The 141591-nt window shown below is 33.4% G+C and overlaps 16 protein-coding genes across 29 annotated transcripts; 8 read left to right on the forward strand and 8 right to left on the reverse strand.

The window, feature by feature from the left end:
* Positions 1-1285: 1285 nt before the first annotated feature.
* LOC110620637 (wall-associated receptor kinase-like 20) lies at positions 1286-3605 on the reverse strand. Its single transcript, XM_021764443.2, has one exon. It carries the CDS (start codon positions 3465-3467, stop codon positions 1575-1577), a length of 1893 nt encoding a protein of 630 aa, XP_021620135.1. The 5' UTR covers positions 3468-3605; the 3' UTR covers positions 1286-1574.
* Positions 3606-6172: 2567 nt separating this feature from the next.
* LOC110621316 (threonine dehydratase biosynthetic, chloroplastic) lies at positions 6173-10649 on the forward strand. The gene is made up of 9 exons (XM_021765549.2): positions 6173-6727; positions 7413-7592; positions 7675-7944; positions 8124-8330; positions 8680-8928; positions 9005-9075; positions 9292-9409; positions 9968-10102; positions 10196-10649. Exons 1-9 carry the CDS (start codon positions 6278-6280, stop codon positions 10334-10336), a joined length of 1821 nt encoding a protein of 606 aa, XP_021621241.1. The 5' UTR covers positions 6173-6277; the 3' UTR covers positions 10337-10649.
* Positions 10650-12177: 1528 nt separating this feature from the next.
* On the forward strand, positions 12178-14835 carry LOC110620057 (GDSL esterase/lipase At5g03820). The gene is made up of 5 exons (XM_021763628.2): positions 12178-12817; positions 12903-13033; positions 13123-13356; positions 13998-14253; positions 14467-14835. The coding sequence occupies exons 1-5, from the start codon at positions 12571-12573 to the stop codon at positions 14658-14660; spliced, it is 1062 nt and encodes a 353-aa protein (XP_021619320.1). The 5' UTR covers positions 12178-12570; the 3' UTR covers positions 14661-14835.
* Positions 13823-32856, reverse strand: LOC110620056 (E3 ubiquitin-protein ligase UPL7). 7 transcript variants are annotated; one of them, XM_043959376.1, is made up of 15 exons: positions 32720-32856; positions 32403-32525; positions 31837-32077; positions 30547-31139; positions 28023-29018; positions 27618-27922; positions 26988-27266; positions 26641-26893; positions 20355-20525; positions 20177-20269; positions 18958-19065; positions 18264-18380; positions 15453-15542; positions 15192-15309; positions 13823-14267 (listed from the first exon to the last, which is right to left on the reverse strand). In XM_043959376.1, exons 1-14 carry the CDS (start codon positions 32741-32743, stop codon positions 15226-15228), a joined length of 3477 nt encoding a protein of 1158 aa, XP_043815311.1. In that variant the 5' UTR covers positions 32744-32856; the 3' UTR covers positions 13823-14267; positions 15192-15225. The 7 variants fall into 7 exon arrangements, 6 of the variants coding, with proteins under 6 accessions (XP_043815311.1, XP_021619319.2, XP_043815314.1 ...); XM_021763627.2 differs by lacking the exon at positions 13823-14267 and adding an exon at positions 14298-14671; XM_043959379.1 differs by lacking the exon at positions 13823-14267 and adding an exon at positions 14298-14723.
* Positions 32857-38793: 5937 nt separating this feature from the next.
* On the forward strand, positions 38794-41851 carry LOC110621223 (pentatricopeptide repeat-containing protein At5g03800). The gene has a single exon (XM_021765413.2). It carries the CDS (start codon positions 38933-38935, stop codon positions 41669-41671), a length of 2739 nt encoding a protein of 912 aa, XP_021621105.1. The 5' UTR covers positions 38794-38932; the 3' UTR covers positions 41672-41851.
* Positions 41852-42213: 362 nt separating this feature from the next.
* On the reverse strand, positions 42214-46080 carry LOC110621649 (beta-galactosidase 15). Its single transcript, XM_021765918.2, has 17 exons — positions 45919-46080; positions 45741-45836; positions 45545-45657; positions 45404-45470; positions 45245-45337; positions 45008-45151; positions 44827-44915; positions 44633-44738; positions 44462-44549; positions 44256-44374; positions 44008-44169; positions 43709-43923; positions 43507-43616; positions 43318-43427; positions 42984-43214; positions 42426-42914; positions 42214-42321 (listed from the first exon to the last, which is right to left on the reverse strand). Exons 1-17 carry the CDS (start codon positions 46078-46080, stop codon positions 42214-42216), a joined length of 2502 nt encoding a protein of 833 aa, XP_021621610.2.
* A 2738-nt stretch (positions 46081-48818) lies between these two features.
* LOC110621664 (probable glycosyltransferase At5g03795) lies at positions 48819-52174 on the forward strand. The gene is made up of 4 exons (XM_021765933.2): positions 48819-49436; positions 50053-50282; positions 50884-51232; positions 51347-52174. The coding sequence occupies exons 1-4, from the start codon at positions 49023-49025 to the stop codon at positions 52028-52030; spliced, it is 1677 nt and encodes a 558-aa protein (XP_021621625.1). The 5' UTR covers positions 48819-49022; the 3' UTR covers positions 52031-52174.
* Positions 52175-53984: 1810 nt separating this feature from the next.
* Positions 53985-55827, forward strand: LOC110620678 (late embryogenesis abundant protein ECP63). Its single transcript, XM_021764492.2, has 3 exons — positions 53985-54836; positions 54957-55048; positions 55162-55827. Exons 1-3 carry the CDS (start codon positions 54063-54065, stop codon positions 55445-55447), a joined length of 1152 nt encoding a protein of 383 aa, XP_021620184.1. The 5' UTR covers positions 53985-54062; the 3' UTR covers positions 55448-55827.
* A 15667-nt stretch (positions 55828-71494) lies between these two features.
* On the forward strand, positions 71495-74877 carry LOC110620771 (sulfite exporter TauE/SafE family protein 4). The gene is made up of 12 exons (XM_021764623.2): positions 71495-71853; positions 71946-72105; positions 72342-72542; positions 72658-72719; positions 72795-72843; positions 73010-73065; positions 73148-73234; positions 73320-73370; positions 73447-73686; positions 73949-74042; positions 74167-74307; positions 74462-74877. The coding sequence occupies exons 1-12, from the start codon at positions 71701-71703 to the stop codon at positions 74542-74544; spliced, it is 1377 nt and encodes a 458-aa protein (XP_021620315.1). The 5' UTR covers positions 71495-71700; the 3' UTR covers positions 74545-74877.
* Positions 74878-77059: 2182 nt separating this feature from the next.
* LOC110620770 (serine/threonine-protein kinase SRPK) lies at positions 77060-83203 on the reverse strand. Its single transcript, XM_021764622.2, has 4 exons — positions 82767-83203; positions 80814-81785; positions 78312-78359; positions 77060-78226 (listed from the first exon to the last, which is right to left on the reverse strand). Exons 1-4 carry the CDS (start codon positions 82980-82982, stop codon positions 77792-77794), a joined length of 1671 nt encoding a protein of 556 aa, XP_021620314.1. The 5' UTR covers positions 82983-83203; the 3' UTR covers positions 77060-77791.
* A 2869-nt stretch (positions 83204-86072) lies between these two features.
* On the reverse strand, positions 86073-87532 carry LOC110620715 (putative homeobox-leucine zipper protein ATHB-51). The gene is made up of 3 exons (XM_021764539.2): positions 87130-87532; positions 86702-87039; positions 86073-86610 (listed from the first exon to the last, which is right to left on the reverse strand). The coding sequence occupies exons 1-3, from the start codon at positions 87224-87226 to the stop codon at positions 86404-86406; spliced, it is 642 nt and encodes a 213-aa protein (XP_021620231.1). The 5' UTR covers positions 87227-87532; the 3' UTR covers positions 86073-86403.
* Positions 87533-99859: 12327 nt separating this feature from the next.
* Positions 99860-104883, reverse strand: LOC110621399 (F-box protein PP2-A15). The gene is made up of 3 exons (XM_021765680.2): positions 104267-104883; positions 104035-104153; positions 99860-100693 (listed from the first exon to the last, which is right to left on the reverse strand). Exons 1-3 carry the CDS (start codon positions 104576-104578, stop codon positions 100234-100236), a joined length of 891 nt encoding a protein of 296 aa, XP_021621372.1. The 5' UTR covers positions 104579-104883; the 3' UTR covers positions 99860-100233.
* A 4157-nt stretch (positions 104884-109040) lies between these two features.
* Positions 109041-111257, forward strand: LOC110620404 (nucleolar transcription factor 1-B). The gene has a single exon (XM_021764126.2). The coding sequence runs from the start codon at positions 109655-109657 to the stop codon at positions 111107-111109; it is 1455 nt and encodes a 484-aa protein (XP_021619818.1). The 5' UTR covers positions 109041-109654; the 3' UTR covers positions 111110-111257.
* Positions 111258-112657: 1400 nt separating this feature from the next.
* Positions 112658-119661, reverse strand: LOC110621056 (pyruvate kinase 1, cytosolic). 3 transcript variants are annotated; one of them, XM_021765092.2, is made up of 16 exons: positions 119354-119612; positions 119115-119211; positions 118924-119021; positions 118414-118569; positions 117761-117838; positions 117278-117409; positions 117081-117161; positions 116883-116954; positions 116673-116762; positions 116326-116470; positions 115552-115640; positions 114438-114533; positions 114238-114305; positions 113958-114057; positions 113538-113597; positions 112658-113051 (listed from the first exon to the last, which is right to left on the reverse strand). In XM_021765092.2, the coding sequence occupies exons 1-16, from the start codon at positions 119420-119422 to the stop codon at positions 112899-112901; spliced, it is 1584 nt and encodes a 527-aa protein (XP_021620784.1). In that variant the 5' UTR covers positions 119423-119612; the 3' UTR covers positions 112658-112898. The 3 variants fall into 3 exon arrangements, with proteins under 3 accessions (XP_021620784.1, XP_043815104.1, XP_043815103.1); XM_043959169.1 differs by lacking the exon at positions 113958-114057 and having other exon boundaries at positions 119354-119661; XM_043959168.1 differs by lacking the exon at positions 117278-117409 and having other exon boundaries at positions 119354-119616.
* A 3016-nt stretch (positions 119662-122677) lies between these two features.
* LOC110620224 (probable 3-deoxy-D-manno-octulosonic acid transferase, mitochondrial) lies at positions 122678-129778 on the reverse strand. Of its 6 annotated transcripts, none has more exons than XR_002488780.2 (15): positions 129518-129778; positions 129338-129431; positions 129085-129127; positions 128855-128977; positions 128411-128530; positions 128255-128333; positions 127859-127972; positions 127384-127481; positions 125566-125656; positions 125346-125465; positions 125202-125272; positions 124699-124916; positions 124044-124236; positions 123641-123931; positions 122678-123010 (listed from the first exon to the last, which is right to left on the reverse strand). XR_002488780.2 is itself a non-coding variant. In XM_021763868.2 (13 exons), exons 1-12 carry the CDS (start codon positions 129720-129722, stop codon positions 124746-124748), a joined length of 1329 nt encoding a protein of 442 aa, XP_021619560.1. In that variant the 5' UTR covers positions 129723-129777; the 3' UTR covers positions 123548-124161; positions 124699-124745. The 6 variants fall into 6 exon arrangements, 1 of the variants encoding a protein (XP_021619560.1); XR_002488779.2 differs by having other exon boundaries at positions 124044-124161; positions 129518-129777; XR_002488777.2 differs by having other exon boundaries at positions 123641-124236.
* A 3666-nt stretch (positions 129779-133444) lies between these two features.
* On the forward strand, positions 133445-135793 carry LOC110621707 (iridoid oxidase). The gene is made up of 2 exons (XM_021765993.2): positions 133445-134504; positions 135120-135793. The coding sequence occupies exons 1-2, from the start codon at positions 133587-133589 to the stop codon at positions 135735-135737; spliced, it is 1536 nt and encodes a 511-aa protein (XP_021621685.1). The 5' UTR covers positions 133445-133586; the 3' UTR covers positions 135738-135793.
* Positions 135794-141591: the final 5798 nt, after the last annotated feature.

The raw sequence follows: 141591 nt of genomic DNA on the forward strand, positions 1-141591 counted from the left end.
AAAATCATCAAGAAAGTCTTCCAATAAAAAAGTTTCATATATATATATATATATATATATATATATCATTCGAAAATATCTTTCCTTTTATAAAAAATAAATTAAAAATAAATTAACATTGAATCCACTTTTTTTAAAAAAATATTTTATCCTTTTGATATTCTTATGATTAAAATATATCAAATTTAGTTTTAAATAAATTTCTAATCGATGTATCTAAGAAGGTACTTCTATGCATTATTAGTTATATAATGATTTAAGCAGTATCTATGGCGTCCCTTTTGCCATTTTCTTTACAAGATTACAAGAAAGGTTGACAGACCATGCACAATATCACTAATCCTAAATAGTTCACTTGTTCACAAAGATAAAAAAAGCCTTCCACAATTGAAAGACTTCACTTGAAAGTCCACTCTAGATGCCATGAAAATTATTAGTTATTGCCAAATTGCTTATCAACTAAAGAGAAAAAAAAAATCACAAGAAAAAAATAAGGGAGGGAAAAATAAAGGAAAAGAGAAAGAAAAAGAAGACTTTCCACTTAGATTTGTGGTGGAAGAATATGCTTTAACATCACTGTAAGTGCTCTTCGATGTTGATATGCATGATTTAGGCAATTACATAAATATATGCATTATCTTTAACAGTTAGATAATAATTTTAAAGATAATACTTCATTTAAAATGTTAATATTTAAAAGTTGAGAGGGTAAATTACTAAAAATTATTTTTTTTAAGAATTAACTAACCTTACCTGCTGCTAAAATGACTAATTATTATGAAAAAAATGTAATCATAAAACATAATCTTAATATTTATGAAAGCAGAAATTTTAATATCTTTTAATAACTATTGGATTTTGAATACCAGATTGAACCATACACAGATTTGTCCGCCAATATGCAACTCAAACCTCACTCGGATAAGTTGAAGCGAAGAAGGTCAAACCCAATCGACTTATGGATCCGTGGGCAACAAACGCCTAAATATCTATGATCGTATCAACATGGCAGCGGAGGGAATTAAATGACCATTTGACGATAAAAAATGGGTGAAGATAAAAAGAAAAAAATAAAGAAAGAAAGATACGAGCCATGCATATCAATCTTATCAAAATAAAAAGAAAAAAATATATATATAAGCCAACTAAATCAATTTTATTAAAATACATCTTGAGCTTGTCCTCTATCGATCTCATATAGCTTGCTCAAATTAATTTGGAATTAAACTGAGTTGTTAAGAAAAAAAAAAAAAAAAAAAAACAACACCAGAAAACAAAAATAAAGTCTAAATAAAATTCAATACTTCTATACGGAATTGCTTTTCCTGTTTTAGAAAAGACGAATTGCTTTTTCTTCACAGCTATTTATTCTTATACATTCCAACAGATTCCAATTACTTTCTGTACAAATTAAGCATCTGATGCCTCTTTTTTTCTCCATGTCTTTCCATCCATCACACGAAAAATCTGTCCTTGGAATCACTTTTATAGCTCTACAGGCCAATTATTTCTACCACCTTTAGCTACTTGAATATTCAAAGACCATAAACATCCACAACAGTCAATTACTCTTTCTAAAGAGCATCTTCAAGACCTTTCTCTTGATTTACTATTTCAACTATGCATTCAAGTTGCTGAACCACTTCTTTCATGCAGGGCCTATCTGCCTTCCTCTCGCACAGACAAGCAAAGGCAAGCTCCGAGAAGAGTTTAATGCTTGTTAGTATATTCTCCGATGGATGTTCCCCAAGCAGCCGGTGATCGGTGACTTCCATGATTGCACCATTTTTTGCTTGTTGGCTAACATAAATGGCTAAATTCACATTATCTTGATCTCTGGAGAAATCAATGGCTTTTTGTGAAGTTAAAAGCTCAAGCAACACAACCCCATAACTATAAACATCACTTTTATCATTTAGTTGGTAATTACGGTAATATTCAGGATCCAGGTACCCTAGTGTTCCTTGAGCACAAGTTGACACATGGCTTAGCCCTGGACGAGCCAGTCTGGAGAGCCCAAAATCTGAAACTTTAGCGTTGAACTCATCATCTAGTAGTATATTTGTTGACTTGACATCTCTGTGGTAAATGGGTGTGCATACTCCAGAATGCAAATAAGCTAATCCTTCAGCAGTTTGCAGAGCGATTCTCAGCCTTGTTCTCCAATTCAGAAAGGTAGAAGAGTTTCCATGCAAAAGATCATGGAGAGCGCCATTGGAGATGTACTCATAGACCATCAAGGGCTGCTCACCTTCTACGCAACAGCCCAAGAGTCTAACCAAGTTCTTGTGATTGACTTGAGAGAGTATTCCAACTTCGTTGAGTACTTGTTGGGTGCTTTTGACATTGCCAACTTTAGCTAACTTAATAGCCACCACAGTTCCATCTTGAAGCTCACCTTTGTAGACTTCTCCGAAGCCTCCACTTCCCAAAATCCTGTCTTTAGAAAAACTGTTTGTTGCTTTCTTTATGTCTTTCAGCTGAAACATCCTTGCAGTTTGCCCACCATTGCTTGATTTCAACATGTCTTCTCTCTCTTTTGCGAGCTTTGCTTGAGCAAAACGTGGGGACTTGCGTAAAAAGATTACACCCATCACTGCAGCTACCGAAAAAAAGGAGACTACTCCTATTGAGACTTTTAAACTGAGGCTCGCCTTCCTGCTGCTTCTCATTTTTTGGCAGCTACCATGATCATGATCCCAGTGATAGCCCCTATTGCAGAGACAACGAAAGAGGCTGTTTGTACCAGAAGATAAACACCTAGAAGCTCCAGAGCAATCGAGCTGCGTTTTACAAATTGGTTCAGCGGGAGAAGCCCATTGAATTTCAAGTCCCTCTTCCCATTGACTTGCAGGCCTTTCAGGATCCAAATTAAGGATACTTCTGAACGCTTTACAGCCTGAACTATGAAGCCTTATCTTGTAAGCTGACGGAATTCCACCGGCGATGAAGGTGCAGCAAGGGTTGACACTGCTGGCACACTGAAGAGATCGATTTTTCTCAACATGTCCAGAGCTTTCTAAGTAACTATGACAAAGACTCGAAGGAGTGCAATTGAGAGGAGAGACAAAGAGCCGAGGTGAACAGTTGAAGAGGAAGATTGTGTTTGATGAAGTGACATTAAAAGGGAGTGTCTGGTTCAACCGAAGCCCCTCACTCACCAACATGTCTTGAGTAACACATGAGCCTGACACCCATGGTGATGGCTGCACAATCATCCGCTGAAACGAGGCCATGATTCTGAGTACAAGGTAAGAACTTCCATTCATGGCGTCAAAATAAAGTTTCTGAGAATTGGGATCACAACGAAGGTGATAGTTTGGGTCACCACAATTAGGGTGTGTGCTCAGAGGATATGGAACTTCTATGGAGCCACAGCTTGGGCAAGTTTTCTGGGGATAACAGTAATGGCTGAAGAAGAGAAGATAACAAACATAGCTAAGAAAGAGAAGTGGCTTTGCAATCATCTTGCTTGAGCACAAAGAGCTGCAATGAACTAGCAATGGCAGAAAGAGGAAGAGTTGATGGGGTAAATAAAGAGCTGGAGAAAGATGGAATAAAGTGGGTGAATTTTCATAATTTGGAATTTCTTGCCATGTGCTTTACATTAAGAAAGATTAATATTGTTAATCTTGTTTAGTGGATCTTAATTTCTTCTTATTTCATGTGGTTCTTCATCATCAAAATTTTTGAAGAAGTATTAATTAAAGGGAAATTCTGAGGCACGATCAACGCCATTGGCTCTGCCACTCATTTCAAGCTTAGGTTCTCTTCATGGATGATACTATTATTGGTAAGATGTAAGCACAAGTACAATATAATATAATACATATTTAAGCACAAGACAAACTTTCGCCTGTTCCAACACATTAATTAATTCAAAGAAGTAGATAGAATTTTTCATGCATTAGTTACTTATTCGCAAAAATTAATTTGTATTTAAAATAAGTTATTCTTATTATTTAATAATTATATTATAAAACGATATTAATAAATTTATAAGAATTAATTTGTAGATGAAAATAAAATATTTCAAACGGTATTTTTCACCATAGAGATTAATTTATTGATTTTTAAATTTTAAAAAAAATTAACTAAATAATTAACGTTTAAAATTTTGAAAACTAATAAGTAGATTTTACTAAACTATAACGATATAGTCTAATTTAACCATATACATTTATACTCTCTTCTAAAATTTTAAAAGATTCAGAGTTTGAGAAAAAATTTAAGTCAAAAGTAGTTTTTATAATATAGAAAATCTTATTAGTTAAATTTTTAATTTTAAAAAATATATTAAAATACTTTCGATATATTAAAAAATTTATTAATTATTTTTTTTTATTAATTTTAACCGTTAAATACTGATAAAAATTTAAAATACTGATAAAAATTTAAAATATTATTGAATTGAAAAATTAATTAGTTTAATTTTTATAAATTAAAAAATTAATTAATAAATTTTATTTATATTATAGAGATTAAATAGTTAAATATTTAAATATTTAAAAAGTTATAAAAATTGGTTAACATATATTTTAATATTTAAAAATTTTTTAATAAATTTTTTAGTTTTATTAAATTTAAAAACTAAATAATTTTATTTTTCCTAAAATTTAACCATATAAATTGGGCTTCACTCAGGTCCATCACTATACCATTTGCCAGAATTTTTTTTTATTTCAATTTTTGGATTCCCATTGTCCATCACTACACCATTTGCCAGAGTTTTGTTTTTTTTTTTATTTCAATTTTTGGGTTTTTTATTTTTTAATTTAAAACAAATTCCAAAACTGCATCACATCAATTAAGAGAAATGGAGAGGAGAGGTGATTCAGGGGATCTATAATTTTTTAGAAAAATTTCTTTACTTATTGTATTAATTAGTAGCTTATTAACCACGAATTAATTTAACAGCCGCAGCATCCTGTATTCATTAATTTAAAATTATTATAATTTAACCACTGATTTGATTTCAATTTCGGTTTTAATTAGACTATAATCATACAGGATCGTGCTTAATAAGATAAAACTTGTATAATTTTTATTATCTAAATTTTCATATTTTAAAATTAAAAAAAAAAACTTTTAAACACGTGGATTTAGCAAATAAAAAAAAAATCAAACTTTATAGTAGGGGATATTTTTCCATACAGCTCTCCACAGGTCACTTGGCTTAAAATTGATTCCTTTGTTTAAACTCCCTTAATATTTATACATCTAGCAATTATTCTAATTGATTTTATCATTTAAATTTTATAAAATTTATAAAATATTTAAATTCATGTAATTTGAATACTACTACGTTCCATAATTATTTTTTTTAGTTGAAAATTGATGATCGAGAAAGTGAAATCTAAGATCTCTAAAATCTATTCAGATGCATTTATCATAAAACTAAATTTATGAGTGTTATTTATTTATTTTTTTTAATATCAATATATTAAATACATGTAATGGTATTTTTAAAATATTTTCACATATTTATCTTATAATATATATATATATATATTAAAAATAAATTGTAAAAAATTATAAAAAATATAATTTTATTATAAATTTTAATTGAATATATATAAATAAAAAAATTAAAATATATTAAATTTAAATTAATTATATTTTATCCTAAACATTAATTTGTTTAGAAGAGAATAGTGTATAAAATTTAAAAAAAATAAATAGTACCTTTATCTCAAATTTATGTATTAAATTTCATTAATAGATTTAATATCGATAATTTTGATATTAGATTAAATTTAAATTAAATTTAATTTATTTAAAAATTAAAAATATAAAAAAATAAACAGCATATTATTTTTATTTTAAAGTGATTGAATATTCATAAAAGTGAGCAGTTAGAATTAAATAATTAAATTTGTACAAAAATAATTAACAAAACAATGAATATAATATTTAAACTTAAATATATAGAAATTAATTTCCAGTAAAATTGCAAATAGCAAATCATATCCCTCTACGCATGTGCACGTGTCACCTTCTGATTCACTCGTTATATAAATCAAAAAAACGCGCCAAGCAACTACCACAACACATGTTTCGGACCTGCCCTGGCATCTACAGCAGATAAAATTAATTTTTTAAAACCCGACCCGATCAAATCCTTAAACCCCTAATCTCCGAGTAATTATATCTGTTTTAATTTCTCATAATCGTCCCATTTTCTCAGCAGCCACAACAGAAGCCTCGCTGACTCACAGTAAAAAGGGCAAAAAAAGGTCTCCTTTCTTCTTCGCTCCTCTGTGTTTTCGTGAGCCAAATGGAGGCTCTTCGCATAACGTCATCGCAGGCGCCTCTTCTCTGCCCTCACCGCCGTTACAAATTGACACCACAAACCCTCCCTGTATCCCGCAGGACTCCCATCAAGCCCTTCATTAATGCCGTCTTCTCCAAATCGGCGGCGGATGTCCCTCCATTGCCTACGTCATCGCCTGCAATTCCCTCGCCGACACCATCCTCTACTGTTTCGACTGATAGGAAGAAAGTTTCACCCAATTCTCTCCGATACCCGCCCGGTTACCTCGGGGCCGTACCTGAACGGACGGTTCAGGACGGGAGTAATAACATTATTAACGCCATGGAGTACTTGACGAATATACTTTCGGCTAAGGTTTATGACGTTGCGATTGAATCTCCCTTGCAGTTCGCGCCTAAGCTGTCGGAGAGATTGGGGGTCAAGGTCTTCCTCAAGCGAGAGGACTTGCAGCCGGTAAAGTTTTTCTCTTTTCAATTTTTGTTTTCTAGTTATATTTGTTTGAGTCATTAACGGTTTGATTTTTTTTTCTTTCTTTTGAATGCTATATTGAGGCCTTCTTAATGAATCTCCGGGCTTAATAATGTGAAACGTGAATTAATTCTTTAAAAACTAGTGGCTCGTGGGTTTTGGCAATCCTTTCATGGATGAAGCTTTTTGGGGGGTTGATAGAATTTGGAATTATCTTATTCTTTGGTGATTTCAACATTTTTCCTCCTCAATGTTGGCTTAAATTGGGTGATCCTTGATCATTATTCTGTTGGATAAGGCTTTTGGTTTGAGTCGAGCTACGTGATATAAGTGCTTATTATTAGTTTGTTTCCATGTATTTAACTGACGGCGGCGTTAGCCTTGCTTATGAAATCGTTATTGTACATTCTTACTTCAAATTTTCCTTCTGATGGAAAATGTGCTGAACTAGTGCCAAAATATGCGGACACCTTTCAGATTCTTTATTAATTTTAAAGGAAGTAAATTTTAAATGGTGGCTTTGAGATAATCAATATGTATTTGTTTAGGCTTTCAAAGAATTATGTTGCAGCCAAGCAGGATGCATATTGGTGTGTCCTTTTTGATATTTGAATGGGACACATGCATGTTCTGATGTCATTTCCTGGCTGTCTTGATCTCTGGTTCTCAGGTTTTCTCATTTAAGCTTCGTGGAGCCTATAATATGATGGCAAAACTTCCTAAGGAACAGTTGGAAAGAGGGGTTATCTGTTCATCTGCTGGAAACCATGCTCAAGGTGTGGCATTAGCTGCCAAGAAACTAGGTTGTAATGCAGTGATTGCTATGCCTGTAACTACTCCAGAGATCAAGGTACAGGCTGTTCAATTTTACTTTTATAATTCAATTGTTAGTATGATTTCTCAATTTATCAGTGGCTTTGTTTCTTCTACAGTGGCAATCTGTTGAGAGACTGGGTGCAACTGTCATACTAGTGGGGGATTCTTATGATGAGGCACAGGCATATGCTAAAAAAAGGGCCAAAGAGGAGGGTAGAACATTCATACCTCCTTTTGATCACCCAGATGTTATAATGGGACAGGGAACAGTTGGAATGGAAATTGTGCGTCAAGTGCAAGCCCCAATTCATGCAATCTTTGTGCCTGTAGGGGGTGGCGGGCTAATAGCTGGTATTGCAGCATATGTAAAGAGGGTTAATCCTGAGGTGTGTTGGTTATCGTACTAGAACTTTCATTTGCTCTTTTAAACTATCCATGATATATACTTTAGCATTAGTTATGTTGACATTGCTACTATCTTCTTCATATTACTTCTAGGTGAAGTTTCTACAAATTATGGGAGCTTTAAATTTATGAATACCACTAACATGATACTCAAATGCAGGTAAAGATCATTGGTGTGGAACCCTCTGATGCAAATGCAATGGCATTGTCCCTTCATCATGGTGAAAGAGTGATACTGGACCAGGTTGGAGGTTTTGCAGATGGTGTGGCTGTTAAAGAGGTTGGTGAAGAAACTTTTCGTTTATGCAAGGAATTGGTAGATGGTGTGGTTCTTGTAAGCCGTGATGCTATCTGTGCCTCAATAAAGGTGAGCTTTACTTAATGTTATATATATATAGTCCTTTAATTCAAAAGGCATTCATGGAGACTAGTATTTTTAGTTAGCGAGTTAGGTTGCTAGCTAGCTTCGTAGCATAGTTGGAAGAAACATTGGGAAAGAAAGTTATAAGAGCATTGCACAATATAGCTTTCCAAAAACATATCACAATTTTCACAATGTTTGCTTGAGCAAACAACCGGATGGATTTGTTAAAGGATGAACTACACATTGATGAGTGTTTGTGAGTATGAGAGAGAGAGAGCTTTAACATGTTTCATGTTTTATTTTATTAATTTTTTTCTTTTATTTTATAAGAAACATGTTTCATGTGTGGCAGGATATGTTTGAGGAGAAAAGAAGCATTTTGGAGCCAGCGGGTGCTCTTGCCCTTGCTGGAGCTGAAGCATACTGTAAATATTATGGCCTTAAGGGCAAAAATGTTGTTGCAATAACGAGCGGAGCAAATATGAACTTTGATAAACTGAGGGTTGTGACGGAACTTGCCAATGTTGGTAGACAACAAGAGGCTGTGCTTGCAACTGTTTTGCCAGAGAAGCCTGGGGCGTTCAAACGCTTTTGTGAACTGGTTCTTTACATAACTTATTCAACTTCGCTTGTTGAGCTTTTGTTTTGTTCTGTACTGAAAATGATTTGGGTTGCAGGTGGGACCTATGAATATCACTGAGTTCAAATACAGATGTAATTCTGAAAAGGAGGCTGTTGTTCTATATAGGTTAGTGTTATTGAATATGACAGTTGTTTAATATATATATAAAAATCGCTTTGTTGATATAGTACAGCAAACAGTTTTGTGTGATTGCTTATATGACTAATGTTATAAAGGATTCACCAGTACATGTCTTTTTCTAAATTGTTTGAATGTAGCTGCTAATTTGCTAGTTGATTAAGAAATGAGGGCAATTAATTATCCATGTGATATTATATGCAGTGTTGGGCTTCATACAGTTTTTGAAATTGATGCACTTCAGCAGCGGATGGAATCTTCTCAACTGAGAACTTGCAATCTTACATCAAGTGACTTGGTCAAAGATCATTTACGTTATTTGGTAATTATATTTTTTTAAATTATCTCTTTGTCCTTCATAATGCATGGCTGCAAGCCAACTCTTTTGAAATTAGTGTTTGTTGTCTTGTTTTTCAGAGGACATCATTTTTCTGGTATCTGGACTTTAGGCTATCTATGAACTTATAAATGTTATAATCTTGTAATTATCTTTATCTTCACAAACAATAACAAGTGAAACCACCTTTTATTGTCCCTTTCTTCCTATAAATGTCAATTCCAGCTTCCAAGTGTGATAGCATTTCAATTTACCACAAGCCCACCCATCTTGGGAAAACCCAAATGTGTCATTCCACCAAAAGATAATGATAAAGCAATTAAAGCAAATAGGATTCTATCATCTCTTTTCTTTGCCTTTTGAGTTGGTGTTGCAGCGTGAAGTGAGAGGAAGGATTGTGATTTCTCTCCTTTTAAGTTCATTAATTGTGACAAGACATTTTTAGTGAGGAAAATGAATCCATGTAAATTTGTGTTTAGCATGTTTAAATTTTGCTTCACTGGTGCAATGCAATTCTAACGCTAGTTTGTTATGTACTTACAGACGGGTGGCAGACTGAAAGTTTCGGACGAGGTTCTTTGTCGTTTTGTTTTCCCAGAAAGGCCTGGTGCTCTCATGAAATTCTTGGACGCTTTCAGTCCACGTTGGAACATTAGTTTGTTCCATTACCGAGGGCAGGTTGGTCCCGTAAATATTAATATAATCATGTCGGGAAATATTTTCCATCTGGTCAATCTATATTAATTCATTCTTGGATTTCCTCTCAAACAGGGTGAAACTGGCGCGAATGTGTTGGTTGGAATTCAGGTTCCTGAAAATGAGATGGACGAGTTTCATAGTCGTGCCAACAGTGTTGGATATGATTATGTTATTGTAACTGATGATATTAACTACCAGCTTCTGATGCATTAACTGGAGTCGCTGTGATATTTCAGCTGGATTATTCTATCAGACTCAGCAATCAGCATTCTAACTGTTTGGAGCAATCAGCATTATGATATAAAGTGAAGAGGGGAGTTCTATGCATTCTGCTTTGCGGTTCTTTCACCATTTTTGTAATATATGATTAGGGTTCCATTGGTGTTGCATAATTTGACGAGTTTTTAATTTAGGCAAATCAATATGTATGCGCATGGATGCAAGGGACAATGAAGATGATGCATATTTATGGAGAAGCTCAGTAGTGAAAATCTGGTTCTAGGAGAATCTTTCTATTTTCATGTCATTCACTTACTGTGTCTGCAGAACCATGCATAGCACTATATTGAACATGGCATTTTTGTGACAGCCCACACCGGCCACAACTGAAAAATAGGAGGGGTTAATATACAGCTAACAAAAATTATTAAACAATAAGTTAATTATTTCAAGTGAAAAGTGTGTAAAAATTAGTTGAGTTGCGTGAAATTAATTTCACTGCGAGAATATAGAAAGAAAAGGGATATTCGATGGTGTCCATTGGTCATCATTGAAAAGTAGTATGAATTGAGTTAATCATTTTGGGTATCTGAAAAGTTAGTTTAAAAGTTATTTAGGGGCTTTTGTGCATGGTTACTACACTTTTAGTTATGAATTTTGCTGGGTGCAGTTACCAAAATTAATTTATCGCTTCCTTTAGTAGCTAAGTCATAAAATTTTCATATGTTTCATTAAGATTTTTGTTTTTATCAATTCACCGTATGATTCACTAATCACTATGCCAAGTATTTTTTTTAAATTAAATTATTTGTTTATCTAGGATTAATGAGTACATAGTAGCAAATGAAAGCAGTGATTTGAGGCTATGGGGGTTGATCAAACATCATCCTGCTTCACAAGAAATAGGAGGCGGCAAAAGGATGTACGCTTTTCAATAGTTGAAGTGGTCACATTATGGGAGAGAGCTTCAATCGTCCCCAGTTGGGCTTCAGATTTTTGGACCGCTCATATGCAGAAGTCATCAACTTTGTAGGATGAACATAGGGAAAAAAAAATGAAAATGAATTCACCAGGTGGTTCCTTTTTATACAAGTCAAAGAAAAAAAAAAGTGTATCTACTGTATATGGACAAATCATGATATTAGAAAGGAAACGAAATCCTCCCTCTAAAACTCAAGTGATGGAAGGAAGAAAGGATTCTCTCTCTAAAAAGTTGAGAGAGGGGGCCTTATTCTTCTAGGCATGATTAATAAAAAGAAAAATACTTAAAAAGCTCAGTAACTTGATAAAAGAATTCAAAGTTAGAATGAAAAATGAAAGGGTTAGCATATTATATTATATATTACTGTTTTATTATTTTAAAATTTATTAATTCAATTAATTTAAATTAGCACGATCCAATTTCATTAAAGAGAAGAAAATAAAGTTTACAATAGTGAACACTAATTAAGGAATGTTGCTTTCTTTTTTTCTGGCATTGGGAAGAGAAGTATGTTCTTTTAGTGTTGGTTTATTCGAGAATCCATTACCTCTAAGTCAATCGGCACCCAACAAACATGCCAGCCACTTCTTTCCTTCACAATCATAATGAGGCTTTCCTCGTGGCAAGAGTTATCATTAAAGAAACAGAGAATCATTCACCCGTCTTCTTCTTTATAAATAAACTTTAATTCTTTCTCTTTTTTCTCTTTTTTTTAAGAAGACTACTCAGTGTATGCACTTACATGTATATATATTTTTTAATTCAATAATACTAAATTAAAATTGATGGGTGATGCTATTTATAATTATAATAGCTTGCTTGAAAACATGTAGATAGATATATATAGCAAGTTAGTTTTATGTTGTTTACGATAAGGAAGAAGAAAATGGAAGCATCATATGTATAATGTGATAAGGAATTAGAAAGGCACAAAACCGTTTCCTCTCTCTGCTGTAAGTTGCAGCCAACTCCATCGTCACCTTCTCAAACTTACATATCAGCATGACCAAATCAGCTAACACTTTTGGTTAGCCTAATAAGTCCAGATTGAATTAGAGGACAAACAAAATCATGGGTTCTATGAGGTGCTAAACATGCCTCATTCCCTGGAAATAAGCAGCTTTTTTTAAGACACTTTGTATCATTTCTCACCCTTCTTTAAATTCTCCTCCCCACCTGCCCTACTCTTCTCTGTCTTCAGCCTCAGCACTAGCCACAAGCTTTTCTTTTTAAGAAAAAAAGAGAAATGGAGTTTGCATGTACTAAACTTTGGGGCACAAGCCTTTGTCTTCTTGTTTTGGTATGCTCAGTAGCTCATGCAGATCCTATTGTTCCAGCACTCATCATCTTTGGAGATTCTGTTGTTGATGTGGGTAATAATAATAATCTGAATACAATTATCAAGGCAAATTTTCCTCCTTATGGAAGAGACTTTGTTAATCATAGGCCAACTGGAAGATTCTGCAATGGAAAACTAGCTACAGACTTCACTGGTAAGGTTTCTTACTGATAAACTCTTCTTCTTCTTCTTGAGCTCAAATCTCATGAGATCACTTCGTTTGGTTTCTTCATGCACAGCTGAGTACCTGGGGTTCACTTCATATCCACCAGCTTACCTTGGCCAAGATGCCAGAGGAAACAATCTCCTGACTGGTGTTAACTTTGCCTCAGCTGCTTCTGGTCTCTATGATGGCACTGCAAGGCTATATGTAAAAAATACTCTCTCTCACACACACACACACACACAAACAAGAAGTAACAGAGAGTACTTGAATTTTTCTTGTGGATGATTCTGTAGGGTGCCATTCCACTGACCCAGCAGTTGAATTACTACGAGGAGTACCGAAGAAACGTTGTAAACTTGGTAGGAAGCGCCAAGGCAGACGAGACATTCTCTCGTGGTATCCATCTGTTGAGTGCTGGAAGCAGCGACTTTATTCAGAATTACTATATCAATCCTCTTCTTAACACAGTCTACTCTCCAGATGTCTTCTCTGATAATCTCATGACATATTACTCTACTTTCATTCAGGTTTTGCATTTCTAATTCTTTGCTTCCTCACTATCATTAATTTATTTGAAAAATACACAAATAAAAAAAAAAAAAAAAAATAGTTCATATATCGGGTACCTGGAATCGCAAGTTCTGGTTCAAGATTTAGGGCCAACTAGGGCTGGACCCAAATTAAGTTATGATTTGACTGATTTTAGCCAAACTAGCAGTTCAATTTTTTTTAGGGGGGGGAAAAAGTCAGTTTTGACTCAAATCAGACTGCCCGAGTTGATTCAGTTCCAAACATGATTAATCAAATTTAACTGGTTTCTTATCAGACCGGTCTTATTCCGATCTAAAACCGAATTGTATTCTAGATTTGTGCTGAGCCAAAGGCTTCTAGACCCAATAGGACAGAAATGGAATGATGCCATACCCACTCTTCCCCACTCCCATTTCTAGCTTATGTGCTAAACTGTAAACAACCAAAATCTGCCAACAAAAATGCACAAAAGTCAACCTGTCTATATCATAGGTGGGAAGGTACACATCAATGTCATAATATTGATCTCAAACATATACATCAAACTGGAGTTTGATATCTAAACTAATGAGAAAGGCATTTCTTTAGTTTCTTCGAAGCACAGAGTAGTTGCTAACAAGGATGGTGATTGACATAGAATCTATATGGAATGGGAGCAAGAAGGATTGGAGTGACAAGTTTACCACCAACCGGGTGTTTGCCTGCAGCTATTACCCTCTTTGGTGCAGGAAGCAACGAATGCGTTCAGAGGTTAAACCGCGATGCCATTTCCTTCAACAAGAAGTTAAATAGCACTTCCAAAAGCCTGGCAAACATTCTCCCTGGCCTCAAACTCGTGGTTTTCGATATCTACGAGCCCCTCTTGGATATGATCCTGAGGCCGAGTGACAATGGTAATGTACCCTATCTGCAACAACTAGATAGTCAATGTGACAAGTAGAAAAACCCAAATTTTATGTATATTCATAGAAAGCAAAGTCTATCAATTCTTTCACTATTACACTGATCAAATTTTGCACCATCTATCCAACAGATAGCTAGATGCATATAGTTGCATAAAACATCTAATTCATCTTATCACGAGTTAATTTGTTGTTTTTTCACAGGTTTCTCCGAGGCAAGAAGGGCTTGCTGTGGAACAGGTATGTTAGAGACATCAGTTCTCTGCAATGCAAGGTCTTTGGGCACATGCTCAAATGCTACACAATTCGTGTTTTGGGATGGATTTCATCCTTCTGAAGCTGCTAATAGGGTCTTGGCTGGTGATCTACTCGCACAGGGACTTGATCTCATTTCTTGAAGCAGCTTCCACTGTAGTTGGAACAACTTGCTATTATTTTCTTGTCATCTTCTTACATATATGCTATATATGAATGTCATCAGAATACATAGTTATGTAAAAAACTTAGTTAGCCACGCACGGCAGCTTGATTTTATGTTTTCACCTAAGACATTCACGCTTCCCTTAAGTAAAGACAATTATGGTTGTGATGAGTGCTTTGTTTTGGTTAACTTGTGCAGCTGAATTCTTCTAGAATGAAAATATGTTGAGCCTTCTCCATTTTCTTTGTTCCTAGGAATGTGTCCTCATATGGTTCTTCTTCCATTTTCTTTCCAGCCAATAAAAGAAAATGTTTCTCTCTGCGCTGGAGATTTCACCATGAAATATGCATAGGAGTAAATGGAATAAAAGATGTTTTTAACTGTATCTATGGTCACCCATTTGATAAATTATTATAGCAAAAACACGTTCTAGTAACGGACAGCAATGAAAAATCAAGTTATGTTTTAGTATAAAGTATGTAGGCAACATAAACCAAAAATTATTCACCTGAGACGTCACGAACTCAAAGGTCCACAAATCCCTAAGAAAGTTCAAATCCAGTGTTAGAACTGATTGCATATAGAAGCTTTGCTCTCAAAGTGCTTGCTCGTTTGTATGTTGGAAGCTGTAGTCATCCGACGGATCAAGAAAACACAGGAATGAACAAGATTAGATATAAGACGCACACAAATCCTCACAAGTTTTTTGACAGGGAAGTTAGATAAAAGATGGTTGATGTTGTCAGCCATGAGTCTTGCATTAAAATACCTTGAGAGTATTGTAGCACGTAGAAGCTGATGGAAGACGCTCCACATCTTTTCCTCCAAGTGTCGCCCAAAGAGAGGTATCGCATGCCACCTACATAAAAATCAAATTCCTCATTTCAATTCCATATATATAAAACTAGGTTTTCGTTTTTTTTTCCCCTTCATTCATCTTTCTTTAGTCTTTTGATCCAGTTATATTCTTTGCTGAAAGTGAGAGAATTTGTGATAATGGATTTAAGATAATCCAGTCCGTTCATAAAGAAAAAGATAAAAATAAATCTGCAACATTCTCTAGAAACATCTGTCTATCTGCAAGCTTAAATCAGTTATAGAATGATTTCCTTAGCAAATTAACCAGTTACACTTCTCCAAGCAATCCCACAATACATACATTTGCAAGAGAAAATATATATAGGATGCCTTTTTAGGAAAAGGCTTTTGTTTTAATCCAATCAAAGAACTTAGCACATCATTTAATGGATCAATTCATTCAGCAGGAAAGCTGCCCTTTACTTGTCACATGCTGAGTATATTTCCTGTTTACAAACAGAAGAATAACTCATTAAGGAGGAGCATTTTTTCAAATCATGCAAAAATAGAGAAATATTTTCAAAAACATGCAGGATCCGAAAATATTTTCGGATTCTGTGTGTCAACGCAGCGTGTTCGCCAGTCATACTGGCGAACATGCTTGTTCGACACCCATGGTGTCGACGAAGGAAGAGTTCGACACCATGGGTGGCGAACTCTGCCTTTCTGAGCTTGTTCGCCACTATGAATGGCGAACAAGCTCGTCCGGGCCACGGGAGCAGTGCAATCTGCTCCCGTGGCATGCCAGCTTGGCGGAAAGAATTGTTCGCCACTTAAAGTGGCGAACAATTGTACTGAGTGGCATGTTCGCCACCCAAGGTGGCGAACATGCACAGAAAACTGAGGAAAAGTGTTGGCAAACACTTTTCCTCATGCATGCCCGCTGAATGCCCCTGCACCCCTGCACATGCATGCAGGGCTAGGCCTCCATGCATCAGCTCCTCCTCGGCAGAAGAGCTTTCTTTATTACAATAATTTTAAAATAAAAAATATAACTATTTTATTAAAATAATTTTAAAATAAAAAAATAAAATATATTAAATATTTTTAAAAAATAAAATATTATATTTTTAAATAATTATTAAATTTTATTATCTCTTAATTTATATTTACTTTAAAAATATTAAATTTTATTTTTAATGTATAATAAATTTAAATTTTTAAAAATAAAAAAATTTATATATAATATTTTAATAATAAAAAAATTTTTCATAAACTATTTAAATTTAAAAAATACTACATAATAAATTAGATAATTTAAATTTAAATATTATAATAATAATATTATTAAATAATATTAAAAATTGATTTTATAATAAAATTACAAATGAATTATTAATTGATTGATAATTAAAAAATATATAATTTTAAATATAAAAAATAATTTTAATATTAATATTTTTTTAATTAATATCAATAAATAAATTTTAATTTAATATAATATTTTATTAATTTTTATAAATTTTTTAAATTTATATTTATTTTATATATTTAATTTTTATTTATCAAACAAATTTGTGGTATCACATGCAACTGAGGTATCACATGCATTGTGATACACATGCATGTGCATGCATGTGATATAAACAGAAAACTGTTCGCCGCTTATAGTGGCGAACACTTTTCCTCTTTCTTCCATGTTCGCCACTCAAAGTGGCGAACATGCCACTCAAAGTGGCGAACAAACTATTCGCCGCTTATAGTGGCGAACACTTTTCCTCTTTCTTCCATGTTCGCCACTCAAAGTGGCGAACATGCCACTCAGCACAATTGTTCGCCACTTTAAGTGGCGAACAATTCTTTTCGCCAAGCTGGCGTGCCACGGGAGCAGATTGCACTGCTCCCGTGGCCCGGACGAGCTTGTTCGCCACTCATAGTGGCGAACAAGCTCAGAAAGGCAGAGTTCGCCACCCATGGTGTCGAACTCTTCCTTCTTCGACACCATGGGTGTCGAACAAGCATGTTCGCCAGTATGACTGGCGAACACGCTGCGTTGACACACAGAATCCGAAAATATTTTCGGATCCTGCATGTTTTTGAAAATATTTCTCTATTTCTGCATGATTTGAAAAAATGCTCCATTAAGGAGCCCCCTGAATTATAGAGCAAAAAAACCTACTAAAACTTGCTCATATTTTGACATATTAAAACTCCTTGAATTTTTTGCTTTTGTATCTATCGCCTCCAATTTGTCCAAAAAGCAGCTCTGGATTGTTAAATTTTTAATTATAAATTAACAAACAACAGACGATAGGAAGAGGAGGATTGAGTTTGCTTCTTTCTTATGCATATGCATGGACAATTGGACTCAACAATTTCAAAAATAAAGGTTCAAGGGCTCAACCGGTCAAAATAAAAATTTAGGGACTTAATGGATCTCGTCTATAAAGTAAAGTTTCTCTATGGATTATTCCCAAAGAGGACAGAAAGCCATTCAATTTTATGTTTGCTTTGTTTCAAGTAACCTTAAACGTTTCATGGCATTTCTTTTATATGCAAGTGTCCAAAGGATTATAAATAATGGAAAAGACAGTAAGAATCATATTAGATGGTGGATGCCAAGATTTGGAATTTCTGCTATTCAGAAAAGGAATAAACATGCAGGGGAATTTATCATTATACTTGCCAATACATTATTGATTTATGACAGTGTTGCCACGACCAAATGGGCCTTTAAACTGACACTCCTTGAAGGCCTGAAGAGGTCAGATGACGAGCATACCTTATGAATAGTAAAGGATGGCTGCAAGTGTTTGAACCCAAGTAATGGAGCTCGAGAACAGCTGGTCACAAATTTTAGCAGCATACACCTTTCATTTGGTTCAAATCCTTTAATTACCTGAAACAATTTTTGAAGAAAAATCAGGGGGTTACAAGAAGGAAATAAGTAATAAATGCACTTTGCCAGATATCAAGACAAGCAACTTCAAAAACAGAATCAATATTATTAATAAGTTTGAGACATGGAATAATAAGAATGGGGTTTATTAGGGGTATACACATCTTATCTGACTTGTACATTTCTAATAAATGTTGAACCTGCCTACGCATCAGGAGGAGGGGGGGGGGGGGGGGGGGGGCAGGCAACTTCTAATGAAGTAGAAGAGGCAGTTTGCACTATGATAAAGTGAATGAGAAAAATAGAAGACAGAAATCTTATACATTTAATAAGAAGTGGTTCCACTTGCAATTAGATAGATAGAGGAACTACTACTGCTACTGAACCTTAAATGATTTGTTCAGGATGTTCTCCTGCTAAAAATTCAAAATTACTCAAAAAAAATTTTCTTCTTTAGGGAAACACAATTTGTATCCTTCATTCTTTCAAAAACAGGGTCAGATGCATGTGATTGTTTGCACAGAGATATGTTCAAAGCCTAAGAAAATCAAACTTTAAACCTCCATTTGGATGGTACCTCCCAGAAAAGTTTGATTGTCCGACTCCCCTCAGAATATCCGCCTGTGTAACGCGTGTTATTTATTAAATCATCAACATCAATGTCAAAGTCACCACCTGAAAGTAACTGAATGTAGTAACCTAGGTGAGCATTTGACAAATGTGAACCCATAAAGAATAGAAGATAAAATTGGGAAGTAACCATCGTGATTTTATAGAAAGCAAATACCACAGTATATCAACAGTGAAGATTGAAGGCTACTTTTATAATTTCAAGAAGATAACTCACAGTACTTTTCATTTTCAAAAACAATCTTTTTTTTTGTGGCCTACTTGCAAATTGCCACATTACTGTGATGTCATCATTTCTCCCGCACCAGCAAACATGCCAACTAAGTAATTTTACAACTATAAATCTTGGCAAGTAAATAATTTTACAACCACAAGTCTAACTCAATAATGGAGATGAGTGTAGATAACCAATGAGCAAATGTTCACAATCTACCTTTAGTTGGTTCAAATACTTTTGTATAAAGCAGTTCAGAGACAACACTGTAAAATGTGAACAGTTCAAGGTAAAGATCTAGATTTACACTGACTGGAAGTCGATGTCTTCCAAACATCGACTCCAAGAATTTCATTCCAATTTCATACGAGATAGCTTAACAGCAATTTTTCAAACTCTATCTGTAATTAGATTCCAGTTCACTTAAATTCATGAGTGATGTATAAAAACATCATAAACATTCTGGATTTTGTAGTAAAATGTGAACCAAATGTGCTCTTTAGGATTTGAACATTTTGCAACCTCTGGAATTTCTTTTCCTAGTGCAAAAAATATATATATAGAAAAACACAAGTACATTAAAGAAAAACACTAAATTAAGATATAATTTTATTTATGTCCTTTACTTCACTCCACATAATGCCAGTTGACTTGAAATATGCACGTTTCAAACAGAACCATGCTTATTTCTATCAACTCATCAGCATATTTTGTTGAAGTAATTAATAGACGACTAGCACACAAAACACATGCATTTGTCCTTCCAACTTTCTGCAAATTGAGATTCAGCCCAAGTAGCTTCTGAAATTGACATCACTAATTGATATCAACATACACAAAACGGGGATGGCCTGAGCAAATGATCTTAATCAACAAATATAATACCCTAGTCAACAGCCTTGTGTCATTGGCAGACAGTATCTTAGCTGAATGCAAGAACCAGAAAAATTACCTGATTGAATTCACTTGCATTAAACAACTTTAACCAGGATGGGGATATGAGATCAGTTAGTCCCCTGTAAAATGCATTTGAATAGGGTAATATCTGCAATAAGAACAATCACATAAAGTAAATCAATTACAGAAGGTGCAGCTATTATAGAATTTGCAAAAATGAAGTAGCTAGACACCTGTCGATTGAGTTTATAATCAGCCATTGCATGAACATATTGCATCTTGTTCTCATTTGTAACACAAACATCCTTGCCCCCAGGTTTAAGCTCAATAACATGATGTTTACCAAATGATTCTTCTGTAACTGTGAAGTCCAAAGAGAGATCCTTAAGATCGCCATCATAATGCTGTAAATAGTAGCCACAAATAACTAAATTAATAAATAAAGGAAATCTCTGAACTTGTACATATAGTTTTGCAAAGGCATCTAAAAAAGATATTAAAGAAATATGGAGTTCCAAGCAATGGATATAGCTCAACCAAGTAACAGTAGTGCGTTGTGCCTTATACAAAATGTTGAATCCCACATCGGTTGTGAAAGGGGTAATGTGCCCCTTATATGAGTCATTGGCAATCCTCCCCTTTGAGCTAGCTTTTGGGGTGAATTAGGCCTGACCCAAATTTAACATGGTATCAGAGCCTCCCCATCCGATGTTGGGCCTCCCATAAATATGTCATGCACCAGTAAAATTCTGAGCGTGAAGGGATGTGTTGAATCCCACGTCGGTTGTGGAAAGGGATAATGTGCCCCTTATATGAGTCATGGGCAATCCTCCCCTTTGAGCTAGCTTTTGGGGTGAGTTAAGCCTGGCCCAAATTTAACACAAACAAATCAAAAGCAATTAGCCCAAGCCAGTATTAGCTGGTACAGATGTTACATTTTGTTGGCTTTAGTCCTATTAGCATTAAATTATTCCTTAATGCAGTATTTTACTAATATTCTACTTCAAAAAGACTTTAGATTTAGGAAGATTGCACCCTCAGGACATTCCCACATTGACTAAGAACCAAGAACCAGAACCAGCTGAAGGATATAAGAAAGCTTTCACTCCCGTACCTCTCCTTCCTTCACTGCCTTCACCATCCTATTTCTCCTCCTTTGTTCTCTCCTATTTCCTCTCTTTTAATCAGTATCCTACTCTCCTTATCTGGTGCCAATTTTTATTTCTAGTAATTAAGATGTATTACCTTCTCTATGGCTTTCCCTCTACATTTTCCCACCATGGAAACAAAATTTTGTTGCACAAGTTGCAAGAAATGGCACATAGTCATCAAAGGTGCAAGTCAGTCAGAAAGATTTTGATTCCTGTTACATTCTTAAGATGCCTTAACTTATTCAAGCAAACAGCGCAGTTCTTTTGTCAGAAAGTCAATCTGGAAAGACATGATTTGGTAAAGCATCTAAGGTTTCCTTGGTTCCTTTTTATCACATCTTGTTCAGAGAGGTGAAACAAGCAGCTTGTCATTTATTTTCCGTTTGTTGTATCTAGGCAAATTTTCTCATTCTAGATGCCTCAGAGCAATCTCAAACACATAGATCTCTTATATCAACTTTTCTTGTACACTATTGCCATACCTAAGCACTTTTCTACTCCATCCACCTTAATTCATGGTACCTCATAAATTCGTTCAATTAAGATAGCAATCTTCGTTGTTCTCAGAGGGTGTCTTCCTGCAGCTTGTTAGGAGTGCAACAAGCCATCTAGAAGTGTTGACTTATTTGTTATGATTTGATTTGATTACAGATTCTAGATATAAATTAGAATCCTTAATTATCTCTATAATTATTCTTTAATTATTTGCTTCCTATTTAGTTGTAATTCTTTGTATATAAGTAGTCATATAAATTATTTGTAAAGATCAAGAGTAAAACACAAGAACACTCTAAAATTCTCTAAATTTCTTCATGGTATCATAACTTTTTCCTGATTTTAGGGTTTACATTCAATTTTTCCTCTTTAGAGTTTCAAAATCCTTGTTGAATCCCACATCGGTTGTGGAAAGAGGTAATGTGCCCCTTGTATGGGCCATAGGCACTCCTCCCCCTTGAGCTAGCTTTTGGGGTGAGTTAGGCCTGGCCCAAATTTAACAATCCTAAATCTACCTTTTTGGAACTACCCTATCTAGGACCTTTTCACATCTCATCGCCGACACCAGGAGGATCGCCCGACCATTCGCCGGCCAAACCACCTAGCTCCAATGCTGGAAAGTCACGCATGTGAGCTCATACACCCTCCCTTCCCGGCGCGTGAGACACCGTTCGACACTACTTCACCGCTTCGATCACTCCGACGCCAATTCTGACCCTCTTTCCGGCCTTCCCGTGCCGCTGCCTGGTCTTTTGATAATTTGGTTGGGCTCTCTTGTGTGTACAACCTTGAGCACCTCCTATTCTTTTACGGTTCATTTGTTTTACCACAATAGAAGGTAAAAAGGTCTCAATTCCTAACTTTGATAATTCTTCCTTGGAAATTAGTCCCGTAAAACTTGATAGAACCAATTTTCTTGCTTGATTAAGGTCTTGTATGTTGTTTATCAAAGTTAGAGGACTGCAGGGCTATGTCACTGGTAATAAGAAGCAACCGGATGAGAATGATCCAGATTTCCCTCAATGAGACTCGGATAATTGTCTGGTTATGACATAGTTACTTAACTTTATGCAACCTCATATCTCTAAGTCCTATTTGTTAATTGATACTGCTGCAAGGATATGGAAAGTTTTGTCCTTAATGTATTCCAAGATTGGAAATGATGCCTAAATTTATGATATTCGAAATAAGATCCATGGTACTAAGCAAGGAGAAATAATTATCTCCCAATTTTATTCTGAGTTATGTGGCTTATGGCAGGAACTATCAGGACTTTCAGGCAGACTGTACTGAACATGTAGTTAAATTTCGAAAAATGATTGAAAAAGAACGGATCCATGATTTTTTTATAGGATTGAATAACGAATATGATCCAATTCGGGTGGGTCCAAGTGTTGGGGAAAAATCCTTTTCCTTCTCTAGAAGAGGCTCATGCTATGCTCTATATTGTACCAGTTGAAAAAGCTGGATTGACCACTAGTTTGAGCACACCGCAGCCTCCTAATTTTGAGAAAGATCACCTGCATTGTGACTATTGTGAGAGATCGAGGCATACCAAGGAGACTTGCTAGAAGTTTCATGATCGTCCCACTAGAGGTCGGGGGGAACAACGAGATACCTCTAGAACTCAAGCTAATTTAGCAGAAACTGTAGAAGAGCCCTTTAAAGAGACAACAGCTGCCGAGTTTCTTTCCCCTAATGAAATTAAGAGTCTCAAGTGCTTCAAGTGCCTCCTGTCTCATATTGACACCTATTCCACCTCTGATATCACATCTAATTTTGTAAAGTCAAGTAATGCTTCTTTTCTTGATATTGTTCCATGATTATTGATTCTGGTGCGAATAGACATATGATAGACTCTTCTAAAGACTTTCTAAATTATTTTCCTTCTCTAACCACAGACAGTGTCAAAATTGCTGATGACTCTTTTACTCCCATATCCAGAACAGGTTCTGCTATTTGTGCATCCAATATTAAATTATCATTTGTTCTTCATGTCTTCCATTTTCCTGTCAACTTTTTATCTGTCAGTGCTATCACCAATGCTCTTAACTATAAAATTGAGTTCTTTCCTGATCACTGTATTATTTAAGATCTTCTCACAGGAAGAGAATTGACAATGGTAGACTGCATGATGGCTTATACATGTTGAAAAGTGATTCAGGTTTTCCGATATCTCAAATCTGTTTTGGAGAAAATAAAGATGTCAATCAGGAAATATTATAGCGGCACAGGCGATTAGGGCATCCATAATTTTTTGTCTTAGAAAAACTTTAACCTAGTTTGTTTGCTAGAACTCAGTTTGGTTTTTTATTTTGTGATGCTTGTGAGTATATTAAGCACACTATAAACTTTTATCCTTTGAATTATAATAAAAGTCAAATTCCTTTTTGATTATTCATTCTGATCTTTGGAGGCCTATTCAAACCGTCTCCTTATCTAATAATCGATGGTTTGTCACTTGTTACCCTTATTGATTGTTGCAGTCGAATGACTTGGATGTACTCAGTTTGATACAAAGGTAAAAATTTTGAGAACTGACGGTGAAAGAAAATATATGAATACTAGATTTTTTGCTTATTTGGAGACCAATTGGATAATATACTAAACTAGTTGTCCTTATACTAATGCACAAAATGGCATTGTTGAAAGAAAAAACATGCATCAACCGGAAGTAGCTCGATCTCTTATGTTCATCATGAATCTACGCAAAGCATATTGGGGAGATATAGCCTTATCAATAGAATGCCCCTCAAAGCCCTTAATTTTATGAGTTCATTGGAGGTTATATAAGGAAGGAATTTATACATTGTTCCACCAAAAGTATCTGGATGTGTTTGCTTTATCTATACTAGGAACGCGAGAAAGTTGGACCCCAAGGCCCAAGGCCCTTAAATGTATGTTTGATGGGTATTCTCCAAGGATATAGGTGTTATTATCCCCCATCTAGGAAATACTTGGTCAGTATGGATGTACCACCCACTCACCTCTTCAAAGGGAGAATAGTGAGCAAAAAAAGGTGACTCCAAATTCTGTGATTCTGAATGATATGCCTCAGCGAGAGAGTTCTAGTAGACAAGGAGAGATGTCCAATCAGAGGAGAGAATTGGACATTTGGACAAGTCATATTTGAGAAGGTATTCGAAGAGAGATAAGACAGAAGAAGCCATTATATAGTCTACTTAGAGTCAAGAATCTTCTCCGATGTGTTACCTATAACTCTTGAATACTCTAATGATTTAGATAAATCCTTTGCACAAAGAAAATGTGTCAGATTTTGTACTAAACACCCTATTTCTAACTTTGTTTCTTATGAATCCTTGTCTCCCTCCTATAGAGCCTTTGTCTTATCTATTTTTTCTGTCTATTTCACAGGATTGGAAAGAAGCTCTTGGAGATCCTAAATTGAAGGAAGTAATGATTGAATAGATGGAAACATTGACCAAAAATAAGACCTGGGAGCTTGTCACTCTCCCACCTGGGAAAAAACTTGTTGTTTGTAAGTGGATATTCACAGTAAAACGTAAAGCTGTTGGCACAATTGAATGGTTTAAGGCTAGACTGGTTGCTAAAGGATTCACCTAAACCTATAAAGCGGATTATCAAGAAAACAGTTACAAAAATGAACTCAATCAGAGTCCTGTTATCTTGTGCAGCCAACTTGGACTGGGACCTACAGTAGTTTGATGCGAAGACTGCTTTCATCCATGGAGATTTAGAGGAAAAAGTGTTCATGGAGATCTCTTCTGGATTCGTTGATGAGAAGATATAAGGAAATGTGTGCAGGTTAAAAAAAGCTTTGTATGGGCTAAAACAATCTCCCAGAGCTTAGTTTCACAGGTTTAGCAGAAGTATGATATCCTTTGGTTACCAACAGAGTAATGCTGATCAACTTTGTTTATTAAACATCATAAGGGTAAGATCACCCTTCTAATTACATATGTTGATGATATAGCGGTGACAGGTAATGACAAATAGGAAATGACTCAACTAAAAAGGTTGTTGGCTCAAGAATTTAAAATCAAAAATCTAGAAAAACTGTAATATTTCCTAGGTATTGAGGTGGCTAGATCAGAAAAAGGAATTTTCATCTCCCAAAGAAAGTACATTCTGAATCTTTTGAAAGAAACTGGTATGTTGGAGTCTAAACCAGTAGAATCTCCCATTGAAAGTAATCACAAGCTGGAAGCAGGAATTGGTGAGTCCGTGGATATTGGAAGATACCAGAGATTGATAGAAAAGTTGATTTATCTCTCACACACTCGACCAGATATAACCTGTACTGTTAGCTCAGTCAGCCAATTCATACATAATCCTCGCGAGACTCATATGCAGACTGTACTTCGCACCTTGAGATGTCTAAAATCTATGCCAAGGAAAGAGCTTCTTTACTCGAAACATAGTCACCTCCAAGTTGAAGCTTTTATAGATGCAGATTGGGGAGGATCTCTCGATGAGAGGAGATCCATATTTGGCTACTGCACAGTTGTGGGAGGAAATCTTGTCACTTGGAGGAGTAAAAAACTTACGAATGTGTTTACTAAAGGGCTCAATAATAAAATTTACCATAATTTGATTTGCAAATTGGGCATGTGCGCCATCTTTGCACCAACCTGAAGGGGAGTGTTGACTTATTTGCTGATTCTAAGGATATGATTTGATTTGATTTGATTAGGATATTTAATTATCTCTGTAATTATTACTTAATTATTTGCTTCCTGTTTAGATATAATTTTTTTGTGTATAAATAGTCATGTAAACCAATTGTAAAGATCAAGAGTGAAATATAAGAATACTCTAAATTTCTCCAAAATTCTTCAAATCAACTAAATAAAATAGAGAAGAGACTGTGAAAGTGATCAAGAACGTGTACCTTCACATACATGAGATTCCTGTAAAGCTCTGGATCAAGTGTTGATAGTTCATCAAGAAAGCTATATCGGCCTAACAGCTTCTGTACGAAAGCATGTGAAAAAGAGTAATCCAGCAATATTCCTTCATAAAGAGCTTTCCCAACAACTCTTCCAAGAAATTCAATCATCTGGAGACCATTCTCCAGATATCTTGCAGTTGGATTAGGGATTAAAAATCTGTCTGATGTTGATGTTTGGGAGAATAGGCCATACCTTACACCAATAGCATGGAAAAAACATAAAATATTATTTTGAGAGAAAGCATATAATTAAAAGGACCAATATAGAGACACAAGAATAAACTTACTCAGGGGAAAAGGCTGCTTTTGATATGTCAGTTAAAAACTCCTTTGATAATCCACCATAATCCAGGCCAGCCTCTGGAACACCACATTCGCTAACAAATGAAACATGAATGGATGACTTTAATCTTGATCCAAGAGTATTTAGTTGCCGAAATCCATCTTCAACAATATGACCCCGCCGAACTACAATATCAACTGCTCGAGAACCAGGTCCAGTAACTTCACCAGCCATTTTTCGAGATACTTTGTCCATGTTGATAAACTCTCGAAACATCTGAACTCTGACAAGATAATGTATGATGTCAAGAAAAAAACACCAGCACAAAAGAAAAAAATAAAAAGTAAGCAATGTTACAAAGAAATAGATTTCCAAATTCCATCCAAGAAAATAGTCCATGGGAAAGGAACTGCAGTGAAAATAAGGACACATGGTAGAGAATAGTAATAATCATTAAAGAAGTGTACTTGGTCCAAGAGAGAGAGACCGTGAAGACATTAAGTTACTAGGAAGGAAAAAAGCAAAATTTTCATACAATTAATAAGTAAAGAGTTAGTTGAACAGAAAACGCATATGTACAGAGGACAAGAAACATGAATGAGACATCATCAGCTACCATGCATTTCATGCTTACCTTTCTTCAAAAGAATATACATGTGGAATCGTAGTGATTACGGAACCTGTTGTACTAGACAACACATTTTCATGAGTTCTGGCAGCAACTGCAATTGGGGGTCGGCCCTTTCTCGCAGGTGAAAGCCACAAAACAGGGGGACAAAACTGGTGCCTGCAATCCCTTTCATACATCAAATGCAAGCATCTAATTGCAGAATCCATAAGAGGTCTATTCTGCTGAACTGTACCATTTGCCAAACCATTGTACACTAATGTATTAAGCACTGATGAAATTCTCCGTTGCTGCTCCAGCTTGAATGGGACCTAACTTGCACACAAAATGCTTGAATAAATATTCTGGACTACTCCATACTGTCTTGTGTGGTTAAACAATAGAGAAAAGAAGAGGAAAAAAAAGGTTTACCTGCTTTTCATAGAACTCAATGTCATCAAGAACTAAAAGCAGGTGGGAGTATGTTGCACAGAACAGATGAAGCAAACATGAAATATCTTTTGAAAGCTTTTGTGGACCACACCTCAAAGGTTCTACATCCCAAACATCTTGCAAATCTTCATCCACCTGTGCCATGGATTGACCATCAACTGAATCTGTATAATCAACACCAGCTTGGGACTTACCAGCAATTTTATGGAGCATGTTGGCCCATTTATTACTCCCTTCCTTATTTAGTTGCTTTTCTTTTTTATCACCACCACTGTCTTTTTTATTGCCTGAAATTTTACTTGTGAAAAAATCATGATCAGCAGAAATGTCTCTCTTCCTAGGTAAAAGTAAACTTTCCAATGCTTCCCACAAAGTGACAAGATATCCAGGAGTAAAAGATAGCATATTAAGAACAGGCAGTGGCCCAAGCAGGGGGTTCAATATCGAAAATATCCTGAGAATGTAAGAATAGAAATACGCAATATCAACCAGTTCCAGCTTCCTTGAGTATTTAAGATTTTGCACAGTCAAAGCCTCATCTGTATGAATATAGGCATCAGTCTTTGATATTGCCAAAAGTTTTGTAAGATGCCACTGCTGACAAACAGACCTCAGTAGGTCCACATAAGACATTTTTAAGGCACATGTAGTCTCATTCTCATACGAAACTTCACCAACAGGCTCTGCAGAAGTTTCAGCATCAATCTGAGGAAATTGGCTCTCCTTTTCAGTCCATCCACTGTCATCAAGCCATGACAATAAGCTCTCAGCAAGAATGATCACAACATGGACATAAAATGCATAGTCTAGACTTTGATTGAGCCCACCAGGATCCACAAAGTCATTCTCACTCCCAGAAGCAAGGCAAATAATGTTTGCAAGAGTCCAACCTACTGGTGGAATAATCTTCAAAGAATGCTGAATTTTCAAATGATCAATCCGGGACATCTCTGTTAATATATTATCTCTCAAAATCTGCCATCATCTGCCAAAGTTTGATCAGTCCCACATGTTTTGGAAGATATACAAATCTACAAAGTTGAATTAAAGAGAACCTCATGACTTTAATGACTCGAGGGGCCTAATACAAACTACACCATATTGTTATTATATTTACTTCAATATAGCATACATACAAAGATAAATATAACTGGAGGGGTTTATGGAATATACAGCAAAATGGCAAGCATATCGAACATATTTGCTCACTGTAAAATATTAGAAAAATGTACAAGTAAATGACAGCGAGTCCAAGTGATCATTCCCAAGCAGCTTGAATATTTGATTAGTTAATTGGGGCTCATGTCGTTTAATTTCAGACAACAAGGACATCACTGCATAAACAAGGGATATAGAAGGGTACAGTTAACCAATTAACTCTCATTTCAATCAAACAAATCACTGAAGCGAAGATGAATTATTTGAATTGTGTGAAGCCACTGGAGCAAAGATGAACGATTTGAATTGCGAGTGCTTGATATTGGTGTAAATGACTCTAAACATTGGATCAAGCATGACTACTCTGCTGAGAAAATGTATCAAGTTGGTGATCTACATTCTTGATACTTCATTACACAAATCATCTATCTACATCCCCCAAGACCTTGACCACCCATCTCTTAAGACAAAACAGGAAAAAAAAAGGCATTTGATACAATGCAAGTCAGATGAAATGATAAATTGAAAATCAGAAGAAAAAAAAGGAGAAATAAGCTAGCATAATGAATAACAATTTAAATATCAGTTAAAAACTATGATGAATTATGTAAAATTAAGTTTATAATTCAGGCAACTACTTCACATAAACAGTATACCCCATTACCTCCTGGTAAGAATTTTCTAGTCTCCTTTGTCCTAAATGGCTGTTCATTAAAAGAGAGAGCACTCTGTTGCATGATTGAGAAGAAGAGAAACTGGGATAGGTGGGGTTAACATTTACAGCCTGAAAATTAAGAGGATCAGAAATGATGGCAGAACCATCAACAAGATCGCTATTTCCAAATGGCTACATACATCCATCCTGCTGGATATAATTTTAGTATAAAGTCAAATTACACTGATATAGGATTTTAGATATAGAAAGCAAAAGGTCCCACCCATAAATGCAATACCATTCCCCAGTAACACATACTGTACAACACTCATGCCACATAAGACTACAGATCAGAAGTAGTTCTGGATGGGAAAATTAGAGGCTTAAAGTGTGTTTTCAGCCTCAAAAGTAGAAAAAACTATATTCTCTGGATCTAGTTCTTTACAGACTGGACGAGGCTATGCCGTTATGCTAATCCCTACTTGATGCATTACCACTTGTGAAAGTCAAATTTGATAAAAGCAATTACTGGGTGGATCAAAATAGACACACAAGCAAATCTAGTCAGCATCAGTTGCTTAGATGTGGTACTGTGCAGGAAGCATGATCATATGTTGTGTATATAATTATATGCCAATATTGTTGAAAAAAAACAATTAAAAACTTTTCTTTAAATTTGATGAATCTTACCAGTAGAGTCTGGAGGCAAGGTGAGAAAATAGTATTGTGCTTCAAAGCAGAAACAAGAACAGCTGGGAGACGTTGAGTAAGATTGGGAATTGTAAGCATATACAAACAGTACTGCACAGGAGCAGAATGCATGTCCAGCAGGTCAAGTCCAGTTGACAAAAAATTTGTTGCATGAAATGGCCGTAAAGCTAAAGTTACTGCAGTTGCAGTGATCAGGAATTTATCATCTTTCTGGACCATAGATTTTGTTTGTGAACTAAGAGGAATATCCAATTTGTTAATGTATCTTCTGATAGATATGTAAAGACCACTTTCACATCTTCCCATAAACTTAACCAAATCGTTTACTGCTGCATCGGCATCTTTAAGACTATTTTTGGTAATACTTTTCCAGCCTTTCAGATCAGTTAACACAACAAGAAAACGCAGTGCGAGAGAGGTGAGGACTATAATATCTTGTCCCCCAGCAAGAGATTTATCACACTTGGCAAGGAGAAATGAGCATAGAGAAATCAGCTTCTTTGATTGATATGTCCATGTTCTTCTTTCTTCGAATGTACCCAATGCTAGGGAGCAAAAATTGTGTCTTGAATCTACCCTTAAAAAAGAGAGAGGATATCAGTTGTTTATGAAGTGGGCAGATCTAAAATAGAAATGCAGAGGGAGGTAAATGACTAAATCTGTACAGTATGAATTGGGTCCTTTAAACTAAAGATCTCAAGGAATACATAAGCTATTATCATGATCTGATGCATCATGCATGCTGTCACAAGAACATCAAGTGATAATATGCTATTATGGTGCTTGATCTTTTTCTTACACTTTATCTTCCCTCCAAATAATACTACAGCATTTTAAAGAGAGAAAGAGAGATGCCTCCTTACATATCTGCTTTAAATGGTACCAGGTTGACAGATACTGATGGCCATTAAAAAGTTTTGCTCATCTAAATAACAAACTACTACTAGTTTTACTTGAGTTAACAATTCCTAAGAACACGACAGCTCAAACTAACTTAATCTTGCCAGATTACCAAAAGTTGGTGAGGGCATTAGGCAAAGCATCTACATCTATGAACAGTTCATCTCTGAGGAAGCTGGGGAAAAAAAATGAAATTGTATATAGCACATTACCACCTGCATATATCTGCCATTACAAATTCAATATTCTTAATAAGACAGCTAAAGAAACCCTATCACGTAACTACAGCTTTTCCAACAAGCAATGGGATTATTTATGGAGAAGAAAATTGAATTCCAGTTCCCATATAAGTATGGCAAACTGACATACCAGTAGAATTTATGCTTTCCAGCAAAATCTTAAGACAGTCCAGCATACAGTTAACATCTCTGCTGCAAGTCTTCCCATGCCGAGTGGATAAACATGCAATGAAGAAAAGAAAAGGCCTCAAAACCCTGCTGGAAACCCAGCTGGTAGTCATTGAACCATCATGATGGTGCAACATGTTTTCCCATTCTTCTTGAAGCTGCAGAGCTACCTTTTTTGTCACATTATACCGTCGCCAGACTCTCTGTAAACACAAACAAACCTGGTCATTCTCACATTGCTAACTAAAACTCAACTTAGCTACTTCTACCCCAAAGAAAGTAAATTAAATAATTTAATTTCTTCTGTCAGGTGAGGATGTTACACTGATGAAGCATCATTAAAAATAAGCTCTTTTTTTTTTCTCGCGACTTATAACAATATTAACAATCACAAAAGTAAACAAATTAACTTCCTCATCCACTTTCCAGCAATTGGGTCAGATACTTCGACAACTAATCATCGCCCATAATAATAATAACAGAAAAAAAAACAGCAATAATAGCTATAATTACAACAAAATCAGGCACCTGGACAAATAGAGCAGCAGCAGTAGCTCGTCTCGCATAACTACGGAGCTCTCTTTCATGGGAGACCTTCTCAAGAAGGGCATCCCTCGATATCTCTCTCGCACTTGCCCCTCTTAAGGACACCTGAACAGTTTCCATCCATAAATAACACAACTAAGTTACAATCATTAATTCCAGAAACATTTCACAGCAAATTAACGTTCAAATACTTCAACTCAACAAAATCAAAAGCAGATTATGAAATTTGAGGAGAGGTCTACGGAATATTCAGAATAAGGTATTTATTTTGGCGAGGGATCAGAAGCAGAGAGAAGCACCTGATGCTTGCGAGGCTCGTCCATGGACCTAATTTGAGTACAGCATGATCGAGTGGGGAAAAGCTTCGAGATGTCAACGGGTTAATTGGCTGGTTTTTTCACGAGTCCCATTTATCCAATGAGCCAAAAGAGCACGACGATTCTTATGAAGCAACTTATTTGTTCTCACGCGCGTGCATGGAGCGTTTTGTACACTACTCCTCTTTTGGTAATTTAGATATTTACCTCTGGTATATTGATTAATTACTTGTTTATTTATTTTTTTATTTTATTTTTATTTTAAAATTTTTATAATATAAAAATTCATTTATTAAATTTTTATTTATTACACTCACAAACTTAACTAATCAGATATTTCAGATTTTATTTTTTTAATTTTATTTTAAAAAAATTTATTTATTTATAAAAAATATTTTTTAATAAAATAATTTATTTTTATTATTTAATTTTAATTTAAAAATAAAATATATTAATAATTTTATATAAAAACTTTATTCATGATGTTAAAACGTGAAAAATGATTTTATTTTAAAAATTTTATTTTTTTAAATAATTTAAATATTTTTATGTTAATTAAATTTTTTTAGTGCTTAAAAAGTATAAAATGTGTAAAATATTTTTTTTAAATAAATAAAATATAAAAGTATAAAAGTTTCAAGCCATACTTTGAGTAAAAAGAAAATGAGATCTTTCCATTTAGATGGGGTTAAGAAAAAAATCGAGGATGCCATAAAACTTTGAAAACCTTACTTCCATAAAAACGCAGCAGAGAACATATCTATCAAAAGCTATAAAGAATGTTATTTTTAGTCACTATCAAGGTTATATATTTATAGAAATTTGTCATATTTTAAATTAAATTCTCTTTAGATTGCAATGGCTTGTATAATAGAATTTGAACATGGACTTTAATTAAATTTAATTCCGTAACTAAATTTATTAAAACTTTATGTTAATTTAAATTTTTTAATTAATTAATTAATAAAAAATTTTGTTAAATTCTATATAAAAAAGGATAATGTGTCTATATGAATAATTAAGACTGGTTTAAATTTAACATGATATAGAGACTGTGGAAGAATGTTGAATATCACGTCAATTATAAAAAATTAATTATAAAAATAAATAATATACTCCTTATATAAGCTATAAACATTTCTCTTTGACTCAAATTTAATAAATTAATATGAAAATAAAAGTAAATTAAAAATTTTTTAAAATTATTTATTTTTTTAATAAAAAGAAAATGAATTTTCCTCCATTATATATACATAAGCACATAGCTTCAATTTTTAATTTAATATTAATTTAATCAAATAAAAGTTATGTTTTTATTTAAACTTACCATTAAATTAAGCAATTTAATTAAATCAATTAATTTAAATTTGAATATTATTCAAATAGCAGGATTAAATGTTATATCGTCTTCTTATTTTGGCGTTTTCTATAGTAATTTGATTTCATATGAAGTATTTATTATTTATCTCTTTTAATTTTTTATAATATGATATTTTCCATAAATTAATTAATTAACTTAATGAAAAAATAATTTTTTATTAAAAAATATGTAATTTAAAAAATTGAAAAAATAAATTATATGTGGTAAATTTTATTAAAAAGTTACAAAAATAAATTTTTAGTATCCTACTAAAGGTAGTAGATTACTCGTTAAGTATAAATTTGTTGGTGCATTCATTTCGGATGTGATTTCTATTTTTTGTTTAGAAAATTTATTCGATTGTTATTATTTTATTTTTATTTTTATTATTTATTAAAAATTATTTTTAAAATTAAAAATTTAAAAACTAAAAATTACAAATGCTATTTCTTTTATTATAAATTCTATCAAATCATTATATTTATTTATGATATTTATCATATTATTAATAATAATTATAAGATTTTATCTTCATTAATTAAATTAAATTTTTAAATATGTATACATTCAATTAATTGATAGAATATACTTTTATTTTATTATTATAAAAAAGTATTAAACTTATTAATTAAATCATTAGTTTTAAAAAATACATTAAAAAATACTTGAAATTTTAATAAATTTATTAATCATTTAATTTTTAAATATTTTACTATTTAATTTCTATAATATAAAAAAAATTTATTACTTAATCTTTTAATTTTATAAAAATATACAATTTTTATTTTTTTATATTAATAATATTTTAAATTTTTATAAGAAATATAAAAATTTATTATTTAATTCATATGATATAACAAAACTCATTAGTTAATCTTTTAATATTTAAAAATATATTAAAATATCACTAAAATATTAAAAATTATACTAATTAATTTTTTTATTGATTTATCGGTTAAAATTTTTACCATTTAATTTTTGTGATAAAAGAAAATTCATTAGTTAATTTTTTAAATTTATAAAAATATTTATTAATTAATCAATTTGTGTTGAGAGGTATTTTAAATCTTTTTGCAATACTTAATAATAAAATTAAGGTGTTAATTAGTATATTTTTAAAAAATTTTAATATATTTTTTAAAATTAAATATCTAAACAGTGAGTTTTTATATATTATATAAATTAAATAATAATTTTTTATTTTTACAATACTTAACATAGATTTTTTAAAATTTTAATAATATTTATTATATTTTTAAAATATACCGACTTTATTTCTATAGTATAGATCAACTAATAATTTTTATTATAATATCATATATTTTATAAAAATTATTTAATATTATTTTTATATGCAGTTATTTATAAAATTATTTGTTTCATATTTTAAAAAATATTTTATTACTGTATAAACTTATTTTTATGTAAATAAATATTTTATTACTGTATAAGCTTATTTTATGTAAATAATCAGTTTTCAAAAAATAAATAATAAAAATCAAAAAATTATTTTTAATTTTAAAAAAATAAAAAACAGAAATCATACAAATTTCCTGGTTATCCACTAAATATAGTAGATTACTCATTAAGTATAGAAAATACTAAAATAATATTAATATATTATTTTTTTCATTAATGTTTTATACTTTAATGAAAAATTTTATATTAATATTATATATCATATTGTATTCAAGATAATTTTCAAAATATTTTATTTAGTAGCATTAAAAGATATTATATGTGATTTTTTTTGAATTTTTTTCAATATTCTATAATTTTTAATTAACTAATTTATAAAAAGTATTTTATAAAAATATCTTGAGATAAATCGTAAGTTGTATTAAATATCATGTTTCAATATATTAAATTTTACAAAAAATAACTTTAATTAAAATCACCATGTTTTTGGAATAAAAATCTATAATTTCAATTATGCAATATTAAATAAATGCCACTTATTCGGTATGTGCAATTAATATTTCATAATATTACTAAAAATATTATATATTATTCAATTTTTGTAATTAATTAATTTACTAAAAAATAAATTATAAAATAAAATAAAGCTTTTTTGACAAATTAATCTATAGAATCCTCCTCCTTATTTCCCACTAATCATATTCAATAAGTTTAATTAAGTTTTTATAATTGGTTTAATAATTAAATAAATTTAATCTAATTTTTTTATCAATTAAATTTTTGAATTTTTATTAAAAACCAAATAAATCCAGATAATATATTATTATTTTTAATAATAAAAATATTTTTAAATTTAAAATATAAAAAATTTAATAATTTAATTAACATAAAAATTTTGAAAAGAGACAGAAAATAAAAAAATAAAATCTTTACTGTAAAAAAATTTTTACTATTAAAAAATAACAGAGATCAGAATTTGGGATAATTATTAAAATAAAATTTTTAAAAAATTATTTACAAAATTAATATTTGCTTTAAAAAAGGCCAATCAAGTTGATATTTTTGAGAAACACTGAAAACACCGATCTACTGTATGGCGTTTTCACCCATAATGTTTCAAAAATAATTAATGCTCATGAAAACGCCAACTTAATTGATGTTTTCAATGGCAATGAAAATGACAGTGAAGTCCGGCGTTTCATAAGCAATGATTTTATCAGAAAATTATCATTAAGATCTTATATATCACTGAAATTAATTGAATAGTCTTTATTTATTTTTTTTTAATCAAAACTACGTATTATATTAATAAAATTTTATCACATTTAATTCAAATAAAATATCAATTTTAAAATTTAATAAAAATTTATAATTATTTAATAAAAATATCATAAAATATTTTTATAAATCTCTGTATAAGATAATTTGACAAAGATACTTTTCATTTTTTCTCATCTCTCGAATATAAATTATTAAAGTCTTCCAAATAAAATTACGAAAGAAAGTTTCTACAAGATAAAACTCGAATAAGATTTTAAAACTAAAGTCGTCATTGCGATTTTGAAAATCATAATAACTAATAAATCTCCATTGAATATTACCTTTTAAAATAACCGAATCAATAAAATTTAAAGAAAAATCCTATTTCATATTAATGAAATGTCTAATCTCAATCATTGTCTATTAACTAAGAAGTAACCATCAAAATATAAAAAATTATGAAAAAATTTTATACGAAAACTAAGAGTTTTTATTTTTATAAAAAATCAGATGTCTGCCTTGTAATTAGGAATCAAATCTTTCAATGAAATAATTGTCCGAAAATTACCGTCATAAATCTATTAAAGAGTTATGGATATTATGAAAATTACTTGGACTGTATATGAGAAATATACCCACCATACATAAATCTTTCAAAGCAATAATTATCCGAGAATTGTCATCATAAATCTATTAAAGAGTTATAGATATTATGAAAATTGATTGGATTGTGTATGAGAAATATACCCACCATCCATAAATCATAAATGACGATCGAAATATCTTGTAACTCTTAATGGATATAACAATATTTTTTATTCGATAGTCAATTGACACATATATTTTTATGAAAAAAAGGAAAATAATAAATTAGGTTTAAAGAAAAAAAAGGAAAATAATAAATTAGGTTTAAAGAAGAGAAAGAGATGAAAGAATTGAGTCACAAAAGGACCACCAATAACATCAATATTCTTTATTTATTTAAATTCAATTAAAATTTTTAATATTTTATAAAATTAAACTCCTTAATTATTCGATAAAAATAAAACTAATAAATTTATTTTAACATTTGTATTTATACTTTTACATTCATGTAACCATAACTATTTATATTATTTAATTTGTATAATTTAATCATTTATACTATTATTTAATTTTGATTAAATTTGATAAATTTAAATTATTAAATATATAATTATATAAAATTAATTATAATTTTTTTAACTGTAATTATATTAAATTAAAATCATACAAAAAATTATTTTATACAATTATATAAAATTAATTATAGTTTTTTAAACTGTAATCATACTAAATTGGAATGGAATTAAAAATTAATTTTATATAATTATGTAAAATTAATTAGAATTTTTTAAATTATAATTATATTAAATTCAAACCTTATCAAAAAAATTAAATTTATACAATTATATAAAATTAATTTAATTCTTCAAACTATATTAAATTGAAACTGTACTGAACAATTAATTATAGTTTTTCAAACTATAATTGTATTAAATAGGAAGAATACTAAAAAATTAATTTTATACACTTATATAAAATTAATTATAGTTTTCTCAATTATAATTATACTAAACTCTAACAGTATTAAAAAATTAATTTTATATAATTATATAAAATTAATTATAATTCTTCAAACCTAATTATAGTAAATTAAAATTATATTAAAAATTTATTTTATATAATTATATATTTAATAATTTAAATCTATTAAATTTAATAATATAAATAATTAAAATTATACGAACTAAATATTATGAATGGTTATGATTAATAAATTTAAAAGTACAAATTTGAATGTTAAAATAAATTTATTTTTAAAAAATATTACTTTTTTAAAAAAATATTATTTTAATAATTATTCCTCAAAATTTATTTAGTTATTAATAAAAATATAAAAAATTAATTGAAACAAAATAAATTTATTTCATTCTTAAACAAAAATACAATACTTAATTGAACTTGTCTCCTATCTAATTCTTCCCTCCCCCTTTTTCACTCTCCTAAAAAAAAGGGGGAAAACATGGCGCGTGATATAGAAACCGTTAATCGGCAATGAGAATCAGGTGAATGGCTACCATTTTCTCAACTTCAGAAGAGAAGAAGAAGAAGGTTATGGTTGGGGCCTCTTCTTCATGGCTGCCATTAATCCGTTCACCATCTCCAATCTATCTCCCTTCTTTCCCTCTCTAAATCCATTCCGCTTCTCTTCAAAAACAAATAATTTCCCTCATCTCTCACTCGCTTCACCTTCTTTCTTTAACCCAAAACTCCGCCACAAACTCCACTATCGCTTCTCCAGCTCCACCGATCAATCCCTCCTTTCACCAGACCCTACTGTGTCTAAGCCGCAAAATACTCAACCCCTTTTCCCCGTTGGCTCTCTCGATGACTCTACTTCGTTACCAAATACCGATTCTGACTCTTTTATAGACATTGGCCAGTTATTCTATTTGCTTCGCTTGTCTGCCAAATACACCGATGTCCATCTTGCCCGAGCTGTTCATGCTTCGTTTCTCAAGCTTGAAGAGGATACACATCTGGGTAATGCAATCCTTGTGGCTTACCTTAAGATGGGTCGTCTTCTGGATGCTTACGGGGTCTTCCGAGGCCTATATAGCCCCGATGTGGTGTCTTACACTGCTTTGATTTCCAGTTTCGCTAAGGCGGATCAAGAGAGAGAAGCAATCGAGCTTTTCTTTAGAATGAGGAGTTCAGGTATTGAGCCTAATGATTATAGTTTTGTTGCTATTTTGAGTGCCTGTATTAGGACTTTGGAATTGGAGTTGGGTTTGCAACTTCATGCGTTGATAATTAAGCTGGGTTACTTAGACTGTGTCATTGTTGCAAATGCTTTGATGTGTTTGTATGGTAAGAATGGGTGTCTGGATTATGCGAGTCAATTGTTTGATGAGATGCCTCAAAGAGATATTGCAACGTGGAATACTGTGATATCGAACATGGTAAACGAATTGTCATATGAGAAAGCATTAGAACTATTTCGAGATTTGCACCGAACTACTGATTTTAAATCTGACCAATTCACTCTATCAACGGTATTGACTGCATGTGCTGGGTGCCATGCTGTGATGGGAGGTAGAGAAGTTCATGCTCATTCCATTAGAACTGGGTTTGAGCGCAACTTGAGTATTAATAATGCCATTATCAGGTTCTACACTAGATGTGGGAGTCTAAAAGATGTTTTGGCCGAGTTTGAGATGATTCCAGCAAGGGATATAATTACTTGGACAGAAATGATTACGGCGTATATGGAATTTGGATTTGTGGATATGGCTGTGGAGGTATTTGCGAAGATGCCGGAGAGGAATTCTGTTTCTTATAATGCTCTTTTGTCTGGATTCTGTAAAAACGGTGAAGGGTTGAAGGCACTTGACTTTTTTATTAAGATGGTCCAGGAAGGAGTAGAATTAACTGATTTCACTTTGACTAGTGTTATAAATGCCTGTGGGATTCTCATGGAACTTGACCTTAGTAGACAAATTCATGGGTTTATCATAAAGTTTGGTTTTGGATCAAATGCTTTCATTGAAGCTGCTTTGCTTGATATGTGCACAAAATGTGGAAGGATGAATGATGCTGCCAAGATGTTTCACAGATGGCCATCTGATCAGGATAGCTTAATAATACGAACATCAATGCTATGTGGCTATGCTCGAAATGGGATGCCAGATGAAGCGATTTCTCTCTTCCAGCAAAGCCAATCAGAAGGGGCAATAATTATGGATGCAGTTGCATTGACTTCACTACTTGGTGTTTGTGGGACACTAGGGTTTCATGGGATGGGGAAGCAAATCCACTGTCATGCACTTAAAACTGAATTTGTAGCTGACACAGGAGTAGGAAATTCCATAATTAGCATGTATTCCAAGTGCTTTAACATGGATGATGCTATTAAATCTTTCAACTCTATGCCAGCTCATGATATAGTTTCATGGAATTATTTGATTGCAGGCCATCTCCTTCACAGGCAGGGAGATGAGGCCTTGGTTGTCTGGTCAAAGATGGAGAAGGCATGCATAAAACCTGACACTGTCACGCTTATACTGATTATTTCTGCTTACAGACATACAAGCTCAAATTTAGTTGACAACTGTCGTAGGTTTTTTATCTCTATGAAAAATAATTATGACATAGAGCCCACATCAGAGCACTATGCCTCTTTGGTAAGCGTTCTGGGACACTGGGGTCTCCTCGAAGAAGCGGAGGAATTGATCATTAGGATGCCCTTTGAGCCTGAGGCTTCTGTTTGGCGAGCTTTGCTTGATAGTTGTAGACTTCACTTGAATACAAGCATTGGAAAAAGGGTTGCAAAACGTATACTGGCTATGGAGCCAAAGGATCCATCCACATTTGTGCTTGTATCGAATCTGTATTCTGCCTCTGGGAGGTGGCATTGCTCAGAATTGGTTAGAGCCAATATGAGAGAAAGAGGGTTTCAGAAGCAGGCATGTCGAAGTTGGATTATTAATCAGGAAAAGGTGCATTCATTTTATGTAAGAGATAAATCACATCCCCAGGCGAAAGACATTTATAGTGGATTAGACATACTAGTTTTGGAATGCTTAAAGGCTGGATATGAACCTGATACAAGCTTTGTACTTCATGAAGTAGAGGAGCATCAAAAGAAGGATTTCTTATTTTATCACAGTGCAAAACTAGCAGCAACCTATGGACTTCTGACAACCAGACCAGGTGAACCCATTCGGATTGTGAAGAACATCCTTTTATGTGGGGATTGCCATTCATTCTTGAAATATGTTTCAGTTGTGACCAGAAGAGAGATATTCGTAAGGGATGCCTCTGGGTTTCATTGTTTTTCAAATGGTCAATGCTCATGCAAAGATTATTGGTGATGCTTTCTTCCTATCTTCACAAAGCCCCTTATATTGGATGCTTGCCAAATGGTAAACAATTTACATTCTTTTTCCTTTCTTTCTTATCCCTTTATATTTAATCGATAGGTAGCATAGCTATTCCTTTATGTAGATATGTAATGCTTCAAATGTGACAAACCTCTTTGTTATTTTTACTTATAAAAATAGTTTAAAAAAAAGAGACACTTAAAAAAGAAGTAATTAATAATTTATACTCTTGACATTAAGTGGAATTAATTAATTAACTATTTATAATTATAAAATGATTTTATTATACTTAATACCTAACAGGACTATAATCATTAAATATAATATGAAAATGATTTAGAGCAGAAGTTGGAATAGATTATAAGATAGCAGCAAAAACCATCAAAATTTCGATATTAACTAAAGTAAGAAATTACAAATATATTCCTACCCAGAGAGAATCCTACCAAATTAAAGAGAGTTCATGTCTTATGAACTCTTAATCTACCCTAATTAATCAAAAGACAATTAATAAATAGATGCTAATGGAAATCCTAACAAACAGCTTCAACAGCAAGCCTGTAAGTATCAGCCCGGCAACGTAAAGGTCCAAAAGAATCTTCAGTGACATGAAGAACGCATCTTTCCTTTCCAAGACAAGCCTGCCATAATTAATTAACAAAACCCAAATCATTAATTCATTTAGAAACAACAATTTAAACACACAAAACTATACAATTTAACACCACAAACATATATTATCAACCTTTTGAACAACTGATAAAGTTTTCTCAGAATGGCATGTGCCAACGTTGAAATGCCCACAGTCGCCCTCGGGTAAACCAAAGCTAGCAAATTTAATATTAGAAAATTTGCTTCCTGCATGGCAAGCTAACTCCAAAGTATGCCCTTCATAAGCATTTGCACAAACTTTACCCACAGTAACAGTTTGAAAGTTAACAGGATATGGGTTGCCTCCCAACTCTTCAAACAAAACCAGCTGATTATCGTCTGCCTTTAGCCAATCTCTGGGGACATGATAGAATCTCTGCGAAGGTTTCCCACACCCAGTGTTGCATTTTTCTGGCTTATATGCTGCTCTATAATCGCAAATCACATCACAACCTTGCTCTGAAGCTAAGTACTTTGGCCAGTACCTCCCAATACTACGCCCATTAATCCAAGCAACTCCTTTCCCCAATCCAAGCAAGTCAACCACTACAGGGTCTGATCCCATTGGACCCTTGAAGCTTGTCTGAAAACACACAAAAAGAAAACTCCATTATTAATCAATTTTCAGCACTATGAATATAAAGATTATTACCTTGTACCAAACAAAAGGCCTATTGTTTGGAAGCTTAGAGGTTTCCCACTGACTAATATGGCGAGGTTGAACTTGGTTCAGTCCTTGATCTTCACCGATTAATCCAGTCTTGTATACCCATCTGCTTGATGAAATATCTTTAACATCTGGTTCCCCAGTTTTACTCCTTGCAATCAATTTCACCGGACCATGAATTCCAACTCTTACTGTGTCATAATTTTCACCATAGTTCTATGCAAATAACCCCCCCCCCCCCCCAAAAAAAAAAAAAAAAAAAAAGAGGAGTAAATAGCAGCAATTAATTAAAAATAAAATTAAAAATTAAAAAACTTACAGGTAATCCAACAGTGACACTAGCTAATGTGATTGAATTATTCCCTGGTTTCAATTGAATGCGTTTCTCAAAAATAAATTCATAATGACCATTTTCGGCCCATTGTGATCCTGAAAGGTGATAAAAACATTCTGTTAATAATTAATACAATAATTTCAATTAATTATTAATAATTAATCAAGTACTTACCATAGTATTTTCCATTAACAAAAGCATGAACAACATGTCCATCAGTGTGCACATGGAGAATTATATCCTTGTCATTCCCCCATTGAGGATCACTAGTATTATGCTCATAGCTAAAACCAAAAAAACAAAAGTATATTATTAATATGAAGTAATAATCAATAATTAATAATATGATAAATGGGTATTAGTTAAATATACTTACTTGGTCAAAAGCCACAAGTAATCACTGGATCCATTGCTTGCCCTTTTCTGATCCATGAGAACATTGGAAACAAAACTAAAGCTCCTATCAAGAATGCCATCTGCGTTAATATGAGGGATTTTCTCAGATTTCCATTGCCATGTCAAAGCATAAGGCTCCTGAAAATCATCTGCTTCATTTGGCCTCTTCTCCATAATACTAGTTTGTGCATTAACCTATCGACGATCATAATTAAAACCCATTAATTAGATTTCTGATTAATTAATTAATTAATTACTGACTATATGTAATTAAATTACCTTGGCAGTGTTGTAAACTTCTGTGTAGCAGTCAGGAAGGATACTAACAGACCATGCAGGAATAAAATAGTTACTGCCTTCAAATGTTAATGTCCTGTCGTTCTTCTCATCTGTGTTAGAGAAGAAGCAACTTCTCTTTCCTTGATGTGCGAAAATTGTGACCTAAAATATTAAAAATAAAATATATATATATATTATTAATAAAAGGAAAATGGGTTTTCCTTAATTTTCAGAAAAAAAAAACTTACATATGTGTTGTTCTGATAATCCACGGATGTCCTCTCCCCATAAACGAGAGCTTCTTCCATTGACATTAATGTTAGATGAAGATTTTTCAGATGGCCCCATTTGGGTTGGCGAGTATTGCCTATTTATTAATTTAATATTCCAATTTATTAAAAACAAATGAAACTTAATTAACAAAAATTAAAATTTATAAAATCTTTTCTCTTACCGTATTCATCCAATGGTGCATCATAATCATAAGATGTAGTAATGTATGGACCACCGGCTGATTTACCAAAGTTAGTGCCACCATGATACTAAAAGAAAATAAATTGAAAAATTAATTATTTGTTTATATTATATTAAAAATTATTTTTTAAATAATAACAATAATGCTAACCATATAATAATTCTGAACAGCACCACCAAGTTGGAAGAAACGAGCAACAGCAAATGCAAGATCCTCAGCAGTCCTACGTGGAACTCTATTTCCCCAATCCATAAACCTAATTTAATTTTTCATTAAATTAATAAAAATTAAGCCAGAAAACACAAATTAATATCAATTAATGAAGTAAATGTTAATTAACCAACCAGCCACTCCAATTCTCAGTCCATATCTTTGGAATACTGCTGTTCTTAGGTGACCATTGATCACAATAATAACCATTGCAAGCACTAAGCTGTTGAATCAAATTAATAATAATTAATTAATTAATTATATAATTAAATGTTAAATAAGATTAATTAAGATTAAAAAGGATTAATTTTATACCATTGGTGATGGGGCATCATCTTGCTGACACATGACCCAAGGGATGCCAATTTTGAGATTATCTGCCATTTTAGCACACCAGTCCAGATACTTCTTCCCATCATCTCCATATGCCCATTGAACATTTCCATATTCATTTTCAATCTTTTATATTTTAAAAATAAAAAAATAAAAAAATTAGTTGCATTAATAAATAAAAATACTAAAAAGAATTAATTAAGTGAAATTTAATGAAACCTGAGCAAGGAGTATAGGTCCTCCTTGTGATGCAAAAAGCCCCTCTCGTTTCATCATGTCCACAATATATGTTGTAAATATTTGCATCTCATTCTACAATTAGCAAAATTTTAATTAAAAAAATAATAAAATCTAATAATAATAATAATAATAAATCACCTTGAACACGTCATTATTAGTTCTCATCTTAATGCCCGGCAAACTGTGGAGCCAAATTGGAAACCCTCTGAAAAAAGAAATTAAATTAACAAAATATCTTAAATGATTTAATTTAATATAATATTTAAAAATAATAATTACCCATAATCCCATTCAGCACAAACGTATGGTCCAATTCTAAGAATGGCATAAAGCCCTTCATCACGAATGGTCTTGATAAATCTAACCAGGTCAAGATTTTCAGCGAAATCATACTAAACAAGAAAAAGGAAAAATTAGAAATAAAATTATATTTAAGAAGAATAATAATATTTTTAAAAATAAATAAGTTAAAAACCTGACGAGGTTGAGGTTCATGAGCATTCCAAAAAACATAAGTCTCAATTGTATTGAGACCACCTTCTTTGGACTTTCTAATAAGGGATGGCCACATCTAATAAAAAAAAATAAAATTAATTAGAGAAAATCTCATAATTAATCTGTAATTATAGGTTAATTAATTATATTTAGCTTACCCCAGGAGTGCTACGTGGATAATGGATTGATCCAGAGATTAATAATTTTCTCTGGCCGTCAATCTTAATGGCTCGATCATCATAAGTCACATCATATGCAGAAGAAAGAGAGCTACATAAAATAGATAAGCAGAAGGCTGCGAAAATGGCAGAAAAACCCATTTTGTTGATTTTCTGAAGCTGAGAGTGGAAATGAAAATGAATTTATGAAGTGAATATGAGAGAAAATGGAGCTATTTATAGCAGAAAATGAAATTAAATGGATAGGTTTCAATTAAGAAATTTTAGATTAATTATGTGATAATTATCAAGTTAATTTATTTAATATGTTTTGTTATAAGATAAGAAGGTTTAATCTCCTAACAGAAGGGGAAAATTATATTTTTTTTGTTAAATAAAAAGAAAAAATATCTTAAAAGAAAGAGAAAAATATTTAAATATTAGGTTATTGTGGTGCATAGCTCATAGTTATCCTTACCAACTTGTTAGGTTTTCAATTTTTGATCTTTCTATCCCAAAATCAAATGATATTTCCTCTCAATCTCTTCCCTCCTCAAACAATAATTATCAACAGATTTAATCCAAAAATAAGTTTAACTATTTAAAAAAATAGAGAATAATCAATAAAATTTAAAATATGATTAATTTTTAACTTTTATGATAATTATTGATATAGTAAATTATATTAAATGAATTATAAATTTAATTGAAATATTTAATAAATTAATTAATTTAGAGGTGTCAGGATGTAATTAGCTAATATAAAATTGTTAAAATAAGATAAACTGTAGTTTAACCACTTAACAATTATCGTATGTATGAAGAAATGTAAGCATGTTTCTGTCGGAGCTACAATTTCTCCATATATATAATATTTATATTTTGTGTTAAAACCAAATTTATAAATTATATAATAATTTTATGACATTAAATTTTAGCCCCACACACTTTAAAATAGTTATTATTTTCACTAATTCACCGCTTCAAAACAAATCAAAGAGCATAGCGCAATATAGGGGGACAAAGTATTCTCCAATACTCCTTCTGTTCGGTAGTTGTAAATATATTATGTATTGGTAAAGAAAAAATAAATTATATTTTCATTTTTAAATTTTAATATAAATAATAAATCGATTTTTATATTTTTAAAATTAAACACTTAAATTTATCCATAATCAATTCATTTAAATTGAAAAGTATTCTATTCATAATTTTGTTAATTAACTGGATATAGAGAGAATAAATATTTTAGATATTTAAAATATTCTCATAAATACTTAAATTTTTTATCAATATAAATAAAAAATTTTATATTATATTAACTATACTTTAATTTTTAAATTTTAGTATAATTAACGAATTGATTTTATATTTTTAAAATTAAATAATTAAATTTTTCTATATTTAATTTGTCTAAAAGTACCAGTATAATAAATATTATAAACATTAATTTAAAATTAGTGGATCAAACTTTTAAAAATATAATTTTTTTAAAATATTTTTTTAAAAAATTTACTATTTACTTAAAATTATTTGGTACCATCTACAAATAGTTGAAGTTGTAAGCAAGTTTTAAAATTGTAAGTAGTAAAATATTTTAAAGAATAGAACTTGAAGGATAAAAAATATTAAAAAATTGATTGAATGAGATAAATCGAAAAACAGCTAATGGAATTTAAATGTTTTTTAAATAAAAAATAAAATATTTAAATATTTAAATTTGAATTGACAGGAAAAATAATAGAATCCTAAATTTTTAATATTTTTAATTTTAAAAGTGGATAATAAAGACAATTCAACGTTTTTAATTATAAAAAATAAATAAAAAAATTAGAGTTTAAATAAACTCATTATAGAGATATTTAAGTGTGTAATTTTAAAATTATAAAAATAAAATCATTAATTATATTAAAATTTAAGAATTAAAGTATAATTTATTTATTTAAAAAAGATAATAAAAATATTTTTTATTTTTTTAATAAAAAAAATATTTAATTTATACGAACTGATTATAAAAAATTTAAGTGTTTAATTTTAAAAATATAATTAACGTTTATAAATTTAAGTATTTAATTTTAAAAATATAAAAATTAATTTATTAATTTTACTAAAATTTAAGAAATAAAATATAATTTATTCAAAGAAACTTAAAATTCAAATTAAGCCATGGGTAGAGGTGTAGCCCACAACACGCATATATATTTATACCTTAAGAGGTTATCTTAAATGGGTAACCGCCGCTGGAGCACTTGATAGGATCAAAATGGTTATGTTCTATGCATGTGATGTCATGCATCACGCTTATATTATTATTTTTTAACTGAATTTAGAAGGTGCAAGAATTTATTAGGTGTGGAAGAGTCCATGACCACGAATACTTGTATTTGCTGAGGAAAGACGAAATGCAGAGAGTAGCAAATAGCTACAGAAAATTGGGGTAAGAAAACAAGAGGCTTTAATGACTGCAGTTAATGAATTTACCCTTTGTTCGAATCTAATTAATGAGAGGTGAGGTGCCCAAATTCAATTCATGACATGCGGAGATGCACATCAAACATCAATTTCTCATAACAACACCTTTCTCTTTCAACACTTTGAGAAATTTTAATAACAGTTTCTTTTCAAATAATTATTTTAATATTTTTTAATTTTTTTCATCTTTTAATTAATAATTATTTATTATATTTCTCAAAGGGGTAAAAAAGTCATTCCAGCTAGGAAACTTCCATTTTCTTCATGCTGCAAGACAAGCAGTAGAAGCAGAGACTAAGGAAGCAAATACACATTCCTGTCCAAACCTTACAACACTGTTGGATTCCAAAAATTCATTATACTCTCTTAATCAAACGTACACCTGTACAGATGGGAGGTAGCTGGCAAGGGTAGAATTGGAAACAAGAAAATTTGCATGAAAAAGACCAATCTATAAGGCTTCACAAAGAGGACGCTTGGCGTGATGGTGCAACAACAGCTTACCAATTGTTCAACTATTTCTGCTCTTCCTTCCAGCTCATGAACAACAAAAGGAAATCGCTAAAGCTTGAAATAAACTCTTGAGGTGGTTTCAGTTTCTGACACTCGAACATAGCAGGAGAGCTCTTGAGATGGGGCATGCATGGAGGTCTTCGTCGTCGTCGTCATCATCGCCGATAAAGCTATTGTTGTTCATGGCACCGTTGGTTTTGGTTTCTGGGTTTGTTGCTATTTTGGGTCCGAAATTCTCCAGTTTGGAGTTTTTGTCTAGCCATTCTTGGTTGTTGGGATTTGGTGCAGCTGATTCTTTAAACATTTCTGTGCCAGCTTCTTCACATGCAAAAGAGAATAATGAAAGTAGACTGCTGGATTTGCATCCTAGAGTGGCGATGGTGGGGATGGAAGTAGAAGATCACAGTGCAGAAGAAAAGAAGGCTCTCTCTGATCAATACTCTGCGTTTAACCGCTCTTCTGCTTCTCCTCCTCCTTCTTCTCCGCCTCCTCCTCCAGTTCGTTATTTTCCGGCGGTGGACATTCAAGAACCTGTGAGTCCTTATCTTTTCTTCATGCATTACTGCTTAGTATTTACTATATGAGGATTCAGAAACCCTTTTTCCTCCTATTTTGCTGATTGTTTCCAAATTAGAATTTGGAATCACTGAATTTTTATTACTTGTTTTTCTTTTCTTTTTTTTTTGGGTCTGAGAGAAAAAGTCATGTTGATGTTTTGATTTGTGGTAATTTAGCGTAAGAGCAAAGTTGTGTTGTTTTCTGTTTTCTAGTTTCGATTTAGGGGAAAAAAACAAAAATGAAAGAGAAATCAAAACTCTGTCTGCATATATTTCCTTGAAAACATGGAATCCTAATGACAAAGATGTTTTTTTTTAGTTATTTTCGCCTTTTTTTAAAATTTTTTTGAGAAAATAGGAGTTATTCAACTTGTATTTAAGGTAATTTGGTGGGGGCAACAGTGGTTAAATTAAAGCTACTCTGCTCCCTCTCTTGGTTAAAAATGTAATTATATATGACGTAATAAATTATCTTTAATAAGCTTTTACTGTTGTCCCAATTTAACAATTTCGACAGATTTAACTTAAAAAATAATAAATTATTGGAGTTACTGTTTTTAATTTTTGAGATTTTTGAAAATTGATTTTCCAGAATGCAAGTGAAGAAGGCAAGCAAATTTCAAGGAACAAGACTAGTATTGTTTCCCTGGATCTCTCCATAAAAAACAAACATGAAAAAGAGCATTCCAGTTTAGAAAGGCTGGAAGCTGCTCTCCAAATTGCTCGTTCTGCAATTAAAGAAGCTAAATTTGGAGATCAATGGCAAGATCCTGAATATGTTCCAATGGGCCCTATGTATTGGAACTCCAAAGTCTTCCACAGGTGATTTCAGTCTTCAGCTTATGTTTCTATCTTACATTGGAGACACCATGATTCAGTACTAAAATTCTTACTCGCATCAAGTTGTATAAATATCCCAGCCAATAGGATGTTGGGTCTACCATCATGTATGCATGCTTTGATTGATTGTGTATACAACCGAATGCGGACTGAATTTCCCAATGCAGTACTATGTACATATTTTTTTTTGTTTCGCTAAACCGGATTCGCGCAAGATAGTCCTATTAGGGAGCGAAGCATTCCCTCCGAAGTTTTCAAAGGGGCTCCATACTAAGTTTTCAAAGGGGCTCCCTACTTAGGATTGGAACTGAGACTTTAACCAAAGAAAGAAGGGACCCCCAAGAAGAAAGAAGGGACCCCCTTGGGGGCTTAGTACCGTATACTTTATTATTGAATTTCATTCCTATTTTTTCAGTATTTATGATTGACCGAGTCCAAAACGTAAATAAATGGGACCCTTTTATTTTGTGTAGGCCTTCTTGCATTTTTTCCTTATATATTTTCCCTATAGAGACCCAATGTGTGGCCTTCTTGCTGGTATCCAATGCCTAGCCTAACAAGTAATGTTTATGCGGCATTGCAGGAGTTACTTAGAAATGGAGAAACAGTTTAAGGTCTTTGTCTATGAAGAAGGGGAGCCACCGGTTTTTCACAATGGTCCTTGCAAGAGTATATACTCCATGGAAGGGAATTTTATTCACAGGATGGAGATGGATGACCATTTTCGCACCAAAGATCCCAACAAGGCACATGTCTATTTCCTGCCCTTCAGCGTAGTCATGATGGTCCGATTCGTCTACGTGCGCAATTCGCATGATTTTGGTCCTATTAAGAGGACCGTGAGAGATTATGTCGGTCTCATTGCTGGAAAATACCCCTTCTGGAATCGAAGCCTTGGGGCCGACCATTTCATGCTTGCTTGCCATGATTGGGTAAGAATGTTTAAACTTAAGCTACTTTGAACTTGTATGTTTGATTTCTTGAGCTTGCTAAGGATGGAGTTGTATGGTTGATTCTAAGTATGCATACATGTCATCCTTTTCCAGGGGCCAGAAACTTCATTTTCCGTTCCTCACCTTGCGAAGAACTCGATTCGTGCACTATGCAATGCGAACACATCGGAAAGATTCAATCCCATGAAAGATGTTTCCTTTCCGGAAATCAATCTCCAAACAGGTACTACAAAAGGCTTGATAGGTGGACCATCTCCATCAAGAAGATCAATCTTAGCCTTCTTTGCTGGAGGGCTTCATGGCCCTATAAGGCCAATTATACTTGAGCACTGGGAAAACAAAGATGACGATATGAGTGTCCATCGGTACCTTCCGAAAGGCGTATCTTACTACGAAATGATGAGAAAAAGCAAGTTCTGCCTCTGCCCGAGTGGTTACGAAGTTGCAAGTCCAAGAGTTGTGGAGGCATTTTACACTGGATGTGTGCCGGTGTTGATCTCAGACCACTATGTACCGCCTTTTAGCGACGTTTTGAATTGGAAGGCGTTCTCCGTTGAGGTTCCGGTGAGTGATATCCCTAACTTGAAGAGAATATTGATGAGTATATCAACTAGGCAGTATATTAGAATGCAGAGAAGAGGACAACAAATAAGGAGGCATTTTGAGGTTAACTCTCCACCTAAACGGTACGATGTTTATCATATGATTTTGCATTCTATTTGGCTCAGAAGACTGAATGCTAGAATCTATGATAGCCCACGAGCTATCACCAGTTAAATGTAGAGCTACATCTTGATGAGTATATATATCAAATTAAATTAGAGAATTGTTTGTAAAGGATTAACTCTTATTTTTCATTTTCGTGTTATGACTTTTTTTGTTTTTTTGTTTTTAATCAATATTTTCGTAATGATTCTTATCATAGAGTACTTTATGTATACGTTTTTTATTGTGTTATTTACTGCAATAAAAGGTGTAGATTCATTTTTCAGTAAAAAATCAAATATGAAAAATTATGCATTTAGACTTGGTGATCACCATTAAATAGAGCATTTTTCTGCTGCAGACAAAACCATTAATCTATATTATTTAATATATCTTTTAATAAATAATTAATATTATTATAAAAAATATAATACCATCAATATTTATTATATCATATTGTGTTTACCGGAATAATTTTTTTAATATATATATATATATTGAAGGTCTAATTGCGAATCGGATATAAAAAAACTCCGTCCAATATATCCAATCATAACCCTATTTTTTCCAATTATCAGCAAATTGTACAATATATTAATGATTGTATATAATAATTTTTTTTATCAGATAAGGTATTGCGTTTTTAAAATTCATTTGAAAAAGGTGAATTATATTATATTTTAGCCTGATTAATATATTACTTTTTTTATTTTTTAAATTAAATTCTGTATTTTTATTCCGATTTGAACATTTTTTCCATCTTAAAATCTCCTTAAAAAAAGAGGGATAAATAGTTTAAATTTTAAAAACACTTTTTAAGAAAACTTCACCCTATCTCTTCTTTTACCTTTACTTTCCTCCACATTAACTCTTTTTCTACAGTGATGACATGCCGGCTGTTGTTGTTAGGAAAGATGACGATAAATCAAAAGTGACACAACATTTATGGAGGTGGATGAAAATAGAGAAGGAATAATCGAAGAAAGGAATCAATTACCAAAAAACTGTATGGATAATAGGATTTTTGAGGGATTATTTGATGAGTTTGCTTTCGTTGATGAGTATAATTTAGCGGATGTTCTAAGGGAAATGGAAGACTTGTGTGGTGGTACTGAACGGAGTGAAATGGAGGACTTTTTATAATAACTCTCATAGGAGAAATTACTGCTAGAAATGGTATGCGGTAGGCAATGTTTGGTTAATTTTGTTATTAATTACTTTTTTTATAATAACTCTCATAGTGGGTTTTTTTTTTCAATGGTGTCCGTTTCGTTTTTATTACTGTTTTCTTAATTGTATATATATATTTTTTCTGTTATATCCATCTTGCTGTCAGTTGTTCAATTTGCTCTGTTGATCGGTAGTTATTCCATGTGGCAACACTAATAGCTGAGGATTTTCAAGAAGCGGTTGTTTTTTCTCAACATTTGGGGGTCTGTTTTGATTAATTTGATATGTGTGACTTGATTTGTGGTTTCGATGGGTTGAGTGATTTATTTTGTGAGTTCTGATTTTTAGATTTTTTAATTTTATATTTGTATTTATTTTTCTGAATTTTAATTTTTCTTATAATTCTTTTTGTCCACTGAATTTTATTAATACAAACTTTCTTGTACGGTAAATAAAATAAGAAAAATTATTAACGATACCACTTGTTTGCTTCTTTACTCGGCTCTTGTATCAAAATTTAGGGAAATTATTTAAGAGGAGTGCACCAGTAATTAATTTCTCCTAGTTGGAACCGATATAAACATGCTCTCGACCACGTGTACTGAAACGTGTTGAACAACCACAACACTTCAAGAGTCAGTGAGTCACCGAAACTTTGTCTCTTTTATGACAGCTCGGTCTCGTGCATTGCATGTATGCTTTATGTCACACTGCCGTGTCAGAAGCCTATTCACTAGCATGGACAACACGTGGCACTCTGTGGATAACCGTTTGTCCACGTGTCGTTTGAGAATTCACATTGTTACCTATATACTGTGCTACATCCATGCAGGATAACATTCGTATTGACGAAGAAAACATTAACAAACGTATTGTTTAATTTCTTTATCTTAGTGAATCTGTAGGTTGATTGAAGAGCTAGCAGTTAGCAAATATGGCGTCGACGCAGGAGAAGCTGGAGAGAGCTGAGGTGGAGGCGGGACAAGCGGCGACTGATCTTAGGGAAGCTAAGAGAGAGGAGGAGTATGGAGGGAAGGCCAAAATGGTGACGGACCAGCAGCAGCAACAACAAGAGGAAAGCCCAGGCGTTATTGGGTCCGTGTTGAAGGCAGTTGCTGGTACTTACGAGCATGCCAAAGAGGCTGTCGTGGGCAAGGGGCAAGAGGCTACCGAGAAGACGAAGGAAGGTACTTATACAGCAGCGGAGAAGGCTGGAGAGGCTAAAGATTCGGCCGGAGAGAAGGCGGCGGAGACGGCGGTTGCTGCTGAAAGAAAGATTGAAGAAGGGAAAGAATCGATGGAAGGGAAGGCGGCGGAGACTAAGGAGTCGGCGAAGGGAAAGATGGGAGAGTATGCAGATAAGGCGAAAGAGACGAAGGATTATGCAGCTCAGAAAGCGAAAGAGACTAAAGAATCTGTAGAGGGGAAGGCAGGAGAGTATAAGGACTACACTGCAGAGAAGGCAAAGGAAACGAAGGATAACACTGCTGAAAAAGCTAAGGAGGCAGGAGAGAAGACATCAGAGAAGGCGAAGGAAGCAAAGGATTATAGTGCTGAGAAAGCTGAGGAAGGAAAGGACACTGCTAGTAGTAAGCTCAATGAGCTTACTGAATCTGCAAAAGGTGCTGCAAGAAAAGCTATGGACCTCTTCTCTAGCAAGAAAGAAGCAGCTAAAGAGAAAACTGCCGAGACAAATGAGGCAACCAAGGTCGGTCGTCTACTTTTCTTTCAATCTTGAATCTTTTGCCGCTTCCTTTTCATACTCAACTGAGGTTGTATAATTGTTATAGAAGGAAATGAGCATTGCTTTGTTCCTTTGAGTCTTTAGGAGAAACTGAGCGAAGCTGAGGAGGAAACTAGGCGGAAAATGGAGGAGTTGAAGATGGAAGGTAAGGAATACAAGGACATTGAAGCTGAAAGGTAAGGCATCAAGAACCCAGAAGTAAAAAAGCCCTATATTCGCCTAACAGAAATTCGTTTCATACTCCCTATTGATTTTTTTTTTTTTTTTTGGCCATTAAATTTGGGTTTAGGGGAACCGCAGCGAAAGACAACATCTTTGGAAAGATGGGGCTCGAAAGCATTAAACAATCCATTAAAGGCAAGCTGACACAGCCACAGGACGAGGGAAGAGGGAAGGAAAAGGATGCATACAAGATGCAAGAGGAGGTGGTGGTTCTTGAAGAGACGTCGCCAGGAACTGTGGTGTCTACTATAAAAGCAGCAGATCAGATGACTGGACAAACTTTCAACGACGTTGAACGCCTAGGCGGGGGCGTTGTTCACTTGAAGCGCACCGATCGTCGAGGTAGTCCGTGATTACGTCCACACTGTTTAGATGTGTTGTGCTCTTTTCTTTTGTGTTTAACTAGTTTTGCGGGCCTTTTTCCCCTTTTTCTGGTTGGTGTGTGAATAATTAAGTCCACAGACAAAGCTTTTTGGGCTTTTGTGCTTTTAGGATATCTGGATGTGAATTCAGATGTAAGGATGGATAGATCAACAAAACATATCAAAATCTAATGCGGTTTTGCCCTATATTACCCGAAAAATAACCTTACAAGTTTTTGTTGCCCCAATACTGCAATCTTTGGCGAAATCCGGCGAGAAGCGAATTTAAATAATAGTAAGTTTTACATTAATCACATTTTATTATTACTAAATGTCTGTCGGAAAATTTCCGTTTCTTAATGTTATTTTGCCAGTTTAGTTATCATCGAAGTGGGTGGGATCGACTAATTGCTTTATTGTGGGGGGGAAATATTTATTCGTAGTTGGATATATTCTTCTACATTTTGACATTAAGATAGAAAAATGGAATGAAATCTATACGTGAAATTAACAGTCGCAAGAAGGCGTTGAGCATGAGTTTTTTTTAATCAATAATGATGAAAATTTTAATTAATAATATTTTATTAGATTTCGGAGAAATTTTAATTAATATTTAATCAATGACATTTGATTAAAATGAATGAATATGGATGAAAATTTTAATCAATAAGATTTGATTAATTAAGATCTATTAAGATGAATGGAAATTGGTCAAATATATATTAAAATGAACAGAAATTGATTAAATATATTATTAATTAAGATGAATATGTTATTAATTAAGATGAACAGATGAACAGAAATTGAGAAATGAAAAGTTAAAGGTTGAAATTTTTTGAAAATTAAATTTTTTTTTAAATAATTAAAAAAAAGCTATTTATAATGATAATGGCAAAAATCAATAATGAAATTGAAAAACGAAGAGTTAAAAGTTAAAATTTTTTAAAATTAATTTTTTTTTAAATAGTTAAGAAAATATAATGGTAATAATAAAAAATTGTGAAAAATTATAAAAAAATTTTAAAAAGAATAAAAGATAGAATTTTTATTTGGAATTTTAAAATATCACTCTGATTTTATTTTTTACATTTTCAGGAAAAAATTTTTTAAAATTTATTTTAATTTCTTAATAGAATTTAAAATTTATTATAATTTATTAATAAAATATAAATTTTATTGTAATTTCTTAATAGAAGTCGAAGGTAAAATTCATGTTGGATTTAAATTTTTATAAGATTTAAAACTAATCGATTCATACTAAATTTTTTATAAAATTTAAAATTAATTATTCCGCCGTTCTAATATTATTAGATTTCTAGATAACATTCTTATGAGGAGACAGTTTCGAATTTTAACCTTTATGTTAAGATTTACGGGTTAATGGACAGCGTAGACAGTTTTCACGACCAGCTCTTGAAGCTTATTGTTGCTGAGTCAGAGTTTAAAAGCGCATACATCTTGTTCTAGTAGCTTGCTCGCCTCTTAGGGTGTCGTCTTCATGTTTAGGAGATATGAGAATTTTTCTTAAAGAGTCAGCTTCGTTTGACTTGAAGATATTGAATCTGCTGGCTTTGGATTGTGAGCAGCAAGAAGTTCTTCGGCCTAGCAGTGCCTTGGTTCCTTATAAGTTTAAGTTAGGCCGATTGATTTAATTTATATGAATTTTTTGGATTGAACTTATTTTATGTGTTTCTCCAAACTCTTTTTTAAATCTATATCTATTGTCCAAAATTAGAACAGTGCATTACCCTTTATGGAGCAGTGTTTTAAAGTTGGCAGCCACATAGGTGTGCGGACATGTATGTAAATAAGAGAGAGGAAAAAGAAGATCACCGTTAGACAATAGAGATGGTGATTCAGTGAATATGGACAAGAAAATAACAATTTTGATTTTAGTTTGAAAAGATGAATCTAATAAGAAGAGACTAAATCTCTAGTCCAAAGCTAGCGACCAATCGAAGATATTAGTGAACCACTTGAAAGTATAATACCTTAAATATGATGACCCAAGGGAATAAAATCAAAGTTGAGATGACCCAAGGGAATAAGGAGACACACTATAAGACCCAGGCCCAGGCCTATTAATTCATCTCCTAGTTTATTCTTCTTTCTACATCGTCTACTCAGAGTCAAGAGGAGGTCGGACCAATCCTAAGTCGTTTGTCTTTTCGTTTTGTAATCTTGATAGATCATGTATAGATTGGACAGTCCAGTGGAAACGATATTTTGTTAGGGAAAATTACTTCTTAGTCCCTCAGGTTTAACGTAATTAACACTTCTGTCCCTCTATTTTGGCGACCCAACACTTAAGTCCCTCACTTTCTCTTCCGTCCAATTTCGTAGTCCTTCCGTTCATTTAAACCGTTTGGTCAAAGAGTCAAAAGTGAGAGGTGATAATTTTTTCCAGAAATACCCTTTTCTTAATGTGAAATTCCTTTTTTTTTTTCTCTTTCATGCTTTCTCCCGTTGCAGAAGAAGAAGAAGAAGAAGAAGAAGAAGAAGAAGAAGAAGAAGAAGAAGAAGAAGTTGCTGGGTAGGAAGGAGAAGAAAAAGTTGCTGGGTAGGAAGAATAAGAAGAAGAAGAAGAAGAAGAAAGATTTGCCGGGTAGGAAGAAGAAGAAGAAGAAGAAAAAGTTGCTGGGTAGGAGGAAGAAGAAGAAGAAGAAGAAGAAAGAAGAAGAAGAAGAAGAAGAAGAAGAAAAAGTTGCTGGGTAGGAGGAAGAAGAAGAAGAAGAAGAAGAAGAAAGAAGAAGAAGAAGAAGAAGAAGAAGAAGAAGAAGTTGCTGGGTAGGAAGAAGAAGAAGAAGAAGAAGAAGAAGAAGAAGAAGAAGAAGAAGAAGAAGAAGAAGAAGAAGAAGAAGAGGGTTAATTTTGTCAATTCACGTGTTCCAAACGGCTATTTTGAACGGAAGGACTGCGAAATTGGACGGAAGAGAAAGTGAAGGACTTAAGTGTTGGGTCGCCAAAATAGAGGGACAGAAGTGTTAATTACGTTAAACCTGAGGGACTACAAAGTAATTTTCCCTATTTTGTTATTGTAAATATTTGATGAATTGACAGGTCCAACTATCAGTTTTTCTCTTATATGTTTTATAATTTGGAATTATAGCAGGTTACATGTTTTTATAAGTCTAATTATCAGGGGAAGTTCTGTCAGTTTTCCTGGTCATATCAGTCTCTACAGTTTGGGAATTGGGTGTGACACACACAAATCAGTATTGTCATCTTCATTCAAATATAACAACTTAAACCTTGAATATGCAATCAAAGACTCCTGTAAAATTAATATTAATAACTATCACAAAAAGATTGATCTTTCACATTTTTAATTTAATATAATTATAAAGCTTTTTTTAGAGTATACTCAATAATTCGGTGTTAATATTCATCGTTTACAATCTAATTCTAGTAACAACAGAACATATGTGGAGCTAAAAAATGCAAAAATACACCAATAAAACAATCCCAAAACAATCATCTACAACTGGGAAAAAAAAGAAACTCAAACTATTAACACAAAAACCATGATCGGACACCTTTTACTTGAAAGTGAAGGAGTCTGATATCAACAGTATTCCTTTTTTTCATGAAAAGTAGTAAGTACATTTTAAAAATTATTATTATTTGTTTCATATTGATTTTGCATATATTAAATTGATAATATGATCGAAATAAAATTATAATTAGTTAAAAGAGAAGGTGAAACCCACCACTTTGATGCTCAAACAATATACCATACTGAATTGTTTAAAATTTAAATAGTATTCATATTTAATTTTATAATTTTTTTTTTTATACTGTAAAAAAGTGAAAATAAATATAGTGTTTTTCGATTATCCGGCGGTAATGTAATTGACTGCTTGATAAAAAATATTACTAGCTAATAAATTAATAATCCCGCGATTACAGATATAGTGGGAATATACTGCATTATGCTTACTAACGATAATGGAGAGGGCGAGTCTTGATAATACACCGAGTGTTAAGGTATTCAGATCTTTTTTTCTTGAATTGAACCGCATTTTTTACTTATCATATGTTTGTCACATGATCATATTTGGTAGTGACAGTTTACGGGTTATTTCGTACAATTATTATATTACATCACTTATGTTAAAAATTAAGTATTCTAATAAATGTATGTATAAAAAATTTAATAATATTAATAAAATTCTCAAAGTTTAAAATATAATTTTTTTTAAAAATATAAAGAGTAAACAGTAGTTTAATCTCTCTGATTTAACGAAATATAATCTTTCGTTTTTCTATTTTTAAAAACCATTAGTTTAGTCATCATAATTTTTAAAAATTATGAGATTATTCTCTTTCATTAAATTTTCAATTAATTTTGTGTTAATCATGATAAAAAAAACTAAAATACCCATTACTAATATATTTCCTCTCACCTAATCTCGCATTCCACCATCGCTTCCTTCACCAAGACTATTCTCCTTTCTTCGTCTTCTCTTCTTTACAATCTGAATCATAGATTCAAGAGCACATACAGTGCCCATCCCATCTCTTATTGCCTAATTGCAACGAATGAAGAAGGATGCTTCCAAATATTATCTCGCGTTGCCTCCTTTTTGGTATGGCTCATCACGATGTCTAAAGAAAAAGAGAATAACAATTCTCTTTAATTTTTAAATTTTTATGGATACTAGAAATTTTATAAATAAAATACACTTTCTTCAATATTTTTAAATTTTGTTATTAGATTTTCATGTAATATATATTTTTTATTGATAATGAGAAATTTTTATGACAGATACTGTTGAATTTCGTGATGGATTGTTGGGATTATTTTGATCTTGACTTTTTGTTGAATTTCTTAATGTGTTGTTGGGATTGTTTTGATCTTGATTTTTTTGTTGAATTTCTTGATAGGTTGCTGTAATGTTATTAAATTTTGATCTTGTTTGGCTATGGGAAAGTGGATGGGAAATCGCAACCTTTTGTCGTTTTCTATAATAATTTTGCTCTGTAAAATCTCTCCACCTATCTTTCTTCAATGCCTTTGACGTGTGTTCAACAAAACACACCCTTTCCTACATAAACAATGATTGTAATATCATCCTGGAGTTTTAAACCCTAGCTAAAACTCCCTCCTTATAAACATATTAATTTACATGTGTTTTCTAGGAAAGGTAAAATTTTCTATATTACTACTCAAAAGAATCTGTTTGGTTGCCTAAAAAATATTAAAGCGTGGGTCATAACTTTCTGTCAATTTAAAGAGTTGTCAAATTTCTTGAAGGGTTGTTAAATGTCCACTCACTTTTTTATTGAATTTCTTAATGGGTTATTAAATTTTTGGATGGATTAGTAGGACTATGATTTGATATTGATAATTGATGGAAATTTTGGTTTTAAAATTTAATTAAATTGGTTTTAATTGAATTTATTTTATCAAATCGGTTATGAAGGGTATTTTAGGTATTTAAATTTCATTACTCAACTTAAAAACTTAAGATTTTATTTTTTTAAAAATAGTTAAAAACTTAAGACTAACGATAACTTAATTGAAATATTAATTACAGGTATTTATTTCATAATTTTTAAAGATTATGATGATTATATTGATAATTTTAAAAATAAAAGAATAAAATATTATATTTTATTAAATCAGAGAAATTAAATCGTAGTTTATTTAAATATAAATTATTTTTTTTATAGAGTTTAATTTTTTTAATTAAAAAATATTCTTTATTAAAAATAATTTTCCAAGGCGTTTCAAATATAAAAAAAAATTATTAAAAATATATTTTTCAAAATAAATAGAGGACTAGAGATCAAGAATTTTCACCCATGAGTGGTTAAAAATAGAGGGTTATACTTATTTTGAATAAAAAGTTTAGAAAAGTAAAAAATTTAAAGACCAATTCAAATTGAAGAAAACTCTTTATCTATAATTTTATATTATTTATACTATAAGGGGATGTATTATTATAAGATCTTTCTTTATTCTCTTATTTAGCATAATTTATTTTGTAAAAAAAAATTAAATAAGTTCTTATAAAATTATATAATATATTTATTTTTTAAAATAATTTTTTTAAAATTAAAAAAATTAAAATTTTGAATTATTAAAAAAATTAATTAAATTGAATTTTGTAAAATTATTAAAAAAGTAAATATGATATGGTGTTTCAAAATTAACATATACTATTACTTGATTATAGTTGAAATGAATATAATTAGGAAATTAAAGAATATCAAATAATTAATGGGATGACAAAGGAAAAAAAAAAAAGATTCATTACACATTATGTACTTTAAGATATTAATTTTGCTGTCATTATAAATTATTAGTAATTAATTTCATTTTTTTATATGTCAATATTTATTATTATCATTTCATTTTATTTTTATTTTTAATAGCATAAAAATTTATTTATACTTAAATTATAAATATATTTTTCTGAATGTATATTTAATTACTGAACTTTATTAAAAAAAAAAATCATTTAGTACATAACCCTTAAAAAATAATTATTTAATCTCCACAACCAAATATAGTTTTAGAGCACATTTTAAATTTTTATAAATTAAATAATTACACTTTATAATATTTAAAAATTTTGATAATTACATTTTATAAATTAAAATTTTAAATAATTATATTTTTATAAAGGTTATGTATTAAAAATTAATAAATAAAAAATTCAAATAGTAATTAATTTTTTTTATAAAGATCCAATCAAATTATTATGTATTTATCTATATTTCTTTTTATTTTTAATTGGAAATCTCTAATATTAATAAATACGACTCTCACTAAAATTCAGTTTAGAAGTCAGTATGGTGGCTGAAGTCTCCTTTCTTTTCTGTTCGTGTTAGATCATGAATCTACACGTTAGTGTTTGGTGGGAGAGAAGTTTCTTTTTGTTTTTTCTTTTCTTTTCTTTTCTTTTCTTTTTGATGAAATAGGTTAACTTGTGGGTATCAATGTTAGGTAGTGGAGAAAAAGACAAATATAGAAAAGGGATTAATCAATTGTCTTTTTGCTTTATTAAAACTCAACAGTGTGTTCGCAAATGTTTTGAATTTTTTTTTTTTCATTTGTTTTTCTTAAATCAGAAGGCATTTTTGTGGTGTTAATTTTAAACTTTTTTAAAAAAATATTTTAAAATATTCAGAAAATCATTACTCATCTCAAACTGTATATCAAGAATAGAGTTCAAAGGCTTAAACCAAAGAATATAATACAGCTATTAGACCAAAATTATAAACAACTATATTTGTTTGTCGCGGAATTGAATTCCAATTTAATTTTAATAAAAAAATATGAGTGCAATCACGTATTTTCCTTGAGTGTAGTTAGAAATATAAATTTTAGATTCCATCTCAATATTAACAAGGGTCTAATTCTGATCTTTTTGTCAAGATAACACTTTCGGTAATGATAATACTTCTATTAAGGTGAGATTTATAATATACTTAAAATAACCCGTCATGTCTGCCACAAACACTCCTTGAGCATTTTGAACAACTGCTCCATAAAACGTTTTACACACATTATGAAATACAGAAGCATCCAAATTATATTTCAAGCGGCCACCCTCTAGTTTTCTTCATTGTCTAACCTATTGAGTCATAATTCTTTGAGGAAGTTTTTGAGCTTGCTCCTAATTACTTAAAAATGAATCAACATGTCTAATCAAATCAGATGATATATAATTTTGAGATTAAAATATTCAAACATTGCGAAAAAAAATCACAAAGATCACATAATACACATAGCACGATTTTTCATACTATCTGACAATTGAAAGATATAAACAAGCAACTCAACAATGCTATTGCACAACATAGATCCTAGTTGAACTCCAAAATTCTCCAAACATTCTCTAGCAAGAGAACACCTAGGACATGAAACTCATCCTCTTCCCCACCATACGCGCTACATGTAACATTCATGATAACTCCCTTACGTCTCAAATTTACTTTGGAAGGCAAAATCCCCTGTAGGCCATACCACAAAAATGCCTTTACCTTTGGAGGTACTTTTAATTTCCACATACTTTTTCCATATAGGTGAAATAGGACACACCGGAGACCTACAAAGATGGCAAAAAATAAAATGATATACTGATTTCACCGTGTACCTCCCATACCTATCAAAATGCCAAATTATCCTATTTTTACTGTGGAGTACAGGCAGAGGTGTTCCAACAAACACCTCAGCATCATTAGGCAATAGTAACTCATTAATGAGATTCACATTTCAGGTACCATTCTAGCTTAATAAGCCAAAAACACTAAGACGGGATAGCTTGTGCTAGAATGGTACTTGAAATGTGAATCTCGTTAATGAGTTACTCATACACTAAGATGGGATAACTTGTGCTACAGATTTAATCAAAATTTCCTTACCCACTCTTAATAAGAAACGACCTTTCTAGCTACCTATTTATTTCCAAAGCCGCTCTTTTAAATAAGCAAAATTTTATTTCTTATTTCTCCTAACTAAGGATGGAAGACGCAAACATCACCCGTGATCAAGAGGCCGAGACACCCCAAGCATTTGACAAACACCAGCTCACATAAGTTCAGAGTAATTAGCATTGAAAAAAATACTTGATTTCTAAAGATTAATGGCCTGTCTCGAAACTGCCTCATAAGTAAACAAGATATTCCTTACAGCAGCACACTCTTCCATCTTTGTCTGAAACAAGAAAAAACTATCATCAGCAAAAAAAAGGAGATGTGAAATACCTAGAGCCTGTCGTCTAATCTTACTACCATGAATAGCTCCCCGAATCTTTGCCCATCAAAACATAGCAAAAGACCTTCAGCACAAATAATAAACAAATACGAAGAAAGATGATCCCCTTAGCAAAACCCTCTATACAGTTGTGCCCAAGCTCAACCTTATTGAGAGCTACAGAATAAGAGACAGTCATCACGCACATCATCATCTACTAGGCCCACTTAGCATCAACTCCTATGTTTATCATTATAAGCTTAAGATAAGTTCAATCTATACGATCATAAGCCTTGCTAATATAAACTTTTAATGTTGTCTCTCCTCTAGAGCCTTTGGTCTTGCGCTTCATATGGTGATTATCTCAAATACTAACATCACATTCTCAGTAATATACCTACTTGGCACAAAAGCCGATTGGGTTGGTGTAATAAGATAGGCAGTAACTGTAACAGCCCGGAAACCGAACTGCCACCGGCACTAGGATCCAGATCGACTTAAGGTCGCCGGGACCCGTAGTAAGCCTGCTATCCTGTGTATACCTGTGAAATCCCATACATGATCATACAGTTTCTGTAAAACACATAAAACTTTTCTTCATTCCAAGGCTTAACCTGTGCATGCACTCTCTCTGTGCTCTACCAATCCCTACTAGAGCTCCTCATGGCTCTAGGCGGATCAAACTCATAATGTTAAGCCTGGTTTGCTCATAAACAGACAACAATAAAGAGACATACATAACCTGATCATGTGACTCCACAAAGGGATTACAAGTCTTATAACTCAAGCACCATTCTATACACTGTACATATACACTGTCTCTATACATTTACATGTCCACACTAGCTATTACACCACTCTGTACTCTTCCTGTACCCTGCTGAGTTCTCTCTGACCTCTGAACCTGCACAACTGGAATGAGGGGAGAGGGATGAGCTACGATAGCCCAGTGAGTAGAATAGGAATAAAATACCAGGTGATAAAACATGCTCTCATGGAATGCAACACATAATCACATCACCTCGGCCGGACGGATCAAAATTCCCTCTATCTCATCTGGGGTACCTAAGTACCATGTGCCTGGTCCCCGTAGGGCTGTTCCAGGTCTTTGTGTGCCTGGTCCCCGTAGGGCTGTTCCAGGTCTTTCCTCTGAGGGCTAATGAATCCTCACGAAGTCCGTGCCGTCTCACATAAGCAATGTACAAGGAGCAATGCCAAGTACAAGGATAAATGCAATGCATCATCTTTGTGTACACTAATGCACTCACCCTATAGCATATTCATGATGCATGAAGCATGATAAAATATTCAGTTCTCAGATTAAAACATTAAGTTAAGTTCCACTCACCTCTGGTTATCTCTGACCTGACTCTGCAGGTTCTGACACTGGACTCACTGCTGATTTCCCTGATTCCTCTGGTCCGTACCTACACAGGTGGACTCGAATGAGGGACCAAACTCACTCAAGAACATCTCTAAGAAACTCCCCAAAACCCCTCTAAACACTCCTAAAACCAACACATAAAACATGCAAAAGAAAGCTGGACAGGGCACTTTCGGCGGCAAGTTTGGCGGCCGAAACCCCTCTCCAGAGACGAAACTCATGCATGTTCGGCGGCACCTTCGGCGGCCGAAGGTCTCGTCCAGAGACGAAACTCACACACTTTCGGCGGCCGAACTCCCTCTTTCGGCGGCCGAAAGTCTCTGTCTAAACCGAAAGCCTAGCTTTCGGGGGCAACCTTTGGCAGCCGAAACTGCCTCCACAAGGGGTTCGGCGGCCGAACCTGGTTTTGCCCGAAGGACAGAACCCTGCTCTGTTTCATGCAAACTTTGCCCAAAAACCTACAAACATGCATATCAACTACTCCCAACTAGCATATACACATATATATGCACAAAGGGGTCTCAAACTACCCTAAAACCCCAAACAAACATAGCACATAACACTTAATCATGCTGGAACACCACAAATCACCAAAAACCTCACCTAAACCTAAACAGGCATACTACCCATACAAACTTCATAAAACCTTTCAAAATCATCAAAGAAGCTCAGGATCTTCACTTACCTCTTACACAACTTGAGGATGAAGGATCCTAACGTGGAGATATGAAGAAAAGCTCTTCCAAAGCTCCAAGCTTCAAAACTTGATTCTTTTGCTCAAAACCTACATAAGTCACCAAAACTCTTAAAACTCTTGAAAGATTTGATGAAAATCATGGAAAACATGAAAGTCAACGTAGGAGAGGCTGAAACTCACCTCTGGCTGCAAGTGGAGGAGAAATAACCTCCTTCCACCGACCCTTGGCCCTTTTATAGGTGGCTGGCCAGACCACCTTCGGCAGCCGAACGTGAAGCCGCAACCATGCAATGTTCGGCGGCTGAAAGTGACCTTCGGCGGCCGAACCTTTGCATTTCTCCCTTGTTGCTTTTCTGTCAAAACTCAAGTCTTTTAACACTTCAAAACATGCAAACAAGTGCAAATTCCTTGGAAAACATATGCAGTACCCTTCTCGAGGGTTCCGACACCCGAGATTCCACCGGACTACAGGAATTCCGATGCCGGACTCGAGCCGGGTATTACAGTAACTGTAATACCCGGCTAGACCTCGGCATCGAAATTCCTGCTTTCTGGTGGAATCTCGGATGTCGGAACTCCCTAGAAGGGTAAAATCATATTTTTATAAAATGTTTTTACATGTTTTATGCTTTGAATAAAGAAAGAAATTGAGTTTTGAAAGAAAAGATCAAAGGTTGGAAAAGCCAGGTTCGGCCGCCGAACGTTGGTGACTTGCGGAAGCTCTTTTGGCCCCCGAAGGTGGTCTGGCCAGCCACCTATAAAAGGCCCCTTATCCGAAAATAGGCGAGTTTTCTCTCTCTATTTTCCGGCAAAGGTGAGATTTTGCCCTCCTTTAGTTGATTTTGAGTTTTTCCTTCAATCTCTTCAAGTTTTAACAAGTTTTAACTTGGTTTTGAAGATTTTTGAGCTAAGATCAAGATTTTAAAGCTTGGAGACCCGGAGCTCGATTTCTCTCCATCTCCGAGTTTGGATCGCCTCTCCTCTCGATTTTCAAGAGGTAAGAGTAGATCCTACCCTTCTTTCTTGTTTTAGTAAGTTTTGAGGGGTTTGAAGGGTGTTGGATGCATGTTTAGAGTAGTTGTAAAATGTTAGGGTTTATGAGAATTAAATGACAAAATGTATGTTAATGTATGTTAAATGTTGATGTTGTTGGGGTATAGGTTAGTTTTAAGCCCCTAAATGCTTGAGGATGTGTTTATGCATGATTTTGAGTGGTTTGGTTTGAGTTTAGAGGTTTTGGGTGGCTGGATGCATGTTTGTGGCTTGGGTTCTGCCCTTCTGGAGGACCCAGGTTCGGCTGCCGAAGCCATGTTTGGCCGCGCGAACCTGCCTATGGAGGTAGTTTGGCCGCCGAAACTCGCCCTCGAAAGTTTAGACTTTCGGCTCTGGAGGGGAGTTTCGACCGCCGAACCTGTCGCCGAAGGTTGGTGACTTTCGGCTCTGGACAGACTTTCGGCCGCCGAACCCTGCCCCCGAAAGTGCCTGACTTTCGGCTCTGGAAGGACTTTCTGCCGCCGAAAGTGCCCTGTCCAGCCTTCCTTTGCATGTTTTCTATGAGTGTTTTATGATGTTTTGGGGGGGGGGTTTGGGGAGATGTTTAGAGTCATATTAGTGTATGTTTGGTCCCTCATTTGAGTCCACCTGTATAGATTCGGACCCGAAGAACCGAGGACCCCCAGCAGTGAGATAGCTGCTTCAGAGTCTTTTCAGAGTCAGCCTGAGGTGAGTAGAATGGATCTTTATATTTCAAAGTAATTAAATTTTGAGCATATTCATGCATCATGAATGCCATGAGATATATTAGGTTGTTTGCATTAGAATTCACGAATATGTTGCATTGCATAATATGATGTTATTGTGGATGGATATTGGATGACCCATTAGCCCTTGATATGGCATGATGATGACGATACGGTATGGAAGTCCAGAGACCCATTCTACGTCCTGGCACGATGTAAGAGAAAGTCCAGAAGGCCCATTCTACGTCCTGGCACATTGGAATGTTATGATATGTTATGTTTAAGGGAAAGACCAGAGACCCATTCTACGTCCTGGCACTGTTGGATTATGTAGAGGGCTATTGGTGACAAGTCCATCCTTGATGTGAATTGTTTGTGATGTGATGCATTCCATGAAAGCATATGTTTTAATATATTGTTTTACTATTCTGCTCACCCCTTTCCCTTAACCCCTAGGCTTGCAGGTTCAGAATAGAGCGGGAGGTCAGCAAGAGTAAAGGCATAGTGTATGTAATAGTTAGTTGTGGATATGAAAGATAATGTAACGTATTGTAATGTAAGTTATTGTACAGATTTGTATTGAGGATTAGTATTGTGTTTGATCCTAGAGTTTATGGCTAATCCCTTTTGATACATAATTTTTATGAAATGTTCTTATTAATGTTAAACCAAACTTGACGTTTGATATGTTGACCCAACTAGAGCATTTGATGAGGGCTCTAGTGTGAGGTTTTTATGAATTCAGTTTAGTGCATGCACATGTCAAGTTTGGTAGATGGAAAGTTTAAAATTTTTATGTAAATGTATGATAATGTATGAAATTTATCAGGTGTGACAGGTTATATGTTAGGCTTGCTACGGGTCCCGGCGACTTTAAGTCGATCTGGATTCTAGCGCCTGTACGGTCCAATTTCGGGTCGTTACAGTAACCATTTTAACCTATTAGCCACTGCTTTAGCCATAACCTTATACAATACATTATATAGAGAGATTAATCGAAGATCCTTAAGAGCTATCTGGACTTTCAACTTGCGAAATGAGCACCACCACCGTATCATTAAGACCTTTTGAAAACGAATCCGTATTGAGTCATTCCATACAATTATGCACTACTGCATCCCTTATCACACTTTAAAAATTTTGATAAAAAGCAAGATTCATATTTTCCGAACCTGAAACCTTATCAAGATACATTTGAAAAACAGTACCTCTAAATTCCTCTTAAAAAATATTTTTATTTATTATTTTTTTATCATTATAAAAAAAAATCTAACCTCGTTATAAAATGAAAATAAAATACAGCAACCCCCATAAAAGTGAATTAAAAGATATTTTCTCTCTTACTTGAATGTTTGGAAGGAAAATGAAAGAGGAAGTAGTTTTTCTGATTATAAAATATCATTTTTCCCCTTTTATTTATTATCAACATTAATTTCATTAAATTACTATTCATTTTCACTCCATTTTAAAAAGAGTTGCTTGAAAGTTCCATGTAATATTTTTTATACACTTATTTTTATTTTTTTCAAATAAGTGAGGGTAGAATTTTTTTTTCTCAATTATTTTCTTTTTTCTCTTATTTTTCTATCAATCCAATTTTATTTGTTTTACATAAAATATTTTTTAAAAAAAATATTTTTAATTTTTTATGTTTAAATCATTCACAAAAATCAATTAAAAATATATTTTTTTAAATTTTGATAATTTTATTATAATTTATTTATATAAATTTGTTAGCATATATTTTATTTTGAAGAATAAATTGTTTTGTTGGAAAAATTTCTCATAAGGGTCAAATCGTGTTTTATTCATTTTATTTAAAAAAGTTTATATTTGTATTTAAGAATTATATATTAATTAAAAGAAATGAAGAAAAAGGAAATTAATTAATTTAGAATTATAAAATCTTTACCATTGATTTATAAGTTGATACTTGTTTAATTTCTAATTATTTTATGATCAGCAAAATTATTTAATTTTTGATTTTATTTCTTATTTTATTAACATATTCAACTCAAATTCCTCCTTTGAGAAACCATATATATATATGATATATAAAATCCTTTCCACAATCACAAGATTTTAATGTATTAATGTATTTAAAATAAAATTACATTTATTTATTTATATTTGCAATGGAATTGAATTATAAATTTCATTATTAGGAAAGAAAATAAAATTTTCAACATATTGATGAATAAGGGATTCAATTTTTTTTTTTGGAAGGACAATAAATTCAAATTTTCATTTTTTTAAATATAAGAAAAATAATGGATTCAAATTTGAAATCCCATAGTAAAATGTAAACACCAAATGAAAAACATAGCAGATCAATCAAAATAATTTATGAAAAATATTTTTAATAAAACAATTTATTTTTATTATTTAATTTTAATTTTAAAATAAAATATATTAATAAATTTATATATATAAATATTAATAAAATTTTTAAAATATAGAAAAAAAATCATTTTGATTTAAATTTTTTTAGATTATAAAAATATTTTTTATTAACTAAATTTTTTTAATGATTTAATTATTAAAAAATATATAAAATACCTTTTTATAAAATATTTTATGCGAAACAACGAAACCGGTGTTTTTGTTATCTATTTTAGATAATATTTTCAATAGGTTGATATATTCTGTATGTATTTATTAGACATTTTTAAACTTTTTCAGATAATGGAATATAATAGAATTTAATCAAAATTCTATGAAATTGTAATAGAACAAAAATTTTTAATAAAAAAAATTAAGAATTTTAAATTTATATAAATTTTATAAATAATTTAAATAACAAAATTCAAAATAAATTAATTTTAATTGTTAATTAAATTTATCCTTATAGTAATAATTTAAAAATATAAAGGGTATTATTCTACTTATTGTACTATTTATTCAAAAAAACAAATACAATTAATTACTTTTAATAATAATTTAACAAAAAAGCATTATATATATGAGGAAAGATAATATAAAACTTAACTATATTAATTATATTTTTTTAATTTATATACGATTAAATAAGTATATTTTTGTGAGTTGAAGTGAGTATTATTTTTTATAAATCACTAGAATATAATTAATTAACTTTAATTAAATAATATCTTTATGAATTAATATGAATATAATTTATTTTTTATTTAAAATAAAAAATTTTATAAAAATTCAGTTTAATTTATTTATTTTTTAATAATTTTTTTATTTGATATGAAAAAATATCTTTTAATTTAAAAAATCTTTATTTAAAAAAGTTAAAATCTCTCAAAATTTTTGTAAATATTTATTTAAATTTTTTATTAAAAAATTAAATATATCAAAGGGAGGTATATGAAATAAATTTAATATTTTTATTGAAATATGAGCTCAGAGCTGTCTGCAACTTACCCTTTTTACTAGAGAGAGACATTGATTCGGTAATTAATTAATTAACTAATTTGTTGTAGGAGACTATTCTCTGAAAATGCATGAGCCACGAGGCCCCATGTCTGGTATATAAAACGACAATGGCCTCACAGACTTCCTCTGTGTTTTGGGTGCTTCTTTTTCTTCTTCACCTTCAAGCTGAAACTATTTCAGTCTCATACATTGATATTCTTACTTGGTCTTGGAGAGAAAAAGAGAGTGAAGCGAGAGAGGTCTCGTACGTATTCTTGTTCTTGCTGTTGTTTTTTTGCTACACAAAACAACAATCACTCATATAAGCCACCGCCCATGGCCACAAGAGGATTGGTTTTCTGTTTGTTATCGGGTTTTTCTCTGGCTGTGCTCTCAGCAATCCTCTTCGCCGAACAAAATGGCCCAAACCCATCAAAATCCACCCTCCTCAGTTCTCCATATATGTCAACCACCGAAAAAGTTTGGCCAGTATGTTCTCCGACCAATCACTCCCTCTCTCTATTTGTATATATGTGTACAAGGCTTGATTTTGATGGTGTTTTGTCCTGTGTTTGGTGCAGAAACTGGAGCTTAATTGGAGAATAGTGCTGGCTACGGTAATAGGATTTTTGGGATCGGCTTGTGGAACTGTGGGTGGCGTTGGAGGAGGCGGCATTTTCGTGCCTATGCTTACTTTGATTGTTGGATTTGATACCAAATCTGCTGCTGCCATCTCCAAGTGTATACTTCTTCTTTTGTTCTCATCTGTTTGATAGTATTCCATAAAGATTCTCATATATTATGAGCAGCTGAAAAGCAAAGATGAAAAGGGGATCTCTAAAGTCATAGCTCTTTTGTTTTTTGCATTGATTTTGTGATAAAAACTGGAAAAGTATCACTTTTTTCTCCATTTTTTCTCCTTCGATTAACTATGATGTGATTTTGATTGGCTTTATTAAGTTAATGAATGGCTGCAGGTATGATCATGGGGGCATCAGCATCATCAGTTTGGTACAATTTAAGAGTGCCCCATCCATCAAAGGAAGTACCCATTATAGATTATGATTTGGCTCTTCTCTTCCAGCCAATGCTCATGCTTGGCATCACCATTGGTGTTTCCTTGAGTGTTGTTTTCCCCTACTGGCTAATCACTGTCCTTATCATTATACTCTTCTTAGGTACACTCTGTCTCTCTCTTTTTTTAAACTTATTTGATGTAACTTAAAGATTACTCTATTGTTATCTTAATATTAAGCTGTCTTGTTTTATATATATAATTTATTTTGTGACTAGGCACCTCTTCAAGATCTGTCTTTAAAGGAGTAGAAATATGGAAGGAAGAGACAATCTTGAAGGTAAATAAAAAAATCAAAACAATTGGAAATATTTTCTTGGTTATATGTCATCTTAACTAAATATTCTAATTGCAGAAAGAATTGGCTAAGCAGCAAGAAACTGTGGTTAACTCTAGCGTAGAACGTAAGATTCAAATACGGAACTCTTTTTATGTACACTAATTTTTGTAAATAATCATTACATTCTTGCCAACACCGAGTTTACATGTGACCCACCATGATTTAACGCTACGGCTCCATAATAAGTTTGAACATTATTTTGTTGTGATCTTTCTGCTATACGCATGCAGTTCTGATTGATGCAGAGTATGAACCATTGATTGCTAAAGAACAGAAATCAGAATTTGTAAGCTGTGTTCCACCTTATGCAATTACCATCTTCTCTAATGTTGACGCTTATCTGAATCCAGTTTTCTTTAATCTTCCAGCAAATTATTTGCTTCAATCTGAACTGGAGAAGGCTTTTAGTGCTGCTGCTTGTTTGGGTTTCTTTCCTCCTCCTCCAGATTTTGAAGGTAAGTGATAATTCTATACTCTCTCTCACTCTATCATGATTACATGCAGCCATTGATCCCTGTGCTTATTTTATTGCTTTGGCAGAATGATGTGGCAGTTTGCAGTGCATGGTATTGGGTGCTCTTTTGTTTACAGGTAAAATATTCTGTAATAAATAAGTTATTTTATGTGATATGGTCTGAATTCTTTTATATAATAATATATCTTGCAGTTCCCCATAGCACTTGCAGTGTTTGGATATGAAGCAGTCAAATTATACAAAGAACACAAGAAGCGAATTAGCACAGGCAATACAGAATCAGTTTGTGAGGCTTCTATTGAATGGACACCAATGCATATTGCTTTCTGTGCACTCTGTGGTATCCTAGGAGGCACTGTTGGTGGCCTTCTTGGATCTGGTGGTGGATTCATCCTTGGCCCATTACTCCTTGAGATTGGTGTCATCCCTCAGGTTTCTTCCTTCTGTTTGTTGAAATGTCAAGCTAGTTAAGTCAGCTATTGTTTACTCCAATGACTCTGATAAGCTATACATATATATATATATATATATATATATATATATATTATGCAGAAAGCACCATTATTTTCTATTTTTTTCTGCAACTAGGACACCATTTAATTCATGCATCAGCACCAAAAGATTCCAGTGAATTTCTTTGCTTGAACGTGATTCCTTTTCTGTATATTTCACCTACGCATATGACTTGCTGTAGGTTGCCAGCGCAACAGCAACATTTGTGATGCTCTTCTCATCATCCTTGTCCGTGGTGGAGTTCTATTTGCTGAAGAGATTCCCTATACCCTATGGTAACTTTCAACTTTATCGATCTTCTCAATTTTTTATAAAAAGTATTATTTGATATCATGTGAATGGCAAATTTTATGTGTGGTTTGGTATTATTTGATACCATGAGAATACATTGTTTTGTAGCTTTGTACCTCATGGCAGTGTCTGTTCTGGCTGGCTTCTGGGGACAGTTCTTTGTAAGGAAGCTGATTACAATACTTGGAAGAGCTTCGCTTATTGTTTTCATCCTGTCTGGAGTCATCTTTGCTAGTGCTCTCACCATGGGTACACCTAATTCTCTTCTAAGTTCCATTAATATTTATTTTTTAAATTAAATTTAAAACTATTTTTTTTATTTCAACCTTAATTTCTAATATTTGTTTCAGTTGCAAAATTAATGTTATTTGTTATATTTCTTGTTTGCTGAAATGCCATGCAGGAGTTGTTGGAATTGAGAACAGTATAGCAATGATAAAGAATCAAGAGTTTATGGGATTCTTAGGCTTCTGCAGCAGTCAATGATCGTTGGCAATGCTCCCTGCTCTTTCTAGAAATTAAATAAAGATGAAGATGGAGGAAATTGATTGGCTAAGAAAAATCAAGAAAAGCAATTAATTGGATGGCTGGCCAATACCCAGTTGACCAACCCAAGGACAAATTTGTGTTTGCAAGATTAAAGGGTATGATTAGCCGCATGTTCATATGATGTTTTGAGAGTTAGCTGCTGGCTGACCATCAATTATTGTAGAGTGCATTATTGCTTTTCTTTTAAGTACATTTGTGTTTGTATCTGTCAGCGTTAGCTTCCGCAAAGGCTGACACTTCCAATTCAATATATTCTATTGCTTTCTTTTATCTCTTGTTTGAAATAAAAAATTTCATAATTTAATTCAATTTAATTTTTCAATAAAAATTTTATTTTTTTAATTTATAAAATTTTAATTTTTTTAAAAAAATATAATTATGTATAATTTTATAAGAATTTTTTTATTACAAAATGAAATATATTTTAAGCAACATTTGCTGCAAGTAAGGATAATTATTTTAGATTTAATGAAGATCCTTCTCCTTTTTGCAATTCTCTTTACACATTCTCAGCTGATTACAACGGGAACTTTATTTTAACTAACTTAAGGGTAAACAATGAAAGGAAGGAGCTGAAGTTTATACATTCGTTTATGCACAAAAGTGATTCAAAATAGCAATTTTAGAAATTGATTGATTGAGTTATCCAAACAAGGTTTTAATGGAAAGAAATTGAGAATGGATCCAGCTTTAAGACACATGGCTTGTGTTTGAGCTCACATGGAGGGTCTTTTGACAGTATCTGAGAAGCAAAAATGTCCAAAATCAGAACTTGGAATTGAGAGATGAAGCCAAATGTTTTGCATTCAGCATTGTTTATTTATATATATAATGAATCTACCATAATAGAGAGACAATTTTACTCTCAAAGTGGTTTTTCTGATCAAGCCGAACATGGGATTCGGTTGAAGCCTTTGCTGAAGTTTTGCGCTCGGTCGAGTGAAGGTTTTTCCAATCCTTTCATAGGATGAGTGCATGATTAAATTAATATTATTAATGATTTTTTCTGCGAAGGAGACTAGGAGAGGCTCGATCTGGCCAGGGTCAGTCTAAGCCTTGAATTGAATTTGACATCCACATGATTAAATTTGAGATTGGCCGAGATCAAAGGTTTATGGTTCGATTTTACTCAACCGTTCATAGAGAGTTGATTTCGGTTCCTTCGTCCAGCAAAGAAAGGCGATGAGACTGATGCAAAGAAGGCGCTACATTGTATCAAATTGGGCCAAATCGTTCAAAAATCGAAATTGAAGTTGTCTCAAACCAAAACCTTAAAATTGAATGCGATCTTAAAACCAAAACTAGTTAAAACCACCGAGTTGGTCAAGAAGAGCTGTAAGGATTAGTCGATTTTAGCAGGATGAGAGAAATCTTCTTTAGTCATTACTGTTAATGAGTAAAGATTCTTTAATGATCATATTACTAACAAATTCACCTAACAATCACTTATTTAAATATGATATTCCCTTTATTCCATTAAAAATATATATTTTTTTATTTACTTCAAATTATAGGGTATTTTTGAGTTAATAATTTATTTATTAAGTTTTTAATATATCACTAATTAATTTATAATGAAAAAAATAAAATTTATTATTTAAAAGAATAATTTAATGATTAAATAGCATTAAACATATAATATACGAAGAAAAAACTGTAAAATTTATTGTTTTAATTATATTAAGCAGTATATAAAAAAAAAAGCCTATAATCTCAATTATTGTCAGACCTAGGTCTCATATAGATTTCAGGTTTATTTTGTCAAGCGGCACGTGAAATGAAAGGGGGATTCCAAACTTCACAATGGAGACAACTCATCTGGATCTATAGAAACTCATCATATCATTGACATTAAACGACAAATATTTTTCATCTTATTCACTCTCCGGGTCTACGAATGGACTAATTCCCTACTGGTTCCATATTCTATTAAGAACCAAGATTTTATAAAAATCTAATAAAAAAATTAGTATTTAATTCTATTTATTAATTATTTTTTCAATTTTAAAAATATATTAATTAATTTTTTTTCATTAATTTTAACTATTATATATTTTATTATTTAATTTTTATTATTTATAAAAATTTATTAATTAATTTCTTAATTCTCTAAAAATTTTATTAATTAAAATCTCTATATTGAAAGTATTTTAAATTTTTTTAATATTTAATGAATAAAATTAATAAATAGACTAATTAATAAAATTTTAAAATATCATAGACAGTTTAATATATTAAAAACTCAAACTAATATAAAAATTAAATAGTAAATTTTTTAAATTCAATTTAAATGAAATAACTTAAATTTAAAAAATAAATTTAAAAAATAATAATAAAAATTATGTATAATCGTGTAAAAATTCAATTGTTCCAAATAAATTGACCATAACAGATACGAAAGTGACACGGCTATGTTGAGGGGAGAAGAAAAAAGGCGAGAGAGACTGGACAGTAATTGAAAATGACAAGTAATCTACTCTAGCCAATATTACAAGAAAACAACTCCTGCAAGACACCCCCACAATAATACCCAATTGTGCTAATTCATGACATGAGCAAATACAAGCCCTTGCTTTCCAGAATTGGGCACTAAATGAATCTATAATATATATGTATATGCCCACCCTGACATTCTAATAGAACATGTACATTGCTCATCTTAAGAACAGCACAAAACTCCATGGAGAATCAGGAAACTTGTGATCCTCTGAACACACATAAGATGCAACAAGTCCCCAGTGAGATATTAAAGAGGAAAATAAAACTAGTTTTGCTGAATGCAAAAAATCTATATAATTTAAGTAATGTATCTATAGTTCCAGATACCAGAGATGTAATCGGTACCTGGATTACATAAAATGAACAACCTTCGCAGGCACAGTTGGTAGCAAAGCCTTCATGGGACCAATTCCTCATGGATGGATGAGGTACACCCCAATTGTTGTTCTTGAATGATAATTCTCCCATGGTATCCTTTCTGTTTAAAGATAATGCTCCGCCGATACAGGCAGTGACATCAAACCCACTTGACGTCCATCCCATTCCTTCCTCATTTAAAATTTAATATTGAGATTAAACCATTGCCTGAAGTAATCATGCCTTTGCCAGAATACCAGCTGCTGTTGCAAAAAACAGCACATGGACCATAGGGAGGGGTATGTTGCTAGTCCCATAGGCCAGAGTCCTACCTAGATGAGCTAGTTGTGGCTGTCCTGGAAAATTTACTACCAGATGGAGAATCTTTAACTGCTTTAGAATCTGCATTGATTGCAATATTCCCAATTCCTACTTCCATTGCTTCCCTCTCATCTTTCTCCTTTTTTTCGGACTGTGGACCTTCCAAGGCTTCATTTTGACGAGATGGCATAGATGGCTCTAAGAGACGAGGGCCTGAACTGATCCATGGGTGAAGAAGGCACTGTGCAGCTGTTGGCCGCTTCTCAGGAACAAAATCAAGAATAGGAACCAAGAAATCAGTCATTTCATGTGCATCCTTCTCATTGAATTCATACTTCTCCATTAAAACTTTATTCAAGGGCCAGAAACGCAATCTACGTATGTGCCTCAAGTCACCATATCTATTAAAGAAATCCCGAGAATAGCGGCCACCTAAGGCAATCTGAGAAGCATTGCCAATATCTTGAAATTAGATATAAATGTCTTTTTAAATCAACTTACCAGATATTGAATGAAGTGTATCTTACCTTGCGCGGCATCATTCCAAGAAGCTCCATCATCAATGCTAAGTGGTCCTGAATCAGACAAAAAAAATAAAAACTTGTAAAGGTTGACTACGCTAGGCCACATACAACAGGCCAAACTGGAGCTTATTTTACAAAGTTAAAATCTGTTCGTCCCAAGAAATGGTGGCATCTTTCCAATCCATATGTTCCAGGCTCCAATGCCTCTCATGTATATAACACAAAAGAAAGAAATTAAAATATACAGGACAAAGCACCAAAATTTTTCTCTTCTCGTTTAGTATATGCAGAGTAAAAAGATTCCATAAAACATTAAACATCATAATCCTCATGGGAATTTACCCCATCATATGTTTTCCACCCTTTTTCCCCAAACAATCTATAAATACCTAACCCAACCCCAGCAAACTTTACTACACCTGTCAAAAATTTGTCTGGCATTCTTCCCAAAATAATCTAAAAAAACCATATCACCTACCTTTGGAGTTGCTTTACCACACCACCCTTCTATCATAATCAAAGCCAGAAAACTGAAGGCAAAGTGCAATAGTAAATAAGATTCACATTATCCTCCTTTCCCACACAAAATCCGCCTACTGACAACACAAAATTCTTTTCTTCAATATGTCTATAATCAAAATAGAAACAGATGTGACACACTGCATATGAAGAAGTCCTCAATGGGCACTGATCTTTCAAACCTGCTTCCAGAGAAAGCTTCTACCCTTCTTTATGAGTTCCAAATCTTGATTATGTGAGTTTCCCATCCCTACTGGTATTTCTCCATTCAATGCAATGTTTATAACTATTACTATATCAGTTTGCTATAGAAGCTAGAAACAAGGATTCCAAGTGAAGATCCAATTTGAAAAGGAAAGTTAGTTATCCACCAAAGCCTTCTTTTAGAGCCAAACGTAAAGATGATCATTCACTAATGCGGTAATGCCTTTCTTCGGGCCCAAAAAAAGGACAATTGATGACAATGGACAGAATTACTTATCTTATATGATATGGTTCAACAGCTTTCATGTCATCAAACTGCCAAACAAAAGATACAGAAATACCAATAAATATTTATTGCACTTTTACTGTTGCGCCCAACAAAATGTTTCTTTAACTATGCAACCAAAATGTAAACAGACAACCACAGAAAAACTGATGTTGCCTTGCCATAAACTGCTGGCAGTAATAGATGGTCATATATCGCATCAGGATAAGCATCTCCCTTCAATTAAGACAGTGCACCTGAACCTACTTTTGCAAATCACGGAGGAATGCGCTCAAATCTAACCAATGCAAGAAATTCACATAGGAATAAAAGACATCAAACAAAACCATTTTCCCAATTCTTAAGAGATAAACAGATTACTTGGAATCCTACGTTGGTTTGGAATAGGGGTAATGTGTCTCTTATAAGGGCTTTCGCACTCCTTGACCTAACATTTAGGTGAATTAGGTCTGACCCAAATTTAACATGATATCCGATGTTGGGCCTCCTATAAATATTTCATACTCCAGTAAAGTCTTGGATGTAAAGTCTTGAATGTAAGCGGGTGTGTTGAATCCCACATCAGTTTGCGATAGGGTAATGTATCCTTATAAGGGCAATCCTCCTTTTGGAATGAGTTAGGTTTGACCCAAATTTAATAGATTCTATTTACTATAATTTTTTTTCAATCGCATGATGGGGGTAGCATGCAGAAAGCAAAGAGGTATAGTGATATATACTAAAGAAAAGCACAATTCCATACACAAATGCTCATAACATTAACATAATGGAGAATATGGTGAGAAGTGAGAACCAGCAGTATATGATTCACACATTTTCAAGGAAGTGTTAAAAGCATCCTTAATCATATAACTTTGCCTCTGCTACTACCAAAATGTTGAACTAGATCCTATAAACTTTTCTCTGCTACTACCAAAATGTTGGAATAAACCTAATAATATGTCTAGGCTATGGTGGAATGAAGTGCTTAAGTTAAGTTCAATATGGACAATTAATGTCAGCATCAGTGGGATATTGTTTGCTGCTCATACATGTTGCCAATTACCTTACTGTAATATCTCTATTTTTAGACAACATTTTTTCCCTCCAAATGCAAGCTTAGCCAGCAATATGCAATGGTTGCAACCTATGATGATTTTTTTATTAGAATTTCTTTTTGTTGTACTGTAGCTTTTTACTAACATTGGCATTCCTACAATCCTATCAGAAATAATATTTGCAGAATTCACATCCTATTCCCCAAATGGATAGGCAAAACCGTGCTCCCCGAAGCATAAACTGAACTGTAGTAAGTAAGCATTCAAATATGCCTAAACTGTAGTAAGTGTTTGAATATTGGAAATATACTAACAGACATCAAATTATGCTCGTGTTCTGCGACTGAGAGAGAAAGGGCGACTGAAGAACTACAGCAAATATTATGCAATGAAAATTGGAAGGAGGAGGAAGAAGAATCAAATATCTAATAAAAAATAATAAATCTGCAGCAATCTTACCTCATCCCTGTCATAGTTGTCACCACTGTGGGGGTCAAAAAGCACATCACCAGTTGCAAGCTCAAAACAAATGCAAGCAAAGGACCAAAGATCAGCTGATGTAGAATACTTAGATCCAAGTATGACCTCGGGACAACGGTATTGTCTTGTCTGTATATCATTTGTGAACTGTTTGTATGTCCAACATGCATTTCCAAAGTCCACCAATTTGCAGTTAAGGTCGACTGATGCCAGCAGTTTCCACCTTGTGGAGTGGCTTCCCCTCTTATTACCCTGATCTTCTAACCCAACGCTCTTTGCTCCATCAGCATCAAGTACTTTATTTGTGTTGTCAGAAGTAGTAGGCCAATCTTCAGCAGAACCCAGATTTATTTTAGCATTGGCAGATGATTCCTCTAAAGCAGATGTTTCAGGATCTGCATCAGCTGCAACAGAAACTTCCTTTTCCACACACCCTTCAGCTGCTCTCTTACCCTTTCTTTGTATCTTTTTCTTTTGATTTCTCGACAAATCCCCATTTAGTTTTGCAATCACAGATTCCACTACAGTCTTATCCTTACTATTTGGAAGAATAAGAGGAGCACCAGATTTCCTTGGATCCTTTGATGGGTCTATCATTGACAATAACAATATATTCTCTGGCTTAAGATCAGTGTGTATGATCGATAGCTGTCTATGCAAATAATCCAAACCCACTAAAATGTGGAAACAGATCTCTTTAACTTTATGAATGGGCATTCCATGATAATCAGAATACTTGATAAGGGTCAAAAGGTTATCCCCTAAGTACTCAAAAACCATACAAACATGCTGTCCATTTGGACCTGAATGCTTAAAATGATCCAAAAGCTTTACCACACATTTCTTATCATCAGGATCTGCTTCGGCAATCTGTTGCAAGATGGTTATCTCATCCATAGCAGCTTCAGTATAGTGTTGAGCACTTTTTTGTACCTTCAAAGCTACATAATGCTGCATGTTTTAGGAAAGTGAATAAAAATTTTATCAGACAAGAATAACATCTTTATTAGGCCTGCCTGAAAAAAGCAGTAGGCATAAAGTCCATAACTACATGCTGCTGCACTTTTTACTGATTAACTACACTACAAATGAAAATGTGAAAAGCTCATCTGAATCCTCATCCAGTTACTGGGATAAAATGCAAAATGCAAAGGAAAAGATACATCTCATATCATTTTTGTTAAGTTTATTCCCTTTCCAAAGATAAACTTATGAAGTCAACCAAGTCAATTGGATCAATTCTTTTAGATCTATGAAGGTCCAATAAAATTCAAAAATTTGGGGGGCAGATGATCTAACTTCTTTGTCACGTTCTCCAAGAAACCAAATGCAGTACAAGCAAATACTAGAATGATCAAATAGCAGTAGAATCACAAAGCTCCATACCAAAATTAAAGGACTTCATTTAAACACAAGATGGTTGTCATGACACCACGTACACTATCAGGACATCATGTCACTAACACCATGCTCGTAGAACTTTGGTCATAATTGAGATGAATTACACCACCAGAATTCTACAATATCAGCACTATCTCCATAAAATTTGAATCAACATAAAACAAAAGCATTCACCACAAGTTTTTCGGTGTCAACTACATTATATACACGACGATTGGGAATAGTACCATAAGCCTAATCTTCTCGCTAAAAATAAATTATGTAACAGGGAGCTAACAGGCCAGCAAGCAAAACGGAGATTCTGCCAAACCAATGTGTATTGACATGTACGTAATTGAAACTACAAAACCAACTTGTATCTGAACTTAGTCTCCCACCTTCTCAAATAAAAATCTTAGCCACTAAATGCAGGTTAAAGTACGAAATCACAAAAATAAAATAAATTTGCCACAAGATCGATCTCCAAAACTAACAGAAAACCGAAAATAAATAAATATAAAGAGCTTTGTGCATAAATGAGAGAAAAATTACAGATTTTTGCGTGTCCCAAGCGAGCCATACGGTGGAGAAATGGCCCCAACCGAGCTTACTTTGTACAACATAACGGCCATTCTTGAACGTATCACCGATTCGCACCGCATGGTAGCCACCACGGCGGTAATCCTGAGTTCCTTCGTCCTCGGACGTGTAGTCAGCGCTCTCGCTTTCCCGATCCTCCTCTTCCACCAACTTCTGCTTCTCATCCATTACCCCCGTATTGAGATTGTGCCCTCTCTATCTCCGTGACTTTTGAGCTTGGAGATTGAGATTACCGAGTCAAGCTCAATGGATTAGGGTTCAGAAATGATGTAAAATAGATCTAATTGAATTCTTGGAGGCTGGGAATTGTACCGGGAAAGATGAGAAATTTCTCGTCTTTCTATTTGTCCAAATCCTCTTTCAACTCCTCTGTTGCTTTTTTTGTTTGTTTTTCCCTTCTTCTCGTCAATTAAATCGGGTTTCGGGTCCGGATATGGATTCAGTTTTTGCAATAATTTTTATCCGTTTAAAACAATAATAATTAATGGGTTGAGTGAGTGAGGTGTCATCAATCATTCTTCTGAAAATGATGATAAGTTTGTGCTTTCCTATTTAATCATTTTTGTGAAATTTTTTTTCTCTTCTTTTGTTCAAATAAAACTTTTTTTTAAATAAAATTATCTACTTGATAATTAAAATTGTATTTTAATTAATCAATAAATCATATGCAATTTTTATTTTAAAAAAATAAAAGGACGAATATCTATCAATAATTAAAAAAATAAAAAATAATATTAATTTTTAATTAAGAAATAAATCATTAAAATTTATTTCAAAAACTTAATTGTTTTAATTTTTATCATGTATTATTTATTTAATTAATTTTTTAACTGTAAACTTTAAGTAATTATTTAATTTGAGTTATGAATGTTATAATGCAATTTTTAAAATTTATTGGCTTATTCAGAAAATAATTAAAAAACAAAAGTTTTATTATAAATGAAATAGTGAAAAACAACTGAAAATGATTTTTCTAAATGTTAATTAAATCTCTGAAAACTGAAAACTTTTCGGTTTTCATTTGATCATAAAATTCTAATTTAAGAAAATGGTAAAAGATAATCAAAGTTTGGATATTAAACTCTCGAAGTAATCAAAGTTTTCCCGTTGAGAAATTACCGGTTTGTGTAAATGGTAATGCAATAATTACAGTCAGAAGAACTGTACTCTATCTTATCTGTAAAATATACATTAAATAAAAACACAGATAAATTTATAATTATTTTCATATAAAATTAAAAATATTATATTAAATATAATTAAAATAATATATGCTTGTTTAGGATTACTGAGTTTGTAATTTTGTGAATTGTGGTAGTTTAAGGAGTTTACCTCTTTCTGTATCTAGTCCATTTAAATTCTATTAAATGCAATTTCGTTTAAAAAAATTATCATCTAAAAATAATCTATAAAGAAAAAGAAAATAACTATATTTTTATGGGATGAGTAAAATTTTAAAAGCAATTTAATATATTAATAAATATATTAAGTGAAAATCATTATTAATAATATTAAGTGAAATTTTCAATTGAGTGTCATTAGAGTATGTGAGACGGAAATATATATATATCTATATTAAATAAATTTTTATTTAAAAAAATAATTAATAATAAATTGTATTGAAAATAAAATAAAAGTTTATTACTATTATAATACGTGACAAAGCTAAAAAGCCAAATAGGCTTCTGTAAATATGTTTGGGCTCATTCTTCATGGCACCATCACATATATTGTTTTTTTAAAAAAAAAAAAAAAAAAAAGGTTCAATGAATATTATAGAAAGCGACCGAGTCTAAAGGTTACGCCCATAACAAAAAGAAGGTCCAAAATAGCAAGAAAAAAAAAAGCATAAGTGAAGGCCCAAGCCCATATAAGTAAAGCCCAATCCAGCTAAAAAAAAATCCTAGCTTGCAAAGAGGAAGAGGCAAATTCAAGGACAGTCGCCGCTTCAATTCTAAATCGAAAGGGGAGGCCAAATCCACACCACCACTCAAGGGAGGTGACGCGACAAAATTTTAATGGGAGTGGTGGTTGCTGAACGTATCGAGCACAATTTTGAAGGGAGGTGACGTGATAAAATTTTAATGAGAGTAGTGGTGGCTTAACGCATAAGGCCCAATTTCGAAATGTCAACATGAACATGTAAAAATTATCTTTTGAAGTAGGAACAAAACCACCACTAAAAAGAAAATACAAAATCTAAAACCATTATAATGTCAGACACTAACTAAAATAATTTAAATTACAATCAAACAAATAAAATTTAAAAATAAAAGTGAAGGAATTTTATAAAATAAAATAAACTATATAATATATCGACTAATCGAGAAGAGACATGGAGGGGAAAGCCTCTTTTCCACCAGCAAAAACAAACCAATGTTCCTCTTACTGTTCTTCTCGTAAACTGAAGATTATTTGGTGGTTTTGGATTATGTTTTTTATTAAATTTTTTTCATCTAGGTCTATTTGTGTATATTATTTTTCTGAATATATCATCTTTTCTTTCGACTATCTTTAGTGTCTACGGTCTTCAATGATGACTCGGTGCTCCTTGCTATTTTAGATGGTAATGAAGATAGACAGAGCTGTATATAAACTAGGTTTGAATTTGGACTGGGCTCTAATTATTAGGTTTTGGATTGAACTTCTCTTATACTTGTAATTGTATTTGGCCCAATGAACCTTTAAATGCAAATTCACCTTTGTAGGGTAAAAAAACAAAAAAAATTCCTTACCCTTCATCATTGGGAGATTGGAGAGTTGGACCTGTCATCTGATCTGATATCTGTCCATTTGCTTTTTTCCTCTTCTATTTACAAATAATAAAAACATGCTACAAAAACCTAATGCATAATGTATTAACTATGGATTATCACCATAAATGGCATAATTTATACAGTGAAAAGGATATTGCAATCCCTGGAAAAACCCATAAATATTTACCCTTTCTAAATCCATATTTATTTTTTTAATTTTGAAAATTATATCCATATTAATTTTCAGTCTAATAATTATTTTAGAGGCTATATATTCAATGCTCTCGGAAATTTCATTAATCTCTCCCGTTTCAGTCAGAAAGAATCTCTCATTTTTCTTTCGTAGTTTTTGTATCAAGTTTAAAAATAGGCGAACGTAGGACAAGCAATAAATCCTTTGTGAGGGCAGGTGGTTTAAAATACACAATGATGTCTTTGATAGTTGAAAACTGTTTGCAACAGAATGGCAATTTCTCATGCACACAAAGAATAGGCACATAGTCTCCTGAATTCCCCATGCATCAATATATTTGCTCAAGTCTTTCAAAAGCACGACCAGGGATTGGGCCACTAGCCTCACCCAAACCATGTACAAACCATGGATTTTCCTTCTATATTGGAAGATGGGATTTGAAACTTGAATATATTAAGGCAGGTTCCTTCCAATTATTATTACATTCTAATACGTAACTCAACATCAGGAGACATGCATCTTCATTGTTCATCACCTAATAATACTATGAAGGCAGACACTAGCTACGCTAATCTAATTAATTACTCTACCATAATAATTAATAATTAAGCAGTATAAACAACAATTATAATCCTATTAATTAAGGATAAGATGGAAGCACAGCCCAGTATGGTGATGTTACTGGGTTATATTCATCAACATAGTTGCACTCTGCAAGCTTCCCATTAGAGCTCCGAATTGCTACCGGTGTGCTTTCCACAGTCTCTTCACCGGAAATCTCTGTGTAGCCCGTTGACACTTGCTTCCTGGTGGCTTGCTCCCGCAGGATAGCTTTCAGTTTCATAACCTTATATGAACAAAAATATACATCATTAGTTAATAAGTTCACAGAAATCAGATGATCATGAGATGAGATTTGATAATTAACTTGCACCAACCTCTTCTTGAAGCTTCTGTTTTTCTACAGAAACAACATCAAACTCTTGTTTAAGTGCATCATATAAGCGTTCAAGCTGCTTAGCTTTCCACCTAGCTCGTCTATTTTGGAACCAAACAGCAATCTGTCTAGGTTGCAGCCCTAACTCACGAGACAGCTTCATTTTCCTATCAGGGTCCAACTTAATCTCCTCTTGAAAGCTTCTCTCCAGTGAGTCCAACTGATCACTCGTCAATCTCTTCTTCTTGTCATGAATCCCAAAGCTGAGCTTGTCCATAGCTGCAGGGACCATCACTTGTGGTGTCTCCGCCATTGCTGGGTGCTGCTTCACATCAATTCCTAGCAAAGAAACGAAATTATATGATCTAGTGATTGCTGAAACTTTCCATGCAAAAGAAAAGAAAAAGTGGGTAAACAAAAGAGTGTTACCTTGATTATTAAACTGATCATATCTATAGTCATAGAGGAAGTTAAAGGAATTGTCTGGACGAGAGACGAAGGTTCTTAAGTTGCTATGCCAATCCATGATTTGGCTAGAGACAAAGGGGTCTAACTTTGTCTCTTCTCCCACAAATGAAACCAGAAAATGTATCAGTAATATATATGAAAGTTGGGGGAAGATGGACCACAGAGAGAGAGAGAGAGAGGAAGCAAGGAGAGGCGTGGATGAGGGAGTTGGAATCGTAAAGAATTTGTCTTTTGGGGAGCAACAAAGTGAAAATAAACAGAGAGGGTTCTATAACTTAATCTCACTTTTGGGGCGCAACAAAAGGAAGCGTAAGAGGGAGAGGAGAAGAAAGTTGTCGGTGGAAGGGAGAGAGAAGAGCGAGAAGGACGACGCGTGAGAAAGGGGAAGGTATAATGTCAGTTTTGTAGAAGCAGCGCAGCGCAGCTACAGGTCTCTCTGCTTGGGACCATGTCAATGGGGACCTTTGAATTTGATTCCTCTCTCTCTCTCTATGGATCACATTCAAATTTTTATTAATTCATTTAGTTATAACATTCATCACTTTGTCTATTTTTAATAATCATATTAATTGATAATTATTTATGATGATCTGAGATCCAGAAAATAGGGTTTTATAATGGGTTTTGTAAAACTGGAAAAAACTTAGATTTAGAGGAGGGTATTTCTCCTTTTATATGTTTCCTTTTGTCCGCTAGTGACGTGTAACAGAATGTATGTTTTTGGGTCACCTGTCCCTGCTACGCTGATACGGACGTACGAGGGAATCGATCAGATCTCTGCCCCATGCGTAGCGGCCCCGGATTCTCCCTGGGCGCACATGCGGATGGTCCCACAAGGCGAAGGGATTGAACTCCTTTCGGGCTCTGAGTTGGGCCGGAGGATGAGGTTAAGATTAGGCTCGGAAGGGATCTGTCCATTGGGCCGGAAGAGCTAGACCGGCCTGCTTGAAGAAACGGATTGGAGCCCAGTCTCTAAACTGAATGGACTGGATCTGATTCTTGGAGGAGACTTAGTAGCCTTCAGGTTATGAGCTGCCCTAATGGGCCTGGCCCTAGACCGGGGTGAAGAAACCCAGCGGTCATCAATTGCCTCTTTACCTTCTCGTCAGTTATTGCCCGGCTGATGAGGGGGTAAATACCGAGAGTAATCATGACCGCGCCGCCTAAGGACAAAACTGTTTGGAACATCCTTTCGGCTTTTTATTATTTCAGATTTCACTTCCCGTCAGTCTCCCTAGAACGTTGGCTCTTCTCTATTCTACCGCTCTCTTTGCTTTTCTCTGCACATTTGCCCTAATCACTTTCCAGGTACGCCTCTTCTTTTGCCATGGATAGCTCTAGTCTCCCCGATGTCGTCCACCAGGAGTCTAGCATCACCCCATCTAACATTAGAAGTTTCATCTCTAGGGAATATCTGGATACCCCTCTTTACCATATCCGGGCTCCTTACCGGAATGAGAGGATTGTTCTTCCCGATCATTCTCCCCCTGGCTTAATCGACCCTCAAAAGGACGTCAGTTTGGTCTTCTTTATCAAACAAAGGGAGTACGGTCTGTCCTTCCCTTTTTCTTCTTTCTTCAAGGAGGTCTTTCAATATTTCGACATTACCCCTCGGATGCTAACCCCTAACTCCGTTCTTTTCATGTCTTGCTTTGAGTCTGCGTGTCTGAGCTGGGGATTTATACCCACGGTTCATCTATTCGTCAGTTTCTTCAGACTAGTCAAAGCGAGCCAAAAATTTTATTACTTTGCCCCTCGCGGAGGGTTATCCATTTTCACGGGTTACAAGGACTCCATCAAGGGTTGGGTAGAAGGGTTTCTGGTGGTGGAGTTGAAGAAGAATACGGGGTTGGCTTGGGAGCTCAATCTTGACTGGGATGATGTCTCCCTGGGTTGCAATGACCTCCCCCAGTTGGGCCTTACCGAGCAGGTCGGGTTCCTTCGACTGACTTTTGTGGATAGGAAGTATGACGTCGAAAAGTGCTTGTTCGCGTCCAACCTTAGGGATATTAAGGATGCGGGTATCTTATTCTATCTGCCTGCGTTAGTTTTTCCTTTACGCGACCTTTGTTCAGAACTGTTATGATTTGCTTTGATTTTTAATTTTGCAGCCTCCGAGGTGAAGATGGATTAGATTAAGCCTCCCAAGAATCTCATACTATCTCGAGAGAGCATGGACATTGCTCTTGATGCCCTCCTGGCTGGGCAATCTGTTAGTGAGGCTACGCAGAGGGTGGCCGAGGTTATTTCTTCTAGAACGGTTACCCGACTTCCTCCTCCTCCGGTTTCCTCACAAGCTTCTAGACCAAGCTCCCGACGTAGTAAGTCGTCTCGGCCTTCTAGTCGCAGCAGATCGAGCTCAGCTCTCCCGTCCTCTCCAGCCCCCCAACCTCGACGTTCTACTGAGAGGGCGGAGGAGACTCCGAGAATTATTTCTGATGTGGTCATGGACGCCAGGCTGGCAAAGGCAGATCCCGCCATTCCTCCTGTGGACGCTTCTGGTACGGAGCTGGGAGTCCCCACTGTTGCTAAGGAGGGAGTTCCTAAGGAGGGGCTTGAGGTCCCCATTATTGAGGAGGAAGCTCCGGGGAAGAGCAAGGAGGTTATTCTTATTGACGAAGATGACCAGGAGGCCCGTACTGGGGATGTTGGATCTGATCCTGCTAATGACGGGGGAGTCACAAAAAAGGTTGGGGACAAACGTCCCGCCTTCCCTGAAACGTCTGCCCCAGCTCTTGCTCGGAAGAAATCCAGGGCCTCCAAGGGATCAGCTCCAGCTCTTCCTCCTATTGGAAAGGAAAAGAAAGCTTCCGAGGGATTAGCTCCTGCTCCCCCCCTCTAAAGGAGAAGGATAGTTCTGTGGTACCCCTGTTGTTTGCTCCTGACAACGACATTTTGAACGCCGAGGACATCACTCACCAGTCTCCTGCGAGTGTTGTCACCGAAATCATTAAGGAGCGGATGTTCGGCGGCGTTACAGAGGCTTCAGACCCACGCTTGCTTGCCCTTATTGGTCTTCTAGCCAGTTCTACTAGGGAGTAAGCTGCGTTCCGGTCTCGATCTCGGGGGGAGCTTGGAGATACAATCAAGGAAATGCTCTTGATGGTAAGTTACTCCCCTTTTTATTTTTGCGCGAGCTTTCTTGAACTCTTTATCGTGATGGTTATCTTTTTGTATCAGGTGATGGACCTCTTTATGGAGGTGGATGCTCGCGACCACTCTCTCCAGGAATCTGTAGACCGCCAGATTGAGGAGGCGCGCCTGGAGGAGAATCTGTCTGCAACCAGCGATGCTAGGGGCAACCTTACGGCAGCTCGGGAGCATGCCAGGTCCCTGGAAGCGGAGTTATCTCACACTCGAAGGGTTCTCGAGGAGTCTAACGATAAGGCAGCTGCCGCTGAGGTCCGCTGTGAAGAAGTCTCGAAGCAGCTGTCCTCCATGGTAGAGATCCTTCGTGAAAAGGATGAGGCTGTGAGCCAAAGGGATGAGGTCCAGCGTCAGTGCGATGCCATGAAGGCCGATCTTGAAGGAGCTCAAGCTCGTTTTGACAAGATGGTGGCCCAGAAAGAGGGGGCCCTAGCTCGGGTCGAGGTTCTCGAGCAGGAGTTGAGTAAGAGTTCAGATCGCATCAGAGATCTGGCTTCGGCGGCAGAGGAATCTAAACTTCTTAATCAACAACTCTGTCACGAGGTTGAGACTTTGGAGCATAGATGTTCAGCCCTGCTCGAGGATGCCAGACTTGCTGAAGACAGGGTCCAGCTGGAGTGTGAGAGGCGTCTGACGGAATATAAAGAGTCTCCTAAGCTGAAAAAAGAGATCGAGCAGGCCTGTGATGCTTGTCTCCAGGATTATAAAAGTTCTTCTGAATTTAAAGCCAAGATAGCTGAGACTTGTGAGAAATGACTTGCGGAGTTCCAAGGCTCTGATGAAATGAAAGTAGCCATATGGAATAAGGGCTTCCGTATGTTCGCCTCTGGGTATAATAGAGGTTTGAGGACAGCCAGATACGCTCCCTCTACTCCGCTGTCTGAACTCCGAGCTAAGGAGGAAGACTCTGATGGTGAGGAGGTGCTTTATGGGGAGGACGACAGACCTTTGCCCAAGGGAGCTTCTCGTACTGCAGCTGGGCCTTCTGAGGCAGACGCCGAGCTGGGCGATAGAGACGTTGGGTCTCGGGGAATGGAGGTCGTGCCTTTTGTGGGCCTTGGAGGGTTTGAGCCAGAAGGTGCTGGGCCTCCCGCAAACAGCGATGTAAATAATGTAAATGTAGATAGTACAGAAGGTAATGTAGATGTTAGTGTCCCTAGACATGTAAGTCCTTTAAAAACTGTCTTTCCTTCGGTGGAGTAGGCTATAGAGCAGTCTGTAATTATTTTCTTTTTTAATGGAGTTTGGGTTGTTTTATTTATTTCTCTGGCGTTATTCGTACTTGAGCTGCTCCTTCCTTTACTTGTTCTTCCTCTCTAATTAGGCTACCTATTCTGTTTAGGCAGTATGAGTTTGTTTAATTTTGCAGATTTGAGAATGAGGTACTAAAACTGTGCCTAATGAACTTGGTAAGGAGTTGGCTTCATTGCTTTTTATCCTTTGCTGCTTCTTTAATCAGGGCTGTCAGCTTAGCAAGAGACTTAGTCTCGTATTTGTAATCTTTTCTAATTTCACAACGGCGCTCTTCTTTATAAATTTTATCTTAGCTGAATTCGCTTTGAGGCCAAGGTCCTTAAGCTATATTTTCACAAGTTTCAACCTCATTAGATCTTTATTATGAGCTCGATTATTATGAGTTCGGTTTTTAGCAACTGATTTAAAGCCTCCAATTTTTTCTTTTCATTATTTCACATGTACAAGCTTGGGCGTGTAGCCCTCTATAACTAAGGCGAAATGTACTATGTACCTTTTAAGAGGGTGAGCGGATTTAGCCTTTTTGCTTTTAGTTCTGATTTGACGGGAACTGAAGCTGGGGTCTTGTCTGCTCGCGCTGTTGGATTTCTCCTCGAGTTGCCCCTTTACCTCCTCAGCATTTATTATATGAGTGGTGAGGGGGTAAATCCCTAGACTTCATTTGTGATTGTGTGGCTTCACTTTGAAGTGATTTTACCTTTTCTCCTTGGGTCAAGGCTTCCTACTACCCCTGAGTGTTTTATGTGTTGTCTGCTCTCGAGCATTTTATGAGTTCTTTGCAGTGTTGAACCCATTTTCTTGAGGTCGGCATGATGTTTTGGCGCTTTAGCGCCTGCGAGCCCTGCTTTAGCCTATAGTAGGTCGTACTGCTATATGATACAGGCATTGAGGGGCCTTGGTTTAATCTTGTTATGTGTTGGTTATTTTGCGAGATTGGGGCCTTATTGGCTTTCTTGATCCGAGCTCTTTCGGGAGGTCGGATTTGAAGTCTTTTTGAGGTCAGCATGACACTTTGATACTTTTGGCAATCGAGATCAAAGTCTCTTTACCTTATGACTCGAGCTCCTTTGGGAGATCGGAGTTTTAGCTTTTTATTTATGACCCCATACCCTAATCTTTTATGTGAGGTCGGAACTTTTGTTTTTGCGTGTGGTCGCTGTGTACCTCTGTTTGCTGTGAGCATGTGATACCGGAAGATCTTTGGGGATCCCGGTTTTTGTTGCCCCGAGAGGTCTTTGAGATCCTTGCCGTTTTTGCTTCGGGAGGTCTTTTTGAGATCCTCGCCGGTCGTTTTTACTCCAGGAGATCTTACGGGATCCTGGCCGTTTTTGCTCCGGGAGGTCTTTTTGAGATTCTCGCCGGCCATTTTTGCTCCAGGAGATCTTACGGGATCCTGGCCGTTTTTGCTCTGGGAGGTCTTTTTGAGATCCTCACCGGCCGTTTTTGCTCCAGGAGATCTTTTTGAGATCCTTGCCGGTCGTTTTTGCTCCAGGAGATCTTACGGGATCCTGGCCATTTTTACTCCGGGAGGTCTTTTTGAGATCCTTGCCGGCCGTTTTTACTCCAGGAGATCTTTCGGGATCCTGGCCATTTTTGCTCCAGGAGATCTTACGGGATCCTGGCCGTTTTTGCTTCGGGAGGTCTTTTTGAGATCATCGCCGGCCGTTTTTGCTCCGGGGAGATCTTGTTGATCCCGCCGGTTTTCTACCTCCAAGAGGTCTCTTATGTTTCAAGGAGGTCTTCTGGTATCTGTTCTTTTTCTTTTCCTGAGAGGGATAGTACTCACGAAAATAGAGATTATCACTGCATTACTACAAGATGGTGTTATTCATGCTTTTATAATACAAGAATTTTCTTTTCACAAACATTCTAAGGAAAGTACATTTTCTGCTTTACCAGCTCATTCAGCTTTTTGTTCCTCCAACGATCACATTGATGGTTCCACTGGACCCATCGTTTACTAGCCCTGTTCCCATTTTTCTGGGTGTCTGCACTGCTGGGTTTGGATGAGGTCCTTGTCCTTCCGGTTTCTTTATAAAGTTCTTGAGGTGTCCCCTCTTTATTAGCCTCTCGATCTCAGCAATCAACTGGAAGCAGTCATTGGTGTCGTGGCCGTTCGTGCGATGATACTGACAATATTTATCAGGATTTCGCTGGTTTGCTTCCGTTTTCATAGGTCTGGGTTATTGGAGGAACTCCTTGTCTTGGACGGCCATGAGCACTTTGGCTCTAGAGGCATTGAGTGGGGTCAACTTCTTTGGGACCACCGAAGGGAGTGGCCTCTGTTTTGGGATCCGAGGGGGGAGAGGTCTTTGGTCCCTTTGCTCCCAAGGTTGTCTGTACGGTTCAGGCCTCTTTCCATGCTTTTTCTCGTGCCTTTCTGGTTTTCCTTCCTCTGGTGTTTTCCCTTTATCTGTTACTCCCCTGGCGAACCTGCTTGTCACCAAAGCATCGTTTTGCCTTATGTATTTTTCAGCCCGCTTCATCAGCTCGGCCAGTGAGGTCGGAGGTTTCCTGCTCAATGAGCCAAAGAACTCGACCGAGGTCGTCCCCTTCTGCATGGCTTCTATAGCCCTTCCTTCATCGAGCTCGGAAATTTGCAAGGCTTCCGTGTTGAAACGAGCGACATACTCCCTGAGTGATTCGTCTCTCCTCTGCCTGACTGTCTCCAGGTAACTCGTCTTCCTATCTGCGGGCACCCCGGCGATAAATCGGCTAATAAAGCGGATGGCCAGATCTCCAAAACTACTAATACTTTCTGCCTCAAGACTGTTGAACCATGCCCGTGCTGGCCCCGAGAGCGTCGTAGGAAATACCTTGCACATCAAGGCATCTGACAAAGTCTGCATCTCCATGAAAGTCTTGTAGTTCAAGACGTGCTCCCGGGGGTTCCCGGCTCCATCGTACGCAGCCATAGGCGGCATCATAAATTTCTTGGGAACGGTCTCCTGTTGTACCCACTTTGAGAAGGGCAAAGAGGTGTGTAAGATAGTTTGGTTCTAATCCTTCGTCCCCAGCTCAGCCAAGAGTTGCTCTCTCATCTTTTGCAGCTTTTGGTCTACGCTCTCCTCCTCTTTCCTGAGTTTCTTCTCCTGGCGGTACTCCTCTTCTTCTGCTTCGCTTCTTGTCCACTTGGTTGTTTCGGCGGAATAACTATCGGCCCCATCGTTCTCAATCATCTCTCTCACCCTCCTTCCATGAACCCTGGCCTCTGGCTCTTCCTCTTCTCCAGCTCTTCTTTCCCTTTCTCCGGTTTCCTGGCTAACGGTTTGAGGATGGTTGTGGATAAGTTGAGGTCCGTTGGTCTGGGGCTCTTCTACCACTGGCAATACGTTTGTTGGGGTGCTAAGGCCCCGATGCTGCATTATCTGCCCCAACCAGTGGGTGGTGTTTTGTAGTTGGAGGGCCATGGATTGGAGGTCCTGGTTGGACAAGGTAGCGGTGGAAGCGTTCCCTGCCAAACTTGGCGAGGGATTGAAATGAATGAGTGTTTGGTTATTTGGTGTTGCGGGGCTAGAAAAGGAGAACTGCTGCCCCTCTTGGGCAGAGCTTAGGTCATTCGGGATGTTAAGGTTGTTGTTTTCATTGTGATTAGCCATCGTGGATCTCAGTGGGTGTTGTAAAAGTGGAACTCCGGTGATGAAAAGATCTCCTTCGTTTCCCACAGACGGCGCCAATTGATGATATGAGATCTAGAAAATAGGGTTTTACAATGGGTTGTATAAAACTGGAAAAAACTTAGACCTAGAGGAGGGTATTTCTCCTTTTATATGTTTCCTTTTGTCCGCTAGTGACGTGTAACAGAACGTATATTTTTGGGCCACCTGTCCCTGCTACACTGATACGGACGTACGAGGGAATCAGATCTCTGCCCCATGCGTAGCGGCCCCAGATTCTCCCTGGGCGCCCATGCGGATGGTCCCACAAGGCAAAGGGATTGAACTCCTTTCGGGCTCTGAGTTGGCCGGAGGATGAGGTTAAGATTAGGCCCGGAAGGGATCTGTCCATTGGGCCGAAAGAGCTAGACCGACCTGTTTGAAGAAACGGATTGGAGCCCGGTCTCTAAACTGAATGGACTGGACCTGATTCTTGGAGGAGACTTAATAGCCTTCAGGTTATGAGCTACCCTAACGGGTCTGACCCTAAACCGGGGTGAAGAAACCAGCGGTCATCAATTTATAAGTAAAAGTATATTATTATATTTTAAATAAATTTTTATTCATTAAATTAATTTAATTATCAATCACTTATTTAATGATATTTCTATGTAAATTTTTTTATTAATTTAAATTTTACCGAACTAGTAGTCAATGTCCATTGATAAAAATAAAAATTAATATTATGGTTTAAATTTTTTTTTTAATTAGAAAACATTACTATTCATAAAAAGTCTAGATATATGAGTGATAAAAATATAAAATATTTTGTGTAAATGATACAAAATTATAAGTTTAATGATATCTTAAATATAAATATTTAATAATGAGTGCTCACAAATTTAATTTGATGATAAATATATTTAAATAAATTTAAAAAATTTAAATTTATTTTTTTAATTTTTTATTTTGAGTTAAAAAAATACTTAATAATTAATATTGAATATGTGAATTCTTTGTCATTACTGCTTTAGTTGCAAAATCTTATTTTAAAAGATAATGATTTTTAATTAATATATTAAAATAAAGTATTTTTATTTACACTAAATTAATTATTTCACCATTCTCAAGAGATCTTCACACCATAATTAACTTGCAGAAGCAGCAGGAGCAGAATATAGCATCTGTTTGGCTTAGTGGGGTCAGGTCTAAGAGATTGTCTACTACTGCCGAGAGACTACAATTTAATTACATTAAGAAAAGTAGCTAAAGTAGCCTTTCCAGCAAGAAACAAAAAGCCTAGGGTTTTGAAATTTTTATTTGTCTGAATTTTCAAATAAATTATCGAAAATTTTTTTACGTCCAGCAAAGTATATGTGCAATTTTGCTCCCTTCAAATAAGATTTTATTTTTAAAAATTTAATTATAAAATCTAATATAATTTTAATTAAAGAATGCATACATTAATTGTTGTATATAATCAATTAAAATTTACCCATTTTTCAAAAAGAAAATTGAAAATTGATTGGAAGCTTGCTGAAGGCATGGTATACCTAAACAGTATTAACAAAATTCCAGGAATAAAGCAGTATTATACCTTGGGATAAACCATTTACCCTCTGCCATGGCCACACTTGTACAGAGGTCAACAGTGTTTTACTGCCTTTATTTAATGAAAAATCAGTGCGCAATTGGCTGGTGAAGGGAAGCTTTGGTGTGGGCATTAACCTGACAAATCTGAAATCACTTGGGTAAGATTCAGCAGATAAAATTTCAACTCTCAGAATTCTCAGTGCAATCAGGGAACCACCACTCCAAAATAAGGTAAATTACATACATTAACCTAATCCCAAAATTGGATTCAAATCATTACTTTTAATAGTTAACTATCTTCAATTATCTAAAATATATTTCAAACCTAATTATTATTACCTGATAATAATATACGAATTCATTCAATTTTCTATTTTTTAATTAATAATCTATTTATTTTTACTTTAAATTTTAATAGTCCTGTCATTCTATTTTTAAATTAAAATAAATAATTATTTTATAAATATTTCACAAAAATATTTTTTTATATTTAATTAATTATTATATAGATGTACAATATATAAATGTCAAAATTGACCTATACCCATGATTAAAAGTTGATTATGTACTAGTCAAATTTGTTCGTTAAATTGGGTACCAAAAATGCTAAAGATCTGTTGCATCCTTATTTGGTTAGTCTAATATGACTTGCTTCAGCAACTGTCGCTGCTACTGCATGGAGTACGACTTTGAAGCCTACAGAAAAAACCTAATTTCGTGATGGTTTCAGTGATTATTTTCAAACCCAGAAAAAGAAATAAAAAAGTCACCAGGGCTGAACTAAAATTGATACTAGAAACAATTATCTTATTATGCATTATAATGAGCTTACATTTGTGACGTCATCTAAGCTAAAACAATTTTTACCTCTGAACAAGCAAAGTCCTTGTGGATCTTTAGGCCTAACCAGCGCAGATTTTCAAATCTACTTGAGAATTTCTAGTGCAATCAGTTAAAAGGCTCAGTTTTTTGATATACAATTTTAAGCGATAAATCTCAAGCATTGATTTCTCAAACAGGTTGGAGCAACTCAGGTAAGCAATTAACCAGCAAGGTAGTAAAAATTTCACAGCCAGAAACAGAGCAATGGGATATATATATATATATATAGAGAGAGAGAGAGAGAGAGAATGAAGGGCAGACCTAAAAGACGAGGCCTAGGTCATAGAACATGTCAAGCAACGAGTGGTCCTTGCTAAGCTTGGAAAACTTTAAATTTAAAACTTGCTGAAGAAACCCATCACAACCAACGTAGAGAAGGGGCATCCTAATAAGAGGAGCTTTAACTTTCCACGGTGGTCCAAAATTCATCTTAATGTTGCACCTGCTGAAAAATTGAGAATTAATTAATAAGGAGACTTGCACACGACACTTTCAGTCTAAAACAGAACCATTTCACTAAAGATTTCAGTCCTGCATACTTTAATTGCACATGAATGGCGCCGGATACAGATGGACCAATGCCTAAAAATTTTAGCCACTTGTACAATCCAGAAGCAACACAAACCAACAAGTCTTCTGGCCTCCAATCTATACATAGACCATATGAGCTCACAACATCAATCACATTTTCACCAAAACAGTTATGCAAACAGATGCAAAACTATGTTTCTAACCTTCTAGGTTCAACTTCAAAACACATGGAGAAAGGCTAAGAAGCCTACAAATCAGTTGTGACAATTCCTAGTTGAACTTCATTTGGTTAGCTTTGCTAAAGTTGGTTTTTTCCTTTTCTTTGATAAAAATGTACAGTTCCTGATGACTCAGTGCAACAAATTTGCTAATCTGCAAATCATTATTACCAAGAACACTTATGGTGTACATGGACAGATATGGATACAACAATCAGACCCTCTAGATGCTATATGTATATAATGGTCAAAGCAAATCATACAGATAATGAACACCTGTAATTGTCTGGAAATATTTAATCTAAGATGACGACCAGTTCTCTATTGTTGGAAGTCAGATGCAATCATGAACAGCTGTCCATGTACAGTAGTTGCTTGATCAATTGGCTTGTTCAGACCCCAGGTTTAGTCCAAGCCAAAGGAATTACCATTAAAATCACTTCGGACAGGAAGATGATGCGATTAACAAATTTTAGTAAATGTCACCAAATTTAAGACAAAGTTCTCTACCTGTGGTCCAATCCAGCTTAGCACAAACTAGTGTGGCAACAAAAAAGGTCAATGAACCTAGCCATATAAAGCGTCAATTTTATATGGGAAATGGTTCAAAGGAGAATTATATAGCTAGAGGATGCAACTCAGTTCAAGCTGGCGACAAATTAAATCCAACCACAAAACGATAATTGCGATTTTCAAAGAATAAGTAGATCAACCTATTCGATTGGTCAACATTCAAAACCATTACAGGACCATTCAATTACTAGTTCTTAGAGCCTTTTTCAAACACACAAGTAATTGCAAATACAGAATTTAATGGAACTCTCTGAAACAGAACATCAAGCCAAAGGATCCCCAAGTTTGTAGAATTTATCAAAAAAATAAAGATAAGCATTTTGACAAAGGCATTTCAGCTTCGTAACATGCGTGCTTCTTAAACAGCTCTGAATAAACATGGGGAAAAAAATCCGTGTAGGGATTTGAAGACAAGGAAATACCAAGTTTCAAACAATTGTTATTGACGCAAAGAAATGGTAAATAATCAAGGTAACATTCCTTGCATACTAACAATATTTAGAAATCTAACTGCGAAATTTTCATATGTCATAATATACAACGAGAATCTCAGATAGCATGCACCAATCTAAACACTATTGGTCAGCATAACACATTTATGTTTATCCAACTCATAACAAAGAGCAAACAAAATTGAGCCAAGCATTTAAGCCAACCAGAGTAATTCTGCTAAACTAGAGTATAATTGGCTGAGAGTATCATGAGACAAGAGGTCAACTTGAGTCCACAGTATAATATTTTACAGGATAATTACACTATTAATAAAATTATCCCATCCTTGATAAAAGTTATTTTTCGAATAATCAATTTTACAAAATATATAAAAAATTTGATAGTGCAAAACGAAACAAATCATTTCTCATTCACAAACATTCATAGAGTTCAGTATCACCCATTGAAGTATAAACGAATGCGATATGGTACTTTTCATTAACTTAAGAATTGTATATCATTTGCATCAAACGAACCAACTAAATTAAAATAAAAAAGGGTGGGAGAGAAGAAGAAGAAAGCATCAGCAAGAGCAAGAGGGCAAATCAAAGCATTTTGTGTTAACCCTACCTGCAGAGGTATAAAATGAAACAAAACTGAGTCAAATACAGCAGCAAGATTACATTACCATCGAGGACATATACCTACTCCAAAAAAAATATGATGACATCCTCTAAAACATGAAATACCTACAGACGTATAAGCTGTATGATAAAAACCCAACTAGAAACTTATGGGATCATTGACAATACTGAACAACATGGCCTTTGTATTATGGCCTACTTCAAAACCCCTCTTCTTTTACGCTCCTTGAGGTCACTGGGGATAATAAAAACTGAATCTACACAGAGCCCACCTTTGGAATGTGTGCAATCAATCTGTTTCATGGAAAATCGGACCTCAGTGGCAGGTTCTGAGTCATTGACAACAAATTCACCTACCTTGTACTCTAACCACAATCCACGTTTATGGTTGCCATTTGCTTCTTGTTCAGTCTCATCTAAACAATTTTCAGATGATGCCTGCTGACCATCAGAAGTAGACAACTCAAATCGCACTGGCTTTATATTCCAACCATGAGTATGCTCAAAATAGCACACACGTCGTCCCAACCTTTTGGCAAATCTTCCAAGGTGAAGTCTGAAGAATAAGGTATATATATCAGCTGGAAAAGGAAACTTTACAATCCCATCTACTTCAAACCACCATATTTGCTGCAAATAGGCCACAACATGGAATCTGCAAAAAGACACAAAACATTCACTGTTAAGATCTGTAAAAGCATCATATTCTGCTTAGGGAAAAAAAAATTGTTATAGGACTTTATAATAGACAACTAGGACAAGAAATTCTTCAAGGAAAGTCATTCAAGGTTCCATCATACTTGTCAAATTGAGTTTCAAATCAATAATCAAAATCTTTTCTTTTTGTGAATCAAGAATCAAATTGAATCATAAGATTCAATAAAAATTCTCAAAATTAATTAAAAATGACATATGTTCTACAAATAAGTAAATAAAAGATCACGACGACATATTTTGATAAAATTCTAATTATAAGTATGTTTTACAATAGAACATTATATTCTTACAACGTTATGTATAGCTTATAACTCTTGAACTATAAACAATGATTACCATTATGTTTGTGCTAAAACTCCTATTTAAGTTTGATCGCATAACTAAATAATAATAAAAAAATAGCAGGTTAAATTAAAGGATAAGAATATATTAATATTTAAACTATTATAATTTGACAACTACTATTAGAAGTAAATTCAAAAAGAAAAAAGGAAAAGAAAAAGAAAGAAGAGAGAGAGGGAAAAGAATGGTTGGAGGAAGAAAAATAGCTAGAAAAATTTCATATGCACTTCCATAGTAAAAATTAAGTTAAATCTTAAATTTTAAAGCCACAAGGTCTAAAAACCCTCTCGAATAAATAGTCGAGCAAATTGGCCTATTCATGTTGATTCACCTGATTTACTATCGATACTTCCTATTTATTCATGATTTATGTACGTTTACAATTCACTCTATATATTGAATTACTAGGATAAGGAATCAAATTGTAAGGACCATAAGATTCTAACAAAAGTAGATTCAGCCCATACATTAAAATTGCTAGGATGGAAAATCCAATTGAATCGAGAACCCTAAGATTCAAACAACATTGCTCTACATATGATAGCATTGAAGCAGATACAGTAGCTGCTCCAATAACTAATAATATTAAGTAAATTTTTATATTTTGCCTAGGAGAAAATTGATAAAAATGGGAGAAAATCGATGAAAATGCAACAACCCTGGCAAAACCAAATGCAGCTACCTTTCTGATAGTATAATGCACATGATATGACAAACAAAGTTAAAATCCGGAGAGAAATGCTCAGAATTGCATATCAAGAAGCACAAGGGCCCAAGCAGATTTTGCTCGATTTAAAGTTACTTTAGTAATAAAGTTTTATTATCTGCTACAACAAAATAGAAGTTGATAGAAATGAAGGATTTTCCATTTCCCCCATGGGGGACAGGGAATCCGTGTTGAGAACAAGCTTTCTCAAAAAAGCCCATTTGTCAATTACAAAAGCCAATATAAAATGCGGCATGCCTCTCAAAGAGTCAAAGAGTTTCATATGGCTTACACTTTATTGTATATAATGCAATGAAGAAGAGATTTCTCGGAGTTTTAGTTCCAAATCCTTTATGCCAAGGATGCTGTGATTATAAAGAAATCTAAACATCACAGGATTGAGATTTCAAAAGGGAATCTGACGAAAGCTAGTGGACAGAAGACTAAGGGAGATTTCTACTCAATAAATATTGGAAATTCTTGGGGTTTTCAATATTTCAGCTCCAGTCAGTTATTTTGCAGAGATGGCAACTTGGTCCCACACTAAACCAAAAACATTCATCAGGATCAGAATCCAAGTTTAGACTTTAGACACTATCATCAAGGGCATTACCAAATATAGCACTAAACAAGCAAAAGAGTTCAGAACCTTGCGCAATAATATCTGAAAATTCCCCTTCCAGCCAGCAGCATGAATAAAATCAGGCTATAAACCAGGTAAGGAGTTCAGTTCAGACGTTAATTAGACTATAGAAATAAGTAGCAAGAGAAAAGCATGATGATGATGATCCAACCCCTGCCATGTATGGTCTGACAAACACCATTCTTCCTCTACCTATCTTTTTGGCCTCTGTCTAAGTCATTTGGCCACTACTATAAATCCTTATTGATTTTGAACAACCAGTAGAAATATAAACTCGAACAAGCTTTAATCAATTTATCATATTGGTGGCTTAAAATCCAATATGTAACAGCTGATACATTATGCAATGGACAATATCTAACACCCCAATAACCACCGACATTTTCCACTTGCACTAATCCCACCACTTCTCACCACTTCCAACAAATAATCCACCCTATTTACCCTTTATTTATTCACTTCTCCCTCCTTTACCTCGGGTAATACATTTTCAAAAATTCTTTCCAAGTTTATGTACAACATGCATTGCTTCTGTTAATGGAAATAGTACCTGATGAAGTTTCATAAGGAAAGCCAGAAAAAGGTAGTATTCTACAATTGTCACACAAGAAATTGAGATTCAAACATTTTACAACTCACATAGGCTTCTGTTTGTGGAGGAAAAGAGCTCATCAGTCAAGCACAATAAGTTGTCAAATCCAACTACAATTCAACATGTAAAATTGTCCTACCCAGACACAATAAAATTTGTTCAGAATAAGATAAGAGCACAAAGGTCCATCATGATCTAAGTCTGGGAAACTATGGAACCATAAAGCCAGAACCTAAAGTATTATATCCACATGATTTGGCTAAACCAAACTAAATTGAAGCTGATAAAGATTTTCAACACTAGTAACTTACTTGATGGCATCATGGAGATAGAAATTGAGAAACAAATCTATTATGTTTCAAGCCTCTATGCTACTCTCCCTCTCCCCTCTTGTATCCACATTATCCTTGACCATAAACTATACAGAACTGAAATCAATAATTGCCACTAAGCACTCTAAACAGCAGTCAAAGCACTCAACACCAGCAACAAAAGCTTTCCACACAATAATTTTTCAATGGAACAAAGAAAAGGACCCATTTTGCAAAAGACAACAAAAACAGAAACAATTACTGAAATACACGTATGTTGATCACTGCCAAGTTACTTGCGTTGCCATATCCCAACACATCTATTTAGTCTCATCTGGACTTTCTTTAAGATTCCCAAACCCTTAAGACCAAGGTTTTTTATCAAATGAAACAAATCCAGTCACCTTCCAGCATCATTCCAAGAATAAAACTATTTCAATTCACATCATACTATTCAATCCAACAAAGAATAGATTTGCCCCGTGTGTCATCCTCATAACTATAACCATTTCATAGAAAACAAATGAACAAACAATGAATGCGATTTTATTGCTTGACATAATCCTGCGTCCAATATAACTAAAAAAATTTAAATCATCTTTCCACAATTATTCAACTCCCTAATTAAGCCATCATCACTCTTAAGAAAATGAACATCAATCATCATACTTCAGTTTAAACCAACCTAGATTCTTCAGTGGGAACCCAATTCCAATATCTCCGGTCTTCAATCCCCGTTATTGCCATCCCTTTGGCCGAAATGGACATGCATACTCTTCCCGTCACTCTATCCAACCACACCTCCTGTCCAAAAAGAAACAAACACTAAAACTCAGGAAAAGAAGAAAAAGGAAACCGTTTCCTAATACTGCTCCTAAAACTAAAGCGGAAGCAACTTGAAATTAAAAGAAACTAACCTTATTTCCTTCGTCAAAGGGAATGGGCCGCGAGAGAAGGGCGAAGATATCCTTCTTGGACAAGTTTTGGTACCGCTCGGGAGGAAGCAAAGCAAGCAGATCTTGATAATTAGGCGGCAACTTCTTCTCCCAAACGGAATCGGAGGATGCAGCACCTCTAAACGCGCGGTTCAATCGAGCTAGATTACAAATTTCCGGTGGCGTCAAGTAGGTAAACACACACGCCACACAGCTTTCCGGTATATCTCCGAGTCCCGGACCCATGGCCGCGCCGTTGGCTCCCTCCGTCAAGTTCGATAGCGACGCACCCATGGTCCCCCTCCCCTCCCCTCCCCCTGCCTTTCCTGCTTCTCACAGAATTCAATAGTATGTGTCTAATTTACAGGTGTGAGTTGGATCTCTATTTAGGTCATCTCAGGAGTGTTTGGTCGACGAGAAAGTGGAGAAGTAGGCAAGTATAATATTGTGCGCTTCATTCTAATACAGATTTTATTTTCCAGGAAAGCGAAGGAAAATCGGAGGAAAGGGTGGTTTTTAACGATACGGTGAGGAAGATGAGAGGAGGCTTGGTAGGTGGTGGGGTCCATATCCAGGGAATGAGGCTGTCTCTTTCGCTCGACCCATGACTGCTACAGCCATAAAAAATTGGAAATATTTTCCTTTGTGCTTTAAAATTAACTTAAAAATTTCAAGATTTTTTTTAAAGGAAAATAATTTAGAGTTTGACAAATTATAGAATATATCTATAAACAAAAAACTAATTACTTAAATTTATTTAGTGTTGTAAAATTCAACTAAATTAACAATATTTTTATCATAATTATTACTTTTATAAATTAAGTTTGTAAATCGAATAATAATAGTAATTAACTATTTTAAATTTTTATATAGTAAATATTGACATATTAAATTATATTTTTATTTAATAATTCAATTTAACATATTAATTTATTGAAAATATTAATTTTTCAAATGTAAGTGTGTAAAGTTAAAACAATTTCATTTTTTCTGTAAAAATAATTATAAGTACATTGCTATTAATAAATTTATATATTAATATAATAACATATAATAAAAAAAATAAAATTATATATTATTTCCATTTTATAATTTTTATCTTTTTATTTTTTATCATCTTAAATAATATTATATATTTTTCTTTTTTTCTAGTATATTACACTATTTTGATAAATAATTTAAAATTTTGCATTACATTTTTTAGATATTGTTAAAATATTATTACCGCACTCTCTTTATCTTACAAAGAACAAATTTAATTTTGTTTTCATATTGTTTGCAAAAATATAATTAAGACAGTTGAAATAATAATTTTTATATAATATTTCCTAATTCATGCTTCCCTTATGCATTAAAAAATAAATATAATATATTATTAAATTACTCGCATGAATAAACTTTATATTTTTAATCCATATTAAATATGAACTTAGTGATATAACAAATAAAATGTATTTAATTTAATATTTAAATAGTATGAAAAAAAATAAATATTTATTATATTAAATTTTTATATATTTAATTATAAGATAATAAATGCACGAATTCAAACTTTTCATAACAGATACATGAATTATTATGTTAAAAAGAAAGGTTTATAATGAAAAAATCTATAGATAAATATAGTAAAAAATTGTAAGTTATATTTATTAATGAATTTAAATTTAAGGAATCTATTAATTTCATGCAATTAATTACTTAGATAATTAAAACAATACAAATGCTGGATTTTGGAAACTATGTTTTTTTTTTAAAAAAAAATTGAAAATTACGAAAGAGTTGTTTCTTGAAACTTGCAATTCCCCGACAAAATTTCATAGAACAAAACCTTATCCGTTTGGAGAATTTCAATAAAAGAATATGAAAAGCCTTTTATTATTGTTGACTTCTTAAACCATGTGGAGATTTAAAAAAAAAAAACTCACAAAGTTATTTTAAAAATTAGAAAAACTTAATTTAATTTGAGATTTCTTTCTGATGTATGTCAACGGTCTAAAAAAATATATATATATAAAGTATGATATATTCATAGGAGATTAAATATAGAATGAAAATACTCTGATATTATTTTAAATTAAATTTAATTTATTTTAAAAATTAATTAAGGAGAGAAATGTTCCTTCTCACAAAATAATTTTAAATGTTATTATAAATGTGATCGATTGAATTAATTTTTCATAAAATTCTTTATTTTATGAATAGTTGATAGAGAATACAGAATAATACTAATGAAAGATAAACATTTTGAATTTTAATAATAATAAAAATATTTTTTAATAAAAAATTAAAATATAAAAATTTAAATTTAAGTCTCTCAAATAAATAATATATATTTATTTATTGAATTAAGTCGAGATGAAAAATAAAAATAATTACTAAGTGGGTAGCTTAAATTTTCAAATACCAAGGAATATAAGTTGTTTCTAGTGGAGGTTGGCTTGGTGCTCTTTAGACTTATATGGTAACGAAAGAAATATCAATGTTGATGGCCATGGAGGAAGACTGTTGATTCAAAGTCTTGGCAGCCTTTTCAAGCTTTGAAATTATCATATAAAAAAATTCACCTACTTAATTTATATTAATTACACCAAAATTTTCCACATTTCACTTTTTTTGTAAAAATATTATTTAATTAATTTATCAGTTAATAATTGAAAAATCTTCATACCAGTAGTAAAATTTGTTTGGATAAGAAGAAAGTAGGAAGGAAAGAAAATAAATGAGATAATGTAACATAAGGGAAGAAAGGAAAATATATTTTATTTATAAATTTACTTTCCCTTCCACGTGTTATCCTGTTGGCTCTAGTTGAGATCTTGATTGTGTAGCTGGTTTGTTGCTATCTGAAGCGTTGTTCCGGGCATGCATTGACAGTCTTTCTTATCTCGTTTGCTGATTTCCTGTTTGATGGTGTGTCGATGCTGGTGGTGTCGGTGACACTGTTGATAGTAAACGGTGAGCGTTCAAATAAAAAAATTCATTGTATTGAATTAATTTAAATTTTTAATTTAATTTTTTATTTATTTTGATTTAATTGAATTTGATTTTTAATTTTAAAAATTTTAATTTGATTCGATTTAATAAAATAAATTAAAAAAATTAAATCGAACTGATTTAGTAATAATAATATATTATTTTTAATAATATAAAAATTAAATCAAGTTAAAATATTATAATTAAATTTTAAAATATTAAAAATAAATAGTAAAAAATAAAAATTTTATTGAAAATTTAAATCGATTAAATCGAATCAAATTAAATCAAATCAAATTGATTCAGTTTGATTTAATTTTTAATTAAAATCAATTTGATTTGAATTTTATAAATACTAAAATTTTAATTTTTAATTTATTCATATCAATTCAATTTTAAATCGAATGCTCACTTCTAGCAGGCCGTGCTCGTTTGATTTGGTGCAAGAGTGTCCTGGGCTTCCATATGAAATGGGTTTGGTTTCCTTTCAGGTGGACTGATTTTCCAGATAGGCTTGTGTGCTTTGTTTCTTGGATCGTAGTGAGCCTTTCTATACTTCTGTCCCTATGGGCTTTAAAAAATGCTATACTTTCATTTCATTGTTAATATATATATATATATATGAAATATTGATTTAGAAAAAATAAAAAATAATTATATATAAATTCATTGGCACTAGAAATAAATTTAAATTTATTTTAAAATTATTTTTATTACGTTTGTGAGAAAAATAAGGAAAGAAAAGAAAGGTGGATGCAATATAGCAAATGGAAAAGTGACACGAAGCAGCAAAAGCCCAAAAAGGGAAATAATTAAAAGAGAGAAATTTAAGTTTCAATCATTTGGTAATCCTCACAAAAACATTACTTTGCAAATAACAATACATCCAAAAGGTGCCAGGATTCTTTTCCATACCCAAGCTCTTTGTGTCCATATATATACTAGGAAAATTACTAAAAGACCCATTCATTCATTTATTAGATTTAAAAATAAATTAAAATATATTTATTAAATTTAATTATTAAATATTTATTATTTAGTTTATATAATATAAAAAATGAATTAATAATTAGTCTCTTATTTATTCTGTTTATGGGCTACACAACTCTGTTTTAACCCAGCAAGGAAATAGTAATCAGCCCATAATTCCACAACCCAATTATTGAATTTAGAATTTTAGTTAAGCCTTTAATAATTTTCCTATATGGCTTCGATTTTGAGTGTGGATAATGTGATTTTATGATTAGGATAGTATTCTTAAGACCATATTAAAAAAATATTTTAATTCTTTTTTATATAAAATCATTCAACCAATGAAACAATTACAAGGTATATAATAATAGTAATAATAATTTTTTAATAATTTAAATATTTAATATCTTTTTTAATCTAACTCTAAATAATTATTATTATTAAAACTTTTAAAATTATTTTTTCCAATATATAGACATATAAGTTAATATAAATAAAATAAATAAATTTCACTGAAAAATAAAAGTAAATAAATTGTTAGTCAATCCATGGATTGTCAAACTTCCTCAAATTTTTTTATTCTTGGATATTTAATTATATTGAGATGTTATAATTAAACATATTAAATTTTAATTTAATGTAGTAATGCAGTTCAAAAAGAATATCAAATTTAATTTTAACTTAATTAATATATTTAATGATTTTTTTTTTTTTTTTTAAAAAAAAGCAAAGGTAGATATCTGATGGGCACGTGGGTTTGGAGTGGTCTCCCCCGTTTTGAAAAACCTGTGGGTTAAATTTCCATAAAAAAAGCGGGACGGAAACCAAAACCATGGGCAGTTTTCCGTCGGAAGCAAAAACAAAACCTCCAAACGCAAAACTGCCTGCTACATCTCTCTGTATATACTCTCCCTCTTTTCTTCCACAACGCTCATTCTAATGGCATCACTCCCGATGATACCCTCATATCCTATCCATTCTCTCTCTTCTTTCCCTTTTTTGTTTCTCTGATCAGTAATTCCTTTTCAGCCACTCAAAAAACGTCTTGTTTTCAAAAACTTGCTTTTCAGGATTCTGTTGATGTTACATTTCGAGTTCAATCTTTCAGTTCTCGGTGTTTTAAGTAATTATCGTTTCTGGGTTTTCTTCTATAATTCAGTTCATTTACTGGGTATTCTTGCTTTGTTATTGTTCCCTTCACATCTCTACTTCTGCCAAAATAGCAACTTTGAATATAATATCTCCATTAAAGTGCAAAACTTTAGCATTTTCTGAACTGGGTCTTCTATTTTAGTGTCTGTCATCTCCAGTAGGTGAGTCTAAGAACTATAGTTAATGACCTAATTTTCCCTTTTTTAAATTATTTTTCTTGTTGGTTTTGGGAGAACAGAGAGGGCCCTTTTATCTTTTTAATATTGGGTTTTGATGGAACACAATGGTTTGCCTGGTGGGATATTTTCAGGCATGGGATCAGGAATTCTAGGATTAGAAAGGCCATTACACCAACAACAGAACCCTCACAACTCACAAAATTCACACCACCTGCACCACCCACAAATGGTAGCCTACGCCCACCGAGACTCCGATCATCACCTTCAGTCTCAACAACAAACTCTGAAACACTCATACCCATATCCCTCCTCAGCTTCAAGAGAAAAGCCACAATCACCTCTTAGTGATGAAGATGAGCCTGGTTTTGCTGGAGATGACAACACTAGTGATGGCAAAAGGAAGGTGTCTCCATGGCAGAGAATGAAGTGGACTGATAGCATGGTTAGGCTTCTTATAATGGCAGTGTTCTACATTGGTGATGAAGCTGGATCTGAATTGAATGATCCCACAGGGAAGAAAAAGGCTGGTGGGTTGTCACAGAAGAAAGGGAAATGGAAGTCAGTTTCAAGGGCTATGATGGAGAAAGGATTTTATGTATCTCCACAGCAATGTGAGGATAAATTCAATGATTTAAACAAGAGGTACAAGAGGGTTAATGATATTCTTGGCAAAGGAACTGCTTGCAAGGTTGTGGAGAATCAAACCTTGCTCGAGACAATGGATTTGTCACAAAAGATGAAGGAAGAAGTGAAGAAATTGCTGAATTCTAAGCACTTGTTTTTCAGAGAAATGTGTGCTTATCATAACAGTTGTGGTCATGGTTCAAATGGGGTTGCTTCTGGTACTAATCACTCACCAGAGTTAGCTACAGATCAATCTCATGCTCAGCATCCACAATCATCTCATGCTCAGCAACAAAGGTGTTCTCATTCATCTGAAACTGCACATTTTGTGACCAACTCCAGGAATGAAACAGAGGGGTCCAAAATGGGAAAAAGGGCAAGAAATGAAGAAGATGATGAAGAGGATGATGATGAAAGCGAGGATGATGATGATGATTATGATGAGGATGAAGATGAAGCTATAGAAGGCAATTCAAGGGGTCAAAATGGGCATGGACATGAAGATGAAGATGAGCATGAGGAGAAAGGTTCAAGAAAAAGAAGAAAAACAGGAGTTTTCTCTTTAATATCATCTCTGATGCAGCAATTGAATAGTGAATTGATGAGTGTAATCCAAGATGGAGGAAGGAGTACATGGGAGAAGAAGCATTGGATGAAGCTGAGATTGATGCAATTAGAAGAACAGCAAGTGAGCTACCAATGCCAAGCATTTGAACTAGAAAAACAAAGATTGAAGTGGGTGAAATTTAGCAGCAAGAAAGAGAGAGAAATGGAGAGAGCAAAACTAGAGAATGAAAGGAGAAGACTTGAAGGTGAAAGAATGGTACTTCTCATACGCCAGAAAGAACTTGAATTGCTTGATATTCATCAACAGCAACAGCTTTCTTCCAATAAAAGGAGTGATCCATCCTCCATAACAGGATGAAATTGTTACTAGTTTCAATAGATGAAAATGTTGTTTAAGCTTTAAGTAGATGTACATACTTGTTTTATTTTGCTTCTTTCAAATACATATTCAGTTGTAAGAGTGAAATTGAGAGGCAGTAGACAACTAGTTGGTATTTTTTAGATCCATTTTTGCCTTGCCAAATCCTAATTTGTTTACTTAAAAGCTGCCCAATAAGTGAATGACAAAACTCTGCAACGAGGTGTGCAATTCCCATAAAAGTAACTTGCAAGCCTGGTAAGAGAACCTAATTTGCTAGCCTGTTGGAACTCGAACCCACAATTGGCCGATTCATTGTGACGCAGGAAGGGATGTCCATCGGCTGGTCAAGGTTGAAGGACCTGTTTCTTTCTTTCTTTCTTTATATATATAAATAATCATGCGATCTTTCTGCACTTTTTATTTAATTTTAATTAAATTCTTTTTACATTAAATAGCAATGTTTGATTTAATTTCAATTACTAAAATTTTGTGCATTATATTGCATGTTTAATTTGAATAAAAAAGAAAATTCAATTTTAAAAATTGAATTACATAAACTTAAGCTATAATTAAAACTAATTCGTTTAAATTTTAATATAATTTGAAAAGAATTTAGTATTAAAATTTTATTCACTCAATTATTATTTCTTATGTTAGTTATATTGAATAAATAACTAAAAATTAATAAATAATTAAAATTATTTTAACAAATAATCACTTTTTAACTTTTATATTATTTTATAAATATTAAATAAAAATAATACGTCACTTATCTTAAACTTTCATACTTTTAGTCACTTAAACTTTCATACTCTTAGTTCGGTTAAAAGAATCGTAACTCTCCTTTTAAATTAGTTAAATGGAATGAAACTTTCATACAAAAAAATATATATTAAATTCAATTATTTATTGAATTAAAAATAATAATGCTAAATCAACTATACGTTTATTTATTTTGATATTATCAGTTTACATTATTATTATTATTATTATAATCTTAAAATGAAAACTATATGAATAGAAAGTAAATAGATTTTAATATTGAAATTAAATCAAATAAAAATTATATAAAATTTAATTAAAATTTGTAATTTAAGTTATATGAAATCTAATAATAAAATATATTTGAAATAAATTCTATCCAAAATTAAATAGAATATCAATGAATTTATATACTTTTTTTTAAAAAAAAAGTATGACTACTGAAAACCCACCGAGATGGTAATGTACTTTAGGCTTTATAGTAGCCAAGATATTCCCAACCTAAAAGACAGAAATCACAAAGTGGTTTTTACCACGAGCTGCGGGCCTCAAATCATGGTATTCATCCACCAGATCTTGTCAACGTTACGGATCATGGTATTTAAGTTCGGCCCAAAACAACTCCGAGCAAGCCGATGCTGGCATATGCAATTGCACTTCTCGTCTATTGTGCATTTTTTTTAACAAATTCTGCTGAATGCCAAGTCTATGCATCAAAAGTTGAACCATTACGAGCATACGAAATGAAATAACTTTAAATGACAATTTGTAGGGTCATCTGACTCGATGCTAATCAACTCAAAAACTTCACTGAAAATAGGAATAAGGGTGTACTTTCCAGTTTCCACGCTATTCATTGTAAGACAAAATTGATTGCCAGTAGCATCATCCTTAATACATTCCCAAACATAAGTTAGTACTCAAAACTTGGAGATACCTCGCAATTCCCAGCAGTAGAGAGTCCACCACTTGATGTAAAAGCATAAAAAAACATGAAAAAAATGACTTAGATAAACAAATGATTTTAATCTTCGAGCTCAATGATTTTAACCACAGATGCATCTCCAACTTTTTGGCAAACTACTACTCTGTCATGCGACTTTATAACTCCAGATGCCTTTCCATGATCAAGAGCTACCTTTAATACTGACTCATTTGTTGCGCTCGTTGATTCCGCCTGCAAAGCCACATTGAATACCAGATTTCATAAACATATTACAAAGAGAAAACAGAGATCAAATTGCAGATTAAAGTTCATTTTAGGCAAGGTTGCACCAAGATCAGGCACAACAGTTGAGCACTTCGAACAACTTTTTGAGAAGTCAAAGAGCTAGTTGTTCTACCACCAGAAGCACCTCACAAAATACTCTTGTTGGAGCAATAAATTGCGTTCAATGAGCAAAAACCATGGCTAGCAAAGACCACCAATGACAAGTATGCCAAGACTGACTTGTATTAACAGAAAAAATGGAAGGACCCTTTTCAGGTGTTGACTGACAACAAAACAAAACCATCCATCACAACAGCCAGAAACATGTGTTGGCCATTGAAGCTCTATAAATATAATCATAATCAACACCGATAAGCATCAGATAAAGCCAGTGTCCATCTTCAAAGAAATAGCAACAAATTCCCAAGAAAATAAAATCAGATAAACACTTACAGGATGTCGTGGATCAGCAAGCATAGGGAAGAGACCTCTGACAATAAGTGATTGCCTTGCCTGAACATTGATATGTAGGTAAAAATAGATCCATTAGCTTTAATATCAACAGGGTGGTAAGAAGCAGAAGGGTCATATGATACTATAGCTACAGCCTACAAGCAACATTAATAGGACAGGTCATAAAATAGACGTTTCTCAATGACAGGATTCATTAATGATCCCTCAAAAATCCTAAAAATATTCGATAATTTCACTAACAGAATAAGGTGAGTTGGAAGGGAGTTATTGCATTGAATCACCAGATGAATCTCCAACACAAGAATTGAAAAAGTTTAATTAATTTATAAGCAACCATTCGTAAAAAAATATAACACAAGACTTCATCCAGTAAGCATAAAAACTGAGTCAAGGGCATACTTCAAAGGCCCCACTGAAGTTCCATCTCAGTTGATTTGTCTTCAGCCGGGGGATGACAACGGACAGAACAGGCATTGTTGGCCTATACTTGGCAATCAACCTTCAAATATTTACAAGTTTTGCATACATCAATCAATGGAAGTTGCGTGACAAAACTACCAATGTAATAATAATAATAATAATAATAATAATAATAATAATAATAATAATAACTAGTTTAGAGATGCTTCTCGGTTTACTTGCACAAGGAAGAAATAAAGAGGGATAAACAGAAGGATACCTTGCAGCCCTTCCTGATGAAGTGAAGCAGATAATGACAGAAGCCTTAACCTTGATAGCTGCTCGTACCTGGGCAAAGATCAATAATGCTCATGCAAAAACCAACTTGAAATATTGATTTTTTTTCAAGGAAATACTGAATTACTTCAATAAAAACAATCTGACTGATTATTAAAGAAAATTATGAAAAAGCAACAATACCGCCGAGGAAGCAATAGATTCCAAGTGGGTCATTGGCTCTCCAACATATTTGACAGTTTTCTTGAAATACAGGTCTTGATTAAAAACCTTCTCTGCCTACATGGAAAATGATAAAAAGATCAAAACTATAAAATGGAAGAAATGGAAAATGATCCAAGAAAAATTAAATATCTTTTTCTGCTTCAGAAACTTGGAAATTCACTTTACCATTTTGACCACAGACCCAGGATAATTTGCTTAATTATTTTCATCAACAGATCCAAGACAATTGCATTGACTTCTAAGACTATATGTGGGAATTCTCAACATATGACCTTTACCCTTGCAAACACATACAGGGAATAAATATTTTCTTTGGCAATCTGATATTAAACATAGCACACCGCAAGAAACACTAAGGCAATACCAGCTAGCTCAAGGGGGAGGAGTGCCTATGGCCCATATAAGGGGCACATTACCCCCCTTACCCCTTTCCATAACCGAGGTGGGATTCAACACACCCCCTCATGCTCAGAATTTTAATGGTGCATGACATATTTACGGGAGGCTCAATATCAGATGGAAGGATCTAATACCATGTTAAATTTTAGCCAGGCCTAACTCACCCTAAAAGCTAGCTCAAGGAGGAGTACCTATGACCCATACAAGAGGTACATTACCCCTTTTCGCAACCGACGTGGGATTCAACAAAAACTATTAAAGAGATGCAATGTAAATACACATGATTATCCCCAGAAGAGTAAACGACTGATCTACAAATTCACAAAGTACACATGCAGGAATCTTTAATTGCAATACCATCCAAGTTTTACATAATTCCAAGTGTCAATCCAAGCCCCAACAAAAATGGGGCAACAGCCTTAAATGACAAATTAACCAATACATTATTTTAGAAAAAGAACTGTATGAACAGCACTCAATACAATGGTCAAAACTTAGAAAAGATAAGAGCTACCCAGACACATAAAGCTAGAATTCAATTCAGTTAGAGGTAACAGATTCCTAAACAATAGAATATTTAAATAACAAGTTCGCATTTACAAATTAAATAGTTCAATCCATGAATACAAAATAATGTCAAAAAAAAATATGGAAGAAGGAAAGAAATATTTACCTCAGCACAAATCCTACCAACAGTAGAAATGGTTTCAACAGGGTACAATCCACGCAGAGTCTCAGCACCAAGAAGAATTGCATCACTTCCTGCCAAATTTGAGAATAGATAAGAATAAGGATGCATTGTTTGCACATTACTGTAAATGAGGCCAAGCTGCTTGAGGCTTGAGTTTTATGCTTCTGAAATGAACAAAGTGAACTTGAAATTATGACTCATTTAGGCCAGGAAGCTGAATCATTATACATACATACATATATGTGTGTGTGTGTGTGTGTGTGTGTATGTGTGTGTTATATTAATAATATAACTATGAAACCCAAAGTGCAATTAAAAATATAACTATCTATATTTCTAACTTGTTACAATTATAATTTAATTAATCATATTATAATTATTAAAGTAATTATTATTATTATTTACCAGGCCTATCATTAAATTGATTTTAGATAACCATTACTAGGAAATAATTTTTAAAAGTAATTTTGTTAGTTAAACATGATGAGTTTCAGCTTGATATACTGACTTAAATGTGAGCCAAGCTCATGCCTAATAAAATCTAAGCAAGTCAAGCATTGGATTTAAGTGGAGCTTCAGCTCAATGAATACATAACAAGGCCAGTTTGATCTGTTCAAAGCCAGGCTCGTTTAAACCCTTACATACTACACTAAGCAATGCAAAAAAATTAAAGAGCTTCAAATGGTTGAACCATACAGGCCTTGCCATCAATTAGTCTTAAAAGCAACTAGTCTAGTGTAAAATAATTAAAGTACCATCCAGCACGGCATTGGCAACATCAGTAGCTTCTGCACGAGTGGGTCTCAGGTTGTCAGTCATACTGTCCACAACACGAGTAACCACTGCAGGCTTACCAGCCATATTACACTTGTAAAGAGCTGCTTTCTGGAACAAGAACACCTGTAATTCAACAGAGATTAGCTAGATCAGTTGAAGTTGATTCCAAAAGATTAGTTAAAGCAGTCAGCAAAATGCAAGTAAAACTCAAATATAGTTTGGCCTAACCTTTGCCCTTCCTAACAAAAAAACGACCAACTTGCAGAGGAAAAAACATAACAAATATATGCAATAAACTAGCATTTTGGAGAGTGTAAAAACTGACCTTCTCAGGAGGGAGGTCTATCCCCAAATTCCCGCGGGAAAGGATAATGCCATCCGCTTCTTGTAATATCTCATCAAAATGGGTTAATCCCTAAAAGCATAATTTTAAAATCCAGACAAAAGAAGTTACACCACTCCTCTCTGGGAACTTGGAAGTCAATTACAAAATTGTATAAGCTGAGTGATAAAAAGAATAGCATATGCAACTGACCTCAGCATTTTCAATCTTCGCAAAAATTTGAGTCTGATAAAGATCACCCAGCTTGGAGAGGTACTCACGGGCCTGCAGACAAAGAAGACTATCATTGAAGCTTTACCAGAAAACAGATTAACCAAATGGTACAGAAAGATAGCAGATTTTGAAAGACAACCTGCCGCAGAAGCATATTGTCTAAATTAAAGAAATTACCTGCCGCACATCTTCTGCATGTCGGGTATAAGACAATGAAAGGAAGTCAATTTTGTTTTGGACTCCCCAGGTACTTATAACCTGATAATGGAAAATCCATTAAAGCAAGCTTTAAAACAATACACAGGAAATCTAAGAACTAAAGAAATGAAAACTCTTGGATTACATAAATTGTTAAACTAAAACAGTTAAAGCACCTCCTTATCTTTATCAGAAAGAGTAGGCAGGCCAATATGAATTTGAGATGCATGTAGAGTGAACAATGACCCTGCCAGAGTTGCTGAGTTCTTTATCACACAAACCACATCGTTGCCCTTCACCTCAGAAACCTGCTCAGTTCCAGCAAGAACGCAACAATCATGGACAAGTTCAGTTGCCAGACATGCTAATGTCAAGTAGTTTTCTTCCCAAAGTAGTTTAATATGTGCATGCACTTGTGGCTGATGACTTAGTTCCTTTAAACTCACTTTTCAGCAAGCTAACAAAAAGGTTCCACACAACTTTTTAAACCCAATACAGCTTTTTAGTAACTAGTTTTGGAACAATTAATGGTTAACTTAATTATTAACTAAACAGGCAACCCGTTCCTCTTGCAACAAGTCATCATAAAATGGGGGGAAATAAATGAAAAGAAAAGAACCAAACAAAAAAGTTCAATTTCCCCAGAAATTTTCTTGTACCTCCAGCCACACAGATGTAGTCTCACTTCCAGTAAATAGGTATTGACCAACAAAAATGGTGTCCCCTGGCTTCACTGCCTGCAGAGTGCAAATTATTTGTTTAGTTATCATGAAATTGCAAGTATCCATTCAAAGTTAAAACTTAGAATTGGTAGTTTGACAACTATTATCTTAAACCTCAAGTAAGCCCTCACTTAAGCGTCTTTTGCACTGAAACACAGATTATTTCTATATGTTTTGGACCTCAAAACATAATTTTGATAGCTTTTTTTAAGAGAATATCAACACACTAAGCAATGTCTCTGGGCCCCAGAAAACTACAGTTCAGGGAAAGAAGTGAAATAGCATCCCAAACAAATACAAAAGAGCGTGTAAGAGTTTCATTGACTGCAGGATACAATATGTCTTTCCAGTTACCACCTCAATAAGTTGGAAACTCAGAAGTACTTCCTAAGCCAAAAATATGGACTTGAAACATTTGTGGCTCAAGCTAATAGTCTTCATCTGAGCTTTAAGTACTTGCATTTAGCCATTTACTATCACTTGCATTTTCATAAGACCAACCAAACAGTATGTATAAAAATAAAACAAGACAATAACTTCCCAACAAAGTATGGTTAAACGCAATAATTAATTAATGGAGATTGTGGAACCTTGGATAGCCCATCAAAGTTGATGGGCAGAACTTCTGATGAGGCTTCTCTTTTTTGGTCTGGTGTTAGAACAACAAGACCATCTGCCAGCAGAGAAATGGCTGTCTCACTTTTGTTAACAACCTGCAACTCAGGGCCCACTGTGTCCAGCATCACCTGAAGAAGACAAATGATATACACTCATTTAATATCTGAGAACGACAAACGTATCCTAAAGAGCATTACATAACAAACAAAAAACAAATACTTGACTATCATTGCAAACATACCTCCTAAAGTCCTTAAAAATCAATATAGCACATTCAGAAATTTTGCACACAAGTATAAAAAATGGCAAAATTTACAAACGACTGTAAATTAGCATTCTGCTTTCAATGTAATACGGATTGCATCAGGTTGCAGAGCTAAGCTTCTATTGTTCATTAGGACATAATCCGAGTAGTTACGGTCTCAACTTAAATAAACAACCAAATAAAGAACTGAATAAAGGAATGGAAGTGGGAAACTTACAGCACAGAGCTTCTTGGTAACTTTGACAGCCGCCTTCAAGTTCTCCAGAGTCTCCTGGTGATACTCCGGGCCACCCCAAGAAAAATCAAACCGAGCCACTAACCATCCAATTTCATATAAAAATCAATCATTTACCTCATCTAATTCCATAACTAGAACCAAAAAACAAAAACCGAAATATCGAAGCTCACCGGACATTCCAGCCTTAAGGCAAGCAGAAATAACCTCAACGGATCGAGACTTAGGACCTAGAGTCCCGACAATCTTCGTCATTGCTGGAAAAAAACTCTGCCAAAAAAAAAAGAACAGAACTCCGAATCAAAACCAAAAACTTTGTGTAACAAAAACAAACAATTCAATGAAATTACAGATCTAAAATGGAAGAAAAAAAATTCAAAAACGATAGATAGATAGATAGATAGATACGTACAGCCTTTGATGGCTCCAGGATTGAAGCCATCCTTATCGGCTCCTCGAGAAGCAAGTGACTCGAATGCATCTTCGTCGATTAACAACAAAAATACAAAATAATCGAACAGAGAAACAACAAAATTGAACTGAGATTTAGTGTTTGGCGTGAATCAAACGAAGCAGCGTAAGCTTCTGTTTATATTTCGTCCTAACCTTCGAATATGCTCTCGCGCTACGCTACTTTTATTTCTTTGAAAACCTGGTTCTACTAGAAGCAAGAAGCCCTTATAAGAATCAACCCTTCTAGATCTCATATTACACGTGTCAAAAAGTGTAGGGTCAGATTGAGCAACAGCTGGCGAAGACACATGGACTTTCAAGGGCCGCTTATGTACGAAAACATACTGCCTTGGGGAAGGGGAAAAGTGAATCTCCAGTGTCTAAAACGGGCGCGTGGAAGGCGGGATTGAAGGGTAGAGAGAGCGTGGATGCAAGGCCGTATAAATGAGAGTGGGAGGGGGAAGGGAGAAGGGATACACGTGCTCAATCGCGTAGGTGACATTTTTCAGGGAGCTGGTGCACGTTGGAATGCCAAAGTGGAAAGCGCGTCCCGCCCAAGGAATGAAAGGAGAAGATGTTTTTTAGGCTTTTGATGGGGTCAAATCCTGGGGGCCGTCGTTTGGTTTGCGGAAGAGTATGGCCGTTGGAAGTCCCAATCTCTGCAGCCTGTGACACGTGGCAATGGGCAACTTAGCTTTTGGGCATTTTGGGGAGAAAGGTCAGCTAATTGAAGGGCTATTGGGCTAGGGCTGGGCATGTTGGCCTCAGTGCGAATCGGGACCAGGGGGACACTCTGGTCATGTCCCAATCCTCTTGAAACGTTAAAATTTAATCAATAGTAGCCGATTCAGGCCCAAATCGAATTAACAGCAGGCTGCAGGCTGCAGGCTGCAGGCCTGTCCCTTCTCATTTATTGTCTTACATGGTTAGTTTAATATTTTTTGGTCGAAGGGTTAGTTTAATAAAATGGGTAAATTATTACTTAATTTTTATCGGAGAAACTCATGGATTAATTTATCAATTTTTAAAAATATATTAAAATATTTTTAATATTTTAAAAAATATATTAATTAATTAATTTTTAATTTATTAATTTTAATCGTTAAATATTATAAAAAAATCTATAATTTCTATACACTAATTAATAAATTTTTAAAAATCTGAAAAATTAATTAATAAATTTTTAAATTATAAAAATTAAATATTAAAATATTTTATTATAAAATTAAGAGAGACAAATTAATAAACTTTTAAAAATATTAGAAACATTTTAATATATTTTTTAAAATTAAAAAAATTAATTATTAAATTTTATTATATCATATGACTAACTAGTAACTTTTTATAATATAAATTTGTATTTAAAAAATTTAATATAACATATAATATTATTTTATTTTTTCTATAATTTTTATTTATCTTTTCATCCTTAACTATCCTAAAATATAATTCATTTTCTATTTTTACATTATAATTAACATATAAATTAACTATTATACCTCTTTTTAATTCAATTTTATTTTTAACATAATCCTTGGATACATAATTTAACATGAGCACTGCTTTTTCAAACATTGATCATGAGCTATTTAATTTCAATTTTTGTATGATTCTTACTAAAATAATAATTGAAATCAAACTTTCAATGTTTTGATTTTTAGGAATTATATTTAAAACTGATGTTATCTGCTAAAAAATTTGTGAGCTGTCGTCACAAAATAAAAGTCATGCAATAAGAATTTAATAAATGTAAAGCGCGATCTCATTACAGAAAAGGGAATCCGAATACTTTTATATTTGGAATATCGTCAAGTCTCGTTCTTTCGAATAGGCTGAGTTTTGGTACAGAATTACGGTCATATTTCCATTTCATCTGACATCGCGGGAGTACCAATCTAATTGGTTGACAATGTCCATTATCGAATAGTAGGCCACATCACCGCTAAATTTTCAGAAAATATTATATGAGACAAAAGTAGAACGATCACGAGACAAAAGTACGCTATTCTCTAATACAAAAGTTATAAGCAATTCGTTGTATTTTCTCTTTATTATGATACAAACTTGAGAATCGAAATGGCTGCTATGGACACCCACCATCACTTTACACTTTTTTCTTTGCAGATTCTAGCCAATCGCAACTCAATTACATTCTGGCCACGTCATAAATCTAATCTCAATAATATCAAAAGTTATATTTCAATATAATTTTAATATGATTCTAATCTCAACAATATCAAAAACTATATTTTAATATAATTCTGATATGACTCTAAGTAATTTTAATATTATTCTAATACGATTTTAAATAATTTTGATATAATTTTAAATAATTATATTAGAGTGAAAATGGAAGTCATGATACTTGACAATATGCGCAGTTGTCTCTCACCTCACAAACAATGAGGGTTAAGTAGTTATAGTGCATTTTATACGTGATTAATATTTCCTTTGCATATATATGTAAAATTAGATTTTAATAAATAAATTATTATCTAAAAATAAAAGTAACTTGTAATTTAAGTTGAAATAATTAATGTAGTATATTTTTATAGGTTAAAGGAAGCATTATAAAAAAAAGGAGTTGGGTATTTAAATAAGGACCGATACTTTGCTAGTTCGCACATTGATTGATCAAACGGGAGCCATCAGCTAGCATCCATAGCCTCACAAGGTAGTTGTATTCAAAGTTCCCAATCTAATTCTTGCTGCATAGACACCGTTTCAAGATTGATTATTAGGCACCTAAATGATCCTACGGCTTTCCCTCTGTATATCACTTGAGAAGTCTCGGCGTATCTCCTGACTCACCAATTCGTAGCAACTACAATGAACTCATTGATGAAGTTGCAAATCCATTAGTGCCTCTTGTATTTTGAATTTATAAATTGTATCGACTCACTGAAAGTGATTGTTGAGAATGAAAAATGTTGGTGGAGTAGCCTTCCTGTCCTGTGGAGTTGGAGAGTCACTGCACATTGTAAGACTTTTTTTACGAACAAGTGAGTGTTTACATATTTGTATCAATAGATCACTGCTGCAAACGATGCATTATGGCATGCATGTATGGAAATTTTTATGATTTGACAAGAGCAGAATTAAGCCCAGTTTTGTTTTGTTATAAAGATTTTCATTTCTGAGTTTGTTTTATTCGAGCACCAAGTGTAGCATCTTATGTACATCTCCCTGCCTACTGGACTTACAGAGGACCAATTTAAGCTGCTTGAGTTGATCAATTCATTTCATTTCGAAAAGGCGATGAGATTGAAGCTAACATACAATATGAAAATAAAGTTGCTGATAATGCAATCAACTTTTTCTCTGAATAAGCTGAATAACTGATTCAAATGCCATACTATATAATACACAAAGGAAAGACTAGAAGGGATCTATCTTATGGCTGGTATAAGAAATAATCACATCTTCACACCTGCAATGGGAGATGCAAGTTTACAAAATCTTACAAAGAAACGCGTATATGCGAGCGAGGTGACATCTTCGGTGGTGGCCAGAGAAGGTGACAGGGTGTTGCGAGATTCATCATAGTCCTCTCCTAGAGGCGATTGCTCCATCCTAATTTCCTCAATCATCTTCACCACCTCCATCCTAATAAAATCTATTAAAATATTCTTAGAAAAATGAAATGATTGAGTACTTATGAAATCAAAACTTAGAAACATTTTAATATGTTTTTTAAACTACAAGAATTAACCTATTAATAATGAGCATACTTAGATAAGTTTGTATTCATCGTCCTTTTTTTAATTAAGCAAAAAACTTTCATTAATAAAAAAATACAGAAAAAATTCAACATACTAAGTCCTCATTTATTTCACACAGAATATTTTCCAAGAAAATATCTTTCTCTACTTTCTGAGATTGGGAGCTATTTTCTGGTTATGCATCTCTGCTGCTATAAACATAACCATTCATATACTTTAGAAAAAGGGAAAAAAATATTCAATATGTTACCACAATAATTTTGTCAAAAATCCAATGCAGTCCCCCTAGCATGGTTGCAGCTCTGGCTACATTTTACCATGACTGCCATGTTAGAGAAGTTCATAAACATGTGAATGAACAGGGAACTTAGGCATGAGTGATCTACCTTGTTCATTTTGTTCGAGGACGAATTATCAAATAATAAAATCAATGATCAAGTAACAGGACATTAGATCATTTTTCAGAATATCGTCTATATGTGTTTAACAAGATTTAACAACAATGATTGCATTCATGTTCTTACTTGCTAAAAGAGATGAAAGTTGTGATACAATGTGGGTGAGTGACTGTGATCTGCAAAATCTTTATCTGAAGAAAACATAACGAGAGAATATCTCAGCTCCTAAGCGATTGTCTATGTGTGCAAAATGCTCAAATCTTTGAGAGGACCCATTGATACTTCATGGCTCAGTCTAATCTGCAACACCGTGAAGCTGAAGGGAATCTCTGTGTGATAGAAAGTTAGCTGGAGGAAGTAAAGAAGAAACTGTCCTCAGATGTTCCTTCTGGCCGCTGAGTGATCATGGTAGCGAAGCTGCTAAAATTTTTGTTATTAGAGCAGATTACTTGAACCCCCAAATTTTCAGGCAGCTGCTAGACCAAGCATATAGATTATAATCATAACAAAATGGTCCTATGGCTTATACCGTGTGCCCAGTTTCTGTTCAAAGATATAATCTGTTTGCAGATGTGAGCTAAGTTCTCTCACTCATCGAACGATTCAATGCTACTTCCTCAAGGGTTAAAGCTCCAGAGATGGCAGTTCTGCAGCACAGTGAATGTGGGAGATTAGCACTGTCCAATGGACATCGGTGAAAAAGCATTGCTGCCTTGTGGATTCTGTAACAGATAAAGCACCGCACAATTACATATACAAAATATTTAGGAAGAGACAGGAAGACCAAGGGAAACAAATGAACTATCTTTGAATTGTTCTTCAAATATTGTCTTCAAAAGCAAGCAGACATGAAGGAATAAAATGGCAGTACATTACATGGTTTAGCAGTAAAACAGAAAGAAAACATGTGTAATATAACTAGAAAGAAAACATATTTGGTTTTGCAACTTGCCAGAGAAGCTTTGCTTCATTATTTACTACAGCCAAAAGTTTTCTTAATCAAACACGTACACTCAAGGGGTCAAAGGTGCTAACAAAATGGGACTGTACTAAGGTTTGTGCAACTTCGAATAAATGGATTGAGCTGCCATATACATGATGAATATTAAGTTTTTTGCTAATTGATTCCAAGTATCTCTGGGGCTTCTTTCATGAAAACTTTCATGCTGGAGGCAAAGACAAACCTCATTTTCACAATTGATTTGCTGTATGCCAGTCTTCATTAACTTTCTCATGAAGATATTTCCAGAACATGAAAATTTAGCAGGTTCCAGACATTAGCAATAATGCCACTGGAAAGAGCATGAAATGCTTGTTTTGCAGCCATTCGCCGTGCGTCTAGTAGTTTGGCATCATTAAGGAGCTCCTTAATAGCTTCTTCAAGCTCTAAGGTACCAGATACCTAAATGAGCAGTACCAAGAAAAGATTTCAATTAGCCCTTCCTGCCCACCCCAGGAAAAAAATATGGCATTTCCTACCAAGCCAAAATTTTTTCTCTTAAATAACCATATGAAATAAAATAAAATAAAATAAAAAGATACAAGGTGTTCATCTATCTTCGAGTTTCATCATATTGTGGACACATTTATATATTATTTTAGAAAATAGATTTAAATAAGTCTCCACTTCCAAATAAAATGTTTCATTTGAAATGTAAGAACAAACACGTTATGGAATTCTTCAAACCTGAGTGATTGATAAGGGATTTAAGCGTTGCATTTCCTTTACCATGTGTGAGAAATGGCCAACATGATGACCTGAAAGTATCCACAGCAAGCCTCTAATAAGATGATGTTATGAAAAAAATAAGCCATAAGAATAACCATTCACCAGTTAAAACTGCACAGCCAGCTGCTGCAGCTTCTGATATATTATGGCCAGCTAAACCAGGGAAAAAGGAACCTCCAATTACAGCTACTGCAGATAAACTGTACAAACATCTCAGTTCACCTACATATGAGTTTAGAAAATATATGAAGGCATCAGTAGTCCATGGTGGAAAGACAGAAAGAATTTGTGGGAAAAGGAAAAAAAATTGAAAATTTCTGACCTAATGTATCCACCATGTAAATTTGTGTTCCTGGCATAATCCTTCGATGTTGAGACCTCAAAGCTACATTTAGCCCTTCTTTCTGCAATTCCTGCAATTAAATTTAAGGATAAATGTAATAACTAATTTGGTGAAGTCCATAATAGAGTTGAAATCTATTGAAGACCATTAAAAAGGCATGCTATTTTCTTTGGCTTGAAAGAGTCAATTCACTTGATAATTCATCAATTCATTAATTGAAGAATTATACTGACAATAAAATCCAAACTAAATTTCCCTGTACCAGTTTACTTTGTAAAAATCACAAAATGCTAATCATTATTCTTTCTCTAAAAAGAATAGTTCTTAGTCAATTATACATTGAGTTTATATTCCTCTGTTCCCTCCCGAGTCTTTCTAGAAAGAGAAAACTCTCCTGTCCTTCTGTTGTTTCCCCTGAGGTGTAGTTCTTCAACTGCAGGTTTCTACGGTCTCCCCAGCTCCTTCCCAGCAGGGTTCACTCTTCTCCTCTAGTGAAGTGTGGTTTTCCCTCCCCACCTCTAGGTGTGGCTTGCAGATATTTTTTCTTTTGGTTTGGGTTTTGTTCTGCAGGCTATGCGTTCTTGTGAGGGACTTAGAGCCTGCTTGTTCTGGGAAAGAAAATCAGTGGGTTTAGGGATAGATATCTCTTTGGGTCATATACCATGCTTGCATGCCACTAATGGTGACATCACCCTCAAGGCTTCAATCTGTCAAAGAGCTCTGCATATCACCCTCTCTAGGCCGATCTGAAGCTGTTTGTTGTATCCTTTGGCCTGCTCTGTTTCCTGTCCCTTTTGCCTCTGGTTTTGCTGCTGTTCCTTGGCCTGGCTCTCTTTGTGCTCAGGCTGTCATGGGTTCCATACTAGAGGTAAGAGTCCTCTGTTTAGGCTTGAATAAGTCTTTTACACTTGGTCTGAAGTAGGACTTGGTGCTTCATCTGATGTGAGTTTCTGAGTTCTCAACTTAATCAAGGAAATGAGGACAGTCAGGTACTCAGGGGTCCCTGTTGTTTGGTTTTGCTGTGTTCTTAAATACATGTGGGCTTCCGTGAGTAATACACACAATTGAATCATGGATGGAATCTGGAGATGTTTTTGTTGTGGTAAAGGTAGCAACGACAGTGCCAGGCGGCAGATTTCTGTACTGCCCCCTGTTCTTCCTTGTTTAGTTCTAGGTTTTTCTGCTGCATGGGTCTTAGGCGGTTAGGCCTTTCTCTGTTTTGAAGCTCTAGTTGCTAAGCTTTCAGAAGCTTTTTGTCTCGTCTTGGAGCACATTATTGTCTCTGTCCGGGCCTGGAGCCCTTTTATAAATGGAAGTTGGTTATCTTTCGAATGAAGGATATATGAGTGCATTGGATATGTGTTTCATCTTCTTTCTCTACTTTTTCTTTTTAATTTTTCTTTCACAATATTTTCCATAGCAAATTGCGCAAATCTACCTCAAACATGCCATTACACAGCACATCACATGCTGCACTTACCACCAAGGATGGGGCCTGACAACATGTCTTTCATTTACCTAAGTAACACGCTAAACCGTATCTAAGGTAACAAGACTGGCAAAGTGTAATTGTATATTATCCCAATTCTAGAGATATTTGACTTTTAAACATTGCTAAAGGTATGAAGCCTAGTCACAGCAACAATCTCAACTTCGTAGCCTGGTTGAGACATGCTACCTGTGGGTCATTCCCATGGTTCTTCTAAAGGACCACTCATGATAAGTTAAGGTGTCATCAGGGTAACTAGAATTGTGCTATGAATGGAAGAAATTTGCACCTAAGTTTAAGAATCATACCTGAGCAATCTCTAGTGCATCTTGCGGATAACGAGGTACAATTATAGTGACTAGATCTGGGTACATTTGTATGAGTGCTCTGTGAACTCCCAGCATAACTGCAAATGGTTGTTGCAAGTACTTCAATGGGTTAACCATCTTCATACATGTTGAAGAAACTACAATTGATCAATAATACACTCATGGCTAGCATGCATACAAAGAGATCAAAAGCAGCATGTGACTGTAAATTGAGCTAAAAGAAAATGTGTTTAGTTTATGAAAACCTAGTAATCCTCAATGCATTCCAACGCCTGTAGCTTAATATTATTATCCCCAAGTCATAGACTTCTTAATTTGTATCTAGCTATCAGAAATCAGTATGTTTGAAGCAATGTGGTCTAATAACAAGGTAAGATATTCACATAAAATTATGACTCACGAATCGCAAGAAAGATTGATCTACTTATAATAAAGGCAGTTAGCAGTAATGAACCTTTTTCTTCACCCCTATGTATGGAAGAAGCCATCCAAACATGTCTTGAGGCAAGCTGTCCTTTCAGATATTCTATGCTTCCTATCTCTCCACTAGAAGCATCAAATTCTACAGCTGAAAGCAATAAACTGTAACTTTAGATTAGGAAAAACAATTATCTCAGCACATGCTAAAATATAATGTATGAAATGCTTAGGAAACACATATAAGGAACTCAATTGGTATAAACTGAGTTTTAAGAGTAACTGAAAAAACCATGATATTGGTAAATATAGGAAACATGGGCTGATAAACTTTTTGTCAATCATGCAACTTTTTTTAGATCAATGGACAACTGTTTCAACAGTTCTATCTGATCTTAATAGAATTTTTCTCAATAAGAATTAATCAGCATACCATATTTCAAATCGCCAGAAAAGTTAATGATAAAAGGCGGGGCCTGCAGAACCTGGAAGCGAATTGCCTGCATAGTACTCTATGGCAGACAGCAGGATAAGTGACGATGCAATGCAAACAGAACAGAAAGCAAGGCACAGAACATGGCACACGTACCAGTGGGACTATCAGGGAAAATTGAGAAAGCATTAGTGAAATCAGCGGAAGAAGCACTGGTTGTGACCACAACCTAAAGGATTTCATAGACAATCGAGCATTTAACAATGCCAGTGAAATCTGTGGACCATGAACAGATATAACTTTTATTATACGTTAACAGTATATAACCACACAAGTAGATATATGAGATCAGAGTGTGTGTCAAGATACACAACAAAAGAAAATAAGTGCAAAATAGGGCACTTGAAACTAGTGGCATCACAGCACATAGACCTCACAACAAAACAGATCCTCTTCTAAATTAATCTTCTATCCCAACAAACCATGTAGCAATCAGGAAACTGTAATAGAGTAAAAAATAATTATTTGCTATTATCATTATTACCTTTCCCCCACATTAGAATGCCTCAGAAAATAGTGCATATATTAAAGAATACTCACACGCTTTCTTGATGAACCCATGATAAGATTTGGCCACAGTTCGCTCTCCAATAAAATGATTGCATTTGGCTTCCAATGGTCAAGGAAAGCGTCCACAGCAGTAGGGGTATCAACTGGCGAAAACTGGTTGAATGGTAAAGTTAAAATACAGTAGAAAGAGAACAAATTAGCATTTCAGCTGCATACAAAGGGAAACCAAATACAAGGGAATTAAATCTCCAGTTAAGTACCTGATATAAAACACCACTTGGAAGCTGATTCGTTATAACTTCACTGCACGAAAAAAGAAAATCATTTTAGAAACTGATTAAATAAATTTGAAAAAGAGCATGAAATTCTTTTTCTTAAACATGTTTTGCTCACAAATTACAATCTTCAAAATATACAGAAGCTATATTTTTTTTATGTATTCTTTCTCTCATCATAGGAGTTGATTAATACAATTCACAAAATAAAGGAAAAGCAATGGATGCAGAATCATACAATGCAGAGAAGGTCGTAGTTGTCATCAAGATGCTCAAATCAGGCCTGCAATGAACGCAGCGTTTAATCACAGGAATCGCCGCCATTCCTTCACCTGAACAAAGCACGAGCTTTCTATATTATTTATAACAAGCTAAACTTGTGACAAATTATGATAAGAGAGAGATTGATGTTTGGAACCTAAGGAGACAGCGTGAAACCAGATGAGTGGACCGGACGGGCGAGGGAGTGAGGACCGGCCCAACCTCTCAGGCCAACGTGTCGGGTGCTCGAGGCCTCGGCGACGGCGCCAAAGTAGGTGAAGGTGCACTAACGGTGTTAAACCGTAGGTGAGCGCCCTGTATATTTTGTAGAGTATCATTCCTGTGTTTCCAGCAGCAACCATGTCTCACTGAGCTTCTTCACTCCCGCTTCCAAGTGACCGTCGTGCCCGGCGGCGACGAGTAATAAGGCCCACCATAAAAAAGGCCGAGTGAAATTTTGGGCCTGAAGTAGGCCCATTAAATATAAGATTCTTAAAAGGCCAGACCCTTATCTATCAAAGCCAAGACAATTAATTGATTAATGAATTGCAAGTTCATGACAATCATTGAAGCTTTGCTAAGTCTGTTTGTGCTTATTGCTTAGCTTTTTTGCTAAAATCAATGGTTATTAATAATTTGCAATTAATTATAGATAAAAATTCACAAAAGTTAATTAATCCCATCTTAATCAGTTTGAAAAAATGAATAATTGGAAGGGGACCAACCCATCTAAATCAGTCTGAAAAACGACTTGATTATCAGAAAATTAATGTTAATTGGATGGGGACCAAAAAAAATGTTGAAATCTCTTATCCCAAACAACAAAAACCTTCATGGGGACCAAGCCAAGTTCTAAATTTATAATAAAAATTTATAAATTTGAATGATTACATCAACTGTTAAAAGATTTAGATTAAATTGTAAAGTGTTAAAATTTTTTAATTTTTTATATAAATAGATTTCTCATGTATTATTAAATCTTCAATTATAGTTATAATTATAAAGTAAAAAATTAATTTTAAATTTAAATTTTACGTATAATAACAAGTTTTGAAATAATTTGGCAAAAAATCATTCAATAAGCTTAAAACTCTATATTATTTTTTATAGAAATTAATTTATTAACATTTGAATAATAATCCAAATTAATTGATATTTCTAATTTTTAATTTGTTTTATTATGGTATTGATAAGTGGAAATGAAATTGAGTGAATCAAAGCGGGACCAGTGGCATTTTCGTTATCCAATGTGATGTAATTGGTGAGCACTCAAAGCATATGATTAATATTAATTAAATGATGTATTATTTTGGAGTCTATTAATTAATTAATGGGGACCATGTCTCGGTGACCAAATTTTCTCTCATAATCGCATTCATTCCAAAGAAATTTAAAATTTCTTTTAGCATTTATTTAAAAAAAAAATAAAAAAACTCTCTGATATCACGGGAGTATTAATTAATTCATAATCAATAAATTAAGAAAAAAAAATTTTAATTCAAAATAAAGATCTATTCAATTATATTGTAAAATTAGGGTTGTCAACTTCTCTTAAATTCTGGTCTGCACAGAACAAACACGCAAAGAATTATTCATTGATACATTACTCCCTTTATTTATTTATTTATTTTTGTTGATAAATTACATTAATTGAATTTTTTTAAAAAAATTAAATACGTGCTCTCCGCATATATAAATCTTATTGATGAGAATTCGATTTTTTTCTGATCAAAATCAAATCGAATCGAAATAATCAAAATTTCTGAAATTAAAAATCAAACCAAATCGAAAAATATAAAAAAACAAATTAAATTTTTAAATCAATTTGATTCGATCAATTTTTTCAGTTTGAACCGAATACTGCTAACCCCTACCACCAATGGCAATCAAAACTCGAAGTGGTCCAAATTTTCATATTATATTTATAATATGAAAAAAAAAGGTTTATCTTGCAATAATTAAACAATTATGAGGCGTGGATGCATGCAACTTCAATTTATGCTTACGTAATAAAGGATATCATTTTATAAGAAATATGGTCCCTTCCCTTCCCTTCCCCTCGCAAAACTTTGCTTTTGTCACTTTTTAAAAATGCTTTATGCTATAGTTTTATTATCCTGCAACTCTTTACAGATCAAGCGAGTGAAGTCGAAATATAATTTTAATACTCTTAGATTGTTTTGTTTATAGAATAATTAGTATTTTGAAAAATTTTTTAGTAAAAATATTTTTTATATAAAATATTTTTCAACGATATAATTTATTTTTATTATTTAATTTTAATTTAAAAATTAAAATTTATTAATAAATTTATATATTTCAAAATAATTTTTTTTAATATTGAATTTACGTCAACACCATATTATTCATTTAATACTAAAAAAATATATTAGCAAGGCTCCAAAAATTAACCTTATTCTAAATTACAATTAAATAATTCATTTATAATTAATGTAATGCATTTTCAATTTAATAATAAGAGTTTAGTTGAATTATGATTATAATATATATTATTTTATTAAAGTTGATATAATCACACAATGAACTTTATTTTTAAAATTAATTAGAATCGTTTGTAGAATCATAAAATTATAAACTGAAATTCAATAGTAAATAAAAAATTAAAAAAAATCCTTTTACATTACTTCCATATCCCAACTTGATATTTTCAATATATGATTCGGTTATGTTATTAATCTATTATTTCCAATTATAATAATTTTGTTAATTAAATAAAGTGGAAGGGTGGAAAAAAATAATTTATTTATCAATTATATATTACTTAATTTTTTTGAGCACAACATCTTTATTCTTGTAAATTAAAACACAAAGTTAATTAAATAATAAAATTGAAAAAAAAAATCATAGAGGGTTTAAAAGCACACAATCAGATATGTCTCCAAAGTCTTATGCAATATATTTATACTACCCTTAAACGGACGCGATATTGTGGCAATATTTCAGTAACATAAATTAATTTACTTCAAAATCATCATTATTCTTTGGAAACTGAGTTTTAATTCACTTCTCCCGAAATTACTGTTGTGTCCCTCCGTTTTTGGGTAGTTGAATAGGAGGATCGTATAAACGATTTTTGTTCTGATTGGCTTCTGGGCTCCTCTAGATCTAGCATGCTTCCAGGCTCCCGAGCTTTTAGGCGTCTGGACGCTCACTAGCCCTACGCGCACTTGGGCATCATTCAGCTCTGCGAGCATCCGGACATCTGAGTACTCCCTTGCCCCATGCAGGCCTGTCGAGTATCCAGCCTTTTCTTGTACGTGGTCCTTACAATACTCGACAGGTTATTCCGCTAAAGTCCAACGGGTCAACAGTAAGAGAATTCAACCAAAGCTGCTACCGCATCCCTCTATCTTGAGCGCTGGACTCCCTCGCAGCTTCTCAAAATTCAAGCTCTTTCTTCACGCGCTCAGTTCGGTCTTATGTCTGTCCACCGCTTGGCTAAATCTGCTCCGAGTGATTTCTGTCCTGGTTGATTTGTAGGCTCTTCTAGCCCTAGCATGCTTCCCTGAGATTAAAATTATGATAGACTCATTCTATATTCTTTCTTTTTTATTCACTATAAATTTTAGGTCACTTTATTATTTAAAAAATTTATTTAAAATTCATTAATTTAAAAACAATTTAGAAAGACAAGTCATTTAATTTTGGGTGAGTCTAATATACTCGACCTCATATAAAAATGAGTTATATATATATATAGACATTAAATTAAATATTTTATATTAAAAGCAAAATTTAATTATTCATATATAATGAATGCAAAATTTACATGAAAACATTCAATTTAATAGTGAAGTTCATTTTCATATAATGTCTGCTCTCTGTATTTTCACCCTTTAATTATTTTTTATAAAGTAATATAAGGGGAGAGTATATTATTAAAGAGAACAAAATTTTATTTCATTTTTTAATATTATCTATCTATATGTATTAATATATACGAAAATATAAGTATGCTTATGTTTGTGATAAGAATAGAGAGATTTGTTAATTTTAAATTGCATGAAAAAGAAAACAACAAAATGTGAAGATTTCCCTTGATAAAAGCGCTTAGATTCCCAGCGAAAGAGGACAAGTCCTTCAGCAAGTAGAAGCTTTGTAATTTACATGGTGTTGAACTATTATAAAAGAAGCCAGCCTCAAGTACAAGGTTATCTCCAGTTCTTGGGAAAAAAAAAATTGAAGGAAAAAACAAAAAGCCCTTTATGGTCATGGATTACGAAATCTTGGGACTTATTCTAGCGATTTTGACATGGGTTGCATGGGCAATGGTGACTGAACGTCGTCACCGTCGTATGGAAGAGCATGGGGTGCTACCACCAGGGCCAAGATGGTGGCCACTGGTAGGCAACATCTTCCAACTTGGTTGGTCTCCACACGAGTCATTTACCAAACTGACTCGCACCCACGGTCCAATCATGACCCTTTGGCTCGGCTCAATGTGCACCGTGGTCATCTCATCAGACGAGGTGGCACGCCACATGTTCAAGAACCACGATGTGGTGCTAGCCGGAAGAAAAATCTACGAAGCAATGAAAGGAGACTATGGAAATGAAGGATCAATAATCACATCCCAATATGGAGCTCATTGGCGTATGCTGCGACGCATCTGCACCACCGAGTTCTTCGTGACTAGCCGGCTAGACGCCATGCGAGGGGTTCGCAATAGGTGCATAGATTGCATGGTTCGGTTCATAGAAGAAGCTGGTGGAAATGGTACTAATGCCATAGATGTCGGCAGATACTTTTTCTTGATGTCTTTTAATTTGATTGGAAATTTAATGTTCTCCAAAGATTTGCTGGACCCAAAATCAGAGAGAGGAGCAAGGTTCTTCTACCATGCAGGGAAGGTGATGGAGTTGGCAGGGAAGCCTAATATGGCAGATTTCTTGCCATTTCTAAGATGGATGGATCCTCAGGGTCTAAGGAGAAAGACCCAGTTCCATGTGGAAAGAGCTTTTGAGATTGCCGGAGATTTCATCAGAGAAAGAATGGAGAATATGGAAATAGGAGGCACTGAAGAGAAGAGAAAGGATTTTTTGGATGTGCTTTTGGAGTTTCGTGGTGAGGGTCCTGAGGAGCCTCCCATGTTCTCCCCAAGAACCATCAACGTTATTGTTTTTGTAAGTATTTCCTTTTTTTTTTTTTCACTTCAAACTCCATTTCTTTCGAAAAAATAACTTATATTGAATATTTTTTTTAAAAAAATATTTTATACGAAAAATATTCTCCAATGAAATATTTTTTTATTATTTAATTTAATTTTAAAAAATAAAATATATCAATAAATTTATATATAAAATTTTTAAAATATGACTTAATTTTTTCTTATATTAGAAAAAAAATTTTCGTTGACGTTGATTAATTTCTTTTAGTGTTTAAAATATTAAAAATATAAAAAATATTTTCTGTAAAATCAATAGAGCCTTAAAATAGAATCATTTGTAAAGAAGTTATACAAATACAGATATAATTTTTATATAAATTCGATTTTTATAGATCTATCATCTAAATAGATAGGAGGTTGACTATCATTTTTGGGTTTATATAAATTACGGTCTACGTGTAATTCTTTTCTAAATAAAATAATATTTGATTAATTATTATTAGATTTGTCTCTAAATTTGTGAGTTTTCAATTTAAACTCTAATTAAAACGAGTATATAATATACCCAATAATTTTTTCATTCAAAATTTAAAATTTTAATCAATTTTGTTAATTGGTATGATTTGTTTAGGAGATGTTCACAGCAGGGACAGATACAACCACAAGCACATTAGAGTGGGCAATGGCAGAACTTCTACATAATCCAAAACAACTACACAAAGTCCAAGCTGAGATAAGAAGCAAAATTGGCCCCAATAACAAGCTCCAAGAGAAGGACATTGAGAATCTCCCCTACCTAAAAGCAGTCATCAAGGAGACACTGAGACTTCACCCACCTCTGCCTTTTTTAGTCCCACACAAGGCCATGGACTCCTGCAAGATGCTAGGCTACTACATCCCTAAAGAAGCACAGATTTTAGTAAACGTTTGGGCAATAGGGAGGGACCCAAAGACATGGAAGGATCCTTTGGCTTTCAGGCCGGAGAGATTCTTGGAACCAAACATGGTGGATTATAAAGGACATCATTTTGAGTTTATACCCTTTGGTTCTGGCCGGAGAATGTGCCCTGCCGTGCCTCTTGCTTCTCGTGTGCTTCCATTGGCTCTTGGGTCGCTGTTGTATTCTTTTGATTGGGTGTTGGCTGATGGACTCAAGGCTGAGGACATGGACATGTCTGAAAGAATGGGGATTACACTTAGAAAATCTGTTCCCTTGAAGGCTTTGCCAGTGCCTTACAAGGGCTATTAGAATAATGTTTAGTGTAATTATTAATAATAATTAATCAATATCCTATTTAGAATTCATCATCATCGCGCATATTATCTTTTCAAATTTTAATTCAAAATTTATCTTTTAAATTATTGGGGTCGGTGAACAAAATTATATGAGGTGGATTTTGTTTCAATCTAAGTGCTTGCAATTATAATTTAATCATACAGAGAAAATCCGAAATATTTGGCTTCCCAGCCCACACCTTGACCTTGTCCATAACCTGGAAGAATTCATGCCCTTCTTTGCATTGTGAGTCTAAAATATCTCGTGAAAGCATGAGATTACCAATTAGGTTGAACAACAGTAGGAAGAGCTAGTGATGCAAATTCAACTCTCCTGATTCTCCCCTAGCTTTGCAGCAGCTACATCATCTTCAATACTCCTGTCAGGCATATTCATTCGATTTTATGTACATTTCTTAATACAGAAAATAAGGAATTTTTCATGTGATTAATTACCGTAACATTTGATCGATGCATTTTCGAGGAATGGGAGCAGTTTCATTGATTCTCTTACTGGTCATGAGTTCCACCGAGCAAAGACGCCTGAGCATGCGCCAATAGGGACTAAACTTCCCAACTGCAAGTGAAGCCTCTTCAAAGTTATGAGAAGTGGATACATGAAGAGATGTACGGTCACAGAAGGTGGTGTCATGGTTCTTGAACAGCTCCGCCGCGGCCTTTGCTGATTGTATCACCATTGTGTTCCTAGCTAGACCCTAGTCTTAAGTGGAGCACATCTCCATATTTGAACTTCAGCTCGTACAGAGTTTGGTGTGGTATGGTTCCAAGACCGAAAATGTTGCCAATGATTGGCCGTCCTGGAAGCCCTGGAGGTTGCTTATTTTTCAAATAATATAAAAATAAAATATTTTTAAAATCACGCAGAATTTGAAAATATGGGAGTGTATGCTGCAGAACTAATTTCTAGGCCTTATAAATGAAAATAAAATATATAAACTAAATATATATTTAAAAAATTTATAAAAATTAATAAAATATTATAATAAATTAAATTTTATTTATTGATATTAATTAAAATATATTAATATTAAATTTATTTTTTATATTTAAAATTATATATTTTTTAACCATCAATCAATTAATAACTCATTTATAATTCTATTATAAAATCAACTTTTAATAATATTTAATAATATTATTATTATAATTTAAATTATCTAATCTATTATCTAATAAATTTATATATTTTAAAATTAAAATATTTTTTAAATTTAAATAGTCTAAAAAAACTCATTTATTATTAAAAGATTATATATATATATATATATATATATATATTTGTTTTTTATTTTTAAAAAATTAAAATTTATTATACTGTTAAAAATAAAATTTAATATTTTTAAAATAAATATAAATTAAGAGATAATAAAATTTAATAGTTATTTAAAAATATAATATTTTAATTTTTGAAAATATTTAATACATTTTATTTTTTTATTTTAAAATTATTTTATTTTTTTATTTTAATAAAGAAAGCTCTTCGTCACTATAAGTGCCGAAGAGCTGTCGTACCTGCATGTATCCTGGTGCATGGTCCGTGACCCTATTTCAGTGTTGGTGTCAAATTAGAACCCGTCTCCGCCTACAAATTATCCCACCAAATACCAATCACCCACCAATCGCCTATAAATTATCCCACCAATCACCCACCAATCACCAATCACTCCGACTAATCACTCTATCCCTCTATACATCACTCCCATTTCCGGTCTCTCTATAAATTACTCCATTCATTACTTTATAAATTACTTAAAATTTATATTATATCTCAATAAATTAAGTTCTATTGTAGAAATATAATATTTGATGTTGTATTTCATAATAAAGATTACAACCTATTTATATATAAAAGATGGTATCTAAACAGAAAAGAAAATCAAGTCTATAATTATACAATCCCTAAGATTAAGCAACTAACCCATCTATCAATATTTACTTCCTATATTAATATATTTACTTCCTATAATCTATAACACTCCCCCTCAAGTTGGAGCATAAATGTTAATCATGTCCAACTTGTTACATATATAATCAACTCGTCCCATACAACTTAACAGACACCAAATTTGTAAACCCAACTTCTTCCAATAATTGACGTACCCACAAAACTTCACAAACGGTTTTTGCCATGACTCGACATTTAGATTCAGCACTAGAATGGGAAACCACATTTTCTCAGCTTGTTAAAACGCCTTACTGTGAATAGAATTTCGAATCCGTGAACAGTACTCGTGACTCGTGAACAGTACTCGTGAACAATACCCCCTATGAACAGTACTCGTGACTCGTGAACAGTACTCGTGAACAATACCCCCTATGAACAGTACTCGTGAACAGTACCCCCGATAAACAGTACTCGTGAACAATACCCGATGAATAATTCCCGTGAACAATACTTGATGAATAATTCCCGTGAACAATACTTGATGAATAATTCCCGTGAACAATACTTGATGAATAATTCTCGTGAACAATACTTGATGAACAGAGCCCTAAGTCTCCAAGTGTTACCCTTTATGGATAACCCAAATGAATAGAGCCCTAAGTCTCCAAGTGTTACCCTTTATGGATAACCCAAATGAACAGAGCCCTAAGTTTCCAAGTGTTACCCTTTATGGATAACCCAAATGAACATAGACTTAAATCTCCAAATGTTACCCTTTATGAGTAACCCAAATGAATAGAGCCCTAAGTCTCCAAATGTTACCCTTTATGAGTAACCCAAATGAATAGAGCCCTATGTGAGTAACCCAAATTAACAGAGCCCTAAATCTCTAAATGTTACCCTTTGTGAATAACCCAAATGAACAGAGGTCTAAGTCTCCAAATGTTACTCTTTATGAGTAACCCAAATGAACAGATCCAAATGTTACTCTTTATTATGAGTAACCCAAATGAACAGAGCGCTACGTCTCCAAATGTTATCCTTTATGAGTAACCCAAATGAACAGAGTTCTAAGTCTCCAAATGTTACTCTTTATGAGTAACCCAAATGAATAGAGCCCTAAGTCTCCAAATGTTACTCTTTTATGGGTAACCCAAATAAACAGAGTCCTAAGTCTCCAAAAGTTACTCTTTATGGGTAATCCAAATGAATAATATCAAAAAGACGCCTTCACCCAACACCCGAACGGCAAACGAACCACAAATTTGACAAGGGAGCTACAAGGCGATTTTGGCATCCTCTCTAGGTGAACGGTGAGAGACAAATATTATCCTAGATGGATAACACAAAAGAACAGGAGTCCTGAGTCTCCAAAAATTTAAAATTTGACGAGATAGAAAATAAATCTCTACAAACCTGGCTCTGATACCATGTAGAAATATAATATTTGATGTTGTATTTCATAATAAAGATTACAACCTATTTATATATAAAAGATGGTATCTAAACAGGAAAGAAAATCAAGTCTATAATTATACAATCCCTAAGATTAAGCAACTAACCCATCTATCAATATTTACTTTCTATATTAATATATTTACTTCCTATAATCTATAACATAAACTATTTCTTCCCCTCTACATATAGCCTCAGACCGATGATCGGCTTGTGCATATAGCAAGGATAGATCGTCGAGACCCGGTAAAATATAATTACGGCAGTCACGGCGATTGCGTCTTTCCTCCATACCTAATTATGTAAAATTATATACAATATTTAAACACCAATTATTCACTAAATAACACTACTTAATTTAACAATATAATTATATACATATTTAAAAAATATTATATCAAAAAATCAAAAAATAATTACTACTAATTCAAAGGTATTCTATCCAAATATCACAACAAATACTATATCCAATAATCACAACAAATATTATATTAAAAATCACAACAACTAATCTATCCAAAATCACAGCACATGTGCTATCCACAAATCACTACAAATATTCAATCTAAAAATCACAACAAATATTTTATCTAAAAACAACAACAAATCTAACACCACATTAAAAAAAAAAATAATATATTGGTGTTATTATTTAAGAAATTATTTAATATTTTTTTTTAAATATTTTAATTTAATATTTTCTAAAAAATTAAATTTTATTAATTAATTTAATGAAATTTTATTAAATATTTTAATTTAATAAATTAATAAAATTTAATATTAATATTTCAAAAATAAATAAATAAATAAATTTTAAATAATTTAAAAAATTTAAATACGGATGACATGTTTTGAAATCTTTAATTATTATATTTTTTTTATAAATTAATAAATTATATTAACTTTTTATTTATATTAATTTTGAAAATATTAAATTTTATTACATATTTACAAAATATTTATAAATACTTCAATTAATTAAAAATAAAATAAAAAACGGATGACATGTTCAAGAAAATTTTATTATTATATTTTTTATAATTTATTATATTTTATTCAATTTTTATTTTTATTCATTTTAAATATTAATTTTTTTAAATATTACAAAATATTTATAAATATTTACATTTAAAATAAAATTAATTCTAATTAATTTATATATTATTATAATAAAAAAATAACTTATAATTTTCAATTAATTAAAACAAAGCGGATGACATGTTTAATAAAAATAAAAAAAATAATTTTTAAAAATTATTAAATTTTATTCACTTTTTATTCAAAATTATTTTATACATTAAATTTTATTAGATATTACAAAATATTTATAAATAATTGAATATATAATATATTTCATTCTAATAAATTTATATATTATTATAATGCAAAAAAAATTTATAATTTTCAACTAATTAAAAAAAATAAAAATCGGATGACATGTTTAAGATAATTAAATTATTATTTTTTTTTATAAATTATTAAATTTTATTCACTTTTTATTTTTATTTATTTTATATATTAAATTTTTTTAAATATTACAAAATATTTATAAATACTTAAATTTAAAATAAAATTAATTCTACACAATTTATATATTATTATAATACAAAATAAAATTTTAAAAAATTAATAAAAATTTCAACGGATTAAATATTTTACAAAATTAAATTATTTTATTTTTACAAAATTATTATATTTTATTATCATTTTAATTATAATTACATTTACACATATTAAATTTTATTAAATATTAAAAAATAATTTCAAAAAAATTAAACAAAATATATAATTAACAAAAATCAATTTATATATTATCATAATAAATATAATAATAAAATTATTAATAATAAATTTATAAATTATTATAATATTTAAATTTAAATTATTATATCTTTTTAAAAATAAAAATTTTTTAAATAAAATTTTACAAGTTTCTCCACACATTCCTTTACAAAAATAAAAGCGTATTACTAATTTTTATTTTACTTTATTTCAATTTTAATTAATATTTTACAGATAATATTAATTAGTTAATTTTTAAATATTTTACAAATTTTTTAATAAAATTTTTAAAATTAAAAAAATACTTCTGCAGAGGAAGAAGAGAAAATGAGAAGAAGGATGAAGGTGATGTGGAAAAAGGAGAGGAAGAGCTTAAGGGTGTTTATTTCAAATGCTTCAGGGACCTGCACAAGGCAGGTCCGCGTGACTCTGCATGCAAAAAGGAAAGTGTTCGTCAGGGATTCCTGACGAAGCGTAGTTTTCTGTGCGTGTTCGCCACTCAAGGTGGCGAACACGCCTAGAAATGTTCGTCATTTAAAGTGGCGAATATTTCTTTCTGCCAAGCTGGCGGCTATGGGAGCAGATTGCACTGCTCTCGGGGCACGGATCATAGTGTCGAACAAGCTCAGTAAGGCAAAGTTCAACACCCATGGTGTCGAACTCTACTTTGTTCGACACCGAACAA

Source organism: Manihot esculenta, chromosome 8, assembly GCF_001659605.2.
Source record: "Manihot esculenta cultivar AM560-2 chromosome 8, M.esculenta_v8, whole genome shotgun sequence".
Taxonomy (NCBI): domain Eukaryota; kingdom Viridiplantae; phylum Streptophyta; class Magnoliopsida; order Malpighiales; family Euphorbiaceae; genus Manihot; species Manihot esculenta.

Bases quoted from the DNA above. Each gene is read 5' to 3' on its own strand.
- LOC110620637 (XM_021764443.2), bottom strand. From the start codon at position 3,467: ATGATTGCAAAGCCACTTCTCTTTCTTAGCTATGTTTGTTATCTTCTC.
- LOC110621316 (XM_021765549.2), top strand. From the start codon at position 6,278: ATGGAGGCTCTTCGCATAACGTCATCGCAGGCGCCTCTTCTCTGCCCT. The intron at 9,076-9,291 runs GTTAGTGTTATT...TATTATATGCAG, and splicing joins GAGGCTGTTGTTCTATATAG to TGTTGGGCTTCATACAGTTT. The intron at 9,410-9,967 runs GTAATTATATTT...ATGTACTTACAG, and splicing joins AAGATCATTTACGTTATTTG to ACGGGTGGCAGACTGAAAGT.
- LOC110620057 (XM_021763628.2), top strand. From the start codon at position 12,571: ATGGAGTTTGCATGTACTAAACTTTGGGGCACAAGCCTTTGTCTTCTT. The intron at 12,818-12,902 runs GTAAGGTTTCTT...CTTCATGCACAG, and splicing joins ACTAGCTACAGACTTCACTG to CTGAGTACCTGGGGTTCACT. The intron at 14,254-14,466 runs GTAATGTACCCT...GTTTTTTCACAG, and splicing joins CCTGAGGCCGAGTGACAATG to GTTTCTCCGAGGCAAGAAGG.
- LOC110620056 (XM_043959376.1), bottom strand. From the start codon at position 32,743: ATGGACGAGCCTCGCAAGCATCAG. The intron at 20,270-20,354 runs GTGTCTAGCTAC...TTCTTATTGCAG, and splicing joins ATTATAAACTCAATCGACAG to ATATTACCCTATTCAAATGC. The intron at 19,066-20,176 runs GTAATTTTTCTG...TACTACATTCAG, and splicing joins ATGCAAGTGAATTCAATCAG to TTACTTTCAGGTGGTGACTT.
- LOC110621223 (XM_021765413.2), top strand. From the start codon at position 38,933: ATGGCTGCCATTAATCCGTTCACCATCTCCAATCTATCTCCCTTCTTT.
- LOC110621649 (XM_021765918.2), bottom strand. From the start codon at position 46,080: ATGGGTTTTTCTGCCATTTTCGCAGCCTTCTGCTTATCTATTTTATGT. The intron at 45,837-45,918 runs GTAAGCTAAATA...TTTTTTTATTAG, and splicing joins ATCCACGTAGCACTCCTGGG to ATGTGGCCATCCCTTATTAG. The intron at 42,322-42,425 runs GTTGATAATATA...TAATTATGGCAG, and splicing joins CTTTATCAGTTGTTCAAAAG to GCTTGTCTTGGAAAGGAAAG.
- LOC110621664 (XM_021765933.2), top strand. From the start codon at position 49,023: ATGGGGCATGCATGGAGGTCTTCGTCGTCGTCGTCATCATCGCCGATA. The intron at 49,437-50,052 runs GTGAGTCCTTAT...TTGATTTTCCAG, and splicing joins CGGTGGACATTCAAGAACCT to AATGCAAGTGAAGAAGGCAA. The intron at 50,283-50,883 runs GTGATTTCAGTC...GCGGCATTGCAG, and splicing joins AACTCCAAAGTCTTCCACAG to GAGTTACTTAGAAATGGAGA.
- LOC110620678 (XM_021764492.2), top strand. From the start codon at position 54,063: ATGGCGTCGACGCAGGAGAAGCTGGAGAGAGCTGAGGTGGAGGCGGGA. The intron at 54,837-54,956 runs GTCGGTCGTCTA...TTGAGTCTTTAG, and splicing joins AGACAAATGAGGCAACCAAG to GAGAAACTGAGCGAAGCTGA. The intron at 55,049-55,161 runs GTAAGGCATCAA...ATTTGGGTTTAG, and splicing joins AAGGACATTGAAGCTGAAAG to GGGAACCGCAGCGAAAGACA.
- LOC110620771 (XM_021764623.2), top strand. From the start codon at position 71,701: ATGGCCACAAGAGGATTGGTTTTCTGTTTGTTATCGGGTTTTTCTCTG. The intron at 71,854-71,945 runs GTATGTTCTCCG...TGTTTGGTGCAG, and splicing joins CCACCGAAAAAGTTTGGCCA to AAACTGGAGCTTAATTGGAG. The intron at 73,371-73,446 runs GTAAAATATTCT...TATATCTTGCAG, and splicing joins GGGTGCTCTTTTGTTTACAG to TTCCCCATAGCACTTGCAGT.
- LOC110620770 (XM_021764622.2), bottom strand. From the start codon at position 82,982: ATGGATGAGAAGCAGAAGTTGGTGGAAGAGGAGGATCGGGAAAGCGAG. The intron at 81,786-82,766 runs GTAATTTTTCTC...TAAAACATGCAG, and splicing joins CTTGGGACACGCAAAAATCT to CATTATGTAGCTTTGAAGGT. The intron at 78,360-80,813 runs GTAAGATTGCTG...TGTCTGATTCAG, and splicing joins ACAACTATGACAGGGATGAG to GACCACTTAGCATTGATGAT.
- LOC110620715 (XM_021764539.2), bottom strand. From the start codon at position 87,226: ATGGATTGGCATAGCAACTTAAGAACCTTCGTCTCTCGTCCAGACAAT. The intron at 87,040-87,129 runs GTAACACTCTTT...TTTCTTTGCTAG, and splicing joins TGATCAGTTTAATAATCAAG to GAATTGATGTGAAGCAGCAC. The intron at 86,611-86,701 runs GTTGGTGCAAGT...TGTTCATATAAG, and splicing joins AACAGAAGCTTCAAGAAGAG to GTTATGAAACTGAAAGCTAT.
- LOC110621399 (XM_021765680.2), bottom strand. From the start codon at position 104,578: ATGGGTGCGTCGCTATCGAACTTGACGGAGGGAGCCAACGGCGCGGCC. The intron at 104,154-104,266 runs GTTAGTTTCTTT...CTTTTTGGACAG, and splicing joins CCTTTGACGAAGGAAATAAG to GAGGTGTGGTTGGATAGAGT. The intron at 100,694-104,034 runs GTTGGTTTAAAC...GTCTTTTTGCAG, and splicing joins GTTCCCACTGAAGAATCTAG to ATTCCATGTTGTGGCCTATT.
- LOC110620404 (XM_021764126.2), top strand. From the start codon at position 109,655: ATGGAACACAATGGTTTGCCTGGTGGGATATTTTCAGGCATGGGATCA.
- LOC110621056 (XM_021765092.2), bottom strand. From the start codon at position 119,422: ATGCATTCGAGTCACTTGCTTCTCGAGGAGCCGATAAGGATGGCTTCA. The intron at 117,410-117,760 runs GTACAAGAAAAT...GGAACTGAGCAG, and splicing joins CTACATCTGTGTGGCTGGAG to GTTTCTGAGGTGAAGGGCAA. The intron at 114,058-114,237 runs GTATCCTTCTGT...AAATATTTGAAG, and splicing joins TCATCAGGAAGGGCTGCAAG to GTTGATTGCCAAGTATAGGC.
- LOC110620224 (XM_021763868.2), bottom strand. From the start codon at position 129,722: ATGGTTGCTGCTGGAAACACAGGAATGATACTCTACAAAATATACAGG. The intron at 127,973-128,254 runs GTATGCTGATTA...TATTGCTTTCAG, and splicing joins TTCTGGCGATTTGAAATATG to CTGTAGAATTTGATGCTTCT. The intron at 124,917-125,201 runs GTTTGAAGAATT...CTGCTCATTTAG, and splicing joins ATCCCTTATCAATCACTCAG to GTATCTGGTACCTTAGAGCT.
- LOC110621707 (XM_021765993.2), top strand. From the start codon at position 133,587: ATGGTCATGGATTACGAAATCTTGGGACTTATTCTAGCGATTTTGACA. The intron at 134,505-135,119 runs GTAAGTATTTCC...TGATTTGTTTAG, and splicing joins CCATCAACGTTATTGTTTTT to GAGATGTTCACAGCAGGGAC.